The 142385-nt window shown below is 45.1% G+C and overlaps 8 protein-coding genes across 24 annotated transcripts in view; 5 read left to right on the plus strand and 3 right to left on the minus strand.

Annotated features, from left to right (window-relative positions):
• LOC115196245 (type I inositol 3,4-bisphosphate 4-phosphatase) overlaps positions 1–15692 on the plus strand; it is a 49896-nt gene extending 34204 nt beyond the window's left edge. Inside the window, exons 7-24 of one of the 13 annotated variants that reach the window (XM_029756873.1) lie at positions 216–330; positions 468–558; positions 1176–1323; positions 1482–1612; positions 1779–1883; positions 1969–2077; positions 2778–2795; positions 3603–3789; positions 4633–4851; positions 5149–5455; positions 5874–5906; positions 6180–6352; positions 7059–7182; positions 7264–7531; positions 7612–7709; positions 7818–7930; positions 8101–8255; positions 9410–11816. In XM_029756873.1, the coding sequence (XP_029612733.1) occupies positions 216–330; positions 468–558; positions 1176–1323; positions 1482–1612; positions 1779–1883; positions 1969–2077; positions 2778–2795; positions 3603–3789; positions 4633–4851; positions 5149–5455; positions 5874–5906; positions 6180–6352; positions 7059–7182; positions 7264–7531; positions 7612–7709; positions 7818–7930; positions 8101–8255; positions 9410–9590 (2575 nt within the window). In that variant the 3' untranslated portion in view covers positions 9591–11816. Of the gene's footprint in view, positions 1–215; positions 331–467; positions 559–1175; positions 1324–1481; positions 1613–1778; positions 1884–1968; positions 2078–2777; positions 2796–3602; positions 3790–4632; positions 4852–5148; positions 5456–5873; positions 5907–6179; positions 6353–7058; positions 7183–7263; positions 7532–7611; positions 7710–7817; positions 7931–8100; positions 8256–9409; positions 11817–13491 lie in introns of those variants that run through there. The other 12 variants (XM_029756881.1, XM_029756878.1, XM_029756883.1 and 9 more) reach the window with 12 other exon arrangements.
• Positions 15693–20164: 4472 nt separating this feature from the next.
• Positions 20165–25006, plus strand: LOC115196247 (probable uridine nucleosidase 2). Its single transcript, XM_029756887.1, is given in 9 exon segments — positions 20165–20697; positions 20961–20999; positions 21154–21423; positions 22162–22361; positions 22496–22675; positions 23766–23877; positions 24038–24086; positions 24088–24133; positions 24426–25006. Coding segments are annotated over 7 exon segments (1035 nt in total). The 5' UTR covers positions 20165–20697; positions 20961–20999; positions 21154–21305; the 3' UTR covers positions 24756–25006.
• An 87-nt stretch (positions 25007–25093) lies between these two features.
• Positions 25094–29634, minus strand: LOC115196248 (protein unc-50 homolog). The gene is made up of 6 exons (XM_029756888.1): positions 29536–29634; positions 28642–28910; positions 26839–26959; positions 26493–26632; positions 26301–26408; positions 25094–25552 (listed from the first exon to the last, which is right to left on the minus strand). The coding sequence occupies exons 2-6, from the start codon at positions 28904–28906 to the stop codon at positions 25416–25418; spliced, it is 771 nt and encodes a 256-aa protein (XP_029612748.1). The 5' UTR covers positions 28907–28910; positions 29536–29634; the 3' UTR covers positions 25094–25415.
• A 1758-nt stretch (positions 29635–31392) lies between these two features.
• LOC115196250 (uncharacterized protein KIAA1211-like) lies at positions 31393–44825 on the minus strand. 3 transcript variants are annotated; one of them, XM_029756891.1, is made up of 11 exons: positions 44660–44825; positions 37760–37837; positions 37390–37546; positions 37127–37262; positions 36867–37028; positions 36538–36606; positions 36213–36407; positions 34651–36073; positions 34320–34364; positions 32208–32869; positions 31393–32058 (listed from the first exon to the last, which is right to left on the minus strand). In XM_029756891.1, the coding sequence occupies exons 2-11, from the start codon at positions 37806–37808 to the stop codon at positions 31906–31908; spliced, it is 3051 nt and encodes a 1016-aa protein (XP_029612751.1). In that variant the 5' UTR covers positions 37809–37837; positions 44660–44825; the 3' UTR covers positions 31393–31905. The 3 variants fall into 3 exon arrangements, with proteins under 3 accessions (XP_029612751.1, XP_029612753.1, XP_029612752.1); XM_029756893.1 differs by lacking the exon at positions 36538–36606; XM_029756892.1 differs by lacking the exon at positions 34320–34364.
• A 3835-nt stretch (positions 44826–48660) lies between these two features.
• LOC115196253 (testis-specific gene 10 protein-like) lies at positions 48661–57574 on the minus strand. 2 transcript variants are annotated; one of them, XM_029756896.1, is made up of 20 exons: positions 57420–57574; positions 56748–56937; positions 56565–56630; positions 56287–56443; positions 55988–56196; positions 54924–55079; positions 54616–54801; positions 54400–54477; positions 54119–54270; positions 53841–53956; positions 53579–53733; positions 53392–53447; positions 53067–53235; positions 52558–52668; positions 51957–52142; positions 51568–51735; positions 49744–49925; positions 49427–49531; positions 49175–49327; positions 48661–48992 (listed from the first exon to the last, which is right to left on the minus strand). In XM_029756896.1, the coding sequence occupies exons 5-20, from the start codon at positions 56066–56068 to the stop codon at positions 48962–48964; spliced, it is 2085 nt and encodes a 694-aa protein (XP_029612756.1). In that variant the 5' UTR covers positions 56069–56196; positions 56287–56443; positions 56565–56630; positions 56748–56937; positions 57420–57574; the 3' UTR covers positions 48661–48961. The 2 variants fall into 2 exon arrangements, with proteins under 2 accessions (XP_029612756.1, XP_029612757.1); XM_029756897.1 differs by having other exon boundaries at positions 56565–56654.
• A 629-nt stretch (positions 57575–58203) lies between these two features.
• lipt1 (lipoyltransferase 1) lies at positions 58204–59563 on the plus strand. The gene has a single exon (XM_029756898.1). It carries the CDS (start codon positions 58401–58403, stop codon positions 59538–59540), a length of 1140 nt encoding a protein of 379 aa, XP_029612758.1. The 5' UTR covers positions 58204–58400; the 3' UTR covers positions 59541–59563.
• A 1014-nt stretch (positions 59564–60577) lies between these two features.
• LOC115196249 (eukaryotic translation initiation factor 5B-like) lies at positions 60578–77873 on the plus strand. Its single transcript, XM_029756889.1, has 22 exons — positions 60578–60730; positions 63721–63843; positions 63999–64065; positions 67171–67921; positions 68435–68649; positions 68737–68986; positions 69088–69174; positions 69312–69383; positions 69491–69792; positions 69879–70097; positions 70754–70821; positions 70908–71049; positions 71311–71442; positions 71869–72051; positions 72338–72499; positions 74101–74232; positions 74875–75006; positions 75106–75182; positions 75307–75471; positions 76000–76138; positions 76247–76408; positions 76640–77873. The coding sequence occupies exons 1-22, from the start codon at positions 60696–60698 to the stop codon at positions 76745–76747; spliced, it is 3723 nt and encodes a 1240-aa protein (XP_029612749.1). The 5' UTR covers positions 60578–60695; the 3' UTR covers positions 76748–77873.
• A 975-nt stretch (positions 77874–78848) lies between these two features.
• LOC115196251 (rho guanine nucleotide exchange factor 7-like) lies at positions 78849–104393 on the plus strand. Of its 2 annotated transcripts, XM_029756894.1 has the most exons (21): positions 78849–79320; positions 81588–81671; positions 84808–84892; positions 85874–86007; positions 86239–86440; positions 88087–88175; positions 89239–89333; positions 89501–89596; positions 89915–90037; positions 90394–90532; positions 92498–92557; positions 94319–94465; positions 94528–94614; positions 95709–95787; positions 96015–96169; positions 98219–98440; positions 98595–98778; positions 99424–99609; positions 102284–102383; positions 102537–102591; positions 102823–104393. In XM_029756894.1, the coding sequence occupies exons 1-21, from the start codon at positions 79156–79158 to the stop codon at positions 102943–102945; spliced, it is 2610 nt and encodes an 869-aa protein (XP_029612754.1). In that variant the 5' UTR covers positions 78849–79155; the 3' UTR covers positions 102946–104393. The 2 variants fall into 2 exon arrangements, with proteins under 2 accessions (XP_029612754.1, XP_029612755.1); XM_029756895.1 differs by lacking the exon at positions 99424–99609 and having other exon boundaries at positions 78852–79320.
• The last annotated feature ends 37992 nt before the right edge of the window (positions 104394–142385 follow it).

Here is a 142385-nt window from a genome sequence, read left to right on the forward strand (position 1 = left end):
AATAGCACCCAAATTATTATTGTCTTATAACCGAAGAGGATGCTTAAATGTATGACTCCATAGTAATGTAAATATGAAGCCTATACATTTTTCAGCTAGATTGTTTTGGGTCTGTCATAGTTTTTTGCTGTTTGATCGTTGCTGCTTGACTGTAGACTGTGTGATCCTGGGGGATGCCGTTGACAGCCCTATTGATGTGTGTTATTGATGAACAGATCTGCAGAGAACAAGCAAGTGGGGAACATCACCATCATGGCCTGGCAGATAGAGGAGAAGAGGGACCAGAGGACTCTGCCTGTTGCCAGGTTACCAGACACCATCAATGGCAGGGTGAGCTTCCGAGACTTCCGCCGGATCCCTATCGCTGACACCAAATGTCAGACACCCGTGACCTGTGAGACCGTGGCCAGGGTCGTGTGTGTGTGTGCATCCTGCATGTGTGACTCTTCTATCCCTGTGTGCCACAGACCGTGCTTCCGGTGGATGAGAGCCTGACAGAATCCATGGGTGTCAGAGCCAAATATGCATCTTTATGCAAAGACACCCTGCTGACATCAGGTAGGAGGGACATCTGGGTCTGTCCCATTATCTCAGCCCACTGGCACCACCTCTACCAAATCCCACTAGAAGAGTCTGTCTCCCCACTGAGACGCTTTGTAAGCAGGCGCCAATATTTCATGTGTCACCTGAGACAAATGCAGTTCGGTATCCTCCTCCGTAACATTTCACCTAATGTGATTCTGTTGTAAAAAATGCTTTGTGCGCCTCTAAATGATTTGATTGGACATCCATCCGATCCGTCCCTCATGGCTGGATGTTAGCAGGTTTCACTGAGTAATGTCATTACCCGTACGCTCAGAGTGAGAGTGTTGCTTTTCTTAGTCACCGCTCTCAGGTGTGTGTGTGTGTGTGTGTGTGTGTGTGTGTGTGTGTGTGTGTGTGTGTGTGTGTGTGTGTGGACAGACATCTGTATACAGTGGAATGGCTTATTGTCCTCTAGGAAGGAAATACTTTTTCACGCGCTTCTCTTACACTTTAAATCATCACCGAGACAAAATAGGACCTTTTGAAATATGCAGGTCCTTTATCATTTATTACTCAACTGTGGAGCAAAAGAAATGATTCAGAGATTGTGTTAGATGACGTTGAGCATTTTCTGTGTGTGTGTGTCTCAGTATTTGGAGGCACCATGTCCAGAATGTACCGTTTCCCCACCACGGACGGCCACCACCTCCGGGTGCTTGAACAGATGGCTGAAAGTGTGTTGTCTCTCAACATCCCCAGACAGTATGTCAAACTGCTGCTGGAGGAGGACGCTGTCAGGTACACACACACACACACACACACACACACACACACACACACACACAGAGACACACAGAGACAGACATGCACATTTATGACCGGGTCCAGGGATTCTTTTGAGTGTGCATTAATAAAATGTCACTTAATGCCTAAGTTGCCGAAGTGTGTGTGTTCAGGGTTTGTGAGCTGGAGGAGCTGGGAGAGTTGTCACCATGCTGGGAGAACCTTCGACGACAGATAGTCACTCAGTACCAGAACATCATCCTCGCCTACCAGGAGACTCTCTCTGACCTCACCAACTACAAGGGTTAGTACTGTACGCACGCACACACACTCACACACTCACACTCACACACACGACTACAAGTAACACACTCACTAACTTATTTCTCTAAGGTGCTTGGTTTGTGGTTTAACATGATAATCCTACTCTGTCTATTCCACCTCTCTCTTTTCTCTGATCTTTCCTCCAGGTCCGTCGTTCAAGGCCAGTAACCTGAAGGCAGAGAGGAAGCTGGAGTTCATACCCACCAACCTTCATGTCCAGAGGATGCGGGTGCAGGATGAGTCTGGCTTTGGTGAGCTGAGCCCCATTCCCTGTTTTTCCCCTCCTGGATGTTCATGCAGCTCTCCACTTTGGCCTTAATATTTATGTTCCCCCAGACCACACGTATGACGTGGTGACTATCGGGGCTCCCGCCGCCCACTGCCAGGGCTTCAAGAACAGCGGCCTGCGCAAGCAAATCACCAAGTTCGAGGAGGCTAAGAAACAGTGAGTACAGAACCTCATAAAGAGGTGGAACTGTGGTAGAACCTTGGTTAGACCTTTGTATTAGGCGTATCCTTCTTGCTGCCAATGCTCACTAATCTTATCACATTTTTTCAGCTAACAACCCTACTGACTGATTATCTGGCTGTGTATGGGCTTGGCTTTTTAGGTCTCTTGTTTTTAACGGACACATTTCTAATCAAGTGAATCCTAAGTCTTTTGGTAGAGAAACACCCTTGTACCTCTCCCCAACCCTTTTTAAAATGGTATTGGACCGTTGGACTACAACGAAATATGTTTAGTGTTTTAACAGGTTTTAACCCTTTAGGCAGAATAAATACCAGCATTAAACACAAACCACTGCTTTCGTCTAAACATTAACATCATTATACAGTTGAGAATCAGGTCCTGAGAATATTATTTCTGTGGTTAATGAATGATACCCCACAACATACTGTCAAATGCAATGCTTCATGTATCAAATCCGTGTACGTCTGTTTTCCCTTGTTCCTGTGCTACTGCATGATCCGTGATCTGCATGATTCTGACGGCCGACTTCCTGTCCGTTTTCTCATTGTACACTACGTGCTATGCTGCTTTTAGCCTTGGCATTTCCCGTTAATTATATTTATATATTTCAAAGATGATTTTCAGTTTTCTGGCTTTTTAATTTTTTCCAATTGCATCTTTATTTTCTAATCAGCGTTTATGAGGAAGAATGGTGAGTTCCTATGTACTCTGATTCTTTTCTTTAGTCATTTTATTCTCCCCACTGTTTGTTTGGTTCTTTCTGCACGGAAGTAATTGTTTGCTCGCCGTCACTGAGTTTGTTGTTTAGCTGTGAGGCTGAGTCACTGTCACCTACCTGTGTTTCACCACTGTAAGTGTGAATCCACAATGGCCGCCTGTGAGTTACCATCGTAAGCTACTGTATATGGACAAAGGGTGATCTACGAGTGCTTGCTATGGGTTTTCAGAGGCATAGAACTACAGAGACCGACAGATCCATAACAATAGCATTGTACAGTCTTAAACTGTCTGCTGGACTCTGAATATCTGCTTCTATGATGTCTAGGTAGTGTTGTCTGTGTTCCAGGTGAGGAACAGGCTTGTGCATGCGGATGTGGATGCTCAGCTCAGTCCCAGAACTGCAGAGTAGAATATTCTAACAGAGTTGAATTATTCACATATGTATTGTATGCAGCTAGCTGTGTAATCTGTCAAGCAGTGTGAGAGAATGTTGCAGAAATACAATCTCCTTCAGTTCCCAGAATGCAGTGCACATTCAGTCTCATGTTCCTGTGTGTGCTCTTACCATCTTTGTCTACACATCTGCATCTACTGTCTGCGTCTACTGTCTCTGTCTGTCTCTGTCTACGTGTCTGTGACTACTGTCTGTGTGTCTGTGACTACTGTCTCTGTGTGTCTGTGACTACGGTCTCTGTGTCTACGTCTCTGTGACTACTGTATGAGTGACTCAAGGTAAATGCTGTGTTCTCTTAACACCCCACCCTGTCCGTCCCTGCAGCAGTGCCCTGTCCAGCTGTCAGTCTATAGTGTACATCCCCCAGGACATTGTCCGGGCCAAGGAGATCATCTCCCACATCAACACCCTGAAGACCCAGGTCAGCTACTATGCTGAGAGGCTGTCCCGCGCCGCCAAGGACCGCTCTGCCAACGGTCTGGAGAGGACCCTCGCCATCCTGGCTGATAAGGTGAGGGAGAGCCTCTAGCCTGGTACCAGGTCTGTTGGTGAGGGAGCGCCCCTGGCCTGGTACCAGGTCTGTTGGTGAGGGAGCGCCCCTGGCTTGGTACCAGGTCTTTTGGGGAGGGAGAGCCCCTGGCCTGGTACCAGGTCTGTTGGGGAAGGAGAGCCTCTAGCCTGGTACCAGGTCTGTTGGTGAAGGAGAGCCTCTAGCCTGGTACCAGGTCTGTTGGTGAAGGAGAGCCTCTAGCCTGGTACCAGGTCTGTTGGTGAGGGAGAACCCCTGGCCTGGTACCAGGTCTGTTGGTGAAGGAGAGCCCCTGGCCTGGTACCAGGTCTGTTGGTGAAGGAGAGCCCCTGGCCTGGTACCAGGTCTGTTGGTGAAGGAGCGCCCCTGGCCTGGTACCAGGTCTGTCGGTGAAGGTGCGCCCCTGGCCTGGTACCAGGTCTGTTGGTGAGGGAGAACCCCTGGCCTGGTACCAGGTATGTTGGGGAAGGAGAGCCCCTGGCCTGGTACCAGGTCTGTTGGTGAAGGAGCGCCCCTGGCCTGGTACCAGGTCTGTTGGTGAAGGAGTGCCCCTGGCCTGGTACCAGGTCTGTTGGTGAAGGAGCGCCCCTGGCCTGGTACCAGGTCTGTTGGGGAAGGAGAGCCTCTAGCCTGGTACCAGGTCTGTTTGTGCTGTTTTACTGAACTTGGTGGGGTGTGTATTTTGTCTTCAGTCATAAACCCAAAGAGATTGATATATTATTTGACCAATTTAATTTGTCATCATGTGGACGGAAGAGAATACAGAATGGCCTCTCTTGCTTGGCTCAATTCCCGCTGTGTGGTTCGTATGACCTTTACCCTCAGACTCGCCAGCTGGTGACGGAGTGCGACTGCAAACTGCTGGCCTCGGCCATCCAGGCGCTGAACGCGGCGCGCCCTGAGTACATCGCCTCCAAGGCGTCACCCTCCGCCGACGCCACCGATCAAGTAGTCCTGCGCAACGACCAGGACACGCTGCTGGCCAAGTGGAGCGGATGCAACAGCCGCTCCTCGCTGCACGTCGACTGGCACGAGGAGGAGTGGGTAAGGCAAGGGGTCACCAGGGGTTCACAGGTCAACTCCAGTTTAGCCTGTGTGATTTAGGAGCACTTAAATACAGTTCCAGTATGTAGGGAAGAAGGCAGTGTGTTTACTGAGGGATTTGTTGTTTGGTTTGTTGGTCCATCAGATGTCTAGACTGGAACTCTAGATTTGATTAGCTTTTGTTTATTCTCTTCTCTCGTTTCTCCTCCCTTCTCCTCTCTTCCACCCTTCTCTCCCTTCCCCCACACTGTTCTTCTCTTTTGTATTCCTCCTCCCCTCTTCATTCCCTCCCCCCAGGAGAAGGTGTGGGTAAATGTAGACAAGAGTCTGGAGTGTATCATCCAGCGGGTGGACAAACTCCTTCAGAAGGACCGTCTGCCTGGCGACAGCAGCCAGGGGGACACTACCCCAGGCCACCAGCAGGGCGGCAGCAGTAAAAAAGGTAACCAGAGTACCAGGGCATTCTGGATCAACCCCGAATGCATGACCCAGGAGGAGCCTTCACCATCACTACCTTCCTCACCATCATCATCATCCTCCCTCCTGCCTCCTCTCACCCTGAATCTGACTCATGCATGCCCACCCAGCCCTGACGCAAACCCATGTAGGTTTCTTTCTTCACTTCACTTGCTTTTTTGCTTTGTCATGCACATTTGTCATATCATCATACTGCTGTCATATTCATCATATCTCAACCTATTAGAATTGGCCTACCTTGTTTTTGTGTACAAAAAATTCTTAAACATTCCAAAGATGTATATTTCCTTTTTGTGAATGGTTCATTTTTCTCTGTGTTAGGTAGGTCTGTCAGTGCTTGTTGTATTCTGGAGGCCAGCCAAAGTCCCGTTGCTGTGGCCTCCTATGTGCCAGCTTAGCCTATGTACCAGCTCAGCCTATGTACCAGCTTAGCCTATGTACTGTAGCCAGCTAGCTTATTATGTGCTTACTGTACTGTGTGTGCTGTCTGCCATGTTGCTGATGGCGCTCCCTAACCATGCATGTGGCACCTCCACTCCTTCCAGATGGCAGCCCCAGTGGCGAGGATGCGTTCCCAGGTAAGAGCTCTGTCCTCTCCCCTGCTTTTGTCCCGTCTCTCTGACTGCTTCTAGCTGCAGCCCAGCTCAGTGCTACTGCTTCGTCTAGCTCTATATATGACATCTGTTTCTAGTACCTTGAAGTCCAATGTGTTTTCACATGTTGTCTCACATTGTATGAAGGAGTTGCAGCAGCAGTTCAAGGGTCTCTCAGGATGCTTTCAATGCAGAAGAGTACATAGTGTGTGTGTTACTGTGTGTGTCTTTCTGTTTTTGTGTGTGTGTCTGGCCCAGGGGAGTGGAGCGAGGCGCTGTACCCTCTCCTCACCACGCTGACAGAGTGTGTGGCTATGATGAGTGACAAGGCTAAGAGCTCCATGGTGTTCCTGTTGATGCAGGACAGTGCTCCTACCATCGCCATGGACCTGTCCCTGCAGTACAGACGAGACGTGGTATTCTGCCAGACGGTCAGCACAGGACACATGCACACATACTGACGTGCGCACACACGCAGATTCATATACACGTGTGCACGGACACCCATTAGCAAACACACATGCGCGTACATACAGACACGCACAAGCAGTGAGGTAGAATGTGTGTAAATGTAAGTGAATGTTGAGTGTTTAATATACCCCAAGTATACCAAAATTAGGAACAATTCCTACTATTGAGTTTGCACTCCCTTTTGCCCTCATAAGTCTCAATTTGTCAGGGGATGGACTACAAGGCGTCAAAAGTGTTCCACAGGGATGCTGGCCCATGTTGACTCCAATACTTCCCACAGTTGTCAAGTTGGCTGGATGTCCTTTGGTTGGTGGACCCTTCTTGATACACACAGGAAACTGTTGAGCGTGAAAAACCCAGCAGCATTGCAGTTCTTGACACACTCTAACCGGTGCACCTGGCACCTACTACCATACCCCGTTCAAAGGCACTTCAATGTTTTCTTGCCCATTCACCTTCTGAATGGCACACGTACACAATCCATGTCTCAATGCTTAAAAATCCTTCTTTAACCTGTCTCCTCCCCTTCATCTACACTGATTGAAGTGGATTTAACAAGTGACATCAATAAGGGATCATAGTTTTCACCTGGTCAGTCTGTCATGGAAAGAGCAGGTGTTCCTAATGTTTTGTACACTCAGTGTTAATGTTAATATCTCTCTCCAGCTCACTGCCCTCATCTGTGGCTTCATCATCAAGCTGAGGAACTGTCTCCGTGACGATGGCTTCCTCAGGCAGCTCTACACCATCGGCCTGCTGGCCCAGTTTGAGTCTCTGCTCAGCACCTACGGTAAAGTACACACCCTCCTCTCTCTTTCTCTCATTCTCCCTCTCTGTTTAGTAATTGTTCACTCTCTCACATACCTCCCAGGTGAGGAGCTGTCCATGTTGGAGGACATGTCGGTTGGCATCATGGACCTACGGAACGTCACCTTCAAGGTGACCCAGGCAACCTCCAGCTCCTCCCCCGACATGCTGCCGGTCATCACGGGCAACCGGGATGGCTTCAACGTCCGCATCCCGTTGCCGGAGACCATGTTTGACGCGTTGCCGCGGGAGATCCAGAACGGCATGCTGCTGCGCGTCCAGCCGGTGCTCTTCAACGTGGGAATCAACGAACAGCAGACGCTGGCAGAGAAGTGAGCGGGGGGAGGGAATGATAGAGGGGTGAAGAGGGGTGATGTCCCTGTATTGTTGACATGTCTCCTGTTTGTGACAGGTTTGGAGACACGTCTCTGCAGGAGATCATTAACCTAGAGAGTCTGGCCAGACTCAACTCCTACTATCAACAGTTCAAGGAGGTCCTACCTGAGGACTGTAAGTCACCATAAAGTAAATGGCCCTATATGGTCCTACCTGAAGTAAATGGCCCAATATGGAGAATATTGTTAAGATGTAGCCTATAACATCCCCCCCCGGTCTCAGGCCTGCCCAGGTCCCGTTCCCAGACGTGTCTACCAGAGCTGCTGAGGTTCCTGGGACAGAACGTCCACGCCAGGAAGAACAAGAACGTAGACATCCTGTGGCAGGCAGCAGAGGTAGGCCCATTTTTCGCTGCAGGGCAATTAATTAATTATTGGAGATTATCCTTTTGAGTCCAGTCCATTTCATTCTGTATGGATGTTACTAATGAGGATCCAGAGCAGGCCTGAAGAATCATTGTGTAGTGAGCAGCTGTCTATTATTTCCTGGTATCTCTCCTCCCCAGATCTGTCGTCGTCTGAACGGCGTACGTTTCACCAGCTGTAAGAGTGCTAAGGACCGCACTGCCATGTCCGTCACCCTGGAGCAGTGTCTGATCCTACAGCACGAACATGGCATGGCCCCACAGGTCTTCTCCCAGGCCCTCGACTGCATGCGCAGGTAGGTGTCCAGCCCACTGCCTGAACTAAAATGAAACACACACATATTGCTCGCTCCATATGCTGGGACAGTGCCAACTACAGGGTCCCCTCTCCTCCATTTCAAAAAATAATAAAATATAAAAGTTGTATTTTAATTCTCTGTAATTAGCATTGGTTCCTCACGCAGCATCTGCTTGTCAGTCTGTCCAGACAGTTTGTGGAGAATGCTCCCCATGACGACAGAGCTCGCTATCCATACCCCCACATCATCCCCCAATCCAGCTCTCCTCCAACCCCATCCCCCTGTTCTCTGACACTGCTTGCTGAGAAGATAAGAAGGGCTAGACGAAGTGAAGGAGGGTAGAAGGAACAGAAACCTTGTGTAAGGATGTGACAACTCCCAGAACGGAAGCCCTGTAGAGTACAGTAGGTTATGTGAAAGATCTGTTGGGTAGTAATGCAACGCTGGCTGCAGCTTCCTGCATGGTCTCTCGCTCCTCTCTTTACCTGCCCACTTCCTGTTCCTATTTGGTATGGGGAATTTTAAGTGCATGGCTTGAGGCTGGCATACCTCCCCCCACCCTAACCAGCTGTTCAGGAAGTAAATCCAAATTCAATGACTTGACTGAAATGAAATGGATTGGAGCACAACCCCCCCCCCCCATATCTGTTGTCTGTGGTATGAACATGGAGAATCATCACTGTCTTCTCTTCTTACCTCTTGATCTTTTCTTTCCTAAAGATGCAGAACATTTCACTTAATTTTCTCCTTTCTCTCTTTCTCTTCCTCTTTTATGACAATGTATTTGTCTATCATTTCTCACGTTTTGGTTGGAATGATTTCCTTTATCCGTTTTTAATTTGGGGTGTTTCTTATCCTTGTTTGGGATTCGTTTCTGGCTGAATGGGTCTTCTTTTCCCGTTCCATTCCACTGGCTGTGGCCCTAACCGTAATGTTATCACACCCCACCTGCATCATCACTGGTATCTCTTTGTTATCCACGGCTGATCATGGCCACCACATATCATTCATATCGTGTATTACCGTCTCCTCCACTCTTATTGGCCACTTCATCCCTGTCCCAATGCACGTGTCCATCCATCCATCCATCCATCCATGCCACCTGTACTTTTTGGCCCCGGCTTCTCCTCCCTCCCTCCCCCTCTCCGCAGCATTGGGACCAGGGAGGGGGTCACCCAGAAGAACCTGAGTGGCCTGTTGCCTGTGCGTGATTTCAGGCTGGACCCCAGCCTGCTGTACTCCCTGCCCCTGCTGGCCCTCAGCCCCAACCTGCTGGTCGTCTGGCTGTTCCTCAGCGTCGCCTACTTCCTGGCCAAGCTCCGCTGCAGCTGAAGGCACAGCCCCTCTGCCACCCAGCCCCACCTACTCTCAACCTCTACTCACCTCTTCTCTCTGCCCGTTCCCCCCAGTGTGTCCATCAGTCAGTCGGTCAGTCAGTCAGTCGGTCAGGAAGAAAGGCAAAAAGTTAGTTTGTCAGTCAAGGAGGAAGACAGGGAGTCAGTCAGTCGCTCTATATCAGTCTGTCTGGAGCTCAGCCGGGAGAACCCTCTGATTGGTCGAGGGCAGACTGTTTGTACCTGACTGGACTTTATGTGCGTCACTCGGCTAAACTGCCAGCTGTTCCACCCAATGGGCAGCCAGCACTCCTCCCGCCCTGCTCTCTGTCCTAACCAATCCAGTCAGAGCAGGAGGCTGGTCTAAAGGTCTATGTGCCGTACTGTATGAGACTGTTACTGTCAGTGTTCTGACATATTTCTCAGTTTAACACCCATTGTTTTACAACAATCAGATACAAACTGAGAGTATGGAGAGAAACTTTGTGAAATATAGCCGGTAAGAAGTTTTAGCTGAATTTAATGGAAGTTTTGTCCCAGTTGTCCTTGAGTATTTATAATGCAGCTTCCCAGCTCATGACATGATTATAACCATGCTATTATGATAATATGATGTCATGGATCCTTTGGTTTTGCACAGAGCTTATTTTCAGTCATGCAAATGTTCTGGCTTGCTTGACGTTTACGTCTTCCATAAGGTTTGCATACAGCATAAGCCAAGGGATGGCTTGGCCATGCAATATCAAGCTGATGTTGTTTTGATCTGGCGGCCATTTTGGTGTTGTTCCTCAGGCCTTCCTACTCTTACAGCAGGAGAGACTTGTGTCCGCTTTCACTTTAAACCAATGCACTTTTTTATCAACGTTGTCATCTTAATGAAGGTTGTTAGCTTGTCTTGCCAATTGATACAGTTTCATCTTGGTCGGAGCAATTTCAATTGACTATATCTGGGAATGTATGATATTTCAGGGGAGCTTTGTTGGCTTGTTTGATTATGCAGTGTAGTTTTTCCGAAGTATTTATTTTTGAGTTGATATCAGATTTCATGTCTGTACCAAGTTTCCTATTTACTATAGAGTTTGTATATATGAATTGGTTCTTTGTTTGAGAACCTATAAGGGTTGCAGTTCTAGGGAAATGACAGAGAAGAGAATGTACATGGGCAAACCTCATGGCTCCCTACCACCAAATGATGCACTACCTCTGACCAGTAGTGCACTAAATATAGGGGATGATTTGAGACACAGCCCATGCTTGTTGTGCCAAATGTTTTACCCAGGTCTCAGATGGTAGATACAGGTCTTGGATCTTTATTCCAGGTCAAAGTGTTACTTCCAGATTCCCCAGCAGCCCAAATCCATCCCGCTTCCACAGAGAAGCGCCCTAGAAAGGGAGATTTGATAGCAGACTCTTTGGGTTACTTCCAAGCCTTGCACTCTGGACTTCCTGGTCTCTGCCGAGAGAGTCCATCCACCATTATCATATACAGCAGTTGCTATCTAGTCCCATAAAAACATGATTAGCCATCTAATGGTATATGCACTCATTAATATGTAGACTAGTGGTATTATCGTTTTCCAGCCCCATAGCCTCTCCATTTTAATCAGTATAATACCTGTCTTCAGTGCTGTGTTACGTCCCAAGACGGCCACACTCAATCCAATCTAAAGTGACCTACTAAAGAAATGGACCATCCGTCCCAAAATAGCCTCCTCTGTGAGATTGTCACGCTTGTCTTACCTCCCCTCCACCCCCCCATTTCCAACTCCTAGACCCCCACAATGGAAAGCTGGAAGGATTCTTTTGTCATGGTTGGTTGAGCTATATGCAAGCTTGTTAGGCCTCTCACCTGTGTGACTGGTATGAGAGCTAGCCTGGGTTTAATAGTGTATTTGGGTTAGTTCAATGGTTTGGCTTTGAATATTCAGAGTTTTTTTTACATTTTGTTTTACCGATTTTGTGCAATGTTACTGTTTTACATTATCGACAAATACGTAAGTACATGCAGTATTTATTTCTCAGTATTCCACAGTATTTACTTTTTCAATCTTGTATATCAATATTGTAAATAATAGAAATGTATAAAATCAGATCATCTATTGATAAGTATGCTGGTGTAGAACTACCTCTATTGTCCCATAAACACCATCTGTCAGCCAGGGGAGAGAGCTGAGAGGAGCCAGGGGAGAGAGCTGAGAGGAGCCAGGGGAGAGAGCTGAGAGGAGCCAGGGGAGAGAGCTGAGAGGAGCCAGGGGAGAGAGCTGAGAGGAGCCAGGGGAGAGAGCTGAGAGGAGCCAGGGGAGAGAGCTGAGAGGAGCCAGGGGAGAGAGCTGAGAGGAGCCAGGGGAGAGAGCTGAGAGGAGCCAGGGGAGAGAGCTGAGAGGAGCCAGGGGAGAGAGCTGAGAGGAGCCAGGGGAGAGAGCTGAGAGGAGCCAGGGGAGAGAGCTGAGAGGAGCCAGGGGAGAGAGCTGAGAGGAGAGAGCTGAGTGACGGCCAGGGGAAAATGTGCTCCATTAGAGCAGCACCCAAGTTCTGTCCAAAATGGCACAATATTCCCTACATAGTGCACTAATTTTGACCAGAGCCCTATAGGCCCTGGTCAAAGTAGTGTACTATATAGGGAATAGGGTGCCATTTAGGGGGGAAACCCAGTATGTACAATATTAGGATGGAGTTTGCCTCAACCAAATGTGAAATAGCTCTGCCTGCTGGTTGGTAATGATACTACAGATGCTTGTCAACGAGGAGGTCCTATGAAAAGAGTTGGATTGCTCCGTTCTGGGGATACATGCAATTAGGAGACCATTCTAAAATTGTAGAGAATTGCAGAATGTGCTGGTGACAGTTTGTTCTGCTGGTGTATTTAATTCCGATGAAGAAACCCACTGTGTTAAACATGTTGTAGTGATGCTAAATCCAGGAATATTCCAACTAAAACCAAGTTCCTGACTCAATTCTCAAGTGTTATTTTTCTGTTTCTCTTGAATTCCTTAGCGCTTTTGACTATAGAGAATATATTTATATTGCGTTGCATTATATTTTCATGCTTGTCTAAATGCTCATGTTTGATAAATATATGATCTTATGGAGAGTTTGATGTGATTACATCATCGTCATGCAGGTGTCACTTTATAATGAGAGGGAGACATTGTAGGTGGTGTTCCAGATATCTTTGTATTAACCCGTGTCTGGTACTTTGCCAAGTTCCAACCCAATATCAGGATTGCTTGGATAACCATTTATGAATATGCTCTGAAATAGTATACTTTTCTCCCTTTCTCTCTCTGCTTCTCTCTGAAATAGTATACTTTTCTCTCTTTCTCTCTGCTTCTCTCTGAAATAGTATACTTTTCTCCCTTTCTCTCGAATGCTTCTCTCTGGAAAGTGCAATAGCATTCAATTAGTCAGCAGCCCAAAGAATCAGCTTTAATGTTGTTATATAACAAACGTCATGCCAAATGTATCAGAGGAGAAGGTGTATACTTCACTATAGAGTATTTGAATAGTGCAGTTCTCTGTTTGTTTTCCCTGGAATGGAACTGTTGCAATGAAATTAGAATGTAGAACTTTTAAGTCTGTGCGTTTGCTATTGCTCTTGTTTCACTTTATCTGGGGTGCTCGTAACTCTATCTAGAAAGCACGTCTTCTGTACACAGTACTAGTGTTCTGTACCCTCCCTCCAACAACATCCCGATATTCCCCATTTCCCGGGACAATCCGTCTGACCGTCCGCTTTAGCTGTTGCCCCCATGTTTCTTTGACAGTGGCGTCAATGTTTTGGTTGGTTTTTGGGTTTCTCATTGTCTTTTAACACGAGCCCTTTTTTGTTTTGTTTTCTTCACTTTGCTGTCATCCTCTCTATCTGTGCTTGCCCTCCCTCCCTCCCTCCTTTTTCCCAGTGAGGGCTGCAGACGGGAGAATACCATGAAGAACGTGGGATGTCGCAAGTATGCTTTTAACTGTCTGCAGCTCAAGGCCTTCCCCAAACATTACAGGCCCCCCGACGGAACGTTTGGGAAGGTTGAGACTTGATTTGGATCATAATCTACTCTATTGTAATGGGGACAGCAACAATAACGGCAGCATAAAAAAATGAATCAATGGTTAGATGGTCTTCAACCTACGGTAGTTGGGGAAGTCCTGTGGTAAATAGCTGTGCACTGAATCGATGCATATTTTCCATTTCAATGGAATGGGGAAAATGCCAAACCACTACTGGTTGAGAAACAATATACAATTTATTCAGACCACACATGCATACCTTTCTAGATTGTTCTGTAGTTGTAGATAAGTCAGGTGGGACTAGTAACTACACTGTCTGGTTACATCACGTTTTTAGGGTAGTCAAGATGCAGCAAGGAGGTCGTTTCCCTGAAAAGACAGTCACTGATTCTTTACCACTATACACAGTGAGGACTTTTAGTTCTTTTCAGAGCCTCAGGCAATCTATAGGTCACCAAACGTTCATCCTGGGACGATGCTACTTCATGCTGACTATGTTCAAAGTTGTCTCTCAACCCATAGTTAACATGTAAACTGGGATTCATACATTTGGTTGGCGTCATTGGCCAGAGCCTATGCATTTCAGAGTTCTCATTTAGGGAGTGTTTTATGTATGGACTACACATTGTGGAAGTCAAGCCAGTCTGATGGACTTGATGAAGGATTCCTTCCCCACGTGGATTTAGCAGTACTCTAATCCTGTAGAGCAGGGGTTCTTTCAACGTTTTCAGCTCCAGAACTAAATAAGAAATTGACCATCCTCCTGTGACCCAAATGGTTCACCAGCGACCCAAAGGAAGACGAAATAGTGTGTGATTAGAGATGTATTCTCATAACTCACGACCCACCTCTTGCATGCCCAGGGCCTACTTTGGAACCCGACCCATAGTTTAAGAAACCCTGTAAAGAGACGTCCCACAGACTGCAATGGCAACCCAAGACCAACCAGAGCTTTCAGTGTCTGATGCGTACCTCACCTATGTACTGTTTCCCTTTTCATATCTGTAACGCCTGCGTTTAACTTCTTTGCCAAATGAAGGGTTGTGAATGGATTTAGCTGTGTGGCATTATCTGGCAGCTCACTGAAGTCTTAGCACTGTCTTAAAGGGATAGTTTGGGATTTTGGCACGAGTTCACCCGGGAGTCGGGTGAAGTTGGAGGTAGTTTCGCACGCCAATGCTAACTAGCTTAGCACAAAGAGGGCCTCATTGCCAAAATCCTGAACTATTCCTTTAAGACCTAAAGAGGAATATGAAAAAGCTATGAATGTTCTAGAAAGATCCACTTCCCTCTTTTACCAAGTTAATTTCTGGAAAAAGCTGGGTTTGAGGGTAGCAAATGAAACATAATACATTATGTAACATTGGCTTGTAAAGGAAATTGAGTAGATTATTTTCTGTTCTAATATTGAACCATGTAAAGGCCAGTAGTAACCCATTTAAACACCCAAGAAGCACTTTTCTTTCAGATCATTTTCTGCATTTGTTGCACTGTTATTTTAGGATTGTCTTGTTGGTAGGCGTTGTTGACCAGGGTAAAAATAAATAGTCAGTAAAATTGTTATCGGTATGGGAGTTACATTGTACGTTAATCTGAAACTGTGCTGCTCAACAACATTTGTCAAGTCTATTTTCACCACGAGCGGCAATGTCGACTTTCTGTTTTGAAACATTCAATGAGATTGCAATTTGATACACAATTGAGCCAGAGGAGACTTGACCCGACAAATGAGTCGTGTGTGTGTGTGTATGTATCAAAGCTTCACATATAATGTTTGCTTTTCAACAGGCACCTCTGTACTGCACACGACAGGATTTACACATAAACTCAACTGTGAGATGCAGTTTGTGTACATTTAGTGTGTTTACTGTAGTGTCTTTAATGTTCATAAATATTTTTAGTATTATTGGAAACATATTTTGCTATCTGCAGACTTTATTTTGCATTTATGTACCATACTATTGGATTTGTATTTCTTTCTATTGTAATGAGTGCATATCTTGTATCCTGCACAAAGAGGATATCTGTATAGGCCTGACTGTTGCTTTAGATGAAGCTTTCATCAATATCTGACGCTAATAAAAGAATGTTCAACGTCTTTGTTTTGTCTTTAATGGAAGACTTGAAAGTTTCCATCAAGGTGTTGGAATGTTCTGTTCTTATTACAATTAATTCTATTCCAGAATCTTATCTGGGTGACTCTAGCTAGAGTGAAATGTCATCCAGCCAGGTCACAGTAAAAACAAAAGACCTTGTGTCTGGCTACTAGGATTTTTTTTTGTTCTCTGCAAGATGCCACTTGTGTGGAGCGATCCAAAGACGTGCAGTGGGGGGGAAAAAGTATTTCATCCCCTGCTGATTTTATACGTTTGCCCACTGACAAAGAAAGGATCAGTCTATAATTTTTATGGTAGCTTTATTTGAACAGTGAGAGACAGAATAACAACAAAAATATCCAGAAAAACGCATGTCAAAAATGTTATACATTTATTTGCATTTTAATGAGGGAAATAAGTATTTGACCCCCTCTCAATCAGAAAGATTTCTGGCTCCCAGGTGTCTTTTTATACAGGTAACGAGCTGAGATTAGGAGCACACTCTTAAAGGGAGTGCTTCTAACTGCAGCTTGTTACCTGTAAAAAAGACACCTGTCCACAGAAGCAATCAATCAGATTCCAAACTCTCCACCATGGCCAAGACCAAAGAGCTCTCCAAGGATGTCAGGGACAAGATTGTAGACCTACACAAGGCTGGAATGGGCTACAAGACCATCGCCAAGCAGCTTGGTGAGAAGGTGACAACATTTGGTGCGATTATTTGCAAATGGAAGAAACACAAAACTGTCAATATCCCTCAGCCTGGGGCTCCATGCAAGATCTCACCTCGTGGGGTTGCAATGATCATGAGAACGGTGAGGAATCAGCCCAGAACTACACGGGAGGATCTTGTCAATGATCTCAAGGCAGCTGGGACCATAGTCACCAAGAAAACAATTGGTAACACACTACGCCGTGAAGGACTGAAATTCTGCAGCGCCTGCAAGGTCCCCCTGCTCAAGAATACATATACATGCCCGTCTGAAGTTTGCCAATGAACATCTGAATGATTCAGAGGACAACTGGTGAAAGTGTTGTGGTTAGATGAGACCAAAATGGAGCTCTTTGGCATCAACTCAACTCACCGTGTTTGGAGGAGGAGGAATGCTGCCTATGACCCCAAGAACACCATCTCCTCCGTCAAACATGGAGGTGGCAACATTATGCTTTGGGGGTGTTTTTCTGCTTTGGGGGTGTTTTTCTGCTAAGGGGACAGGACAACTTCACTGCATCATTTGACGGGGCCATGTACTGTCAAATCTTGGGTGAGAACCTCCTTCCCTCAGCCAGGGCATTAAAGATGGGTATTCCAGCATGACAATGACCCAAAATACACGGCCAAGGAAACAAAGGAGTAGCTCAAGAAGAAGCACATTAAGGTCCTGGAGTGGCCTAGCCAGTCTCCAGACCTTAATCCCATAGAACATCTGTGGAGGGAGCTGAAGGTTCGAGTTGCCAAACGTCAGCCTCGAAACCTTAATGACTTGGAGAAGATCTGCAAAGAGGAGTGGGACAAAATCCCTCCTGAGATGTGTGCAAACCTGTGGCCAACTACAAGAAACATCTGACCTCTGTGATTGCCAACAAGGGTTTTGCCACCAAGTACTAAGTCATGTTTTGCAGAGGGGTCAAATACTTATTTCCCTCATTAAAATGGAAATCATTTCATAACATTTTTGACATGCGTTTTTATGGATTTTTTTGTTCTGCCTCTCACTGTTCATATAAACCTACTATTAAAATTATAGACTGATCATTTCTTTGTAAGTGGGCGAATGTACAAAATCAGCAGGGGATCAAATACTTTTCCCCCCACTGTACTCATAGTCACAACTAGAAAGAAACAAGGTTCAACACATTTTGATTCCTAAAATAAAGTGCGGCTTGAAGACAATGGCAGCACCATTAGCATATGGCACACTATGGAGATCAGCGTCTCATTTCCAGAGGTGGAGGTAATTGGGTTTATTTTTCACTTCTCTTTTTACAAAGGAGTGCTAGGTCGAATTTCTTGGACAACTGTCAGGCCCATAGTGGTCACGCACAGTGAATAACAACTGTCAGGCCCATAGTGGTCACCCACAGTGAATAACAACTGTCAGGCCCGTAGTGGTCACGCACAGTGAATAACAACTGTCAGGCCCGTAGTGGTCACGCACAGTGAATGACAACTGTCAGGCCCGTAGTGGTCACGCACAGTGAATGACAACTGTCAGGCCCGTAGTGGTCACGCACAGTGAATAACAACTGTCAGGCCCATAGTGGTCACGCACAGTGAATGACAACTGTCAGGCCCGTAGTGGTCACGCACAGTGAATAACAACTGTCAGGCCCGTAGTGGTCACGCACAGTGAATAACAACTGTCAGGCCCGTAGTGGTCACGCACAGTGAATAACAACTGTCAGGCCCATAGTGGTCACGCACAGTGAATAACAACTGTCAGGCCCGTAGTGGTCACGCACAGTGAATGACAACTGTCAGGCCCATAGTGGTCACGCACAGTGAATAACAACTGTCAGGCCCGTAGTGGTCACGCACAGTGAATTACAACTGTCAGGCCCGTAGTGGTCACGCACAGTGAATGACAACTGTCAGGCCCATAGTGGTCATGCACAGTGAATAACAACTGTCAGGCCCGTAGTGGTCACGCACAGTGAATTACAACTGTCAGGCCCGTAGTGGTCACGCACAGTGAATGACAACTGTCAGGCCCATAGTGGTCACGCACAGTGAATGACAACTGTCAGGCCCATAGTGGTCACGCACAGTGAATGCAAATCTACTCAGCCTTTAGCCCCATTTGTAACCCTGTATTATTTTTATTTGATCATTAATATTGGACAAATTTTATTTTGACTAAAACATCTTTGGAATATACACTGCTCAAAAAAATGAAGGGAACACTAAAATAATACATCCTAGATCTGAATGAATGAAATAATCTTATTAAATACTTTTTTCTTTACATAGTTGAATGTGCTGACAACAAAATCACACAAAAATAATCAATGGAAATCCAATTTATCAACCCATGGAGGTCTGGATTTGGAGTCACACTCAAAATTAAAGTGGAAAACCACACTACAGGCTGATCCAACTTTGATGTAATGTCCTTAAAACAAGTCAAAATGAGGCTCAGTAGTGTGTGTGGCCTCCACGTGCCTGTATGACCTCCCTACAACGCCTGGGCATGCTCCTGATGAGGTGGCGGATGGTCTCCTGAGGGATCTCCTCCCAAACCAGGACTAAAGCATCCGCCAACTCCTGGACAGTCTGTGTTGCAACGTGGCGTTGGTGGATGGAGCGAGACATGATGTCCCAGATGTGCTCAATTGGATTCAGGTCTGGGGAACGGGCAGGCCAGTCCATAGCATCAATGCCTTCCTCTTGCAGGAACTGCTGACACACTCCAGCCACATGAGGTCTAGCATTGTCTTGCATTAGGTGGAACCCAGGGCCAACCGCACCAGCATATGGTCTCACAAGGGGTCTGAGGATCTCATCTCGGTACCTAATGGCAGTCAGGCTACCTCTGGCGAGCACATGGAGGGCTGTGCGGCCCCTCAAAGAAATGCCACCCCACACCATGACTGACCCACCGCCAAACCGGTCATGCTGGAGGATGTTGCAGGCAGCAGAACGTTCTCCACGGCGTTTCCAGACTCTGTCACGTCTGTCACGTGCTCAGTGTGAACCTGCTTTCATCTGTGAAGAGCACAGGGCGCCAGTGGCGAATTTGCCAATCTTGGTGTTCTCTGGCAAATGCCAAACGTCCTGCACGGTGTTGGGCTGTAAGCACAACCCCCACCTGTGGACGTCGGGCCCTCATACCACCCTCATGGAGTATGTTTCTGACCGTTTGAGCAGACACATGCACATTTGTGGCCTGCTGGAGGTCATTTTGCAGGGCTCTGGCAGTGCTCCTCCTGCTCCTCCTTGCACAAAGGCGGAGGTAGCGGTCCTGCTGCTGGGTTGTTGCCCTCCTACGGCCTCCTCCACGTCTCCTGGTGTACTGGCCTGTCTCCTGGTAGCGCCTCCATGCTCTGGACACTACGCTGACAGACACAGCAAACCTTCTTGCCACAGCTCGCATTGATGTGCCATCCTGGATGAGCTGCACTACCTGAGCCACTTGTGTGGGTTGTAGACTCCGTCTCATGCTACCACTAGAGTGAAAGCACCGCCAGCATTCAAAAGTGACCAAAACATCAGCCAGGAAGCATAGGAACTGAGAAGTGGTCTGTGGTCACCACCTGCAGAACCACTCCTTTATTGGGGGTGTCTTGCTAATTGCCTATAATTTCCGCCTGTTGTCTATTCCATTTGCACAACAGCATGTGAAATGTATTGTCAATCAATGTTGCTTCCTAAGTGGACAGTTTGATTTCACAGAAGTGTGATTGACTTGGAGTTACATTGTGTTGTTTAAGTGTTCCCTTTATTTTTTGAGCAGTATATATAGATCATATTTTCTTGCACTGTTCAGGATACATCCAAAGATTGGTATTTTAATACATTTGACTGCGTTAGGAAAAGGTTTTGTAGAACTACAGTCTGCTTAGAATACGACCTTGGCAGATATAAGCAGTCCACGTTCATGTGGTCTATTACTCTCAATCACACTCCAGTCCAGACGGTGGCAGTAATGCACTCAACATCTGGTTTGCACACTAAAGAACGAACACAAAGGGGGGAATAAGAAGAACTCGACAGTAGTGGCTGCGGATCAGTGAAAAGACGTCTTTGTTTCGCGCAGAGGAATGGCTTCTTTAATGTTGGGTCGACATACTCAAATTATACAGACTTTAATAATGCGGTCACAGCATTCGAAAATGAGAATTGTGTCCAGTTTTACTGCCGCGACGCAAGAACAATTGAAAACGTCAAACGATTAAATCCAAGGCACCATTACAATCCTGAGTTGAAGTATGTGAACATACATCTGACTTGTATACACGGTGGCAGAAATGTCTTATCACATTCTAAAGGAGTGCGTTGAAAACGAGGTAGCTAACTTCCATTTCTAGATGACTTTTTTTGCTTGTATCCATGGTCATGTAGCCTACATATCTGCTAGATCTCCTGACAGGGGACACTGGTTTTGCAGCCACCGTCCGTCACAAGAGTATTTCAATGCAATGTTTTCCAGGACAAGAGAGCATATTGTTTTTTTTGTAGTGGGGACAGTATAAAAAACAGTTTTTAATTAGCAATGTATTTCGTTTTACATTGTTAGAACAATGTTAAATTAGGCTCATTGTCTCTACAGTACCTGCAGGGTAGGATGCCCAGCTTTAATCAAAGTCAGGTGAGTGGTCAACATAATTGGTTCAATTCCAGATGGCAATACCATGATGCATTTTATAGTCTTACTGTTATGATAAAATACAGTAGGACTATCGCATAACAATTACTGGTTGACGGTTGTTCATAAATGTATATAAATGAATGTTCTTGTACAGGCTGCGTTCAAGAACTACCCCGAGAGGAGACAACTATGTCCGGCTGAACGCGCCAAGTGTTCGATGGCGACAAAAGATTGGTGATCGAAGAGCTCACTAAAGTAACTGGAAAAGTCATCCTACCGAAGGACATTCACAACATTGCAGCAACAATGAACTGTCCTCCAAAATGTGAGCGAAAGAAACAAGAGGTGACCAAAGGGATTGGAATGGTGATGGACACTGACACAAAGCTAAGAGAACAGGCAGGAAAAAGACGGCCTGGATCTGGTTACTATTTCTGACATAATACGGGATATTATGTTAAGGGCGGAGCGTTGCCATTACGTTGCCACAACGTTGGGGATGTTACACCCTCACATACAGCGGTGTAAGGCTGGTGGTTTATTGTTTTTTACCTGACCTTCGAACAACCACCCGGAAGTCTCGCGAGCTTACACCCCGGTTCGCTACTTAGACTCCAGTGGTAGTCAGCTTGGTAATAACAGGCTACAGTTCACCAACCTTTTGACCTGTGACAGGAACGGCAAACTCTGGTTCTCCACCTACATGCGCAGGATATTTCTCCATGGGTTTCGCGTAGCACAGAACCATAGAAATATAATAATCAATTATATTTCTATGCACAGAACGTTAGCCCGGTCAATTTGAAAAATGCATTGAGAAGCCAGTTCCAACACTAAAATGTATAGCTGGCAGGGTTACACATGGGGTTTCCATATTGGCAATATCGGATATTCTTTACGGCTGCTCTACTCAGCCTGATTAACTTCTGATTCAATTCCTATACTGTGTGTCTTCGCCATTCGTTCCGATATAAAGGTGCATGACAACGTGTTGCAGACATGCTTTAGTCTGTCAAAGAAGACGCGTCCGCAACGACAGTCAAACTATCGTCAAGCACAATCTTGCGGGTAAAGAAATTGTCGACAATCTTAGATTTTGGAGTGTAATGTCCCATTTAATGTTCCTGCTGTTGTGAATATGTCGTTGAATGCACCTCTTAAGCGTTCAAGGATCCAAGGAGGTCCGAGAAGAAACTGGTGCTTGACGTGGACACGGGGGTGGATGACGCCCAGGCCATCATGATGGCTCTCGCAGCCCCCAACGTGGAGGTCCTGGGGATCACCTGCGTCAGCGGCAACACCTCCCTGGAAAACTCCTGCAGGAACACACTGCGCGTCCTCAAGGTCTGCCAGAGACTTGAGGTAGGCCTGGCGGAAACACTGCTCACTTCATTAAACAACGATTTGATTTGTAACGATCATACAATTTTGGTGGTAAGCTTATGCTCTTTTATAGACTAATATCTGTGTGTATTGTATCTGCTGTGTTGCGTTAGATCCCAGTGTTCGGTGGAGCTGCGGAGCCTCTGATGGGCCACCCCCTGTCGGCAGGCTCCTTCCACGGGCAGGATGGGCTGGGGGACACCCCTGACCCAGATGCCCCGGGCCTGGAGCTGCTGCAGACAGAAGGGGCTGTGGAAGCCATCATCAGGCTGGTCAATGAGAACCCTGGAGAGGTCGGTAACAAAAGGGTTAGGTTCTTAAGCTAAAACCAAACCCCAGCACCCCTAGATCTATGAGAAATGTCTTTGCATTGGGGCTTGGAATCCAAACAAGAAGGTATTTTATTAGGATCCCCATTAGCTGTTGCAAAAGCAGCAGCTACTCTTCCTGGGGTCCACACAGAACATGGAACATGACATAATACAGAACATCATTAGACAAGAACAGCTCAAGGACAGAACTACATACATTTTTAAAAAGGCACACGTAGCCTACATATCAATGCATAGACACAAACTATCTAGGTCAAATAGGGGAGAGACGTTGTGCCGCGAGGTGTTGCTTTATCTGTTTTTTGAAACCAAGTTTGCTGTTTATTTGAGCAATATGAGATGGAAGTTCCATGTAATAAGGGCTCTATATAATACTGTTTTTTTTTTTCTGGATTTGGGGACTATGAAAAGACCCCTGGTGGCATGTCTAGTGGGATAAGTGTGTGTGTCAGAGCTGTGAGTAAGTTGACTATGCAAACCATTTTCAACACATTAATGTTTCTTAAAAAGAAGTGATGCAGTCAGTCTCTCCTCAACTCTTAGCCAAGAGAGACTGGCATGCATAGTATTAATATTATCCCTCTGATTACAATAAAGAGCAAGATGTGCTGCTCTGTTCTGGGCCAGCTGCAGCTTAACTAGGTCTTTCCTTGCAGGACTGGACCACATGGCAGGACAATAATCAAGATTAGACAAAACTAGAGCCTGCAGAACTTGCTTTTTGGAGTGGTGTCAAAAAAGCAGAGCATCTCTTTATTATGGACAGACCTCTCCCCATCATTGAATCTATATGTTTTGACCAAGACAGTTTACAATCTAAGGTAACGCCAAGTCATTTAGTCTCCTCAACTTGTTCAACAGCCACACCATTCATTACCAGATTCAGGTCTAGAACTTAAGGAATGATTTGTACCAAACACAATGCTCTTAGTTTGAGATGTTCAGCACCAGTTTATAACAAGGTCTAGTGCTTCGTTGCCAAGACGTTAAGACGTATTTGTTTCTTCTTCATAGTAGATGTCTGGATTGACTCAGTGTTTTCTCTGTCTAGGTGTGCCTGGTAGCTCTGGCCCCGTTGACCAACCTGACCCTTGCAGTGAAGATTGACCCCACCCTCCCTCAGAAACTCAAAGGTCTCTTCATCATGGGAGGCAACACTGACTGTAAGGGCTTTATGTCTATAATGCAATTTACATAGGCCTAGTGACTTGTTATCAACATACCTTGTCATACAGTCAATTGACCTGGTAGGATGTTATGAAATTATATAAATAATAATGACCTAATAATAACGTATTTGTTTCTTGGATATTGTGTTTGCAGTGAGGGGGAACACCACAGTGTGTGCAGAGTTCAACTTTGCTGCCGACCGACTACATCGCTACCTGGGAGTTCTGCTGTGAGAACAAGCTACCATGGGTAAGAGCACAGGTACTGGTCATCTACCTATACAGACTAAATAAAGGCTCACACACTACCAGGCTTATTGTAAGCACTGGTCTAGCTCTCACATCAGAGCAGATGGAAGGAAATGAGACAAGGAGAGGTGGCCTCTTTCAATTATTGAGATGCATCCACTGGCTTACTTAGACAATTCATTACTAATCAAAATATCTCCTGCAATCTTTTTACAAATATTTTGTTTGAGCAAATTGATTTGTCTTTTCTCCAAACCCACTTGTCCCATCTGTCTCTAATCTGCATCCTGCAGTCGTTCTGTGACAACTGGCTGGCCCAGGACTCAGACAAGGCCCGCTTCATGAAGAGCATCTTCAAACACACCATGGACACTTGCGCTCGCTACAAACAGGAGATGACGGCTGGCCCGGGTTTCTTGTCGTGCGTCTCGTACGCCATGGCTGCGGCCATCGATGATGGTTTCGTGTGGGTGGCGGTTACCGTGGAGCTCCAGGGGACCTACACCCGGGGCATGATGGTCCTGGACAAGCTGGGAGTCCTGGAGAAGGAGCACCAGGTTGTCATCATGAGGACAGTGGACCTGGAGAGCTTCAAGGGGATGTTGATGGACTCCCTGAAGTAATAAGCGCTGGGCTGGGAACTACACCTATACCGCTGTCCCATATTGCTTTCAATTGTTTATTTTTACCAAATTATAGGGGGGGGGGGGGCTCCAAAATTCCACTCTTCGTAATGAGTTTCGTACAGATAGATCTTGATAAGAGGGAGACAGTTTGAGGTGGTGGATATGTCTCTAGTGTCTGTTTTGACTTGCCATTATGTTCTGAATCACCAATCATTTTACTTTATCAGGAAATAAATATTCTACAATGTTAATTTTCTGGTATCAGCAGCAGATGTCCATGAGTGATGTTACCAGGTTGTTACTTGTTTTAGATTGCATGTTAATGAAGAAGGGGATGAAGTAAAACCTCTTTATTGAAAGTGCTCAGGAATGTACACTCAGACGCCCCTTAGTCCAATTGAAATACAAATTCACCACTTTTCTTTACTTCTATTTCTCTTCGATAAACAAGATTTTCAGCACGTCATATTAAAAAAGAAAACAAACCGAGATCTAGTCTTAAAAACAATCCACAATTTGTGTATCTTACAGCCAAAGTATTATTTACAAAGTATACAAAACTGCATCACCCCATCCAATCACATTCCAGAATGAAAGCATTGTCCATTAGTCCTCAGAGCCACCTGTCTGTGGGCTCTGGTCCTGACTCCAGAGTGTCTACTGGACGCGGTACTTGTAGAACCAGCAGAGGCCCTTGGTGAAGTTCCATCCCAGGGAGAGAGAGAGGATGTAGAGGAGAACTAGCAGGGCGAAGGGGTAGAGCAGAACCACTGTGTTCTGCAGTTGGGGCAATGCTGAGGGACAGCGAGAGGAACTGGAGTAAATATACAGTTGGTAAACCTAACCATTGTTACAGGGTCTGATGGTTTCACCCCCAGTGAACTATCCCTTTAAAGGTGAATAAAACAGAACAAATATATAAATGTGAAGCATCTGCTTCTTATTTCCACTCACTACCAAATATGGCAGTGAGAGGAAGCGGCAGGTAGCCTAGTGGTTAAGAGCATTGGGCCAGTAACCGAAAGGGTCCTGGTTTGAATCCCTGAGCCGATTAGGTGGGGAAAATCAGTCTATGCCCTTAAGCAAAGCAATTGCCCCTGTAATCGCATCTGCTAAATGAAATGTAAAATGATGCCCAGTGGCCAGCAGAGGAAGGATGACCGACATACTGCAAGTTTTGAAACATTTGATCTCAACACAGTTTTCTGTTCCCAAAACTAGTCTTATAAACAGAGTGGAATAAGTCTGGTAGACTTTACCCTTTGCCAAAGTTGTAAAAAAACACATTGTTTAGAAGGAGTGCAAAGGCAAATTGAGTTATAGCACATGGGCACTTAACAGAGTAGGTTTTCTCTAACGGAAATATGCAGATGCATGCTAGAATGGGCCAAGAGAATCTCGCTGGCTCGTGCTTGGCTATGCCCACCTCCTTGCTTGTTCTGCCCACTATGACTCATTTGTTCCCATTGGAAACGACAGGCTGCGGTCTATCTTGGTTTAGCTCTAAAAAATCTTTGATAAAACTGTTAAAGGGGGCCTCACCGTTGTATCCCAGGAATGTAATGTATAGATAGTAGCTGATGGCTGTCAGCCACAGACTGTTCCCTACAAAGTACCCCAGGAACCAGTCTGAGTTTATCACTACGATATCTGAAACACAGCAGAGATCAGACAGCGTTACAACAAATAACACCTTAACATGTTAGAAATGTGTAATAACAAGTCTACACTCACGGTTTATAAAGAAGAGCTGTAGGAAGTGCAGGATGACAAGCAGGGGGTAGAAGGCATTGAGATGCACATCGAATGCGTAGCCCCACTCTACATCATAGTCCTTACTGGGCGGCTTCAGCAGGTACTTATTGGTGATGAACCTTGGGATACAGCAGACAGGAAAAGGCCTTTAGATCATGGGGAAGGACCAGCATTTAATCATTTGCACGGCCCGAAGACAGCCTCTAGCCTGTATCTGAAGGGACCAGATAGACATACACACAATATGATGCTTCTGGCCTCATAGGCTTCCATCCATTCCATACACCTTACGTCCATCTAGCTCTTTCTGTAAATCTCTACTCACCACATGAGTGTGGAGATGAGCAGGCCCACGCCGATGCAGTCTATGAACACCACCCACAGCAGCAGCTTCAGAGTCTCCACAAAGCCCATGTCCAGCACCAGCCCAAAGCCCACTGTGGACACTACACACAGAGGACGAGAGACAGGTGTCAGCCACAGGGTAATTTGTAATATATTTGTTAGTTTTCCAGCAGCTAATGAGGATCCTATCAGCTACTCTTCCTGGGGTCCACATAAAACATGACATAATGCATAGTAAAGGACTGAAATACATGCATTTAAATGACACAGCCTACATATCAGTACATACAATATCTAGGTCTAATACATAGTACAATGCAAGTTGCAATACAAGATATATAAAATGGCTGTCTCTCTTCAGTCTCCTTTGTGCAGTAAGGTGTGCTTAGATCTGTTTTTTTAAACTGGTTTTATTTCTAGCTTGAGTTACCTGGGGTGGCAGAGAGTTCCATGTAGTCATGGCTCTATTTAATACTGTTTCCCAGCCTCTGATCTGGACCTGGGGACTGTGAAGAGACCTCTGGTTGCATGTCTTGTTTTGTACCGGTTGGTGTCTGAACTGTGTACCAACTGCTTGAACAGACAGTTTGGTACCTTCAACACATCAATATCTCACACAAAGACCAATAGTGATGCAGTCAATCTCTCCTCAACTTTGAGAAAGGAGAGATTGACTTGCATGTTACTGACACTTTCCCTCCATGTACATCTCAGTGAGATACGGGCTGCTTTGTTCTGGACCAAATGCAATTTACTCATGTCCTTCTTTGCCGCACATGACCGCCTGTAGGACCTGTCTGGACGACTGAGATGTCAAAAAGGCAACGCCCTACTACGTACAAACCTCTTCCCGTTTAATCAACCATTTAGTCTATATGTTTTGACCATGACAGCTTGCTATCTAGGGTGACACCCAGCAGTTTGGTCTCCTCAGCTTGCTCAATAGCCACATTATTCAATAATAGATCTAAACGAGGTTTAGCGAGTGACTTGTCCCAAAAATTATGCTTTTCATTTGAGATATTTAGCACCAGCCTATTGCTAGTTAGCCGTTGTAAAACTGGCTGGAGCTCTGTATAAGTCCAACAAAAACAGCTCCCACAATCTTCTTACTATCAATTTCTTTGTCATTCTTCTGTTTCATTTAAATTTTACATTTATTTAACTAGGCAAGTCAGTTAAGAACAAATTCTTATTTTCAATGACGGCCTAGGAACAGTGGGTTAACTGCCTTGTTCAGGGGCAGAACGACAGATTTTTACCTCGTCAGCTTGGGGATTCGATCTTGCAACCTTCCGGTTACTAGTCCAACGCTCTAACCACTAGGCTACCTGCCGAGCATGTGGAGTAACTGATCATCAAAACATTTCCTTGAGACTGCACAGTCTCATCACAAACTCTCTTCATGTCTCTGTTTTAATCACATGTGAGATGAGACCAAGTCAATGGAAAGAGGGTCCCATAACCAGGCATTAATACTCCAAATGATACATTCATTCCTGTTTGATTGATGGTTACAGCCGATACAAGAAAACCTTATTGCATCCTATTTTGAGTTGGTTCCTGATTTCTGTTGCTGCTTCATTTCTAATCAAAGCTTTAATATGAGGCTTTAAAGTTGCTTTCTGCATTTTTATACTTTCTCTAAATTGCAAAAAGTTATTTTAGTGGTCAAACTATTGCTACACAGTTCCCACTCCTTGTTTTTATAAAGCACGCTTGTTCAGAAAAGGGCAGTGATTGTTATAGATCGACTGGTGTGAAAAACACCCAAGATACTGACCACAGAGCCAGATGCTGAGTAACACCAGGAAGGCAGGGTCGTCTCTGGCCCACTGGTCCTTGGTCTGCTTCCTGTAGTGGAAGTTACGATAGACTCTCTGTGGGGAGGTGAACAGGTAGAGCATCTGCCACACGGCAAACTCAAAGTCCATGGCTTTGAAGTGCAGCAGCCTCCTCAGGTATTTGTAGCGCTTGGCGCCCGCTGTGTGGCGTGCCGCATCGCGGGCGCTCAGGCTTCCGTTCTGCGGCGAGGTGGTCGGCAACATAGTGCTGGGAAACACAGGAAGCATCCCAATGAATTTGATTTACTGTGGAGGTGCAGTCTTCCCTTTCTCCCTGCATAGGCCTCACCTGGTGACACAGTACTCTCAGCTTATGTCAACATCCAAGAACCTGTACAATAGACTTTTACCATGAAATTACGTCATTGCAACAGTCACATTGATTATTTCCTAAATGACGACCTTGTCCATCCTGTCAGTCTGTCTGCGGTAGTTTAGTTTAGACATCTTACTAGCTATCTGATATGTCTGTAACACAGACTCTCCAGCAGTCACGACAGTGTGATATACTGTGCTCAGATCTTTGTTGACATGCCAGGCTAACAGACTAGTAGTAGCTAGCTAGATGGCTCTTGAAAGCTAACTTCAGCTGGCAAACTGGGGTTTTCCGTGCCAACAATATTGTTTAAACTAAAGTAATTTGTGCCAGCGAGTATCAAAAGACAAACGTTAGACTAAACAAAGTAGCTAGCTATGGCTAGCTGACGTTAGGTCTGTGGCATAGATCCTTTGATGGACATGGAATTGCTGGCCTTAGTAACACGTTAGACAAGACTACAACTGAATGTATGGTTTAATTGCAAACTGAGATAAGAATGTTGGAATAAACGTACCTACTGAACCTCCTATTTTTAGAAGAAAGTTCCTTTTCCTCAGTAAAAAATAGCTCTTCCGGACAACTGAACACGTAGAAACTTCCGGTAAGTGACCAAGAGGCGCTTCGACATTGCATCTTGGGAATTGTAGTCAGAAATAAATTAAACAAGCTTTGTTGTAGTACAATCTATCATAACATATCACCACTCCCCTGTGCTAGGGGTCCCTGATGATCTTCTTGGCATTCCTGCGACACCTGGTCTTGTAAACTCAGCAAAAAAAGAAACGCCCCTTTTTCAGGACCCTGTCTTTCAAACATAATTCGTAAAAATCCAAATAACTTCACAGATCTTCATTGTAACAGGTTTAAACACTGTTTCCTATGCTTGTTCAATGAACCATAAACAATTAATGAACATGCACCTGTGGAACGGTCGTTAAGACACTAACAGCTTACAGACAGTAGGCAATTAAGGTCACAGTTATGAAAGCTTAGGACACTAAAGAGGCCTTTCTACTGACTCTGAAAAACACCAAAAGAAAGATGCCCAGGGTCCCTGCTCATCTGCGTGAACATTCCTTAGGCATGCTGCAAGGAGGCATGAGGACTGCAAATGTGGCCAGGGCAATAAATTGCAATGTCGGTACTGTGAGACGCCTAAGACAGCACTACAGGGAGACAGGACGGACAGCAGATTGTCCTCGCAGTGGCAGACCACGTGTAACAACACCTGCACAGGATCGGTACATCCGAACATCACACCTGCGGGACAGGTACAGGATGGCAACAACAACTCCCCGAGTTACACCAGGAACGCACAATCCCTCCATCAGTGCTCAGACTGTCCGCAATAGGCTGAGAGAGGCTGGACTGTGGGCTTGTAGGCCTGTTGTAAGGCAGGTCTTCACCAGACATCTCCGGCAACAACGTCGCCTTTCGGCACAAACCCACCGTCACTGGACCAGACAGAACTGACATGACCCTCCAGCATGACAATGCCACCAGCCATACTGCTCGTTCTGTGCGTGATTTCCTGCAAGACAGGAATGTCAGTGTTCTGCCATGGCCAGCGAAGAGCGCGGATCTCAATCCCATTGAGCACGTCTGGGACCTGTTGGATCGGAGGGTGAGGGCTAGGGACATACCCCCCAGAAATGTCCGTCAACTTGCAGGTGCCTTGGTGGAAGAGTGGGGTAACATCTCACAGCAAGAACTGGCAAATCTGGTGCAGTCCATGAGGAGGAGATGCACTGCAGTACTTAATGCAGCTGGTGGCCACACCAGATACTGACTGTTACTTTTGATTTTGACCCCCCCCCTTTGTTCAGGAACACATTATTCCATTTCTGTTAGTCACATGTCTGTGGAACTTGTTCAGTTTATGTCTCAGTTGTTGAGTCTTGTTATGTTCATACAAATATTTACACATGTTAAGTTTGAAAATAAACGCAGTTGACAGTGAGAGGACGTTTTTTTTTTTTTGTAGAGCAGGCAGTGTGCACCCAGTGGTGCGTTCGGCTGCACGTATCAACCTATGAAGAGTCTTGCGGTCCGCGGCGGTGGAGTTGCCGTACCAGGCTGTGATGCAGCCCGACAGTATGCTCTCGATGGTGCTCCTGTAGAACACTGCGAGGGCCCTCGGGGACAGGCCGGATTTCTTCAGCATTCTGAAGTTGAAGAATCTCTGTCGTGCCTTCTTCATTATGGTGTTCGTGTGGTTAGGCCATTTCAGATTCTCTGAGATGTGTACGCCAAGGAATTTGAAGTTATTGACCATTTCCACGGTGGCCCTATTGATGAGGCAGCCCCATTGTGGTTGATAATAGCTTATTGATGATTGATTGAGCCCACACAATTCAATCTAGACAGAATACAATTGACAGTATATTTATTCCAGACAACACTTTGAGACAGTAGTTAGAAGGGATCTAGCAGGGAGTGATATGTCAAAAACAGTGAAAAAACTGAAGCGGAGTTTGAACCAGCAACCAACATGTTACAGGACAAGAGTATGCCCCCTTGTGCCATAAAAGTCCAGACCTCTTGGTTTAGTGATGTTATATGCAGAAGTTTAGCATCAGTCTGGCCAATGTGAAATATAAGTAGTTTTTTTAATTTCATGGTTAGAAGAGTACGGCACAGTAATGGGAAAGAGGTTTTAAACTGATACTCTGAATCCAGTAGGTTCAAATAATACAGTCAGCAACAAATCATTATTTTATTTCAGTCTTCTTCTTACTCTCTTTAGGAACCCCTTTACCTCTCTCTCTCTCACACACACACACACACACACACACACACACACACACACACACACACACACACACACACACACACACACACACACACACACACACACACACACACACACCCACGTGCATTTCTCTTAGTCCATAGTCTTGTCACTCCAGGCCAGAGATTTCCTCTTGGCAAGTTCCATCCAGGTTGGCTGACCCCGGTGTGACAATGATGATGACGATGAAGAAGGTATGTCAGGCTTTGCGATGTGAATCTCAGTTTGACCATTGCTAGATTCCTCCTAAGATAAAATACAGAGATGACATATTACTAACTGAAGTGGCCACATTACATGAAGACTTACTCTGATTGAGTCAGTTGTTTTTCCTCACCACGTGAACTGATCAGGAAAAACGTCTCACCCTAGTGGGGTCACAGTCAAATATTTACCATAGTCCCAGTCGGGAGCCCTCTTTCTGTCCATTTCTCCACAGGCATCTTCTCAGCTCTCTTCAGAGACGTGGAGGATCTCTCAGACGCTCCTCGTAGAGTTGGTCTGGTTGGCATGTGAGGTTGGGAGGACGGTTGTGTCAGCTGTTGAGCTGTTCCTTGTGGTGTCGGTTGTGATGCTGTTTGTGTGTTAGGCTGATCTGAAGGCAGTGTTTTGAGTTTAGCTGTCAGTTGCATTCCCCGTAGGATTGGTCTACCGCTTGGTATTGGTGGAGATGGTGGTTGTACCACTGGGGGTGATGTTTGTTTTTGCGAGGCTGTTTTTGCGAGCCTGTTTTTGCGAGGCTGTTTTTGCGAGGAGGTTTTTGTGCTTGGCTGAGATTGTGATGGAGGTTGTGTTGATGGCTGAGCTGTTGGTTGTAATCTAGGCTGTGGGGCTGGGGTTGGAGCTGGCCGTGGTGATGGGGTGTACTGGGGCGTTGTTGTCCCCCCTGTCCCCCCTGTCCCAGGCTCTGTCTCTGGACTGAGATGCTGTTGGAGACTCCTGGTCTTTTCCCGGGCCATGGACATCCAGACAGGCTCCGATCCAGCTGACCCAATAGACCCAGGGGTCTCAGCCCCTCTTGGGAGCCCCAGAGCAGGTCTGGAGGATGGACCTTTGTCTGAGGAACAATGGGTGACATTACTGAAATCAAATCAAACTTTAGTTAAAGTGTATTTAAAAGATACTGTGGTGTTTGAGGACTGGAGTTGTGAATCCATTATTTAATCAGATCATCCTAATTTATTTTGTGGTTCATTTGGTTTGGTCGATATTGGCAATATTATGATTGAGGTGCCCCTGTAATTATTTGCATAGTGAAGCATGTTTTGTTCTTTTGGCTCTATACTCCAAAAGTTTGGATTTGAAATCAAACAATGACTATGAGGTTAAAGTACAGACTGTGAGCTTTAATTTCAGGGTATTTTCATCCATATCGGGTGAACCGTTTAGAAATTACAGCACTTTTTATACATAGTCCCCACATTTTCGAGGAGCAAAAGTATTGGGACAAATTCACTTATGTGTATTAAAGTAGTAAAAAGTGAAGTATTTGGTCCCATATTCATAGCACGCAATGACTACATCAAGCATGTGACTACACATTTGTACATTTTCTGTTTGTTTTGGTTGTGTTTCAGATTATTTTGTGCCCAATAGAAATGAATGGTAAAAAATGTATTGTCATTTTGGAGTCACTTTTATTGAAAATAAGAATAGAATATGTTTCTAAAACTTCTACGTGAATATGGATGCTACCATGACTATGGATAATGCTGAATGAATCGTCAATAATGATGAGTGAGAAAGTTACAGATGCACAAATATCATACCCCCAAAACATGTAATGGTGAGAGGTTAGCATGTCTTGGGGGTATGATATTTGTGCATCTGTAACTTTCTTAGTTATTCATGATTCATTCAGGATAATCAGTAATCATGGTAGCATCCACTTTAATGTACAAGTGTTTAGAAACATATTATATTCTTATTTACAATAAAAGTGACTCAAGAATGACACAATACATTATTTACCATTCATTTCTATTGGGCACAAAATAATCTGAAACACAACCAAAATAAACAGCAAATGTATGCATCCAGCAAATTTGTAGAGTCACAAGATTTATGTAGTCATTTCGTGCTAGGAATATGGGACCCAATACTAAACATTTTACTACTTTAATAAACATACGTGAATTTGTCCCAATACTTTTGCTCACCTAAAATGGGAAGACTATGTACAAAAAGTGCAGTAATTTCTAAACGGTTCACCCGTAATGGATGAAAATACCCTGAAATTAAAGCTGAAACCTCTAGCCTGAGTCTGCACTTTAACCTCATAGTCATTGTATCATTTCAAATCCAAACTTTTGGAGTATAGAGCCAAAGGAAGAAAAAACGCTTCACTGTCCCAATAATTACAGAGGGCACATTTTATTATACAGATCTGGATCCAGTTTTGATTGGTGGTGAAATAGCCCACTCTGATTCAGAAGTGCTCATTATACTGCAACTACTATTGTATGATTATTAGAGAAGTGTTCAATGGTTCAGTAGATATATGTTACCTGGGTCTAAAAAGGCATCTACTACCAGGTCAGTATCATCATCATCTAAGGGTAGAACCAAGACAGTGCCTACAGGTGAGTACATGCTATTGAAACAAGTCCCTCAGTAGACTGACATCGCTCCAACCGTGTGAGCTGGAACACCTTGTTAGTGCAAAGTTAGTTAGTGCATAGTCCAAGTTAATAGTTATTCAATGTAGACTCAGCGACATGACGTAGATTCAGAAAGTAAACAGCATAGTGGGTCAATTTCCGCAACAACTCAGAGCGTTGAACGCGAGGCTCAACTTCTCCGCTGAACTATCGACGACGTTCTAGAGGACATACGTACCTTGGTTCTCGTTGAGTCTGTTTCTGTCAGGGGTGAATGAGGGGGGGCAGTCCGACACTTGCGACGGGCCCTTCCTCGAAGCCTTATTTGCCAAGTCACCCCTGACCTTTGAACTTGTGCCAATTTCGCCTTTGACTGGTACTGCAGTTGTTGAGACAATACGACACTTAACCCTGAATTCTTGGTCCCTTTCCAAGCGATACTTCAGAGACTGAGAAGTGGTGCGCAGCTTCACTCCGAAAGCACTCCTCTCCTGCTCCTGCTCCTGCTCCTGCTCCTGCTCCTTCTCCTCATTTCCCTCGCTCTGCCCATCCCTTTTCTCTCCTCCCTTCAGTCCTGTCTCCTCCACTACTTCTACCTCTGTTTGTACTTTTCTTTCCTGAGGCGAGGGTTGTGGTTGGTTTTCCTTCAGGTCTTTAAATGTGGCCTGCTCTGGTTTTACCTCTTGCCTTCTGACAGACTCCTGATGAGGGTTCTTGGCCACCAAACCCTCCCCTCCTTTTCCTTCTGCATTCATCTCCTCGTTTCTCGTCCCTGTGTGGGCACTGCCAGTGGCGCTCTTGGAACGCTGTCTCGAGGAGGAGGTGGAGAAACGGTTTGCTCTCGGCAGTGTGTCTTCATGGCCTGTAGGTGGCCCTGTCGTCCTCTGCACCAGGTCCAATTTGGAGGTTTCTTCATTAACGCCCGACAGTGGGACTGCTGTAGTCTCTCTGACAGACTCTCTCTCAGAAGCAGGTCTCTGTGTTTGTCTTATAACGCGAGGGGCAGGGGTAGGTAGAGCAGAGTGGTGTGTAGAGCTGCTGGTGTCTGCTAGGCTCACACCCTGTGTGTTTCTGCTCAACCTGTCTCCCTTGTTAGAGGTGGCAGGGGTCATATTCTCTTCTGGCTTCTCTTTTGAGGGCAGTTGATTTGTAGTGGAAGTGACATTATCTGATCCATAGACAGGGCTGAAAGGCCTGGAGAGCGTCTTTTCAGATGTAGACCCAGGCCGACTTCCCTGGTCTGAATTATCCTGGATGAGAGTTCTTGGGCGTTTGACCCGGATAGGTTCCGGGGGCTTCTGTGGCTCCTCCACTGCTGCTGAAGGGGGAGTGGGCAGGCTCTGGGTCTTCAGGATGGAGGTCTTGGTCATGGGTTCTGGTAGAGGAGAGGTCATAGCCTGGAGGTAGAGAGGGTTGGTGGTGACTCGTCCCTCTGTCTCAGAGGACTCTTGTCTCTGTAATACCTCTTTCTGACCACCAGGGGGTACTGACTGCCAGGGCTTCTCCTCAGAGTCTTTTGGAGATGAAGAGAACGGTCGCATCCTCTCCTCCTCTTCCTCTCTGTCCTCGTCCTCCGTTCCATCCTGCTCTTCCTCCCTCTCAGACAGGGGCTGGTCTGGGTCCAGGTCACTCAGGCTCTCTGAGCCAAGTCTGCTTGCTCTCTAGTAATGACAGACAAGATTAACAGCCTGTTAAACCATGGTCTTATATTTACACTGTAATCAAGGTATTAGAGATTGAAATGCTGCCCAGTACCCACTATGTGGTGTTTTGATGTTACACTATACAGTGAGATCTTACCAGGGGACCTTTCCTTCCCTTGGCGCTGGCCCTCTGGTTCCTGGGTTTGACAGACATGCGGTGACGGGCGGCAGAGCTGTCCAGGCTAGGAGTGTACTGGGCTGGGCTGGTGAAGTCCACTGCAGGGGAGGGCTCCAGATCACAGGGGGAAGCAGGGTTCGGGGAGAGAGGACGGGAGGAGGGCTGGGAGAGGCACTGAGGAGAAAGTAGAAAAGCACATTAACAACTGAAATGGACCCAACAAACATGTTTTCGGTGAATGTTGTTAGGATGATCAGTATGTGAATGTGGGATGTGGTGTAATGCAGACAGGAAGTTGCATCACCTGCTCCTCCTCCTCACTTCCTGTCCCTGCTAAACTCAGAGAGCTATGGTGCCTGTGAGTGTCAGGGAACTGGGGATGGAATGGAATGGAGGGAGAGGTGTCAATCAAGTCACACAAGGTGGTGGAAGAGTAATGAAGAATGATGATGATAATGATAATGGTGATGATTACATTGTGTTTTGTTTGCAAGTGTACCAACAGACTCTACTGACTACAGCAAGGTTTGTTCTCTAAAAATAGATGTTATCTCAATGAGACTATCCTGGATAAATACAAGTTAGATCAATTGTATCTATGTGTGTGCAGTATATGTGATCAGCCCCATTCACCTTGTAGGAAGGCCCCTGTGTTGTTCTGTCATGGAACAAGATCTCTGGAGGGCTCTGGGGCAAACCATCATCCTCAGAGGTGGCTCCGGAATCTTCCATTCTCTTTCCAGGGATCAGCAAGGGGGGAGGGCCCAGACACATGTTCTGCTGCTGCAGTTTCAGCTGCCCAATTAGAAACAGTGCATGTGTGATGAGCACACTCCAGGACCAATCACAACAGTAGATTAGACTTATAAGGACCCTCCCACCTACGGATTCACCTGCAGTTCTCGTATCCTGCCATGTACGTTCTCCTGAGACAGAACCCTCGTCGGCTCAGAGGAGCTCTGTGATTGGTCAGCCAGGAAGATGCTGTCATGTGACAGAGCTCTGGACCCCAGTGTATTTTGACCGCCCCTGTAAGTGACACAGGTCAAAAATATGTTTACTACATACATACAGTATTTCCCAGTGGACATGCTACTTAAACATGATAACGTGATATGCTACTATTTCCAGTGAGTGAAAGAGGTCAGATGCTTACAAACAGTCATCCTCTGAGTCGTTTTCCCGCGGAGCTACGGCATCAGCAGTGACATCACTGGCGGACTGGCTCTGCTTCATCAGTCTTTCATTCTCCTTCCTCTTCAGACGGCTTAACAGACGACTCTTCAGCATCTTGAACCGAGACTTCTTCCTCCCTGAAACCACCACGAAGTTACTGTCCTACATTTGGTTTTGTTTGCAGAGTCAAACAAGAGACTTTTTGCTGTGAAGTTCATTCCTGTTTGCATTGCATAATGCACTGTGTATGAATGGTGTACTGGGAATGAATGATTTTCTAGCTACGTATGTCTGTTTACATTGGTTTAGGCATGTCAATCATTTAAAAAGAAAGAAGACAGGTGTTCTACCTGTAAGCTCTTCTCCTGAGTCCTCCACTTCCCCAGCGTTAGTATCCATGACAGGAGACTGGAGTTAGCTGCTCTTACCTAGGAAGAGAGACAGGGCAAGACAAAAACCATTCAACGACATCGTATTTAGCAACGCCAGAGGGTTCCTGTGAGCCATTCAGGAGCCAGTAGACTGCAGGTTACAGCTCACCTCTATCACACCACTCCCTCCCTGGACAAAGTGTGCTTTCAGGACTGGCCTCAGACTTACTGCCTGAGTATTGGTACTGTACACACACTTCCAAATATACCTCTCTATGCCCCCTGGCGCTGTGGGTTGGAGCCCTGTCTCAGCCACCCTCTGTCTATGTCCCCTGGCGATGTGGGTAGGAGCCCTGTCTCAGCCACCCTCTGTCTATGTCCCCTGGCGATGTGGGTAGGAGCCCTGTCTCAGCCACCCTCTGTCTATGTCCCCCTGGCGATGTGGGTAGGAGCCCTGCCTCAGCCACCCTCTGTCTATGGCCCCCTGGCGATGTGGGTAGGAGCCCTGTCTCAGCCACCCTCTGTCTATGGCCCCCTGGCGATGTGGGTTGGAGCCCTGTCTCAGCCACCCTCTGTCTATGGCCCCTGGCGATGTGGGTAAGAGCCCTGTCTCAGCCACCCTCTGTATATGGCCCCTGGCGATGTGGGTTGGAGCCCTGTCTCAGCCACCCTCTGTCTATGTCCCCCTGGTGATGTGGGTTGGAGCCCTGTCTCAGCCACCATCTGTCTATGGCCCCTGGCGATGTGGGTTGGAGCCCTGTCTCAGCCACCCTCTGTCTATGGCCCCTGGCGATATGGGTTAGAGCCCTGTCTCAGCCACCCTCTGTCTATGGCCCCTGGCGATGTGGGTTAGAGCCCTGTCTCAGCCACCCTCTGTCTATGGCCCCTGGCGATGTGGGTTGGAGCCCTGTCTCAGCCACCCTCTGTCTATGTCCCCCTGGTGATGTGGGTTGGAGTCCTGTCTCAGCCACCCTCTGTCTATGGCCCCTGGCGATGTGGGTTGGAGCCCTGTCTCAGCCACCCTCTGTCTATGTCCCCTGGTGATGTGGGTTGGAGCCCTGTCTCAGCCACCCTCTGTCTATGTCCCCCTGGCGATGTGGGTTGGAGCCCTGTCTCAGCCACCCTCTGTCTATGTCCCCCTGGCGATGTGGGTAGGAGCCCTGTCTCAGCCACCCTCTGTCTATGTCCCCCTGGCGATGTGGGTTGGAGCCCTGTCTCAGCCACCCTCTGTCTATGGCCCCCTGGCGATGTGGGTTAGAGCCCTGTCTCAGCCACCCTCTGTCTATGGCCCCCTGGCGATGTGTGTTGGAGCCCTGTCTCAGCCACCCTCTGTCTATGGCCCCCTGGCGATGTGGGTTGGAGCCCTGTCTCAGCCACCCTCTGTCTATGGCCCCTGGTGATGTGGGTTAGAGCCCTGTCTCAGCCGCCCTCTATCTATGGCCCCTGGCGATGTGGGTTAGAGCCCTGTCTCAGCCACCCTCTGTCTATGGCCCCCTGGCGATGTGGGTAGGAGCCCTGTCTCAGCCACCCTCTGTCTATGGCCCCCTGGCGATGTGGGTTGGAGCCCTGTCTCAACCACCCTCTGTCTATGGCCCCTGGCGATGTGGGTTCGAGCCCTGTCTCAGCCACCCTCTGTCTATGGCCCCTGGCGATGTGGGTTCGAGCCCTGTCTCAGCCACCCTCTGTCTTAGCTGTCTCCCTCTACATTTCCTGCTATACTGTCAAAAACACTAAAAACCATTAAAAGAAAAAAAATATATATAAAAAATATTCAAATATGACAACTCCAAAATCTGTTGACAGACAATGTATTAAATATATATATATATATATATATTTAATACATTGTCTGTCAACAGATTTTGGAGTTGTCGTATTTGAATAACATGTATTTATTTATTTAATATGTAATAATAGCACATTTGATTATCCAGCCGACATACCAGTAAATTACTTTGTCTTTCAAGAGACAAAGACCCTTCATTGATAATAAATAGTTTCACACTCTTTTCCTTGAACGAGCTGATAACACCTTTAAACTAAGGCAACGTTTATGAAACCTAACAAACCTGATAAATGGTCTACTTTTTATCAGGCGTTAGATATTAGCTTTGCTATTGTCATTGTTCTAGCTATTTATAGTTAATAAATAAGCGCTTTTCATTTGATGTAACATTTTCTCAAGTCAAGTTTGCCAGTTCAGTGATTATTGTGTCAGCAGTTCCAATTAGTTTCAACAGTATTTCTCTTTCAGCAGATATTATGGAGCGTTTGATGTGAACAAGCGGACCAGACGAGGCTTTCAGCTCCTGTGTTGACTCTGTGCCTGGACCTGAATAGGAGTTGCCTAGCAGTCCACTGATGACGTGACGTGACATTAAATAACAAGGAGACAAATTAAACACGACCTGAGTTCAACCTTTCCCAGACTCATCTTGCTTACACACACACACACGCACACGCACACGCACACGCACACGCACGCACACGCACACGCACACGCACACGCACACACACAGCTCTTTCACACAATGTCTGAAAGAAGACAACAAAAACAAGGGGTTCACCAAAGTTCTAAGCACGCCCAAACTCCCCCAATCCATCTTTCTCCAAGACGTATACAAGCAGGAAGAACTCAGGGAGAAGACTGGGTTAGTGCACTGAACCCAGCCACCAAACCACATGCAGCAACCCAGTCTAATACAGCAACCCAGTCTAATACAGCAACCCTGTCTAATACAGCAACCCTGTCTAATACAGCAACCCAGTCTAATACAGCAACCCTGTCTAATACAGCAACCCTGTCTAATACAGCAACCCAGTCTAATACAGAAACCCTGTCTAATACAGCAACCCAGTCTAATACAGCAACCCAGTCTAATACAGCAACCCTGTCTAATACAGCAACCCTGTCTAATACAGCAACCCAGTCTAATACAGCAACCCTGTCTAATACAGCAACCCAGTCTAATACAGCAACCCAGTCTAATACAGCAACCCATTCTAATACAGAATCCCTGTCTAATACAGCAACCCTGTCTAATACAGCAACCCTGTCTAATACAGCAACCCAATCTAATACAGCAACCCAGTCTAATACAGCAACCCATTCTAATACAGAATCCCTGTCTAATACAGCAACCCAGTCTAATACAGAAACCCTGTCTAATACAGCAATCCAGTCTAATACAGCAACCCAGTCTAATACAGCAACCCATTCTAATACAGAATCCCTGTCTAATACAGCAACCCAGTCTAATACAGCAACCCTGTCTAATACAGCAACCCTGTCTAATACAACAACACTGTCTAATACAGCAACCCTGTCTAATACAGCAACCCAATCTAATACAGCAACCCTGTCTAATACAGCAACCCTGTCTAATACAGAAACCCTGTCCAATACAGCAACCCAGTCTAATACAGCAACCCTGTCTAATACAGAAACCCTGTCTAATACAGCAACCCAGTCTAATACAGCAACCCATTCTAATACAGAATCCCAGTCTAATACAGCAACCCTGTCTAATACAGAAACCCTGACCAATACAGCAACCCAGTCTAATACAGCAACCATGTCTAATACAGCAACCCAGTCTAATACAGCAACCCTGTCTAATACAGCAACCCAGTCTAATACAGCAACCCTGTCTAATACAGTAACCCTGTCTAATACAGCAACCCAGTCTAATACAGAAACCCAGTCTAATACAGCAACCCAGGCTAATACAGAATCCCAGTCTAATACAGCAACCCTGTCTAATACAGAAACCCTGACCAATACAGCAACCCAGTCTAATACAGCAACCATGTCTAATACAGTAACCCTGTCTAATACAGCAACCCTGTCTAATACAGAAACCCAGTCTAATACAGCAACACAGTCTAATACAGAATCCCAGTCTAATACAGCAACCCTGTCCAATACAGCAACCCAGTCTAATACAGAAACCCTGTCTAATACAGCAACCCAGTCTAACACAGCAACCCAGTCTAATACAGCAACCCAGTCTAATACAGAATCCCTGTCTAATACAGCAACCCTGTCTAATACAGCAATCCTGTCTAATACAGCAACCCTGTCTAATACAGCAACACTGTCTAATACAGCAACCCAGTCTAATACAGCAACCCTGTCTAATACAGCAACCCTGTCTAATACAGCAACCCAGTCTAATACAGCAACCCAGTCTAATACAGCAACCCTGTCTAATACAGAAACCCTGTCCAATACAGCAACCCTGTCTAATACAGCAACCCAGTCTAATACAGCAACCCAGTCTAATACAGAATCCCTGTCTAATACAGCAACCCTGTCTAATACAGCAACCCAGTCTAATACAGAAACCCAGTCTAATACAGCAACCCAGTCTAATACAGCAACCCAGTCTAATACAGAATCCCAGTCTAATACAGCAACCCTGTCTAATACAGCAACCCTGTCTAATACAGCAACCCATTCTAATACAGAATCCCAGTCTTATACAGCAACCCTGTCTAATACAGCAACCCTGTCTAATACAGCAACCCATTATAATACAGAATCCTAGTCTTATACATCAACCCTGTCTAATACAGCAACCCTGTCTAATACAGTAATCCTGCTCTGCATCTAGCTGTCAACTGGAACATCTCCCTGCAGAGTAGAAGACTAAAGGTCGGTGCAGCTCACTGAGCAACCAACTACTGAACCACACACAGCAACCAGGCCTTGAACCCTGGTGCCCAGCAGAATGGATATCTGCAGAGAACAAGCCCAACAATAGGGAACAGCAGGGGTACTGTCTCTGGTGAAATCCTATCCTGCAGCTACAGGATATTACTGAAACTGGCTGGCCAGTCCTGATACAAACAGCACAGTACAGATGCCGTATCTTAATTTGATCATCCTATTGTTGAAGGAATTGTAATTTCCACTTTAAAATGTCAGACTCGATTTGCCCTAATGATAAATGTATCAACCCCTACAAAACATGTCCATTAATTATAATCCACATAACAATTCCCATTTCCTGTTGCTGCAGGATTATATTCATGCTGTTTTAACTGGCTCAAATTAAGATATGGCATCTGTATACTATGTATGCACTCTGTGGTAGAAGAGCCTTTAAGAGCGATAGAGTTCAGCTAACTATCCTCCTTGTTGGCACCAAACGTTCCATAATTAAAACATTCTAATTTGCATTGTAACTAGAAGTGTCAATGTCTCAGGTGTAACTTTTACTGTCAACATGGTGTCTATTGAGATTCTAAATCAAGCCAAGAGACTGTATATGATGGCTGGCTATCCATGGCTCTGTCTATCTGTGGATCTGGCAAGGATAAGCCTGTGTATTACTGTTTAATGAGATGATGAACTTGTGTAACCTTTTAGACCTCACACACACACACCTGCGGCTGCGACACCTCAGGTGCTCGAGTGCCTGTAGTGACGTCAGCTTGGTTCCCCCCAAGGCTGTAACGGAACCCCACAGCTGAGCTACTGTATAGATAAGAGGAAACCATCTACTTTTTACAGCGCCACACATACAATAAAACAATCTGATTAAATGCTTCCGGAGTGTAAATGAATCGGGCCATTTGAATAGAAATAGATTTCAGCTGTAGGCAATGAGTGAATTATTAACTGTAAATGGCTGTGAAAATACACCTGAATGTCTAAAGAACAATAAACAAAGAAATACATTTATGTAAATTATTTAAAAAGTTCAAAGTATAGAATATTTTAACATCTTATGACCTGCTTACCTCAGGAGGCTGGTGGCAACTTAATTGGGGAGGACAGGCTCGTGGTAATGACTGGAGTGGAATCAGTGGAACGGTATCAAATACATCAAACACATGGTTTTAATGTGTTTGATACCATTCCATTTGCTCCGTTCCAGACATTATTATGAGCCGTCCTCCCCTCAGCAGCCCCCACTGCTGCTTACTTACCATGTAAGTAAATAGAAACCAGGTACCAACATGGTCCCTCCCTGGAAAAAGCCTCTAAAAAGGAAGTGTGACTGATAAGTCCTACGTAACAGCACTGCACAATGAGAGCCAAGGGACTCCTCAGTGAGCCAAACAACACAAGCCCAGGGGACCTGACACTTTCAGCAAGTCTCCACACACCACAGCAGTGCAGTGAACACATGGAATATTACCTGTTGATAATGGAGGGACTAAGGTAGAGAGCTACCCCCTATAATCTAGTATCTCTGGGTACTGGACTAAATAAATATGAACCAGAACTCAATGGTTTTGTGCTCTCCCTTTAATAAAGGTATTTTAACCAAACAGCCATTATGAAATCTGATTGTCCAGTGAATGATCAGCGATTACTCTGATCCTGTTCACAACCAGCATGATGCTTTATATACAGAGCAGTGTTGTTTACCAAAGGCAGTTTTATTAGATGACAATGAAGGATAACTTAGGAAAGACAAACACTGTATTGGCAATCCTCCTTCTTGCAGGATGAGTGCATGGTGGGTTTTTACAGAAACAGGTTGAAGCCTCTCTGTAGGCTTCTGTTTTGGCAGTGGAGTAATCACACGGAATCTGGAGTTTTCAAAACCCTAGCACGTCCTCTTTTACCTGGAAAAAACCTCCCGAGATCATAACGGTTGTTATTGTTTAGGTCGTCAGACACCATTTGATTCTTATCAGTTAATCCCATTTAGGAATGCAGAACTCGTTCTCAACACACTGTAGTTAAAAGTTCAAAGGTTATGGAACAAGAAACAGTTGAAATACTGTACAACAGCATGGAAGATCACATGTTGCAAATGATCTTATCAATGATCATTTTTATCAACAGATACAACTGTTTTGTAGGTGGTTTCTAGTTCATTTACAGTAAGAGTCAAGTTCAGCCGGGTGGAATTGTCTTACCCTGTTACTGAAGAACAGCTGCTTCTTCTTCCTCTCTCTCTCTTTCTCTGTTTTCTCTTTCTCTCCAAGGGGAGGATGTGTCCTTCCCCGCACTCACACACATACTAGTCCTCAGCCACCTCACTCCACCGCCATCTGCAAATGAAGGGAACGAGAGAAGGAGAGGTGATAGGAGAGAGGTGATAGGACAGAAAGGGAGAGAGGGAGTGGAGAGAGAGAGAGAGAGAGAGTGGCGCTGCAAGGGTAGTGTTCATAGGATCAGTGACAGGAGTGAGAAAGCTGTCTTAAATGAGCTGTGTACAGAGAACAAATGTGGTGTGTTGTCCTGCATCATTTATCCCCCCTATACCTTTTAGGGTCTTCGGCAAATGTCCAAACTTAAAGACATTTCCTAAGTACTCTCATTCAAAAGTATTTGAATGTCTGAATGCAGTTACATATCTCAGTATGTGTTTATAAAGAGTTAATAATTAGAGTGAATAAGTCACTTTTCTCATAAGTTGTAATTAGTGACCCGTTGTAGGCATTGGGTCTACCTTATAGCCTCCTGGGCTTACCAGGTTTCTATAGGCTTGAAAGACAAGACACTACAAACATTGATGTTTTCACCCCTCTGTGTACTTTACTGTTTAATCCTGTGTCCTGTGTGTTATCTAACATGATTCTGACTACTCCAATTCAAGTACACTGTTACCTGAGTGAAACATTAGCCCTGGTCCTTACAAAAGCAGCTCAGGCAGTCCCACCCACCCAATCAACGGTCAGGAGCCAGACAGCTCACCTTTCTGACACCACTACCTCCACTCCCTCCCTCCCTGGACAAAGTCTGCTTTCAGGACAGGCCTTCTGAAAATCATTGTAAAATACAAACATGTAATAATAATATCTCTAAGAGTGTGGTCTTATGTTGCCTGTACAGGCAAAGGAGGAACCTGCAGACCTCAGCCCAGAACACATTGGCTACCAGAGTTAGAAATGCCCAATGTCTTGAGTGTTGCTCCCCAACAAAGAAGGCTTGTGTAAACATTAACGTCGTTGTCATGGTTTCCAGATGAGTGGTGTGGCAAGGGAGCGACTAGCTAGCATCTGCTCGATTATTAACTATCCTTACCGAGACCTTTCATATTTATGAAGAATATGGGGTGAATTCCAAATGAAGGTATTGCAAGGTACAGTATCTTCCCCTTTCAAAGCTTTTCACATTCATCTCTCAGAGTTCAGTGCATTTCTCAGTGTTCTTCACATACGTGGAACAATTAATGGCAACTTCTGTTGATCCACTATAATGGAAACACCACTGTCATTTTTACATGTTACATTTTAGTAATTTAGCAGATGTTCTTATCTAGAGCGACTTCCAGTTAGTGCATTCATCTTAAGATAGATAGGTGGGTCAACCACACATCACAGTCATAGTAAGTACATTTTTCCTCAATAAAGTAGCTATCAGCAAAGTCAGAGCTAGTAAGAGGGAAAAAGTAAAGTGGAGTGTTAGTTCACGATGGGGTGGGATTATTTAAGATACTCCTTGAAGAGGTGTAGTTTTAGATGTTTTCGGAAGATGGGCAGGGACTCTGCTGTCCTAGCTTCAGGTGCCAGGACAGAGAAGAGCTTGGACTGGGCTGAGCGGGAGCTGCCCTCCTGCAGCGGTGGGAGAACGGAGTGCTTAGGTTGGGGTGTAGGGTTTGAGCATAGCCTGACGGTAGGGAGGGGCAGTTCCTCTTACTGCTCGGTAGGCCAGTACCATGGTCTTGTAGTGGGAAAAAAATCCCATTGATATCCATTCTACTCTTTCTATTTCTATGTAGATGATTTCTGCCATTCTAGAGACCCGCTAGAACAGACATCATCAACCAGATTCGGCCTCTGGACGATTGTTTCTTGAGCGGGTGGTCAGGGGGCCAGAACATAATTACAAATCATTTGTAGACTGCAGATTGACCGCAAGAAGCCCAAACAGATCTAGTATTTGACTAAAACATAATCATTTCAACCCTTTACATTTCTATAGGATCACATACACTGTGTATCTCTATCATGCATAGGAATTTTTTGTAACAGATTTTCAAATTAACAATAAAATGAAATACATTTTTTTTAAATGCTCTAGAAAACTTGGGGGGACTAGAAACTCTGCTCTCCTGCATCCTGTAGTCAGGCAGCAGCCTGGCAGCAACCTGGCAGCAGCATGGCAGCAACCTTTGGATAGTCATTACCTTGGGCAGGACGCAGACATTCAGCCTACCCAATCTACTTCTGAGACAGAACAGCAGTGTTATGACACACCTGGCACACTGCTAGTCACACCATTAAACTACACACACACACACACACACACACACACACACACACACACACACACACACACACACACACACACACCAATACTAATTTCTACAGAACACCCTCCACAAATATAACTAGCTGGTACCCCCCACGGTGTCTTCACTGCTCTCTCTCTGTCTCTCTCTCTTTCCGTTCTCCTTCCTTCAGGGCTTTCCTATTTTAAGGCTGAAGGTGACCTTGTTCTCACGTCTTTCCTGGTTATTAGTCTTATTATTGGTCTTATTTCATCTTTCAGAAGCACATCTTTCCACGCCCATTGAACCATAATATTACACAATGTCATAAAATAATGCTGGACAGAAACAGTGCAAGCTTCTTTTAGTTGTTGTTGATTGATGTGTGAGTGTCTGTTCATGCCGTAGATAGTGTATATTCAAATAGATTGTCGCTTGTGTTTCACAAACCCCATTATCTTTCCTAATGATTGTAAATGCTGTTTCTCATGTTGGGTGTACTGTGCCTGTCCTATCGGTTTAGTTTATTGCAGGATTACCATGTTTCTGTCTAGTCATACAGTTAACATGGTGATCGGTCATAGCACTTCTAACCTACTGTAACTTCCTTCTGTTGAGTTAGAGTAGGGATGGGGGGGTGGGCCGGGAAAAACTTGAACTCATCGTGTAGCTAGCAGGTCTGCATACCGAACACATGCAGTCAGAGCCGGCCATAGCACTTTGGGGGCCCTTGCGAGCAAAACATTTTAGTGGCATTTCTGTTTTAGTTAATTTCCTGCAGTTCTACACATTTTGCCATGGGGTGAAGAGAAAATTTTGCAGTTTTAAATCAAGTTGCCATTGGGCTGAGAGAAGATTTAGAAATTGTATATTTTATTTAAAAAATGTATTTAACCTTTATTTAACTAGGCAAGTCAGTTAAGAACAAATTCTTATTTACAATGAAGGCCTACCGGGGAACAGTGGGTTAACTGCCTTGTTCAGGGGCAGAATGGCAGATTTTTACCTTGTCAGCTTGGGGATTCAATCCAGCAACCTTTCGGTTACTGGCCCAACACTCTAACCACTAGGCTAATTTCATGCAATTCTACTCATCATGCAATGCGGCAGAGAAAAATTTGCAGTGTTACAGCTAATTTCCTGCAATTCTATGAATTTTGCCATAGGTTGGAGAGAAATAATTGCCGTTTTTAATATGATATCTGAGTGAAAGTGAATAACAATATCAACCTGGGCCCCCAGTCGGTAATTTGACCATGATTACTATAAGTTTAGATGGCTCGACTAATTTATCAATCATAACTCAAATTTGCTGACGGGCTAATTGAGTGACCATCAGTGACTGACATTACAAGAGACAAACTGCTGATGCACAATTGCACCTTCTACTATTCTAACTCTCAACACTAAGTTGAGACCCCGGCAACAATAAATCAAAATAACACATTTTGTAAATTGATCCGCGGACCTACAAAAGGGGGGCCGTGCGGACCACCAGTCTCCCATCTCTGATTTAGAGAACAAAGCATCCCAGGGGAAGAGACAGACTGAGTGGTCAGTTGAACATGTAGCCTATAGTACCATTCTGCAAGGTTCAGCTGACTTATGACTGAAAAGTAAACCAGAACGAGAATGATTATTTATATTAAAGCACTTCTCTCAGACAACTTAGAAAAAATAGAATACATTAACGAAGGAACATAATTTCCCTCTTTTAGCTGTATTTCATTTGAATCAAATCTTCATCAAAAATATACTGAATGGTTTTACAGATCATTTTACAGATCAATACACACAACCAAACACAGTGATGTCAGTTCATTTGTAAAATGTAATAAAAAAGACATTTGAGATAACACTTGTTGAAACTATTTCCGGTCTAGGAGGGTTGTTCTGAACCGGAGGTCCTGATCATGACATCACAGGGTTTGAGTTGAAGAATGACATCATAGCACAGTGAGGACTAGAGAGAAGGTTGTCTTTCCTCCTGAGGGAGATCTGTTCAGTCGTAGAGGTCCTTGAACCCCAGGCTCCTGTCACCACACACACACACACACACACACACACACACACACACACACACACACACACACACACACACACACACACACACACACACACACACACACACACACACACACACACACACACACACAGAGATGTAGAAATATATGTGTGTTGTATTCAATGTGAGGTGTTCAGGGAGGGGGCCCACCTCTCTGGGGATCTCTCTCTGGCCAGGTGGTCTGGGGTGGACCACAGGGGCCTGCTGGGGCTGAGGGAGCGACGCTGGCGAGGGGAGGAGGGATGCAGGCCAGAGGACGATGACGACAGACCCTGACGACGCAGCTCCTGCACTGCCCTCTCCCTACGAGAGAGAGAGAGAGTAAAGCACAAGCCAAGCCTTTACGACAAGCAAGGACAGACAGACAGACAGACAGACAGACAGACAGACAGACAGACAGACCTCTCAAACCGCTCAGTAGATAGCTGTCTTTTGGTCATGTCCAGGTCAGCCTCTAGCTGTGCTGAACGAGTACTCAATGTAGCCACCTCTCTACTCTGAGAGCTCCTGAGAGAGAGAGAGAGAGAGAGAGAGAGAGAGAGAGAGAGAGAGGGAGCGAGAGGGAGAGAGAGAGAGACAGAACGAAACGTAGAGAGAGAGAGAATTGAGTTGGAGGTGGATAGATGAAAAGAGAGGGAGAGAAACAAAGAGGGAAGCTGTCAAAACAGGCAACCGAACAAATCAGAAACCCTTCCAACAGCGACCAAGTGTCTGCTCACGCCTTGCTGTCGGCCGCGGTGAGTTTGTCCCTGAGCAGCTGGATCTCGGTGTGTCTCTCCTGGGAGCTGAGCTGTCGGTGTAGCTCCTTCTCCCTGGTGGACACCAGCACGGATTCCAGGCTCTTCATGCTCAGACGCTCACTGGACAGCTGCTTCCTGAGCAGCTCCAGCTCACACTGCACCTACAAGCACACACACATCAACATGTTGACATACACTACCAGTCAAAAGTTTCAGAACACCTACTCATTCAAGGTTTTTTTTTTTTTTACTATTTTCTACATTGTAGAATAATAGTAAAGACATTGAAACTATGAAATAACACATATGGAATAATGTAGTAACCAAAACAGTGTTAAACATATCCAAATATATTTTAGATTCTTCAAATAGCCACCCTTTGCCTTGATGACAGCTTTGTACACTCTTGGCATTCTCTCAACCAGCTTCACCTGGAATGCTTTTCCAACAGTCTTGAAGGATTTTCCACATATGCTGAGCACTTGTTGGCTGCTTTTCCTTCACTCTGCGGTCTGACTCATTCCAAACTATCTCAATGTGAGGTCAGGGGATTGTGGAGGCCAGGTCATCTGATGCAGCACTCCATCACTCTCCTTCTTGGTAAAATAGACCTTACACAGCCTGGAGGTATGTTGGGTCATTGTCTTGTTGAAAAACAAATGATAGTCCCACTAAGCGCAAACCAGATGGGATGGCGTATCGCTGTAGAATGCTGTGGTAGCCATGCTGGTTAAGTGTGCCTTGAATTCTAAATAAATCACAGACAGTGTCACCAGCAAAGCACCCCCACACCATAACACCTCCTCCTCCATGCTTTATGGTGGGAAATACACATTTGGAGATCATCGTTCACCCACACTGCGTCTCACAAAGACACGGTGGTTGGAACCAAAAATCTCCAATTTGGACTCATCAGACCAAAGGACAGATTTCCACCGGTCTAATGTCCATTGCTCGTGTTTCTGGGTCCAACCAAGTCTATTCTTCTTATTGGTGTCCTTTAGTAGTGGTTTCTTTACAGCAATTCAACCATGAAGGCCTGATTCAGGCAGTCTCCTCTGAACAGTTGATGTTGAGATGTGTCTGTTACTTGAACTCTGTGAAGCATTTATTTGGGCTGCAATTTCTGAGGCTGGTAACTCTAATGAACTTATCCTCTGCAGCAGAAGTAACTCTGGGTCTTCTATCCTGTGGCGGTCCTCATGAAAGCCAGTTTCATCATAGCGCTTGATGGTTTTTGTGACTGCACTTGAAGAAACTTTCAAAGTTCTTGACATTTTCCGTATTGACTGACCTTCATGTCTTAAAGTAATGATGGACTGTTGTTTCTCTTTGCTTATTTGAGCTGTTCTTGCCATAATATGGACTTGGTCTTTTACCAAATAGGGCTATCTTCTGTATACCGCCCCTACCTTGTCACAATACAACTGATTGTCTCAAACGCATTAAGGAGGAAATAAATCCCACAAATTAACTTTTAAGAAGGCACACCTGTTAATTGAAATGCATTCCAGGTGACTACCTCATGAAGCTGGTTGGGAGAATGCCAAGAGTGTGCAAAGCTGTCATCAAGGCAAAGGGTGGCTACTTTGAAGAATCTCAAATATATTTAGATTTGTTTAATACTTTTTTGGTTACTACATGATTCCATATGTGTTATTTCATAGTTTTGATGTCTCCACTATTATTCTACAATGTAGAAAATAGTAAAAATAAAGAAAAACCCTTGAATGAGTAGGTGTTAAAAAATTTGACCGGTAGTGTATGCGCACACGCACATACACCATCCCCTCCATGACTCACAGCCTCCTTGCTGGCGTCCAGTTTGACACAGAGCTCCCTGGTCTTCTCCAGGTCAGTCTGAGTGGCGGTGTGTTCCCCCTGGGCCTGTCTCCACTGCTCCTCAGTGTGCAGCAGACTCCTGTTGAGCTGAGACACCTGGCTGCTGCAGCTCCGCTCTGCAGACAACGCCTAGGATACACACAACTATAGGAGTCCAGGGTCGTCTTCATTACGGACAACATGGTAAAACGTCGCAAGACCTTTTACAACAGAAAACTAAAATGAGCTTTTGTTATTGGACAACTTCAGGTAGTCCCACCCTGTTTCAGTCCGTTTGGTGTCTAATGAATGTGACCCAGTGTGTAACCAGTGATAATCCCTAATGATAGAGACAGTGAGGTTAGACAGACCTCCTGCAGACTGGCCTCCAGAGCCTCCACCTTCTCCCTGAGTCTGCGTCTCTCCATGTCTGAGGTCATCAGCTCCAGCCTCAGCTCGCTGATGGTCCCCTCCGCCTGCCGCGCCTGCCCCTCCCAGCTCTCGGCCTGGGCCGACCCACGCCGCCGAGCCTCCTGGTGCTCCCTGCACTCCCACTCCTGGTGGACACACACACACACACATTTGGATTATTTGTTTAGCTCCACAATGAAACAGTGCAAGTGAAAAGGTCTTGGCTATCAATCCCTACCCAACTCCAGTCTGAAAACGTTGATTGCCGCTAACAGTAAGCACAAGGAGGAAAGGAAAAAAAACACATTTTCAAATAGGAATTGATCTGGAACTCAAAGGCTGCGTTTACACAGAACCCCAATTCTGATTATTTTTCCACTAATAGGTATTTTGACCAATCAGATCATCTCTTTTGACAATGTTTGGGCTAAATATCAGAAATGGGCTGCCTGTGTAAACGAAGCCATAGCTACTCTGGATGAGTGATAATTAGTTTGACAAGACATAACTAACAGATCACCGATTGAAATATCGTCCATTCACAGTGCCAGCAGATGGTACCTTGGTGGACAGCAGGTTCTCGATGCGGGAGATGTCAGCCACATAGTCCTGTACCTTCCTCTGCAGCTCATGCACCTCCTGAGCAGAGTCCTCAGACTTCAGCTCCAGGGCCTGGACAGCAAAACAAACTAGACCTTACAAAGTGTTGGTGAGATTCTAAAGAGATAATGGCCATGAGGTTTGGTATATCATGAATAATATGGAGTCCTAGGGTTTTCTACTACTGTTTGCCCTAACCAATCACCTGGGATAAAAAACTATTCTGGACCATGAGCCCATGGCATCTAGTCTGGGTTCCAGTCTTTTTAGCTAACATTCCAATCCTTGCCACTCCTGTCACTTGGCAAATGACACAGAGTACAAGAAGTGGAATGTAATAGCTGAACAGAGACAGATACCAGGCTACATACCATCCTCCCTAAATAATATGAGCCCTAAAAGGTTGATCATTTCAAAGTTAAAACAGAATAATTGTGCTCCTGGTTTGGTCAGAAAGTGCTGTATCTGACCTGGTTGTTGAGACGGCTCGTGTCCAGTTCGTCTCGGAGTTGAGCATTCTCCCTCAGGGTGGAATCCTTCACCTTGGCCAAAGCCTCCAGCTCCTCACCCGCATCCCCCAGCCTCCTCCTCAAAGCCTCCAGCTCCCTCTCCCGCCCTGCCAGCGCCACACGAACGCTCCTGGGGAACAGAAAGGTCACAGCCAGGGGTCAGAGTTTAGAGGTTAACTTACACAGGTGGTGCATCCGTATGCGTCTCTGAGTGAACCTTAGTATGGTGACTTGGCATCTGATGCTGCTGTGTGAAGCTTTGTGGTACTGGACAACTCAGACTCACTCTGCTGATGTCTCCAGATCCTCTATGGACAACCTGAGGTTCCTGATGGTTTTCTCCTGAAGAAAAACACATGGAAACAAACAGACCATCACCCAATCACTGATATTAGATTTCCTAAACATAGTGGCTGGCAGGTAGGCTGGCAGGTACAATTGGCTGTGTGTGTAGTTAGTGTTCAGTTGATTACTTTGTCGTCCAGCTGGTTGCGGGCTGAGTTAAGGAGGTCAGTCTGGTTCTCCAGCTGCTCCTGCAGGGAGTCTCTCCTCTGGTCCAGGTCAGTGATGGTGGACTGTAGACTGCTCACTTCCTCTCTTAGACCAGACATCTGCCTCAGTAGAGAGTCTGACACAACAGATAAGGCTCAGTTTGGTAAGGTTATTACACACACACACACACACACACACACACACACACACACACACACACACAGGCAGACCTTGTCTCCTCACCGTTCTTCTCGTCCAGCAGTTTGTTCCTCTCCTGGGAGTTCTGGAGTTCTCCGATGCGGGAGGTCAGTCTGCGCTGGCTGTCACTCAGGGCGTTCTGTGTCTCACTGTTGGACAGTCTGAACACACACGTGCACGCACACACTTAAAAGGATGCTATAAAAGGGATTAAATGGACGCTATAGAAGTAACAGTTCCCACACGTGTCCAGTATGTGGCTGATGCAGGAAGTGAATCCCCAACCACATGACTTCATACATCAGTGCTGGTTCCTTGCTTACCTCAGCATGACACACTCGTTCCTGGTCCTGCTGTGTTCGTCCTCAGCAGCGGTCAGCTTCCTGCCCAGGCTGTGGACCTCCTCCTCTAGCCCCATCATGGACTCCCTCATCAGGGCAAGACGGCTCTTCTGGTCCCCCCGCTCATGCTCCAGCTACAGCAAGGAGAATCACCATGAAATGCAATTAGCAGAACGAACATTCCATTCCAAACTTAGGACATTTAAAGAGTGTGTCTGTTCTAGTCATTGTGTTTCTATGGAGGTTTTCTCCTCCTCACTCACTGTGAGAATAGCTGTCTGCAGGTCCTCCACCCTCTGCTCCAGATGAGCCCTCTCACTGATGGCTGTCTCCTGACAGATCTGACAACACGCAACACACACATAGACACTTTCCCTCAGCTGGATACACACACACACACACTTTCATTGGTAGTCAATAGATGGCCATGCTGGAACACTCAGAAGTAGATTATTGTCCAATCTGGTTAATATATTGACCTTGAGTCTCTCCCTCAGACTGTCCCTCTCTGTGCTCATACGGTGGAGGTCGACCTTGGCCTCGTCTCTCTCCGCCTCCACGTGCTTCAGGATGCTCTGAGCTGACACAGTGACACTGCTCTTAGCTGCACGCGACGACTTGGATTTCAGTACCTCGCGACGCAGCGACGCTATCTCCTGCTGGGCCTGATGAGGAATGGGATTGTTATCAGCAAAATTATTTCCCATTCATTTGGAACTGAGCGAAGAAAAAGTCAGACAAAACGTGTTTTGTTGGAGTTAACTATTCCTTTAAGAATGGTACTGGCCTGCTGGTGGTGCATGCTGGTCTTGTCTCTGTCGGCAGTCAGAACTTTCACGTTGGCCTGGATCTCTGACAGGTGGCGCTCATACTTATCCAGCATGTTCTGCATCTCGTCCCGCTCTCTCAAGACCCTCATCAGCTCAGAATCATAGCTGCCCCCCTGCCCAAAACAGGAAGTCAGATTTCTAAAGAGTACATCAGCTGTTACATTAGTATCATGACAAAGTGCTCGCAGTCCAGGAGACACTGGTCAGAAATTAGATTTTTTTCTGATTAATATGGAAAAAGTTATATTTGAAGAGTTTATTTCCAAAATTCTATGTCCACCAATTTTTCACATTTGTATTTTTTCATCAGAAATGATTGCTTATGGGTACTTTCATGTGTGTGAAAAATATTACTGTTCTCAGATGTTTAATTAATAGGTTTTAGTGTGTATGAAAATGTTTAGTTTTTTTTGCTAAACGCTATATTGTTTCGCTGGAATGGAATGTTGGTGTCCTGTATATTTGACTGTGATATGTGGTTGTCTCACCAAGCTACCTTAAGATGAATGCATTTACTTTAAGTCGCTCTGGATGAGAGCATCTGCTAAACGACTAAAATGTAAAATGTAAATGTTTCACAGATCTCTTACTGAATTCATTTGTATTTAATTGTTTTATTATATTGATGTCACAAATGTATCATTTCTACAGTTCTTTATTAAAAATGTTACCATGTATTACATTTGACTGTGTGAAACCTAGCAGTACTACTTATTTCTCTGAGAGGGAGCCGGATATATAGCATTTTGCTAAAAAAACATGATTATTTGTCTCTCTGACATGAAACCATCAAGTAATATATTTTAAACAAATATATGTCTGTCAGTGAACAACCCCATGCCATGATTAGATAGTGAAAAAACACACCAATCTTTTTCATAATTTCTTTAAGTAATAAAAGCTAATTTACCAACATTTCTGAAAATTGATATATAGCGTCATTTATACATTTATAACACTGAAGTGGTGTAACAAATCCCTATTTACATTTGTAGTTAATATTAGACAGCCATTCCTTTACCTTAACAGGGGATTGGCGGGTGGGGCTGCGGCTCTGGAGGTGCCCCCGACAGGGGCTACAGGAGCACCTGCCCCTCAGCATCCTCCTCAGGCTGTCTGCTTCCTGTCTGTAGTAGTCCCTCTCCTCTTCCACGCTCCGCAAGAAGCTGTCCAGACGAGAGCCACGTTTCCCCCTGCCGTCTGGCTCTGTGTACAGGACCTGCTCTCTCTCTGTAGGATAGCCAACAGTGTTACATCACATTCTGGCATCTCGTTCTCCACTACCCTCTCTCCTCTCAGTCCAGCCCCATAGTAACTCACCTGTCAGGCTGAGCTTCTGCACCAGTCTGTTCAGACTGTCTCTCTCCTGGTGCAACTGGTCCAGTAAGGCCTGCAGGTCCTGCTCCTGATTCTGCTCTACTGTGGGGTTCAGCTGGGTCTCAAGTTCTATTGGTTCAGTGTCGGCCGACTCGCTATCCTGAGACATAGCCCAGAACCCAGACGCCAGGGTGGATGATAAATGTAGGCTATTGATTATACTATTTTCTTTATGCCTGTTGAATTAGTATGCAATATAGTGGTATCAGTCGTGGTCTTACAGGTGTCACTTTGGTGATAGCGCCCTCTAGTGACGTGATCTTCCTCTGCAGGTTTTCGATGATGCTCTACAAAACCAGACCCCAAGAAATCTTGCATTGATTCAATCAGACATTCACTCATCCATTGTGTTCAGTATTCACATCGCATCCCCTCTTAGGCACACAGTATGGTTTCAAGTCTACCTCTGCATGCTGTGTGTGGTCCTCTGTTGTCTCCAGTGTGGGGCCCTGCTGGTCCTGCTCTTCCTGCAGCTGAGCTGGTGTACTGATATGGCCTGGCTCCTCCACGTCCTCCTCCCCCCTCTTCTCCCCTCACCCCCTGCTGAAGCTGCACCTCCTCAGCCTGCACACCAGCCACACTAACCTCTGCAGCCTGACACAGGAAGGGCAATGGGGATTAGGTGAAAATGAATAAAATAAGAAAATGTGTCTCTATCAAGCTGACAGAAAACTAACAGGAGTGCCTGATTTATGACGCTCTGTTCTAAACAATTTACGTTGTCATGGTAACTAAGCATATTCAAATTTGACCTTGCTAACCAAAACATTGCATTAAAGTTCCTTATTTGGCGAACAGGTGATTTTAATCGAGCTACTGATTATGAATGTATTATATACAGCACTGTATTGGATTTCAAAAGGTTGCTAGTTTGCAAAGTAGTGTCTTCCAAAACACAGCAATCTTGCTACCTACGCTAGCCTTGAATTGTCGAAAGCTATACTGATTTTATTATGGCAAGATTGCTCGTTAAACACTTAAATAGAATTAGGCTAAAGCTACTGCTTGTCTAAGTAAAACATTAGATGCAAACAAAAACAAATCATGGTTGAGAGCGAGAGAGATCTTCAACTTACTTTATGGATGAAATAGTTATAGCTGTTATAGCCGTAGCTAGCAAATAGTTACGTGAGGTTATCTGGATAAATCACTGGGGTTTGCTGTTGTAAACCCTGAATGGCTCCTAAACCGCTTTCATATGGGATAAACGGTCTGACCAATCAGATGTCAGGATTCGATCGTAATTCGAGATGTCACAAGCTTGCAAGCCAATCAGCAAAGGCCCTTTCTTCACAGTGTGCGTCCGTTACCTTGACAACGTAGTATACCCGGTACTCAACCACACACTGACAACACGTGCTGATAATGTTGGCGGAAGATAATGTTAGCCTAGTGTAATTCCAAGTCTAAATGCAAAAGTATTATGCATCAAAATGACTGACTTGACTGCATTGCTAAATGCATTGCAGTATTCTATGTAATTTATGCTACCATTTTAAAATAAAAGGAATGCACCCCAGGCTTCAAATAAATCAGTTATTTTGCCTTTGTCAGGATTAAAAAGTAGTCTACTATAATAAATTGCACTGTCAATCTGTTTGGTGGGAGCCTAGCTGTTGTCCCTCTGCAGTACATGAAACTTCCATATAGTGAGCCTTTTGTGGCTGCTTTTGTAGAGGGGCAAGTGTTAACCTGTTAGTTTGTTGATTTTGAAAAAGAAGCCCAAAATAATATTTAAAATCCAACCCAGCCCCTCAAGAACTAGTAAATCCTTTTTGACTCAATATACGAATTAAACCGCTTGGTGGCGCTGTAAAACCAGCATCGAAAATCACTTGAGCAACAAGGGAGATATCGCTCCAGCACAGCAGGTGGCAGTGTTAAAACAATGGTAAATAAACCCTGCCTTTAAGAAAATAAGAGGAAGAAAAGCGGAAGTATGTGTAAAAACGAATTCGACCTGAAAACGTTTCCATTCATGTATTTGGAAAAGTTTCATTCCACAAAAGTGATAAACTATTTTCAGATGCACAGAAGAAACGACAGATAGAGGTGCGATGATTTTAAGAACATTCTCGACTTTGTGCGCACAATCCCAAGTCTGTTTTCGATCGGCTCGAGCCAAGAGCACATTGTCAGCTGTCATTGACGAGACTGGTAAGTCAGGACTGATCCTCAAATCTTTGTCAACAGACATATTTGAAAACTTAGCATTGGAGGACTGGATACACGATCATGTTGACCTCCAAAACCGGAGTATTCTCTTCTTATGGAGGAATGCCCCAGCGGTGGTGATAGGGAGACATCAGAACCCGTGGCAAGAGTGCAACCTTCAGGTCATGAGACAGAAAGGGATACCGCTCGCCAGGCGACGCAGTGGGGGCGGGACTGTATTCCACGATTTAGGAAATGTCAATTTGACTTTCTTCACGTCCAAGAAAAACTATGACCGTCACAGGAATCTCCAAGTCGTGACAAGTGCTCTGAAAGGACTCAGGCCAGACATGGACGTACGTGCAACAGAGAGGTTTGACATCATGCTGAATGGCCACCACAAGATTTCAGGAACCGCTGCTAAATTGGGAAGGACAGCAGCTTACCATCACTGCACTCTGCTGTGTTCGGCTGACAGGGCACTGCTGTCCGCGGTGCTGAAACCAACCTGCCAGGGCATCAAGAGCAATGCAACGCAAAGCGTGCCATCCCCTGTGAAAAACCTGCTGGATGAGGACCCGACGTTGGACTGTGACACTATCATGGATTCAGTGGCATCCCAGTACAACACAGAGTTTGGTTTCAGCAGCCCTGTAACACTTGTGGACCCAAGTGATGAGCTGTCCTTGCCTGGTATCCAAAGAATGGCCCGTGAACTGTTGGCATGGGAGTGGACATTTGGAAGGACTCCTAAGTTCAGTATCTGTACGACTTTTGAGTTGAAGAATGACACGTCTATCTGCAATTCAACTCTAAACATGGACATCAAGAATGGCATTATAGAATCTTGTGACATTGAGGTTCCCTCAGACTGGCTACCTGTGGAGTTGTCTCGAGAGTTCTCCTTACACCTGGTAGGTGGGAAATTATGTCCCTACGAGACATCAGTAATCGCAGCAGAATTGCTGAGGACAATCCCACAGAATAAAGAACTTGAAAGAAAGATGTATAATCTGTGCCGAAGAGTTGTCTTCATGATGTGAATAAAGTACTGCTGCATGACATACTGAGTTGTCCAGTGTTTTGTTATTGGGATAGTTTAATCACCAATATCTCGACCAAGTGAAGGGGTGCTCTCTGTATAGCCGTTCTAGAAAGTTATCTGTAGACCCTGACTTTATATGCACACAGAATTTCCATTGCTCAAATTCTGCATAAACATCTAGTTACGCTGGTAACCAGTTTATAATAGCAATAAGGCACCTCGGGGGTTTGTGATATATGGCCAATATACCACGACTAAGGACTGTATCTTGGCACTCAGCATTGCGTTGTGCATAAGAACAGCCCTTAGCTGTGGTATATTGGCCATATATCACACCCCCTCTGGCCTTATTTCTTAAATATACCCTTTAGAAAATAGGTTACATCCTTTTCCGGAGTGCAATAAATGCTGCCTCTGTAATTGGGGGCAGTGTGCTGCTAACAACTTAGCTTCATCCACTGTCCGACTGCCCCATACTGGGCTCGAACCAGTGATCCTAAGTTTTGTAGACTTTACCCTTTGCCAAAGTTGTAAAAAATAGCTTTGATTAGAAGGAGTGTAAGGGCGAAATGCCAATTGACTTATTTCACATGCACACTTCACAGAGTGGCGTTCCCTAACTGAAATATGCAAATACATCCTAGAACATGCCAATAGGATCTCGCTAGCTCGTGCTTGGCTCTGCCCATAGGTTGCTTGTTCTGCCCAGTGCCCACTGTGATTCATTTGCTTTCAATGGAAATGACATGCTGCTGTCTATCTTGGGTTGATTATAAAAAAACTTTGGCCTAGCGGTTAGTGTTGGACCAGTAACTGAAAGGTTATTAGTTTGAATACCTGAACCGACAAGGTGAAAAATCTGTCGATGTACCCTTGAGCAAGGTACTTAACCATAATTTGCCCATAGGGTGCCGTACTACACCTGTCACAATAATAATAATAATAATAATAATGTGTTACTCCATTATACCTAACAATAATAATAATGTGTAACTCCATTATACCTGCGCAGTTTGCGCAGTGAAGATGCCCTTCACTTCAGTACAGGCAATAGAAAACCCTTTGCAACTGCGCAGGATGTGTGACAAACCATATGTGCTGTATCGGCGAACAACGAGGCTGAACATTGTGGATAAAAATAAAAACAAGGAGAATGGGGAAGAAACAGAAAAAGTCAGGCGATGACAGGTACATGATAGTGTGGCCCGTGTGTCATACGATTTGAGAAAGTTGTGCTGTATGCAACAGACTTCTATGAATATAGCTAGCAAACGCTAGTCGTACAGGCTGGGCTGGCTAGCATTAGCATGATAGTGAAGCCATGAGTTTCATGTGGCGGCAGATTGCTTTGGCTAGGCCTCCGGTCTCGGGCTTATTAATAAGCTAACGTTATCCTCGCGCACTTGTTTTCTACCTTTCATATTGACAATGAATTAACCAATTTATATCTCGTATAAACATACTTGATGCTGAACAACAGAGACACGAAACCTATTCTCGCTATTAGCTAGCATATGTTATGCAGCTACATTGGCATTCTACTACCAGCTAGCTAGCCAGGCTCCATGCAGTCACATTCTAAAGTTCATTTCCAGTAGCTCGTCAGCTATCCAACTTAGCTAGCTTGCTTGCCCACTAATAGGGAAACGCAGATAACTAACTATATATGATGCAATTCTAGGAGGACATTGTCAGCGAATTATTGCTGAATCTTTGAGTCACTGACAACACAAGTGAAGACCTCCAGCCTGGCTATGCCCCATGCCTGCAACATCATCCCTTTTCATTGTGCTGTCAGAAAGGGCCCTCATTCATTGTCCCAACTGTCGCCTCTATGGCTTGAGTATCCATCCAATGGCTGTGTCCCCGTGTGAGTAAACATGGTCATTTGCGATTGATACCCCAGTTAGAGATTTGTTGTTGTCCTCAGTTTGGGGGGGGGGGGGGGGGGGGGGCTTCAGAAAAAAACAGTATACTGATCTCAATGGCTAGAATATATATACTATTTCCATTGCCAAGTAGTAGGCATTACGACCAAAAGTCTTAACCAATGTTGTTGTTCATAAATTATTATACATTCCTGAATAGAGATGTCAATTGACACTGACTCACGTCTCATTACTACATAGCCCTACAATGGATGCTTGTCTGCCAAGTGCACAAATCTACACTCGCTCCTTGTAGTAGGCACTCTTATCCACCCTTTGTAAGTCATGACCAGGTGTCTGCTTTTGACTGTGGGAATGAGCCTTGACAGATAATAGACAAAGAGACAGTAGGCTAAGTGTCGTGCTGGCTTGGTGGCGGCAGCTGCCATTTAAGTTGATTATTGAGGGATATATATTGACTGACCTGCCGTGATGGTGAGCTCTCACCCCCTGTACTGTATACTGCTGATCTGCAGCCTGCTCCTGCTCCAGTCAACTCTGCTGTGAGGTCAAGATGATACCAGGCCAGGGCTAAAGATGGCGCAGAACAGCAATGGCGGAAGGATATTAAAGCTTGATTAGCTATGGTCCTCTTTGTTCCCCATAACCAACAACTATTACAGGTTTGGTCCAGAAACAACCACTAGCCCCTAACCCTAAAGGCACTTGTATATATGCAATATTCATAGTAGTTATTACAGGTAAATAAGTGAAAGGAATAACATTGATAGACAGAACAGGATAACTCCATCAAGATCCTATCAGCTGCTTCTTCATGATTTCATTACCCAGAGGCAAGGGTGTGTGCACTGTGCACCCTGTGTGTTTTACCCGGGGTTGGGCCCTGTTCATTCTAACATAGAGGTGCTTTCCACTGCTGATACAACAGGCATGCAAGGAGGCTAGCCTCACCCTCTGTATAAAGTCTGAGGCTGAGCAGATGTAGGGCTTTTAGTCTCAAAGATCCATGTGCTGCTTCAGGTAAGGTTGTTGTGGTTGGATTGTGGATGGTTAGTATTTGAGATGGTCATTACAGGTTAGGGACTGAAGTTGTTTGTCTTTCATGTTTGGTTTTCATCTTCAACCGTCTGACATAAGACTGAAGGTCTAGAATTAGTTTTAGCATTTTTTTGGACTGAAGGCATAACAGTGTCAAGTGTGCAGCTGCCATTCAGGTGGAGGTGTTGTTCTTGTAGGATGCACCCTTCCCACTGTCAGGGTTGATTTGTGGCCACCAGCGGGTCATTTTAGGACCGCAGTAAATCCTTCAAATCTGTCAACATTTTCGTTTGACAGACTTTTTAGTGTCCTTTGACTGACTGGGTCTAACTGACTGGATCTGTCTTTTGTCGGACTGACTGACTGGATCTGTCTTTTTGTCGGACTGACTGACTGGATCTGTCTTTTTGTCGGACTGGATATGAAAATCATATTTGCGTGAAATGTGCTAATTTGATCATGGCTGCAAATATTTGAAATCCCACACATTCATTGCTAGTTTGTATCATTTTGCTGCTAACACGGAACCCAAACCAGCTACGTGCGTGCGCCATCGTGCATAAATGTATTTTGTCCCCCCCACACCAAACGCGATCGCGACACAAAGGTTAAAATATCAAAACAAACTCTGAACCAATTATATTAAGGTCGAAAAGCATTAAACATTTATAGCAATTTAGCTAGCTTGCACTTGCTAGCTAATTTGTCCTTTTTAGCTAGCTTGCTGTTGCTAGCTAATTTGTCCTGGGATGTAAACATTGAGTTGTTATTTTACCTGAAATGCACAAGGTCCTCTACTCCGCCAATTAATCCACACATAAAACGGTCAACCAAATCGTTTCTAGTCATCTCTCCTCCTTCCAGGCCTTTTCTTCTCTTGACTTTATATTGCGATTGGCAACTTTCATAAATTAGGTGCATTACCGCCACTAACCTCATTCGTCTTTCAGTCACCCACGTGGGTATAACCAATGAGGAGATGGGAGAGGCAGGAGTTGCAGCGCGATCTGTGTCACAAATAGAACTGACTTCTATTTTAGCCCTTGGCAACGCAGACGTTCGTTGGCGCAATAATTGAATAACAGATTTCTACATTTATTTTGTAGTCGGCCTATAAGCCTGCATTTTTTGTAACATAGCATATGACAGAAATCTGCATGGAGAAGCATGTGGTTCCCAGCTATGCTTGATAATGCTGTCTTTTACCATGTGTAATGTGCATCATATGTGATTTGCATGACTTTGTTTCAGTGCTAAAGACGATGGCATCGACCTTGACGCCCTAGCAGCAGAAATCGAAGGAGCGGGAGCCTCCAAGGAGCAAGGTAAAGGAAAGGCGAAGAAGAAGAAAGACAAAAAGAAAGATGATTTTGAGTAAGTCTTTATTTCTCTCTCTTCGACAGTAATGAACGCTCCATTTTAAAATAACTATGGAAGTAAGAACCAACTGTTGGACGGAAATATTTCTACACTTGCCTTGGACTTTGCAGCCTACTGTGTATTGATCATAATGTTTTGATCTTCAACAGTGAAGACGACATCCTGAAGGAGCTGGAGGAACTGTCTCTTGAAACCACAGGAGCTAAAGGCAGCAAGGTGAAGTGTAGCCATATGCTAATCTTCATATGTAATGACCTTATACCAGGCTATAGCCCAATGCTAATCTACATATATAATGATCCTATACCAAGTTATTGCCCAGTGCTAATCTGCATATGTAATGACCCTATACCAGGCTGTAGCTCAATGCTAATCTTCATATGTAATGACCCTATACCAGGCTATAGCCCAATGCTAATCTTCATATGTAATGACCCTATACTAGGCTATAGCCCAATGCTAATCTTCATATGTAATGACCCTATACTAGGCTATAGCCCAATGCTAATCTTCATATGTAATGACCCTATACCAGGCTGTAGCTCAATGCTAATCTTCATATGTAATGACCCTATACTAGGCTATAGCCCAATGCTAATCTTCATATGTAATGACCCTATACTAGGCTATAGCCCAATGCTAATCTTCATATGTAATGACCCTATACTAGGCTATAGCCCAATGCTAATCTTCATATGTAATGACCTTATACCAGGCTATAGCCCAATGCTAATCTTCATATGTAATGACCCTATACTAGACTATAGCCCAATGGTAATCTGCATATGTAATGATCCTATACCAGGTTATTGCCCAGTGCTAATCTGCATATATAATGACCCTATACTAGACTATAGCCCAATGGTAATCTGCATATGTAATGATCCTATACCAGGTTATTGCCCAGTGCTAATCTGCATATATAATGACCCTATACTAGGCTATAACAGGGTTTCTGTTTGCCAGTAATAGCCGGCTTCAATAGCCGGCTTTTTTTTAGAAAAGCTGTTAATGCATTTTAGCCTATTGACGGAAATACCAATTAATGTAAATACATTTGACCGTTCATGCTTATTCTTTCTACGAGTTAATTAACATAATTTAGTGTAATTAAATTGCCGCTTGTGTATATTCGTTATGTATCTTCTTAATCACATGTGCACAGCATACAGATACAGAGCCTTTGAGCAGGAAAATTTGTCAGACAGAGCTTTTATAAGCCCAATCATTGCACAACAATTGTAAATGCAATCGTGTGTTGAAAACATTTTTGTGGCCACGATTAAAAATACCTGCTTTTTTTTTCTCTCTACTGGTAATTGAAGCGTGCTTCCCATTCGTCATTCAAATGCACAGGAAACGGAAGGCAGGCTTCATCAGGCTTCACACATCCCTTTGCAATGAGCTGGAGGCAGTAGGCATTTTGAAAACTTATAGCTACTTAATTGTTTGAAACCTCAACGTTTTACTACATATTATGAGGCGTTTTACCTTGTTTCAAAGTAGACTAGGCAGAATCCAACCATATCCGGGGAGGCAAATATTTTATTCAGACTTCCATATGCCATTGAAACCAGTAGACTATTTCTCTTATTTTCTATTGGTTATCAACTTTCTTTCATTGTCCGGTAGCCAAATGCACATTCCCACCTACTGCCTTGTGCACATTGCTGACTTAATAATCTTAAAAAAATAATATTTTATAAACATTTAAACTAATGTTCTGATCTGTTGCGTCCAACTCGTTGCTTATTAAAGTATGTTTTATGTATCTGAGGCATTCTGGTTGTATGAATTTGGGATCTATCGTCCTACAACTGTCCCAGAGTCTGTTTGGGCTCTTTCTTTCTCAACAAACTGACCAATAGAATAAGTCAACTTTTCTACTACGGGGATAGTAGATTGACAGGCTCATGCACAGGGATAAGGCAAGGGGATGCTAAGGTTTCCCTAAGTAAATTTAATTAAATTGCCAAAATGATATAGCCTAATTAGCCTACTCCTGTCTATACAGAAATAAATACAATCATTCAAAATAGGCTACTAGGCATGATTTGGCCACAGAGGATCATTAGCTTCCCCTAGCCTTAAAAAATTATATAAGTTGTGTCTTGTTTTAAATCCCGTTGCCTACAGTTGGAAGGAAAGGCAGCACGCGGAATTTGGGCAGCACACGTGGCAAATGCGTTATGACTGTCAATGAAGAGAGGCCCAGCCAGGCATATCAGAATATTTCAAAATTCAATCATGGGAAACATAGTTTGGAAAGAAGCATGGCTGTTGCTGTAAAGAGAAGAAAATGAAAATACTCTTATCTGTGAATACTCAACTCAGTAGGCCTATAGCCTATCTTATTGGCGCCAGCAGAGAGCATCGGCCGTATCCCCGTTGAGCGCGCTTTGCTCATATTCACTCTTTATCATTGTCGTGTCAGTGTCACTTAAAAGTTTGTTTTTGGACTATAATTTCCTCGTCCGGTTTAGATGGACGTCATATTCTGTCACCCCTTCTGGTAGACCTATTATATGGACAACGTGGTTTTATTGATCTGTTTCTCAGTGTCAGCAGAGTAGGCTAACCTGTCATTTAAAAAAAGATTCTGCTAATGTCTGCAGTCATATAAAATGTAGTAGAATAGCATGAAATGTGTTTTTATAAAAGGCCACAATTTTTTGACGTGCACAGAAAGAAAAAACGTATCTGATATAGTCTAGGTCTTCATGCTATACGCGCTCCGTCACGCATTGAACAGTCTTTTTTGCGAACAGTGATTGAGTTATTTTATTAATCAAAATGTTGACTGTCCGATTTACTCCTTAAGAATAGTAGGTCTGCTAATGCGATGATTCATGGAATGCTTTATTATAAAGGTGCATTTTTCCAGGGAAAAATAGCTTCCCCAAACTTGAAACTCGCCGCCTATTTTTGCTGTTCGTCACTCGTCTTGTTGGGTGAGGGAAAGTTCATGTGGACAGATATTCTAAGATCTTCAAAGTGCACGGTAAGAAGGACACAGGTCACTGCATCCTTGACTTGCATGTTCTCTTAAAATTAATTACCATAATCTAAATGTGATGACTGTTATTCTGAGCACGTGGGTGGACGCCTAGTCAGGGTATGCACCCAATGCATAGTCCTATGGGTCCAGTCATGTCTGGCGCCACATTTTCTAACCGGAAACCCTGGGCTAATAGTCCAATGCTAATCTGCTTATGTAATGACCCTGCACCAGGCTAGCCAAATGCTAATATGCATATGTAATGACCCTGTCTGGCAAAGCACATGCTTCTATGGAGTACTCATCACTTCCGCAATCCACAGAAACCAGACGCCACAGACGAGCCGGAGAGCGCCGCCGAGCCCCCGCCGCCCACCAAAGCGGAGAAGAAGAAGACGCGGAAGGGCAAGCGAGCCAGCGTGGAGGATGACGACGGGGACGACGAAGAGCTTTCGGGTACGGGTGACATGGAAAACGAAGACAAGCAGAAGGACAAGAAGATGTCTGCTGCCCCCGCTGCTGCTGGCTCAGACTCGGAGGACGACGCCTCACGGACCCGGAGGAAACCCAAGGCAGGGAAGAAGGGAGGCCGCAAGGAGGCCTCGGACGAGGAAGAGGAGGATGACGATGGAGGTGCGAGGAAAGGAGAGGGGGGAGGGGAGGATGATTCAGATGATGACGACTCGGTGGACGCGTCGCAGGCCGGAAAGAAAGGTAAGAAGAAGGGCAAAGCCAAGGCAGACAGTGAAGAAGAAGAGGAGGAGGGAACCTTCAAGATGAAGACGGCAGCGCAGAAGAAGGCAGAGAAGAAGGAGAGAGACCGCAAGAAGAAAGAGGAGGACAGGGCTAAGCTGAAGAAGCAGAAGGAGAAGGAGGAGGAGAAAGAGGGGAGTATTGAGGTTGCAGCAGTGCCTAAGAAAGAGAAAGAGGTAGTGAAGAAGAGTGAGCCAGCGGTGGCCCCAGCAGCGGCCCCAACCCCAGCAGCGGCCCCAACCCCAGCAGCAGCCCCAGCAGCAGAGACGGAGGCAACAGCAGAGATTGAAGATCAGGAAGTGGCTGATCCTCAAGGAGAGGGTGAGATTTACAATTGGTTTATATTGTATCCATTCCACAGCCTAAACGGCAACAGTTTACAATGAGTTGCGCACATGCCATGTAGGAACTACTTTCGTTTTAAGAATGTGTAAATGCTTATCTGTACCCATTATCTGCCGATGAGGTGCTTGAAGCAATTAATGGTAAGGGAAGGAAACCAACAGATTTCTGTTTCAAGGTAGCTTGTTACATGCCTTAATTTTGCTGGACCCCAGGATGAGCAGCTAATGGGGATCCATAATACATACTAAAACACGTGTTAATGTGTAGTTGCATGCAGTTACAATAGTAGAAGTCTACGCATCTTAATTCTGTACCCATTAGCTGCCGATGCGGTGGTGGAAACAATGAATGAACCCAATGGTAATGTTTTCAAAGTAGTTAAAAGTGGCGTTACTGTGTAGTTACATGCAATTAGTCCAACATGTAGAAATGGCTTGCACAGTTACTGTGCTATGACTGATTTCTGTCTGGGGTTTTGTGTTACTTCAGAAGAGGAAGGGGGAGACAAGAAGGGCAAGAAAGACAAGAAGAAGAAGAAGGGGGACAAGGAGAAAGAGGAGAAGAAGAAGGGACCCAGCAAGGCCACAGTAAAGGCCATGCAGGAGGCTCTGGCTCGCATGAAGGAGGAAGAGGAGCGCGCCAAGAAGGAGGAAGAGGAGAACCTGCGTCGCCTGGAAGAGCAGGAGGCTCAGAGACTGGAGCAGGTTAAGCACACACACACACACACTGTGTGTATACACACACGCACGCTGACCTCTTACCAACTGACCTCTTCAATGTAACACCTACAGGAGCGTCTGGAACAGGAACGCAAGGAGAAGAAGAAACAGAAGGAGAAAGAGAGGAAGGAGAGGCTGAAGAAGGAGGGCAAACTGCTGACCAAAGCCCAGAAAGAGGCCCGGGCCAGGGCTGAGGCCACACTTGAACTCCTGAAGGCCCAGGGTATTGAAGTGCCATCCAAAGACGACTCAGTGCCAAAGAAGAAGCCAGTGTACGGAGACAAGAGGAAAAAGAAGCCCCAACAAGCACAGACCCCTGAAGGTAACAGCCTCTTCCAATCCACATCAAATTCATGTCCAACTGCAAAATCACCTGTCTATTTGTTTGTGCCTCATCCCTCATTCCTCCTCTTCCCCGGTCAGAAATCTCTGAGGTCATGTCACCCACGTCCGAGACAGCAGAGCCAATCATCTCACCGATGGCGGTGGAAACTCCCAAAGTAGCAGCAGGTAAAATGGACCATAGATCTTGGAGACGGAGCCTGCCTTCATGTCCTCCGCTTGTTGTCCAGATCTGGGTGTAACGCCAGACAACTTTCATTGCCTCAGTCACATTTTGTGTCATGTCTTCCTGTCCCTCCCCCCAGAGGTAGAGCAGAAAGCTGAGTCTGCAGTTGATGACTGGGAGGCTATCGCTGAGACCATCGATCGGGACAAAGGTAGGACAGGACAGACTTCAGATTTTAGCGATATGGCACTCTCCCAAAGGCTTGGTGGAATTCTCTCCGTGCCTACACCTCCCATAACGTCTCTTCTCCCTTTACAGAGCTGAAGACGGTCCACATTGAGGTGAAGCCAGAGACGCCAAAGCAGCCCCAACAGAAACCCTCGTCACAGCCGGAGGAAGAGGAGGACGAGGAAGAGGACGAGGAGGAAGAGGATGACGAAGAGGAGGAGAGTGAGGAGGAGGAGGAGGAGAAGGAGAGTCAGCCTCACACACCGCAGCAGGCCCCAGCCACTAAGAGGAAGGGAGGGAAGGAGAGCTCGGAGTCCAGTAGTGACAGCGACTCAGATGACGACCGCACTAAAGAGGAGCGGATCTACGACAAGGCCAAGAAGCGTATTGAGGTAGTCTCTCACAAACACACATCCTATCAACATTGTTAAACGGTAGAGAAGTCTAATGTTGTTCCCTCTGTGCTCCTCCTGTGTAGAAACGGCGAGCAGAGAACATAAAGAACATAAACCTGGACAAGCTCCGCTCCCCCGTCGTCTGTGTACTGGGCCACGTAGACACAGGCAAGACCAAGATCCTGGACAAGCTGAGGCATACACACGTACAGGACGGAGAGGCAGGAGGGATCACCCAGCAGATCGGAGCCACTAACGTACCGCTGGAGGCCATCGTAGAGCAGACCAAGATGGTGAAGAACGTGAGTACTGCTGCGCCTCTCCCTTCAGCTCAGACCCAGTCATACACTGAACAGTGACCGTACACTGAGTGTACAAAACATTAGGAACACCTTCCTAATATTGAGTTGCACCCCCTTTTGCCCTCATAACAGCCTCAATTCGTCTTGGCATGGACTCTACAAGGTGTCAAAAGCGTTCCACAGGGATGCTGGCCCATGTTGACTCCTATGCTTCACAGTTGTCAAGTTGGCTGGATGGCCTTTGGGTGGTGGACCCTTCTTGATACACACGGGAAACTGTTGAACGTGAAAACACAGCAGCTTTGCAGTTCTTGACACACTCAAACCGGTGCACCTGGCACCTACTACCATACCCCCCCGTTCAAAGGCACTTAAATCTGTCTTGCCCATTCACCTTCTGAATGGCACACGTACACAATCCATGTCTCAATGCTTAAAAATCCTTCTTTAACCCGTCTCCTCCCCTTCATCTACACTGATTGAAGTGGATTTAACAAGTGACATCAATAAGGGATCATAGTTTTCACCTGGTCAGTCTGTCATGGAAAGAGCAGGTGTTCCTAATGTTTTGTACACTCAGTGTATGTATGGCATTGGATTTGAATAGATAGTTGGTGTTTAATGGATCTTTAAACATTTCATTGTTTCCTCTTCAGTTCAACAACGAGGCCATTAAAATCCCAGGAATGCTGATCATCGACACCCCAGGCCACGAGTCTTTCAGGTAAACCCTCATTCAGAAAAATGTGTGTCCACTGCCCTAAATGTGTTGATCTGACTGCATCTCGCTCCATCTCTCTGTGTGTCCAGTAACCTGAGGAACCGGGGCAGCTCTCTGTGTGACATAGCCATCCTGGTGGTGGACATCATGCACGGCCTGGAGCCTCAGACCCTGGAGTCCATCAACCTGCTCAAGGAGAAGAAGTGTCCCTTCATTGTAGCACTTAACAAGGTCAGTCTGTCTGGTCAGACATGCTCATAGCTTACCCCTGGGACGGATGGATGGATGGATGGATGGATAGATGTCTAGTAGAGGACTGGCATGTATTAAAGGCACTCATTGGCCCACAATTCACTGGGAATAAAGCTACCAGGTTACAATAGCTTGCGGAAGTCTTTTTGTTTTGCACAGGTAGTTAATTGGTTGCCCTTCCATGTGACATGATGTGTATTTTTGTCCCTTCTATTCGTTCCATTTCTATGTCTACTCCAGATTGACCGCCTGTACGACTGGAAGAAGAGTCCGGACACAGACGTGGTGGCCACACTGAAGAAGCAGAAGAAGAACACCAAGGATGAGTTTGACGAGAGGGCCAAAGCTGTCATCGTGGAGTTCGCCCAGCAGGTCACTAACTATATGAACAAAGGAGGGGGGGAAAGAGTTTCGGGGTTGTCAGCACTTTTCACTATTGCGATGCACCTGTTGTGTGAACCCTGAGTGACCCTGCACCTTAGAGACTGCTGCCCAATGTACATAGACATGTGTTTACCTACTGTTTTACCCACTTCATATGTATATACTGTATTCTAGACTCATCCTATATAACTACTGCTGTACACACCTTTTCTATTGATATACTGTCTATACACACTATTATACGTATGTATATATATTGATTTTCCGGTCTCTGACATTGCTCGTTCTGATATTTCTTCTGTTAGACATTACTTCACTGGTAGAGCTAGAAACATAAGCATTTCACTGCATCGTAACATCTACAAATCTGCGTATGCAACCAATGAACTTTGATTTGATTGTGTATTCGTACAGGGTCTGAACGCAGCCCTCTTCCATGAGAACAAGGACCCTAGGACCTTTGTGTCTCTGGTGCCCACGTCGGCCCACTCCGGGGACGGCATGGGCAACCTGATCGCTCTGCTGGTGGAGCTCACCCAGACCATGCTGGCACGACGCCTGGCACACTGCGATGAGCTCAGGGCTCAGGTCATGGAGGTGAGGGACAATTACTATATTACTGTCACAGTTTATTGGGGACGAGGAAGAATAATCCTCCCTGTTGTTGTCACGGTTAGATTGCTGTTATTTTAGGGTCATATAGGTTACACCAGTCGCACTACCGTTACGTCAGTGTCATTACCGTTACGTTGGTGTCATTGCCGTTACGTCAGTGTCATTGCCGTTGCGTCAGTGTCATTACCGTTACGTTGGTGTCATTGCCGTTGCGTCATCAACACTTAATGTTGTATTAAAGTGAACATGTGTCCCTGTCTATCCTCAGGTGAAGGCCCTGCCTGGTATGGGCACCACGATAGACGTGATCCTGATCAACGGGGTTCTCCGGGAGGGCATGACCGTCATCGTCCCGGGGGTGGAGGGACCCATCGTCACCCAGATCAGGGGGCTGCTGCTGCCTCCACCCATGAAGGAGCTCAGGGTCAAGGTATGGAGGAAATGTTTATGTTGGGCCTTTCTTTATTAAAGAGCACTTGTAGGAGCAGCAAACAGTTATGACCTGATTTCAACAGGAATGTCATGCTGTCCATGACTTGGCTGGGGGTTAATCCTAACTTCCACTTCCCATTTTCACTAAATAATTCACTGATGTCAATGGCAGACGAAGCAATAATTTGACAATGGAAGTTAGAATTAGCAGCAGGTAGCCTAGCAGTTAGAGCATTGGGCTAGTAACCGAAAAGTCGCTGGTTGGAATACCCGAACCGACGTATAAACGTGTATAATCTGTCTGTGCCTTTGAGCAAGGGGCGCCATACTACTATGGCTGACCCTGTAAAACAACACATTTCACTGCACCTATCTGGTGTATGTGACAATAAAACCTTTAAAAAAAAAGTATTGGCCCCATAATGATGATGTGTGTAGTATTAATGAAGGACCTGACCCCCTGTCCTCTTTAGAACCAGTAGGTAGTGTTAATGATCTGACCCCTGTCCTCTTTAGAACCAGTAGGTAGTATTAATGAAGGACCTGACCCCCTGTCCTCTTTAGAACCAGTAGGTAGTATTAATGAATGATCTGACCCTGTCCTCTTTAGAACCAGTAGGTAGTATTAATGAATGATCTGACCCCCTGTCCTCTTTAGAACCAGTAGGTAGTATTAATGAATGATCTGACCCCTGTCCTCTTTAGAACCAGTAGGTAGTATTAATGAAGGACCTGACCCCCTGTCCTCTTTAGAACCAGTAGGTAGTATTAATGAATGATCTGACCCCCTGTCCTCTTTAGAACCAGTAGGTAGTATTAATGAATGATCTGACCCCCTGTCCTCTTTAGAACCAGTAGGTAGTATTAATGAATGATCTGACCCCCTGTCCTCTTTAGAACCAGTAGGTAGTATTAATGATCTGACCCCCTGTCCTCTTTAGAACCAGTAGGTAGTATTAATGAAGGACCTGACCCCCTGTCCTCTTTAGAACCAGTAGGTAGTATTAATGAATGATCTGACCCCCTGTCCTCTTTAGAACCAGTAGGTAGTATTAATGAAGGATCTGACCCCCTGTCCTCTTTAGAACCAGTAGGTAGTATTAATGATCTGACCCCCTGTCCTCTTTAGAACCAGTAGGTAGTATTAATGAATGATCTGACCCCTGTCCTCTTTAGAACCAGTTGGTAGTATTAATGAATGATCTGACCCCTGTCCTCTTTAGAACCAGTAGGTAGTATTAATGAATGATCTGACCCCTGTCCTCTTTAGAACCAGTAGGTAGTGTTAATGATCTGACCCCTGTCCTCTTTAGAACCAGTAGGTAGTGTTAATGAATGATCTGACCCCCTGTCCTCTTTAGAACCAGTAGGTAGTATTAATGAATGATCTGACCCTGTCCTCTTTAGAACCAGTAGGTAGTATTAATGAAGGATCTGACCCCCTGTCCTCTTTAGAACCAGTAGGTAGTATTAATGAATGATCTGACCCCCTGTCCTCTTTAGAACCAGTAGGTAGTATTAATGAATGATCTGACCCCCTGTCCTCTTTAGAACCAGTAGGTAGTATTAATGAATGATCTGACCCCCTGTCCTCTTTAGAACCAGTATGAGAAGCATAAGGAGGTGTGTACGGCCCAGGGAGTGAAGATCCTGGGGAAAGACCTGGAGAAGACCCTGGCAGGGCTCCCCCTGCTGGTGGCCCACAAGGAGGACGAGGTGGCCGTGCTCAGGGTGAGACTGGCACATTTAAGCAATAAGGCCCGAGGGGGTGTGATATATGGCCAATGTACAACGGCTAAGGGCTGATCTTAAGCTCGACACAACGCAGAGTGCCCTGGATATAGCCGTGGTATATTGGCAATATACCAGAAACCCTTGAGGTGCCTTATTGCTATTATAAACTGGTTACCAATGTAATTAGAACAGTAAAAATAAATGTTTTGTCATACCCTGGGTATATAGTCTGATATACCACAGCTTTCGGCCAATCAGCATTCAGGGCTCGAACCACCCAGTTTATAATGTACTGTGTATCAGAGGTTCTTAAAAATGTTCAGCTCGAGAAGCAAATCGTCCTCCAACGACCCAAATTAAGAAGAAATAGTGTGGGGTTATAGATGTATCCTCATAATTCGCGACCCACTTGGAACCCGACCCATAGTTGAAGAAACCCTGCTGTGTATGATAACAGGGCTGTGTCTCAATAGTGTGAGACTGGATCCCTCTGCCACCTACGGCTACATGTCAATAGTTATGAATGGCTCCCTGCTTCCTCTCCTTGTCTTTTTTCCCCCATCTCTGAGTTAGTTACTAGTACACACACACACACACACACGCTGTATTGATGTCCTCTGCGTTGTGGTCCCCCTGCAGGATGAGCTGGTGCGGGAGTTGAAACAGACTCTGAACTCCATCAAGCTGGAGGAGAAGGGTGTGTACGTCCAGGCCTCCACTCTCGGATCCCTGGAAGCCTTGCTCGAGTTCCTACGAGTGTCCAAAGTGCCTGTGAGTATCACCCACATATACACACACACCGTATCAAACTACAATAGAGTATTGAGATAATGTGCTGTAATGTTCATGTTTTTCTGTCTCCTCCGACAGTACGCTGGCATCAACATCGGTCCAGTCCACAAGAAAGACGTGATGAAAGCTTCCACTATGCTGGAGCATGACCCACAGTGGGTCACCTCTTCTCTCCTTCCTATACCCTGTCATACATTTGTTTGATTGGTTACTGTCGCAGCGTATTTAACCCTGTCTGTGTAAACTGGACAATAACAAATCGATGCTGTTCTGTTCTAGGTATGCAACGATCCTGGCGTTTGATGTGAAGGTGGAGAGGGACTCTCAGGAGATGGCTGATAGTCTGGGGGTCAGGGTGTTCAGCGCTGAGATCATCTACCATCTGTTTGATGCCTTCACCAAGTACAGAGAGGACTACAAGAAGGCCAAGCAGGACGAGTTCAAGTATGTGAACACACACACACACACACTACATGTGTGTGGGCTAGGTTTCCAGACAGGACAGTAGGCGTGGGGTATGCCTGGGCTAGGTTTCCAGACAGGACAGTAGGCGTGGGGTATGCCTGGGCTAGGTTTCCAGACAGGACAGTAGGCGTGGGGTATGCCTGGGCTAGGTTTCCAGACAGGACAGTAGGCGTAGGGTATGCCTGGGCTAGGTTTCCAGACAGGACAGTAGGCGTAGGGTATGCCTGGGCTAGGTTTCCAGACAGGACAGTAGGCGTAGGGTATGCCTGGGCTAGGTTTCCAGACAGGACAGTAGGCGTAGGGTATGCCTGGGCTAGGTTTCCAGACAGGACAGTAGGCGTGGGGTATGCCTGGGCTAGGTTTCCAGACAGGACAGTAGGCGTGGGGTATGCCTGGGCTAGGTTTCCAGACAGGACAGTGGGCGTGGGGTATGCCTGGGCTAGGTTTTCAGACAGAACAGTAGGTTTGTGGTGTAGTAACAGACGTTTTCTCTGTCATTCTCCACAGACACATTGCTGTGTTCCCCACTAAGCTGAAGATCCTGCCTCAGTTCATCTTCAACTCTAGAGACCCCATAGTCATGGGAGTCAACGTGGAGGCTGGGGTCCTCAGACAGGGAACCCCACTCTGTGTGCCCAGCAAGGGGGTGAGTGTGTGTATGTAGAGTGCAGTGTGTGTTTGTGGGACCTGTTTCTATCTTGGTAGGACATAGAAACGTGTAATATTATTATCTCACTGATTTCCTCCCTGTCAGTTTGTGGACATTGGCATTGTGACCAGCATTGAGATCAACCACAAGATGGTGGACAGTGCCAAGAAGGGCCAGGAGATCTGTATAAAGATCGAACCGATCCCTGGAGAGGCACCCAAGATGTTTGGCCGACACTTTGAGGCCACCGACATCCTCGTCAGCAAGGTACAGTCACAGAGAGGAGAAAGGCAACACTTTTCTTTGCAATGTTCAAATTACCGTGTGGTGGGTTTTCAGGTCAATACAGGGTATCAGGTGTAAGTACTCACTGTTACATTGTACAGACCACAGGTACCCAAACTCTAACAACATTGGGTTCTGTACTAGAACTAGTGGACCATAATGAGAACAGGGAGACTTAGGAGTTCTGAATGTGGTCTTTTGTTTGTTCTCCAGATCACCAGAGCGTCCATCGATGCCCTGAAGAACTGGTTCAGAGACGAGATGGGCAAATCTGACTGGCAGCTCATCATGGAGCTCAAGAAGACTTTTGAAATCATCTGAACGGAAGAACGGATACACACCTTCATGTCTTCAGGCAGCCGCAGCACACTTTACACACAAACACACCACTGATCATGTGACACCTGATCAAAGACACACACACACACACTTGTTCATCACACCCACGTATGCATACATCCATAAATGGTGGGAGCAGTGCAGTGTCCCACTTCCCCCCTCTCCCCCATCCCCTCCCCTCTGGTGGGTGGGGGAGTGTATTTTTAGAGGGGAAAACAGTGTTTTTCTGTGAGAAACCAAACTATTTCCTGCTGTTGTTAACAGTGACAGTTTAGACAGCATCGACACACACACTATTCCAACGTGCCTGTTGTTTGGAATCATCTTGAGTTTTGTTTTTCATTTTGCCGCTCTCTCTCACTCTCCACATCCGTCTGCTGCTGGAGTCCTGCCCCCTGTAATCCCTCTGGTGTTCAGGCTGGGGTGAGACAGGAGAGGGGGCGAGTGGGAGTGAAGAAAGCTGGATCAGGCGTCACCGGAACCACAGATCTACAGAATTCAGCAAACTGGGTTTGACAAGTTTCCGTGGGTGCCATGTTGGCACCGGAAGTCGCAAGGAGAATGACATTCCACTGAGAATGCAAATGAGAACCTTATTGTTATGACACGTTGGTTGCCAACACGGAGGCTAGTTTGCTGAACTCTTTATATCTATCACGGATCAAGGGGAGCTGTGCGCCAAATGCCTGAGCCAATTAGAAGAGGGGAGAGGGGAGGCATTCTTACCAGACGTTTTAGACGTCTGAATAATACGACCTTGTCAGTGTTTTCTCTTTTCTTGAATGCAGTTATTTTATGGTCCTTTTAAAAAGCCCCTCCCTCTCTGACATCACCACCACCCATCACCAGCCCCCCTGTCAGCGCAGTTCGACTGGTGCCTAAGGATGTTTTTTACCATGAATGAACTAGGTGACAAAATAGGCAGTCCCTCTCCTCTCTACTTGAGTTCAAAATGTAAAAGATAATAACAAATCTACATCAATAAAGACATATTTATAGAAGTCGCAAACTCTGCCCCCTCTGCCTTGTTGTATATTTTGGATAATGGTATGAATGGAATATGCATTGAATTCAATTCTATGAAAAATAAATATGAAGTGCTACTTCCCCTGGTTTCATATGCTGTTATTAGTGAGGTCGAGTTCCCCTGGTTTCATATGCTGTTATTAGTGAGGTCGAGTTCCCCTGGTTTCATATGCTGTTATTAGTGAGGTCGAGTTCCCCTGGTTTCATATGCTGTTATTAGTGAGGTCGAGTTCCCCTGGTTTCATATGCTGTTATTAGTGAGGTCGAGTTCCCCTGGTTTCATATGCTGTTATTAGTGAGGTCGAGTTCCCCTGCTTTCATATGCTGTTATTAGTGAGGTCGAGTTCCCCTGGTTTCATATGCTGTTATTAGTGAGGTCGAGTTCCCCTGCTTTCATATGCTGTTATTAGTGAGGTCGAGTTCCCCTGGTTTCATATGCTGTTATTAGTGAGGTCGAGTTTCCCTGTTCCCTGATTTCTTTTTTCAATAACTGTTAAATCATGAAATTTCATGAATTTCTGCAGAATGGGTGGATGGCTGTATTTTGTTACCCTGTTAAGTCGTTTTTGTTTTATGCGAATTTATACAGTTATAGTGCACAGCAACTGTAGGTTGTGTTGTACAAATGGCAATAATTGCTATTTGAATAGAAAGAATAATTGAATCACCCTCAAGGTAGTGGGAGATTTTATATTTCTGCCGACAGGGGGCGCTACAGTTCATTCTGACGTGGGATTCGGGAGTCCTGTACATTAAATATTCTAGTCCTTGTAATAAACGGTGTATTATGCAAAACGTTATATTTCTACACATTGACTCACAGTTTAATACCGATTTAATGCGTAAATACAATCATTTGAGTGTTAAAATGCAGTAGCCCACTCTGAAATCTAATATCCTGGATTGTATTATAAGGAGCTATTATTACAGCAACCTTTAATAGTTGATGTAGGCCCAGCTACCTCATGCAAACGTATGCAAATAATGAAGAGTAAAATATTAAACCGCCAACAGGGGGACAGTCTCTAAAAGCAGTTATAGTTTTACATCTTTGTGATGTCATTCTCTGTTGGAGCGTTTCGCGGCTGCAGCAGGCGACACAGGTTGGGGGAATAACGAGAGAGAGAGAGAGGGGCAGTGACAGTTTACCAGGCGTACAAGACTGGGAAACGAAGCCAATAGACTAGCTACAACTTAAAGGACGAAAGCAGCTGTCCGTCAACCTCTCCAAAACGCAGTCATGTTATCTTTATCCATTGGGATATGTTTTTTTTTTTAATAGGCTATTATTCTCCAATCACATCGTTTTCTTCTCCCAAAACATCCCAGGGCAGGATAGAGTGGATGTTATTGTAATAATAGCCATGAATTCGGCGGAACAGACGGTAACGTGGCTGATAACGTTGGGGGTCTTGGAGTCACCGAAAAAGACCATTTCTGACCCTGAAGGATTCCTGCAGTCTTCTCTCAAAGATGGGGTTGTCCTGTGCAAGCTGGTGGAGCGATTGCGCCCTGGTTCTGTTGAGAAAGTAAGGTCATATCTTATTGCCTGGATGTCCCACCTCTGCCTTAGACAACTAGTATGTGGAACTTGAAGAATGAAACGTTGTATTAGTATGTCTTTGTTGTTGTAGATCTCACACCGATCCTAGTATAGATCATTAACAGAGGGGTTATTGTGCGGAGTAGAGTGGAATTTCCGGACAGATGTCCGTGTGTCTCACTTCAGCACTAGTTTGCATTGACAATGAGATACTATTCCCTTTATTCCCAATATAACCTATTCTTAAATGAGTAATAACGCTATTGTATTCACATTGGCTACACATGGTATTAAAGTCCCATGATTTTTTTTTCTAGATTGAAAACGGACGCTTTTTAAAAAATAACATGTTTGATTTTCGGAGTAAGTATGCACATTTGACCACTGCGTTTATTTTTATTCCACCCAAAAATGTTGCTATAATAAACGGGTGTTTTTGGATCGGATCAACCGCTATAATGGGGTACACTACAAATAGATTCACATGAGTGATCCGCCATTGACTTCAATTTCACTCAGAGGATGCCCCCCTCTCTTTTAAAGGAACAGTGTTGTTTTAACATTATTTAGCCATCAGAGTAGACCACTTATATAGGCTTACATTGTGACATTGGGAAACGCATTAGCCTACTGATGGGACTCTCCCAATTATTCAGTGAAACACTCACATTTAAGGGTTATGGAAACACCATTATATTAGGGACCGTTTTTTATTTATTTATTTTTATTTAACTAGGCAAGTCAGTTAAGAACAAATTCTTATTTACAATGACGGCCTACCCCGGCCAAACCCTAACCCGGACGACGCTGGGCCAATTGTGCGCCGCCCTAATGGACTCCCAGTCACGGCCGGATGTGATACAGCCTGGGTCTATTGTGATGCCTCGCACTGAGATGCATTGCATTAGGCTGCTGCGCCACTCGGGAGATGCAATGGGCTTTACTTTTATGTATTTTTGTTGTTGTAAAGCATTTCAAAATATACAATATAGAAAAACAGAGTATATAATGGAGTATACAAACATTACAAACAACAGTCAGGGGGATACAGACAATACATTATATAAAGACAGTGGTGGGAAATGTACCCAATTTTCATACTTGAGTAAAAGTAAAGTTACATTAATAGAAAATTACTAAAGTAAAAGTCACCAAGTAAAATATAACTTGAGTAAAAGTAAAAAAGTATTTGGTTTTAAATATACTTAATTATCAAAAGTAAATGTAATTGCTAAAATATACGTAAGTATCAAAAGTAAAAGTATAAATGATTTCAAATTCCTTATATTAAGCAAACACAAAAAAAATATATATATTTTTTTTATTATTATTTTTTACAGATAGCCAGGGGCACACTCTAACGCTCAGACATCATTTACAAACGAAGCATTTGTGTTTAGTGAGTCCGCCAGATCAGAGGCAGTACGGATGACCAGGGATTTTCTCTTGATAAATTTGTGAATTGGACCAGTTTCTTGTCCTGCTAAGCATTCAACATGTAACGAGTACTTTTGGGTGTCAGGGAAAATGTATGGAGTAAAAAGTACATTATTTTCTTTAGGAATATAGAGGGGTAAAAGTTGTCCAAAATATAAATAGTAAATTACAGATACCTCCAAAAATTACTTAAGTAAAAATACTTTAATGTACTACTTAAGTACTTTACACCACTGTATAAAGACTAATTAATTACAAACATTAAAACGTTTTGATAGCTTTTTTGTTATGAGAAGAAGAAATCGTGTTTATTTGTTGCCTTGACATTTCTGTCACACCCACAGAGCAAGAATGTACCTGCCCTTGTGCACTTGCAATTTATGCACAATTGGGAAAAGCATAACAACAACAGGGTCGGGGACTTCTAAATAATAGCCAATTGGCGATAGGCCTAATAAGGAGAGAAATGGTTAGGTTATTAAAGGTTATGAAGCATGTGAATGCCACTACTGATATAGTCGAGGAGGGTTCTGTTTGCACAGGTAGGCACCAAAAGGTGTAGCCGCAGGGTTCTGCTTTTCAACGTGGAATATACATACCACGTCATTTCCTCTCCTACTAATCCAATTTCCCGATTGGAGATTGAGAGGTCTTTTAGAAACACCGATTGGAGATTTTAGTTTCACACTGAAATCGTGGATCTGTACCGTCTTTTGCAAAACCAAGAACGAAACACGTTACCTACGGACGGCCGTATGCGTGCACGTACTGCTCGGGGATTTACATCATAAAACGTTTAACTCCCTTTTCACACAGATCTTCCAAGAACCAAGGAATGATAGTGAGTTCCAGAGCAATATAAAGGAGTTTCTGAAAGGCTGCGGGTCCTTCCGAGTGGAGGTGAGTCATTTAACCCGTCTGCTGCTCTGTAACTTTGTTGTAAATATCAACAATACAACGCGCTCTAAACATGACTGAAAACACTGGATCAACATTTTAATTTGATCAACACGGGAGCCTGCCCCATGGGGCGTTAGCACAGCCCAGTTTTACTAGCCTACAAGCAGAAATACTACAGTTGCAGCCCGTCGCCATTTGGATACTAGTCTGGGCTTTCATTTATATTTCTAACATATTGTAACAATATTCCAAATGAATACTACCCTTCTCAATGTGTAGGGTTAGGGTAGAATGATTTGGTCACCATGATTTGGCCGTTTAACTGAGAAGTTCACCATTTTACAACTTGATGTTTGGTACCTCATTCTGAAAATAATCTATTGGCCGGGAGAAACTGCAATCCATGGTTCAGTTCTTTACACAGCCATTACAAACTTCAGCTGACATTAGCCACCGTTAGCTAAAAAGCAATGGAAGCGATGGGGGCAAACCAACTCCATATTTGGTTTGATGTTACTTAAAGGTGATTTGGCCATAACAATCTAATAAAAACATGCTCAGAAATTAGCTGAAGTTTGTAATGGCTGTGTAAAGAACTGAACCATGGATTCTAGTTTCTCCTGGCCTATAGACTATTTTCAGTGTGTGGAACCATCTAACATCAAGTTGTAAATTAGGGATCTTGTCCTTTAATTCAACAACATTGTTATTCTGCATATTGAGCTGTCCTGGTCAATATGCAGAACAAGGGAATTTAACTGTGGGCACATCTACTGTCTATCTATTTCAACATTACAAAACACTTTCAAATGAATAATTATTATATTTTTACTGTGTGAAACCTGAGTTGTTGGAAATCTGTTTTAAAGCACAAATGGCATCTCTTGGAATACTGTGCATCTATCACACAATTTACTATTTGTCATGGAAACAAGATTTGCCTCAAGCTTCTGAGCGATTGTGCGATATGGCAGGTGCCAAGTAAACATGTAAACAGAGGTGTGATCTGAACAGCCTCCTGAAATGAAATCCGTCTGGGAACTTAAGACAGTCCACTACTCCCGAAAAGATGAATTTGTACACCTTGTAGTAAACTACTTGCCTTACCATGGCCTAGTTCTTGTGAATGCCTTGTCTCATCTCGACCCAATGACTGACTGCTTCAAGACCAGGCCTTATGGAAAGACTGTGACGGCTCTGTTCCAGTGTTCACACGATACCACAGAGAATGAAGCAGTGTATTGGCATGCATCCAAGTGTTATGCTAGTGTGGATGTTGGCCTGCGACTCATACCTACCAGGAGTGAGAACAGTCCAGCAGCTCTATCTCATGGCTGCTCACTGCAGTGTTGAGGCTGGGCTGCAGCAATAGTAACTAGCATGGCCTTTAGCACCTAACTCAGGTGTCTGTCCCGTCCTGTCGTCAGTCATGCCTAACTGAATCAATACAGTTTATGCAAGAGGTTGGGGGGGGTGTCATGAGAATGTCAACCCAACTAATGGATTTTCCAACGAGGTCGATTAGATCGCAAGGCTAAATTCCAAAATGACCAGACATGGACATACACTGCAGTGTGAAGGAGCAATAAGCTGTTATGATGGCCATGGTAGATTATTGTCCCAAAACAACCCCTACCTTATAGACATTCATTCATAATAGATGTCTTCACTCTAGACACCACATTGAGTCCATCCACCATATTGCTTAATACGTCCATGTAGTTCTGTGCCAGATCAAGAAGATGTCATGCAGAAGTGTGTGTGTAGGATTAGGGAGTAAGGGGCGGTTAGGAAGGGGTTAGGGTGTGTGTGTGTGTGTGTGTGTGTTAGAGAACATGATGAGGCAGAGATTAGAGAGACTGCTCAGACTGCTGCTAATCCCCCAGACTGGCCCTGGGTGGTTAAAGGGTAGGAGTGAGGGTGTGTGTCCAGACTAAGGGACTAGGGGTGGGTAAAGGGTGAGTCTGTGTGGGTGCTTAGCCATAAGTGTGCCACAGTGAGTGCTGGACCAGACTGGGTGAAAACTGTCCTCGGAGCTGAAGCAGCATGTAGGACTGAGGAAACCAATGACACGACTGAATTACCACTCAGCTATGAAAATGACCTAATACTCTGACAGGGAAGTAGACCTCGTAGAGCTCCTACACTTACTGCCGTGCTGAATGGTGCTGAATAGCAGTAAGTAAACTGGGGTGTTGGCCTGGTTGTGCAACAGAGTTAGTACATCTCCCGCTGCTGCCCAGTCACCTGGTACACTTAGTCACCTTAAGAAGCCTGATGAAATCCTGTATTTGTACTACAGAATTAGGTAGTTATCTGAGAAATCCAGTCACACCATATCCTGCCAGGCCAGGGCTCTCATAGCGTTTCATGTTGGCTGTCTGTCTAATAGTCATTTAATGAACTCTGACAACAACATATCGTTTAAAGAGACACCCAGGCCAAATGAGACGTAAGACTTGAAGGAGGAATACAGTGAAGGAGGAATACAGTGAAGGAGGAATACAGTGAATCGGGTCAGATGTGTGCTGCCAGACTTAGGTGTTGACACTCCTGTCCTAAAGGTCCAATATTAAACGGCCAACATCTCAGGTAGAAGTTATTTAGAGAATAATACAGCAGGAAGTGGTTGATCCACAGCTAGACAGAGGGTGGATCTCAACATGACAGTCACACTCCTGACCTGTCTGGACTGAGAACAAAGAGAGGGAGAGTAGGATGTCCCTAGCCCTGGGGCTTCCTTCCTGTGGTTGTCTGTGTGTCTGTGGTACGAAGCACTGCGCTGTCTGAATCCCAGCGTCTGTACAACGTCTCCATAATGCTGGGGTAGATTATGGCTGAGTTCTGCTGCCTGTGTCAATCAGTAGTTGTTGTAACTCTGTGATATTCTCCAGGTCTCAAACCTAGTCCTCCTTACTGTGAGAAATACCTTTACAGACATTACACATCACTGTACTATGGGAATGTCTGGAAGTTCCTGTCGGGTTTTCATCACCAGAACCAGAGGAAATATGACAAGACCTTTACGCCGTTGCAATGTTATGAAACAGTTGTTTGTTTTCAGTCAGTTATATGTTTTATTTTACACAAGTATTGAAAAGCTAAAGGATATCTCTCCTCTCCCTTCTCTTCTCAGCCATTTGAGGTCAATGACCTTCTCCAGGGACTGAACTTCACCAAGGTGCTCAACTCGCTGGTGGCACTGGCCAAAGCCACCGAGGGTAAGTGGACTAAGACAGAAGTGATTCTGGGGTGATTCATGGAAGGTTTCCTGTTTTCTATTCAAATCCATACCTGTGAAGTCCCACATGTAACCTGTGGTGTAGATATCAGAGTGGGCGTTGTGTGTTGTTAGGCCTGTGTTTGTCAGTGTAGAATGATGGCTGCATGTTGCAGCATGTTGAGTTGTGTTCTTCACTCACATTAATGTGTGTTGAACCTAAAGTAGCAGGAGTAAAATAAACTCCTCAAACTGGATCCCCACATTCTGTCACGGGGAGGGTCTCTTCTGTTCTCTTCAACCAATCCAGTAAATGTGGGGGAGGAGTTAAGATGGAGTGACGCCTTGTTAACGTCCGAAAGCGGAAGTCACGTCACAGGCTCTCTTCCATTTCCCCTGAAAACCGGATAATCTGGTTGTTGACGGCCCTGCTGAGGCTGTGTGTTTTCATCCCTCTCTCTCCTCCACAGACATAGGAGTGGGCAGTGACTCTGTGTGTGTCCTCATCCCTCTCTCTCTCCTCCACAGACATAGGAGTGGGCAGTGACTCTGTGTGTGTCCTCATCCCTCTCTCTCTCCTCCACAGACATAGGAGTGGGCAGTGACTCTGTGTGTGTCCTCATCCCTCTCTCTCTCCTCCACAGACATAGGAGTGGGCAGTGACTCTGTGTGTGTGTCCTCATCCCTCTCTCTCCTCCACAGACATAGGAGTGGGCAGTGACTCTGTGTGTCCTCATCCCTCTCTCTCTCCTCCACAGACATAGGAGTGGGCAGTGACTCTGTGTGTCCTCATCCCTCTCTCTCTCCTCCACAGACATAGGAGTGGGCAGTGACTCTGTGTGTCCTCATCCCTCTCTCTCTCCTCCACAGACATAGGAGTGGGCAGTGACTCTGTGTGTGTCCTCATCCCTCTCTCTCTCCTCCACAGACATAGGAGTGGGCAGTGACTCTGTGTGTCCTCATCCCTCTCTCTCCTCCACAGACATAGGAGTGGGCAGTGACTCTGTGTGTGCTCATCACTCGTCCTCGTTACGGATCAAGTCGTTTGACTCTCTGAACACTCAGTCTCCCCGCGGACGCTCCTCCAAACTCCTCCACAACCAGTACCGCAGCCTGGTGAGTCACAGAACCCAACAGAACCACAGAAACCAACAGAACTACAAGGAACCATTTGAGGTGGTTCTCACCTGCAGCTTGGGGTCGTTTTCGGTCTCCATTTGTTTTTGCTCCATCCTTACTTTCTCAATCTCTTCTTTCTCTCCCTCTTAATTTCTCTCCTCTCCTGTTCCTCTGTTCTTTCCCTTCCTCCATCGCTCCCTCCATCGCTCCCTCTTTCCTCCCCACTAGGACATGTCGGAGAGCGGTGGGCAGCGGGTACTGGTGAAGGCCAAGTTCACCTTCCAGCAGACCAATGAGGACGAGCTGTCCTTCAACAAGGGTGACATGATCAGCGTGTCGCGCCAGGAAGACGGCGGCTGGTGGGAGGGCTCGTTCAACGGCAACAAGGGCTGGTTCCCTAGCAACTACGTCAAGGAGGTCAAAGGCAGCGGTGGGTGTCAGTGATTGGGCGGCTTGGATTGAATATTAAGTAGGGATCGCAGTTTGTATTGGCGAGTATAAACATTAGGCTTATGCATCTCTATAACAACGTTATAATCATCTATAGCAGCTCTATTACAACTATAACACTCAGAGAAGTATCTCCTGTGTTGACGATATCTGATAGTGGTCCCCCTATAGCTGACTGTACCTCTGAATCATGCAGCTAAAGCAGGCTGTTGATAGCTGGTGTGATTTACACACTGTATTTAATGTGGGTCTCTAGGGAATATCCTCTGCTGTTTTTAATGGAGATACATCAAATTCTCATTTCATGCAGTCAGCATTTCCCCCGGCTGCTAGAGCTGTAATAACGTGATTTATTTATTTTACCAGGTAAGTTGACTGAACACATTCGTATTCACAGCAATACAGGGCGGTATGCTGCTGGCCAAAGAGAATGATCATGAGGAGAATGATTTAAAGCTGCAATATGTAACGTTTTGGGTGTCCAAACCAAATTCACATAGAAATGTTATTTATAGATCAGTCATTCTCACTGAAATCAAGTCTAAGTGGTAGATATGTTCTATGTGGGCTATTTCCGTGCTTCTTGTTCTTAAGTTTAGTTTTTGCGTCTTCTACTTTCGTTTTTTTGTACGCCAGCTTCAAAGAGCCGAAAATACAATATTGATTCTCTACACTATACGTGCTTGTTTTGTCGCATAAACTGAAATTAGGAGAACTATTAGAATTTGAGAAACCAGGAAATAGCGCAGCAATTCATTCGTAGTGCATCTTTTAAAAGAGGAATTACAGAGTGAAGGAGCGTGTTGCCAATACTACACCAAGACATGGCTCTACTCCAGCTTATTCAATGGACTGCAATGTGCAAAGCATTACAGATAGAAATGTAATGCAGAGTAGAGCTCTGAGTTTGTTCGATACACTATATTTCTATCTGCAACACTATATTTCTATCTGCAACACTAACTGTTCTATCAGATCATATACAGAAATGTATAGTAGATGTACAAGCTGTCTTTGTGCACAGCTGTTGTGCACAGTGATTGTGCACTATTAATGTAGCTATTGTGCATTATAACGGAGTGGAAGGAAACTGCATGCTTAAACAAAGACAGGACATTCCTTAGCTTAGCCTGTGGGTGGGACTTCCCCCAAACACACCAAACAGCTCCCAGTGCTTCCCTCTGTTGGCCTACTACCTACCTACACATGATGAACTAAGTGGCGTTTCTCTATAAGCTCACAGTGGTAACCCACCCCCTTTCTGTATCCAATCAGTCACACATGAACATGCCCTCTGTCTCTGGCTGCAGAGAGCGAGAGAGCGAGCTACAGTTTTTCTTTGCTATGTGTCATGTTGTTCTCTCTCCATTCTGTATGCCATCTCTGCCCCAAGGGTTAGCTACTAAAACACAGCAACATGAATATGTCCCCATTTCTCTGTAGTGCATAGAAAGCCTCTGGTCTGGTCGTTAGCTAAATGAAGCCAGCATCTTTCCCCGCTGGATAACGTTGCTTTAAACTCTATTATAAAATGAATGACTTCATGTTTCTGTCCTACTGTCTGTTCTACTTTACACTTTTCTCTCACTCTCTCACTCTCTCACTCTCTCACTCTCTCTCACACAGACAAACCAGTGTCTCCTAAGTCTGGCACCCTCAAAAACCCTGTGAAAGGCTTTGACACACCAGCTGTCAGCAAGACCTACTATAACCTGGTGAGAACCTACACCACCTACTGCACTGAGATCTGAAATACCACGAGGGTTTTAGAATTTAGGCTTTTGCCTGCCCGTGTGTTCGTGTGCAGTAATGTAGGTTGTTTCTTCCGTCTGACTGGCTGCTGGGCCAGCTGTGCCTCAAGGCCCTGTGACTGGCTGCTCTGTTTCTATCTAGTGGTAGCACACTGTGTGTGTGTGTGTGTGTCTGGGTCAGTGATAGTTCACAGGGACTGTGTGTCCTGCTGCCGTGACGGTGATAGGAGCACATTGCAGCGCATCCTGGAGGCCCCTGTTTACTTTGGTGCTGAGAGAAATCAACTATTCAAGACACACTCTCCTCTCCTGACAGTTTCTGTATCTGAGGAGAGGAGAGTGTATCTGAGGAGATGGAGGGAGATCTGAGGAGAGTATCTGTATTGTCCCAATGGACAAGAATACGTTAAGATCCACATGGAGCAATCTGACACAAATCAATACATTATGATATGGGGAAAGAAGTGAATAGTCCAGTACCAGTCTTTATGAAGACTTGAAGGTAACCTCATCAGTGTTAAGTTGTCCTGTGTTACAAGATCCAAATGAGTTTGAGAGTTGAAATATGAGCCCTACAACATCGGGAGTTAAAAGCTACCTGGCCGTCCGCCATTAGTGGACGTTAGATGGGTTAAAGCCAACTTAAACCCTCCATCTCTAGCCATCCGTCTCTGCATCCTTCCTAAAGCCTGCTCTGAACCTAGCCACTAATGACATGCACTGAAGAGGTCAGTATTTGATGAGAAAGGATAGCAGTTTATTTCTGTCCTCTGGTTTCTCCGTATAATGGGCGCCTCATATGAAACTTAAAGACAAAAGAAAATAAAGTACTTCAAAAAATGATGTGAAGAGGACAGGCTTCAGGAAGCAGAATGGACGGTCTCCCTGGCCCCATTCTGTCAATGAGGGGGAGAGAGGGTGGGTCTCCTCAGTAGGGTGTGCCTGAGTTCAGTGTCTGCCTGCCTGTCTGTCTGTCCATCCGTCAACATCCTCTCCTAACCCCCCTGTTCCGTCTCTCTCCATCCAGGTTCTCCAGAACATTCTAGAGACCGAGACCGAGTATTCCAAGGAGCTCCAAAGCCTACTGACCTCATACCTGCACTCACTGCAACCCACAGACACGTGAGTGTGTTTGTCTTCACATGGCTATGTGTGGTGTGTGTTTTTGTCAGGGCTGTGTGTGAGTGTCTGATTTGAGCAGACTATGAACCTTACTGTACCTCCCCCCCCCGTCGTTTAGTAAACCATATCGCTCCAGCTTTCCCCACACTGTCTCCCTCTGTCTCCAGGTTGAGCAGTGCAGACGTCAGTCACATCCTGGGGAATCTGGAGGACATCTCTACCTTCCAGCTGATGTTGGTTCAGTCCTACGAGGAATGTACCAAGTGAGTCCCTGAACCCACACACACACACACCATATGATCAGTCCATCATTGACCAAATGTATCTCATCAATACATGGATGTACCAAATGAGTGCCCATAATCTTCATGCAAGTTTAAAGTATGAATCAACTCTGAAATAGACCACGTCCTGTCTGCCAATAGGATCTAAAGCCACACCTTAAAACCCACTGTGTGGGAGGGAGCACTGTTCCTCATATATTGTACATCAACATGCTGTTTATACAGGTCACACTGACACCTACTGGTAGACTCTGGTAGTGCTGTGGTGGTGAGCACATTGTGTGTGTGTGTGTGTAGGCTTCCAGAGAGCCAGCAGAGAGTAGGGGGCTTCTTCCTCAACCTGCTGCCCCAGATGAAGGCTCTCTACATGGCCTACTGCTCCAACCACCCCTCGGCTGTCAACGTCCTCACAGAACACAGGTAAGTGTGTGTGCACGTCAGGTAAATGTGTGTGTGCACGCGTGTGTGTGTGTAACCAAATCCATCGTGTGATTTTTATGACACCGGGTTGACTGTCAAAATGATAGCGGACTATTTTCAGTTGCAATATCTGCAAAGTATTTCTTGTGTTTCAGTGAGGAACTGGGGGAGATTAGTATGTTGCTGTGTTTCAGTGAGGAACTGGGGGAGTTTAGTATGTTGCTGTGTGTTTCAGTGAGGAACTGGGGGAGATTAGCATGTTGCTGTGTTTCAGTGAGGAACTGGGGGAGATTAGTATGTTGCTGTGTGTTTCAGTGAGGAACTGGGGGAGATTAGTATGTTGCTGTGTGTTTCAGTGAGGAACTGGGGGAGTTTATGGAGGGGAAGGGAGCCAGTAGTCCAGGTATCCTGACCCTCACCACTGGCCTCAGTAAACCCTTCATGAGGCTGGACAAATACCCTACACTGCTGAAGGAACTGGAGAGACACATGGAGGTGAGAGGGAGACGGTCTGTTTATTTTTTTAGGGGGTAGAGCAGCTTTAATATTACAGACAGATTGTAGCTTCCATCAATGGAATTGTCTCCATTTCCAATCCCCCATATATATTTTTTGTAAATATACAGTACCAGTCAAAAGTTTGGACACACTTACTCATTCCAGGGTTTTTCTTAATTTTTACTATTTTCTACATTGTAGAATAATAGTGAAGACATCAAAACTATTAAATAACCCATATGGAATCATGTAGTAACCAAACAAGTGTTAAACAAATCAAAATATATTTGAGGTTCTTCAAAGTAGCCACCCTTTGCCGTAATGACAGCTTTGCACACTGTTGGCATTCTCTCAACCAGCATCATGAGAGAGTCACCTGGAATGCTTTTCCCACAGACTTGAAAAAGGTCTCACATATGCTGAGCATTTGTTGGCTGCTTTTCCTTCACTCAGCGGTCCAACTCATCCCAAACCATCTCAATTGTGTTGAGGTCAGGTGATTGTGGAGGCCAGGTCATCTGATGCAGCACTCCATCACTCTCCTTCTTGGTCAAATAGCCCTTACACAGCGTGGAGGTGTGTTTTAGGTCATTGTCCTGTTGAAACACAAATGAGAGTCCCACTAAGCGCAAACCAGATGGGATGGCGTATCGCTGCAGAATCCTGTGGTAGCCATGCTGGTTAAGTGTGCCATGAATTCTAAATAAATCACAGTGTCACCAGCAAAGCACCATCACACCACCTCCATGCTTCACGGTGGAAACCACACATGCGGAGATCATCCCTTCACCTACTCTCTGTCTCACAAAGACACGGCGGTTGCAACCAAAATTTGGACTCATCAGACCAAAGCACAGATTTCCACCGGACAAATGTCCATTGCTCGTGTTTCTTGTCCCAAGCAAGTCTCCTTTTTATTGGTGTCCTTTAGTAGTGGTTTCTTTGCAGCAATTCGACCATGAAGGCCTGATTCACGCAGTGTCCTCAGAACAGTTGATGTTGAGATGTGTCTGTTACTTGAACTCTGCGAAGCATTTATTTGGGCTGCAATTTCTGAGGCTGGTAACTCTAATGAACTTATCCTCTGCAGCAGAGGCGGTCCTCATGAGAGCCAGTTTCATCATAGCGCTTGATGGTTTTTGCGACTGCACTTGAAGAAACTTTCAAAGTTCTTGAAATGTTCCGTATTGACTGACCTTCGTGTCTTAAAGTAATGATGGACTGTTTCTCTTTGCTTATTTAAGCTGTTCTTGCCATAATATGGACTTGGTCTTTTACCAAATAGGGCTATTTTCTATATACCTCCCCTACCTTGTCACAACACAAGTGATTGGCTCAAACGCATTAAGAAGGAAAGAAATTCCACAAATGGACTTTTAACAAGGCACACCTGTTAATTGAAATGCATTCCAGGTGACTCCCTCATGAAGCTGGTTGAGAGAATACCAAGAGTGTGCAAAGCTGTCATCAAGGCAAAGGGTGGCTACTTTGAAGAATCTCAAATATTAAATATATTTACATTTGTTTAACAGTTTTGTTTTTTGGTTACTACAGGATTCCATATGTGTTATTTCATACTTTTGAGGTCTTCGCTATTATTCTACAATAGAAAATAGTAAAAATAAAGAAACCCTTGAATAAGTTTGTCCAAACTTTTGACTGGTACTGTATACATTTGTTTTATATTTTCCTTTATTATTTTCTACTAACCCTACCACCCCTCCCCTAATTGAAGTAAACTAATGAACAACACCACTTAGGCTTCTACTTCCAACTTATACATACTACATACATTTCAGGAACAGTATGTTTTACGTTAGTTATCTGTGTGTGTCTCTATGTAATATGGATAAAGGTCATTTTCCTGTGAATGGTTGCTTTTTTGTTGTGTAGGTGTAGACTATATTGACTGTTAGACCTGTGATCTTCTGCTGAATCAAACGTCCCCCTCTTCTTCATCAGGAGCATCATCCTGACCGACCAGACATCCAGAAGTGTTTGACCTCCTTCAAAAGCCTCTCTGTAAGTCGGATATATACCGTCCCTGTCTCGGTTTAATGACTTATGCAGTGTTGAAGGGTTACATTTACATGTCTCTTGTTGATGTACACTACCGTTCAAAAGTTTGCTGTCACTTAGAAATGTCCTTGTTTTGAAAGAAAAGCCTTTTTTTTTTGTCCATTTTTTTAAATAACATCAAATTGATCAGAAATGCAGTGTAGACATTGTTAATGACTATTGAAGCTGGAAACAGTTTATTTTTATCAGTACTTACATTTTAATGGAATATCTACATAGGCGTACAGAGGCCCATTATCAGCAACCATCACTCCTGTGTTCCAATGGCACGTTGTGTTAGCTAATCCAAGTTTATCATTTTAAAAAGCTAATTGATCATTAGACAACCCTTTTGCAATTATGTTAGCACAGCTGAAAACTGTTGGTCTGATTTAAAGAAGCAATAAAACTGGCCTTTAGACTAGTTGAGTATCTGGAGCATCAGCATTTGTGGGTTCGATTACAGGCTCAAAATGGCCAGAAACAAATAACTTTCTTCTGGAACTCGTCAGTCTATTTTTGTTCTGAGACATGAAGGCTATTCCATGTGAGAAATTGCCAAGAAACTGAAGATCCAGAATAAAAAGATCCAGAATAAAAAGAGGAGTGGGAGGCCCCGGTGCACAACTGAGCAAGAGGACAAGTACATTAGTGTCTAGTTTGAGAAACAGACGCCTCACATGTCCTCAACTGGCAGCTTCATTAAATAGTTACCCACAAAACACCAGTCTCAACGTCAACAGTGAAGAGGCGACTCCGGGATGCTGGCCTTCTAGGCAGAGTTCCTCTGTCCAGTGTCTGTGTTCTTTTGTCCATCTTAATCTTTTGTTTTTATTAGCCAGTCTGAAATATGGCTTTTTCTTTGCAACTTTGCCTAGAAGACCAGCATCCCGGAGTCGCCTCTTCACTGTTGACGTTGAGACTGGTGTTTTGTGGGTACTATTTAATGAAGCTGCCAGAATAGACTGACAAGTTTCAGAAGAAAGTTATTTGTTTCTGGCCATTTTGAGCCTGTAATCGAACCCACAAATGCTGACGCTCCAGGTACTCGACTAGACTAAAGAAGGCCAGTTTTATTGCTTCTTTAATCAGCTCAACAGTTTTCAGCTGTGCTAACATAATTGCAAAAGGGTTTTCTAATAATCAATTAGCCTTTTTTTAAATGCTAAACTTGGATAAGCTAACAAAACGTGCCATTGGAACACAGGAATGATGGTTGCTGATAATGGGCCTCTGTACGCCTATGTAGATATTCCATTAAAAATCTGCTGTTTCCAGCTACAATAGTCATTTACAACATTAACAATGTCTGCACTGTATTTCTGATCAATTTTGTTATTTTAATGGACAAAAAATGTGCATTTCTTTCAAAAACAAGACATTTCTAAGTGACCCCAAACTTTTGAGCACTAGTGTATATGGAATCCAGTGTTACTCAGGGTTAAATTGACATGTTAAATAGTCTCTGTCTTGTTGTGTGCAAGCAGTGCAGTGTTGCTAATCCTGGGCTGAGGGAAAAGCTTTAGCCTGGCTCTGAGCTCCACGGTTTGGCTCTGCTGTTCTGTGGCTTGGTGCCCTGGCTTGGGCTTCTATGCAGCCTGGATCTTCCGTGTGTGTGCATACATTTGTCTGTTTCTCTCTTGCTGTCTCTCACATTGACTGGGATTCAATACTTCAAAACAGCTTCCTTTTTATTTGTGTATGTTTGTTTCTCCATGGCTTCAGGCTCAATGTCAGGAGGTGAGGAAACGTAAGGAGCTGGAGCTGCAGATTCTAACTGAGACGATCAGACGCTGGGAGGGAGATGACATCAGAACCCTGGGCCCTGTCCTGTACATGTCACACACACTCTGCCACACACACGGATCAGAGGTAAGACGCGCATCTAAAATCCACACCCAGGAACGTCTTAACAGTGTGTTTGTCTTCTTTAGGAGAAGAGCGAACGCTACCTCCTGCTGTTCCCAAATGTTCTCCTACTGCTGTCTGCCAGCTCCAGAATGAGTGGATTCATCTACCAGGTCAGGATCTCGCTCTGTCCTTTGTTAGTATTTAGGTCCCTATAGAATCCGCTTTATTGAGAACATGACGGAATCCTGGAATCGAGACATTAAAACGTAATTCAACAATATTCAAAAATGTATTGAACTTAGTAGGAAATCAACTAAATGGTTTGAACTTATTAGAAAAGTCATTAATTCGCCCAAGATTATCATGACATAAATAAAATGCATCAGTGATTCATATTTTCCTTCAACTTTCTGAAGAGGCAACGGCACAGGAATGCCTGTTTTGTCTACTACTTATTGTAGTCGTTAGGGATTATGCTAATGTGTTGCCAACTGTCTTCTGGTAGATGGTAAGACTTTCCCAAAACCTTCTCAATTAAATGTTAAAGCTGCAATATGTGACTTTTTGCGTGACCCAACCAAATTCACATAGAAATGTGAGTTATAGATATGTCCATCTCATTGAAAGCGTGTCAAAGAAGCGGTTATATCTGTTCCATGTGCACTATTTCTATGCTTACTGTTTTGTTTTTTTGTCATATTTTTGGTCATTGAAAATATAGTTCACAGCGGTTTAGATGGTACAATGATTCTCTACACATTGCTTGTTTTGTCACACAAACTGAAATTAGGCAAACTATTGCAATTTTAGCAACCACAAAAAATTGTGGAGGGATTTTTGCCTATTGTACCATTTTTAACTACAAAGTAGCATATGCCTGCCTGGCAGAATGATATCATGACTATTTGCATCAATCCAGTGGCCGTTTGTTTTGCAAACTTTGCAATCACATGAGTGCTACAGAAACATCCTAACCAAACAACTGTCTCTGGCTAGTGAGCAGTTAAAGGGTAATTACACCCCAAAATCTCAATTTCTTAGATTTTTTTTCCCAGACCTCAAGTGGTCTTCTGATGTGGTTTGAAGCATTGTTATGGACTTAGAACATCAAATGTTTGTTTTTTTTCAACAATTTTGTAAATTTTGAGTGGGGAAAAACTGTGAAGAAACAGAATCAGGCAAAAATCTAACGGATTTTATAGTGCCCTTAAGTATGTAAACACTAAATGTTTCTGTAACTCTTTGTCGTTGATTTGCTTTCAAGGGTAAGCTGCCATTGACAGGAATGCTTATCTCAAGGATAGAAGATTGTGAGATGGTCAAAAACGCTTTCGAAATATCAGGTATGTTTACAGTTTGTTTACTAGTGGAGTTTAAGCAGCTCAAATTAAGGGTAATGTCTGTGTAATTACGCGTGTGTGTGTGTGTGAACATGTTTAACTATACTTGTGGGGACCTGAAGGAAAAATGCTATTTCTAGAGGGTTGATGTTAGGCAAAATATGATTTTGAATGGGAATAAATTGTGTCCCCAAAGGTTAGTTAAACAAGACTTTGTGTGTGTATTACAGGCAGTACGTGTGAGCGCATGCAGGTGGTGTGTAACAACCAGCAGGATCTGCAGGAGTGGGTGGAGCATCTGTCGAGACACACTCAGATCAGAAACGCCCCCTCCGGGATCATGACCACACCCACCGCCAAGCCCCAGTCTGTCCCCTGCCACACGGTAACACCCCCAACCGCTCCAGTCTGACTGTCAGTTAAAGGGATAGGTATCGACGTTTGTCTGACATTTTTCTTGTGTAGATCCAGGTACATGGATTAGGATATTTGTAGGTTTAAATCCCAAATGAATGGGAAAGATAATTCTGGGTTCATGACAACTTGTACATTCGTAAATATGACCATACCACTGGGAAAGATCCTTTTCAATGCCCCTGCAAATGGTAATTACTAGTGGGAAACTCGTCTATCATCACGGACTTCTCCCACATGTTGAACTTTGATGTCACATACTAAGGAAATGACCTCTATAACAGCATTTTCAGCAGTTTAAATGCAACAATAAAACATTATTTATAAAAAGCAATCTATTTAATATAGTTTTTGAACACTATCATTTGTTTACAAGCTAGCTAGCTGTTCTTTTAATTTATGGTTGAAGACGATTGTTTGCCCGTTAGCCAAGCAGCGATTCTCAACGAGTTCAAAGCACTTCAAAGAATGCATCCAACTCGTATTTACAACTGGTTATTACTAGAGGTCGACCGACTATGATTTTTAAACTCCGAAACCGATTGTTGGAGGACCAAAAATAGCCGATACCGATTAATCGGCAGATTTTTCTTTTTCTATATATATTTTTCAAATACATATTTGTAAAATGACAATTATAACAATACTGAATGAACAATGAACCCTTTTATTTTAACTTAATATAGTACATAAATAAAATCTATTTAGTCTCAAATAAATAATGAAATGTTCAATTTGGTTTAAATAATGCAAAAACAGTGTTGGAGAAGAAAGTAAAAGTGCAATATGTCCCATGTAAGAAAGCTAACGTTTAAGTTCCTTGCTCAGGCATGAGAACATATGAAAGCTGGTGGTTCAATATTCCCAGTTAAGAAGTTTTAGGTTGTAGTTATAGGAATTATGACGCGTCGACTATTTCTCTCTATACGATTTGTATTTCATATACCTTTGACTATTGGATGTTCTAATAGGCACTTTATTATTGCCAGCCTAATCTCGGGAGTCGGCAGTAAAGTGCTGTTTGAATGAATGCTTACGAGCCTGCTGCTGCCTACCACCGCTCAGTCAGACTGCTATATCAAATCATAGACTTAATTATAATAAACACACAGAAATATGAGCCTTAGACATTAATAATGGTCAAATCCGGAAACTATCATTTCAAAAACAAAATGTTTATTCTTTCAGTGAAATACAGAACCATTCCATATTTTGTCGAACAGGTGGCAACCCTAAGTCTAAGTATTGCTGTTACATTGCACAACCTTCAATGTTGTGTCATAATTATGTAAAATTCAGGCAAATAAATTACGGTCTTTGTTAGGAAGAAACACAGTTCGCAACGGCCCAAACTGTTGCATATACCCTGACTCTGCTTGCACTGAACGCAAGAGAAGTGACACAATTTCCCTAGTTAATATTACCTGCTAACATGCATTTATTTTAACTAAATATGCAGGTTTTAAAAAACATACTTCTGTGTATTGATTTTAAGAAAGGCATTGATGTTTATGGTTAGGTACATTTGTGCAACGATTGTGCTTTTTTTTCTCGAATGCAATGTTGAAGTAGGCTGTGATTCGATAAATTAACAGGCACCGCATTGATTATATGCAACGCAGGGCAAGCTAGTTAACTACACATGGTTGATGATATTACTAGGTTAACTAGTGATTAATTTTATAAGATAAGTTTAATGCTAGCTAGCAACTTACCTTGGCTCCTTTTGACGCTGCACTCGTGTAACAGGTGGTCAGCCTGCCACGCAGTTTCCTCGTGGATTGCAATTTAATTGGCCATATTCGGCGTCCAAAAAGGCCAATTACCGATTTATGAAACTTGAAATTGGCCCTAATTAATCGGCCATGCCGATTAATCGGTTACCACCTTCCCACTTGGTTATGAACGCAGCAAGCATCATTTCATTCCAAGAAATATTACTGTATATATGATATACTCTTTTTTTTGTACCAGTCTTAAACTTCTCCCCTCTTCTCTCTCCCCCTTTCTTCTCCCCCAGCTCCCGTCCCATCCCCTGACCCCCACCAGACACTCAGAGAGTAGGGGTGTATCTGGGGGCCCTGCCTACCACACCCTACCCCACCCCTCCTCCCACGGGGCCCCTCAAACCCCCCCCATGTGGGGTCCCCTGGAGCCCCCCAGCACCCCCAAACCCTGGAGCCTCAGCTGCCTCCGCCCCGCGCCCCCACTCAAGCCCTCGGCAGCACTTTGCTATAAAGAGGTATGATCCTGGGCCTTTGGTCTAAGAGGGAATAGGTTCCAAACAGTAATAGCTAGCACAGTTTCTAGAGATGATGCCTTTATCAATAAAATAGCCCACCTCTAGGGTTCTAAGAGAGCCTCTCTCTTCTTCTTTTTTATCTCCCTCGCTCTAGGAGCTGAGTAAAAGTCCTAAGAGTATGAAGAAGCTGCTGCCTAAGCGTAAGCCTGAGAGGAAACCTTCAGATGAGGACTTTGCTACCAGGAAGAGCACTGCAGCTCTGGAGGAGGATGCCCAGATCCTGAAAGTGATCGAGGCCTACTGCACCAGCGCCAAAACACGACAGACACTCAACTCAAGTAAGACTACGCCGCAAACACACAACCTGTCAGAGACTCAATACTTCAACCAATACCAACTAGTCTTTGGTGTCATTTGACTTCTCCTCCAAAGCCTGTCTTTTATTTCTGTACTAACATGAACCATGTCCAGATTAGTTCTAAGACTTCACAGGTTCTGGATAAATGCTCTTTAGAGTATAGCTGTTTTAGATTCAACTGTCACAGTGTCTAGTCTATTGCTACTCATAGTTCAGTGTTGTCTCCTCTCTCTTTAACTATGTTCTCTCCTGTTTCTTTTCTCTCCCCTCATCCCCTTTGCATTCTGTTATTCTCCGTTCTGTTCCTCCTCCTTTTGGTTTGTCTATTTTGTGTCGTCTCCCTTTAAAAAATAAATAATGTATATATTTTATTTTTGTCCTCATCCATAACCCCACCATCCCTCCTCACTTTAAATATACCTGTATATTATTTATCCTATTATTATGGATCCCTCTCTCCACAAACCACCTCAACAAATTATTTGCCCCCCCCCCACACCGCTTTATTATGGTTTGATCCACTCCCCCTCCTTGTTCCGTATGGTTTGATCCACCCCTCCCTCCTCATTCTGTATGGTTTGATCCACTCCCCCCTCGTTCTGTATGGTTTGATCCACTCCCCCAGCATGGCAGGGTACTGATTTGATGCATAACCACGTGCTGGCCGAGCCAGTTGACCGGTCCAGTGTGGACACTATAGGTTGCCGTAGCAGCCTGTCCAGAGGGACCGAGCCCTGTTCTGACCTATCAGAGGACTCCGATTATGACAGTATTTGGACCGCCAGTAGTTACAGGACCTCCTCCGTTTCTCGTAAGAGCTACAGTCGCTCCTCCCATATTTCCCGCTCCCCCACACCTTTTTTAATCAACTATTTTATTTTGAAAGAGAAATATGATTTTCTTTCATCGTAGTTTTGGAATCCCATTGCTGGCTAGGCCACATTCAGTACGCAAACGTTGCAGATAGAAATGCAGGGAATAGAGCTGACATGATTCCTTATTCTACATGTTTGTTCAACATAATACATTTCTATCTGAATGTTGGCCAACGCTGTGTCCTGCTGAATGCGGCCCTGGCTTTCCTTCAGCCACTATTTGTAGTTTCTCCCCCTCTCTTAGTCATGGTTAGTTCTGTGTGGTTTACAGTAGCTGTGTCTGCTGTTTCTGTGAAATGTCTGTCAAGCCAACCTCTCAGAAACTGAAGATAGGAGGAACCTAACATGAACTCTCTCCCTTATGCATGTATGCACAGTGCCTTGCAAAAGTATTCACCCCCCTTGGCGTTTTTCCTATTTTGTTTCATTATAACCTGTAATTTAAATGGATTTTTATTTGGATTTCATGTAATGGACATACACAAAAGTCCAAATTAGTGAAGTGAAATGAAAAAATAGCTTGTTTAAAAAAATTATATAAAAAAACAAAAACGTAAAAGTGGTGCGTGCATATGTATTCACCCCCTTTTGGCTATGAAGCCCCTAAATAAGATCTGGTGCCACCAATTACCTTCAGAAGTCACATAATTAGTTCAATAAAGTCCACCTGTGTGCAATCTAAGGGTCACCTGATCTGTCACATGATCTCAGTGTATGTATATATACACCTGTTCTGAAAGGCCCCAGAGTCTGCAACACCACTAAGCAAGGGGCACCACCAAGCAAGTGGAACTATGAAGACCAAGGAGCTCTCCAAACAGGTCAGGGACAAAGTTGTGGAGAAGTACAGATCAGGGATGGGTTTTGAACATCCCACAGAGCACCATTAAATCCATTATTTAAAAAATGGAAAGAATATGGCACCACAACAAACCTGTCAAGGGAGGGCTGCCCACCAAAACACAGACCAGGCAAGAAGGGCATTAATCAGAGAGGCAACAAAGAGACCAAAGATAACCCTGAAGGAGCTGCAAAGCTCCACAGCGGAGATTGGAGAATCTGTCCATTGGACCACTTTAAGCTGTACACTCCACAGAGTTGGGCTTTACTGAAGAGTGGCCAGAAAAAAAGCCATTGCTTAAAGAAATATATAATATGTTCGCCAAAAGGCATGTGGGAGACTCCCCAAACATATGGAAGAAGGTACTCTGGTCAGATTACACTAAAATTGAGCTTTTTGGCTATCAAGGAAAATGCTATGTCTGGCGCAAACCCAACACCTCTCATCACCTTGAGAATACCATCCCCACAGTGAAGCATGGTGGCGGCAGCTTCATGCTGTGGGGATGTTTTTCATCGGCAGGGACTGGGAAACAAAAATCAATTTTAATTCCAGGTTGTAAGGCAACAAAATACTTTCGAAAGCCACTGTATGTATTCATGCATGCATGCACTACTGGTTAGAGCCAGTTTGCACTGTTCTGTGAAGGGAGTAGTACACAGCATTGTACGAGATCTTCAGTTTCTTGGCAATTTCTCGCATGGAATAGCCTTCATTTCTCAGAACAGACTGACGAGTTTCAGAAGAAAGTCATTTGTTTCTGGCAATTTGAGCCTGTAATCAAACCCACATGCTGATGCTCCAGATACTCACTCAACTAGCCTAAAGAAGAACAGTTTTATTGCTTCTTTAATCAGAACAGTTTTCAGCTGTGCTAACATAATTGCAAAAGGGTTTTCTAATGATCAATTAGCCTTTTTAAAATGATAAACTTGGATTAGCTAACACAACGTGCCATTGGAACACAGGAGTGATGGTTGCTGATAACGGGCCTCTGTAGATATTCCATAAAAAATCAGCCGTTTCCTGCTACAGTAGTCATTTACAACATTAACAATGTCTGCACTGTATTTCTGATCAATTTGATGTTATTTTAATTGGCAAAAAGTTGCTTTTCTTTCAAAAACAAGGACATTTCTAAGTGACCCCAAACTTTTGACCTGTAGTGTATACACACACACACACACACACACACACACCCTTCTCCCCTCAAAAGACCTCGGTGGACAAAGGGAATAACTGCTCCTCAGCCTCCCTTCTGTTCTCAACTATTAACGGCTTCAAAGGACCTGGTGTCACGTTACAATCATTAAAATGATGAGTTAATATGCTGCTGTCATAGCTTAGAACTCCCTTGGAGGACAGAGATATTGAATCTCAATGGGATCTCCTGTATGAATAAAGGATAAATGGTAGATGAGAGGGAGACTTGATTTGCCAGGTCAAGTTCTCCTCCTCTACCACACCTGTCCTGATCCTTCCACAGGCCCCCTTTGACAGGCCGCTTATCTGAATCTGGTTTTGGCTGTGTCCTAATACTCTAAAATGGCCTCCTTGTCGTCTTTCCTTCATTGCCGCTGATAAATGAAAGGACTGTGATCAGGGGGGACAGGACACAAGGAGAAGAGGCTAGTTTGAACTATTGAGCTACAGCCTTAGTGTGTCAAACCTCTACGGAAAGGTCACCCACCCTGTCAGCCAATCAGTCAATGAGTCATCCCCGTCCATCAACCAATGTGCTCTGCTGACGGTCTTGTTTTACCAATCAGGATCCAGGGAGAAGTCAAGTCTGCACATGCTCTTCCCTGAGGAGGAGAAGATCATCGTGGAGGAGACCAAGAGCAACGGCCAGACTGTCATCGAGGAGAAGTAAGCACTGCATTCCTCCCTGAACTCTCAGTGCGTTAGATTGGGAGAACTCTTCACTTCACACGTTCAGAAGTTGATATGTTCCCTAATGGGGTTTATTGATAATGGTGTGCTGTGGTTGGGTTGGTTAACTAACATGTCTGTCTGCCTTAGGACTCTAGTAGACACGGTGTATGGGCTGAAGGATGAAGTACAGGAGCTGAAACAGGTGAGCGTTCAGGAGAGTTAGCACGTTTTAGCATTCTCTAAACCATCACATCAAATAGCATGTCGGTCATACAGCGTCGGAATCATAAGGAATAAGAGGATCTTTAAGACAAGGATACACTAAGCATACACATCCCAGAACCAGAGTTCTGTTCATTCCAGGCATGTGCGATTTAGAGCCTTATCTAAGATCCAGCGGCCATCTTTGTTCCCCCCCCCCCCCCCAAAACAGGACAACAAGAAGATGAGGAGGACCCTGGATGAAGAGCAGAAAGCCAGGAAGGAGCTGGAGAAGATCCTGAGGAGAGTCCTGAAGAACATGAACGACCCCACCTGGGACGAGACCAACTTGTGAGTACTCAGGTAACATCGCATCAGCATGGTTGGGTTCGGGCTCTACCGTGACTGGACCAAAATTGTTAACCACGAAGCCATCTGGTGTAACACTGTGAACTGACACTGTGGAACACTGATCTGTCACTGTTGTAAGAGACTGGGTGTGGTTCAAAGTCAAAACAGCCAATGAAAATGCAACATAGCGTCCCTGAATCACTCTGGAAGATAATTGGCTGCGGCATGGACCTCGGACCTCAGACCTCTTTGTGTTGATCTGGGATCGGAAAGAGGCTGGAACAATCACACTAGTGAAGATACGTCTGACGTCACTGACTGTCTCCTTCCGGGTGCTTCTCAAAGGGCGATTCCTCTCTACCTCTCCCCTTCTGCACTGATCTGAAAGCAGGTGAAAACAACATGGGAATTTTCTGTCACTTGTACAGTACTTTAACATCCGTGATGAGGAAAGGAAGTAAGTTCAGACTATTGAGATCCATCCTCTGCATGTAGAGGAATAGTCTCAGGGAATAAACACTAGAGACAGTGGCTGCATCTCAATAGTGGGTTTGCTCTTCTCATCTGCTGATCTGCACCGTTATGTGCAGTAGGTCCCTAGTGCCTACAAAGGGATTTCCTTTCACCTGTCCAGTTTTATGCAGAGGAAAGGTAGACTATTGAGATGCAACCCAGACGATTTTGACAGATGATGATTTTGTCACTGCCTGCATTACCCTGCTACCAAGCTCCTCAACACCCCCACCCTCCTCTTACCCCACTCTGGAGCATCTCCCTGCCCAGTCCTCTGAGCCTTGTAGGAACCTATGGCCAACACACAGAACAGCATAACCTCTAGCTCATTCTGCATGTTTCCATGGAAACCTTAGCAATCCAATACTGGAATGTTTTCAGGTGATTTTTGTGGTTTTCTGATGATGATTATTTGAAGTATTCTGGATGACCTATTTCTTGTTACTGTTATTTTACCGGATAATGGACTTTCTATTTTAATTCTTTCCTGAAAACACTATTTCTACTTTTGCTTTTCTACTTCTTTGTCACCTATGATTTGTACAGAAACGAACCGTAGCGTCTCAAATTAATATCATGAAATGTGCCTTGGGGAAATTATTCCATGATAATTAGCTTACATTTCTGGCAGGCTCTTCAGTTTAAAATACTTCAAATATTCCAATGCAATATTGATTCCAATGATGAACACTAATGTAAACTACTTATCTAACTATTTCAGATTCTATATTATGTCTGTAATTTATGTATTTAAATGAAATTGACTGATGAGAAATGTATTATGCACTCCTTAAGTCTATTGTTCAGTGAAAATCTCCCTCCCATATCCCTCTATTTATTACCTCTTCCTCTCTCTATCACTCTTCTCAACTTGTTGTCTCTGAATTAAACCATCAAACTGAATCTCTTGTTGTCTCTGAATTAAACTAGTAAACTGAATCTCTTGTGTATCTGAATACTTGCGATGACTGACATGTTGTTTTACCCATCTTAGTTGAAACACTGGCTGTAAATTGCCTCTGAATAACAGCGTCTGCTTAATGACCTAAATGTGATGTAGCCTTTGTCCTGCAAAGTGCTCTCACTTTAACTCCAAATGAACCAGACAGTTATCATTGGACACCTGTCAGTGGTAGATTCAGGTGGAAATATACTATAAACAGTCCAGGAATTGTGACAGTGGCCACGTTTCCATGCGCACAGTATTCCGGACAGTAGCTCATATCCCGCTTAAGGTCTAATTCGGAATAAGCTGTTTACATGCACCTTTTGATATCCCGCTCACGAGTATCCATGAATAAACAGAATATTCCTAATTTAAGTTATATGCGTAAAATGGAATAGTAACTGAACTCTGGACACTGACTAGGCCTATACCCTCTCACATGTAATATAATAACTGCTGTGGAATTATACATTTCTTGCAGTGAAATAATACAACAAATGTTAGTTTTGTCTCGGGAACAGGAGTGGAGAAATATGAATTCTTTCTTTCAGCGTCTCTTGAGAAAATGTGAGTGTAACATGTTATCTTTGACACTGTTATGCCAGCAGACAGTATTTCACCCAAGATCAACTGAAGACTTACCAGAAACGTGTTTCATTGTTTTCTCAGCTTTTCATTTTCTTAAAACCGGTCAAACTGATAACATTTGGACATTTCGTACGGAAATAAACTTTCTGTTATTTTGGAGTTATTGTGCATTTTCTCCCGGTCCCTAAACGTCTCTCCAGAGATGTTCGTTCGGGTTAAAGTCCGGGCTCTGGCTGGGCCACTCAAGGACATTCAGAGACTTGTCCCGAAGCCGCTCCTGCGTTGTCTTGGCTGTGTGCTTAGGGTCGTTGTCTTGGCTGTGTGCTTAGGGTCGTTGTCCTGGGTGAAGGTTCACCTTCCAACCAGTCTGAGGTCCTGAGCGTGCTGGAGCAGGTTTTCATCAAGGATATCTCAGTACTTTGCTGCGTTCATCTTTGCCTCGATCCTGACTAGTCTCCCAGTCCCTGCCGCTGAAAAACATCCCCACAGCATGATGCTGCCACCACCATGCTTCACCATAGGGATGGTGCCAGTTTTCCTCTAGACGTGGCGCTTGGCATTCAGGCCAAAGTGTTCAATCTTGGTTTCATCAGACCAGAGAATCTTGTTTCTCATGATCTGAGAGTCTTTATGTGCCTTTCGGCAAACTACAAGCGGGCTGTTGTGTGCCATTTTACTAAGGAGTGGCTTCCATCTGGCCACTCTACCATAAAGGCCTGATTGGTGGAATGCTGCAGAGATGGTTGTCCTTCTGGAAGATTCTCCCATCTCTACAGAGGAACTCTAGAGCTCTGTCAGAGTGACCATCGGGTTCTTGGTCACCTCCTTACAGAAGTATTCAGACCCTTTACTATGAGACTTGAAAATTGAGCTCAGGTGCATCCTGTTTCCATTGATGATCCTTGAGATGTTTCTACAACTTGATTGGAATCCACCTGTGGTAAATTCAATTGATTTGAAAAGGCACACACCTGTCTATAAGGTCCAACAGTTGACCATGCATGTCAGAGCAAAAACCAAGCCATGAGGTCAAAGGAATTGTCCGTAAAGTTCCGAGACAGGATTGTGTCAAGGCACAGATCTGGGGAAGGTTAACCAAAACATTTCTGCAGAAATGAAGGTCCCCAAGAACACAGTGGCCTCCATCATTCTTAATGGAACCACCAAGACTCTCTTCCTAGAGCTGGACACCTGGCCAAACTGAGCAATCGGTGGAGAAGGGCCTTGGTCAGGGAGGTGACCAAGAGCCTAATGGTCACTCTGACAAAGCTCGAGTTCCTCTGTGCAGATGGGACAACCATCTCTGCATCATTCCACCAATCAGGCCTTTATGGTAGTGGCCAGACGGAAGCCACTCTTCTGTAAAAGGCACGACAGCCCACTTGGAGTTTGCCAAAAGGCACCTAAAGGACTCTGACCATGAGAAGCAAGATTCTCTGGTCTGTTGAAACCAAGCTTGAACTCTTTGGCCTGAATGCCAAGCGTCACGTCTGGAGGACTGCACCATCCCTACGGTGAAGCATGGTGGCGGCAGCATCATGCTGTGGGGATGTTTTTCAGTGGAAGGGACTGGGTGACTAGTCAGGATCGAGGGAAAGATGAACGGAGCAAAGTACAGAGAGATCCTTGATGATAACCTGTTCAGACTTCCAACGGGACAACGACCCTAAGCACACAGCCAAGACAACGCAGGTGTGGCTTTGGGACAAGTCTCTGAATGTCCTTGAGTGGCCCAGCCAGAGCCCGGACTTTAACCCAATCTAACATCTCTGGAAAGAACTGAAAATAGCTGTGCAGCGACGCTCTACATCGAACCTGACATGGCTTGAGAGAATCTGTATAGAAGAATGGGAGAAACTCCCCAAATACAGGTGTGCCAAGCTTGTAGCGTCATACCCAAGAAGACTCGAGGCTGTAATCACTGCCAACGATGCTTCGACAAAGTACTGAGTAAAGAGTCTGAATACTTAAGTAAATGTGATATTTAAGGTTATTTGTCATTATGGGGTATTGTGTGTATTGAAATTGAAAAAATATATATTTTAGAATAAGGCTGTAACGTGTGAAAAAGTCAAGGGGTCTGAGTACTATCCAAATGCACTCTATGTGAAAATAACCATTGCCATTATTTGGATCTGTGCCATTCACTTTGAACTGGACTGTGTTTACATCATGAGCAGTCACGAGTAGATTTTTTTTGTGCACATTTTCTTCAAATTATTTGCTAGTTAGTGAGTTATTGACCCAGTTATAGGTAATTTCTAGTCAACAATGGGGGAGTGGTTGCTTCCTACAAGAGCACAATGTTTACATTTCTTGCCATCTTTTCACAGCAAGTCAGGTAGAGCTTCTTTTCTGTGGTGAAGTGGCAGTGTTGTTGTTGTTTTGAGACTGTCTTGAATAAGCTAAGTAGCCAAAAGGCTCCCATTATTCTCTGTAATCATGGTATGGGAATAATAATGAATTTTATTTTGTAAAGTGGTTTCTTGCATCAAACAACACATTTTCAGTCACCTTGTCTGAAGGACAAGTGAATAAACATAATGACAAGCCCTGCATGTTTTTTTTCTTCAAAAGTCTCATGGAATGCAGGTAGCCTAATTGACCACTGTTAAAAGTGTAACTTAGTGTGTACTGCCGAAATGTCTTTGAAGGAACATTGCCTACAGTATACAGTATAATCATTGCAGCTCTCAACGCAGCTACCAACTGTGTAGGTACAACTGGCCCTGTTGTTCCACAGGTTTCAACACTGTACCATCAGGTGAGGCTGTGTCCCAGTGTTGCATGACTTCTGTTGGCTATGTGGCGTATCTGGCCTGAGCGAAGCTCATTCTATTGTGGAGGGTCCATGTGACAAAGCTTCCTTTATGTGGAGAGAGGGATGGGGGGGGTATTCAAGCGGCTGGAAACCTTTCACGGCTGTGCCCACCTTTTGTCTTGGCATAAGCCGGCGGTAAATCCCCCCACGTTAATTCCACCATTGTGACTGTCCTCCTGCCCACAGCCTCATTGTTTCACAGTAATCCAGGTTTGGGCTGGCGGGAGGAAGGGAGAGAGTGAAGGGAGAATAAAGGTTTTAGCTGTGATTGAAGCCATCGTGGAGGAGTACTGTATGTGTCAATGTCGAATGGGAGCATCATTTAACCCTCTGATGGTTTGATACTCAGTTGGGATAGTTTTGTTCCAATCCTGCACTGTCTGCACACTTGATTCAAATATATCATCTCATCATGGTTGCCAGTTTAGACCAGGTTTGGTCAGGTGCATTAGAACTGGGCTGGAATAAAAACCTGCACACACTGCGTCCATTCAAGATTGCAGTTGCCTGTCCCTGTAAGTGAGATCTATTCAATCATCTCTCTGTATCGTAAAGAAATTTTAAGAGCAGGGAAAACAGTAAAACGGATACAACTTGGGTGTAACAATGTATCTATTCGGCTCACAGAGAGGCTAGTCCCACTGTTCCCCCAACAACACAACACCACAGCAGCCTCCACTCCAACACCATTATAACAAACAAAGCGGTCTGAATCATAAAGCCTCATAAAGCCTCACAGGTCCACAGAGACAACGGAATTGTGGGAGATTTAATCGCCGGGCGGACACCCAGTCAGAGCAGAGCGCGGGGATGCGTAGTCGGACGGATGGGGCTGAACGCTTCTTCCTTCCTTCCTTCCTTCCTTTTGTTTGTGCAGAAGCGAGGGATGACATTTGGAGAGAGAATGACACCTAGTAGACATTTACATGAGGACAAAGCTCGGGAGCAGCCAGTGGTGGTGGCCTGCCCACTAGACAGAGACAGCAGAAGCTAAATGTTACCTGTCTGCCCCTGATTAGAATAGCACTGGATCTCCAGACTGAGGGCTTGGAACACGTTTTGTTGATGTCTGTGGTGCTGTTCTGTTCTGCATAAATAACTGATGAGGATCTTAACTAGTAGTCTGTCTCTACGGTTTCACTAAAGCAGAGACTGTGGCCAGGGTTCAATGGTGGTTGTTTCTGCATGACAGTTTCTCACAGTGGTGTTGTGCTATTCTCCTGGCTGGTGATCAATCCAGACAGGCTCTGTTTTCAATGCGTTGGAGGTGAATAATACGCCCATGTCTTGAACTGACAGATTATGCTGATTTCCAGACATGTTTTCACCTCCGCAAGAAGTGATAGTCTAATTCCCAGACAACTCTGCTAAGTTTCAGTTCTTCAGAAAGTAGCCAAATGAAACTCCCAATGTTGGCTCCCATATCTAGACTGCTTCCTGGTTTTTCTGTCTAGTCCTTATTTCTATCATTCTAAAAGACATGCATATGCAAGCCATAGAAAGACAAAGGCAGTGAATTGAAAAGCGATAATGCTGCATATTCAGTCCCTTCATAACAGCAGCAGCAGGCAGTGGAGAGAGTGAAGGTTGTATAAAGATGGCCTTATGAAAGTGACAAGGCAATTTACTGCCTTTTATGGGGGCGATGACTCTACTTCATTGACTTACAATGGAAAGGATATAATTTTGCAGATGTTGGTGGAAAGTCTGAAATGTCAGCTCCTTTCAGAATGCCAGCCTGGGCCTTGATGGTGAATGAATAATTGATAAGTCACCTTTGTCTACCGTTAAATATTCTTACACAAACACAAAAGCGCTGCAGAAAAATGGAAAAGAGCATCTAATGTATCTTTTTAGAGTGCTGATCAAATGCAGTGATAGCTTGGATGTGCCAGGAGGGGTTTATAATGAGTATGGGAACAAGGGGATTGAGTGTAGACTAGCCTACTGTACCTGGTACCTTTAGAGTTAGGAAACAACTGGATGATCTTCAGTAGGCTGAAGCCTGTTTTTGTTTAAGCCTTGGGCGAAGATTATGACAAAGATCACAGAAAGCCAAGATCTCTGACCTAAGGTGTCCAATAGTCTAAAGTGGCTGCCTCTCCTTGTCTCCTTTCATATTTTATGTGAAAACAAAGAATGGGTGAAAGCACTATCCTGGAAGATGACCAGGAAGTAGCTTTCACCTGTCATCCAGTTTGTTTCATCTCAGTGCAGATGGAGAGGATGAGACATTAGGGAGCTATTATAGACTGTTGGATTTGGGACACACTCCTACACTCGACTGAATGGCAGGGGGGTAAGCAGGTGATGTAGCTGGCAAAAAGGGAAAGTGTATTTGGTCTTCCCTGTGGCTCAGTTGGTAGAGCATGGCGTTTGCAATGCCAGCATGGTGTGTGCAACGCCAGGGTTGTGGGTTCGATTCCCACGGGGGGGCCAGTACAAAAAAGTACAAATTTAAAAAAATATGCATGAAATGAAATGTATGCATTCACTACTGTAAGTCGCTCTGGATAAGAGCGTCTGCTAAATGACTAAAATGTAAATGTAAAAATGTATTTCTCACATGCATTCAACACTCGTATGGCAAAGATCAGTAATTGTTCCTGCTGCGATCCGTCCCTTTCAGCCCTGTCTGAGTTCTGCCCATCACAGAGCTGATGTAACGTCCAATACATGTGAAAAATAAAGATAGTCAATTAACTTATTATACAGGCATTATGGAAACTGCTAGGTGAGGTAGTTACATGTTCTAAAAAGCTGTTATATCATCCTCATGATCGCTTAGGCCTTTGGGTCAAGTCAAGTGTTCAAGTCTTCCAGTATGTCCATAGTGTAATGGTAGTCTTGCCAGCTCCCTCCATCCACCTATACAGCCCTATAGTCCTAAGGCAATAGGGGGTATTGTCTAGGTTGAGTGCAGCAGATTGTCTGCCATCAATAGTTCTGTACAGAATGAAAGTGACAGCAAGTCACTGCAGCCATCTTACAATGGGTCTCTGAAACCATCAAGGTGTCTTTATTTTTAGAGGCCTGAATCAATCAGCTGGATACACCCTCCATGTGCATATATACACACACACACACACACACACTCCTCGCCTTGTTCCTGGCTTCTTTACACTGGCTCTGTTCAATGGCTAGTGATCATTTAGATTTGACATGTATTGTAGAAGCCATAGCTAGTCCCCCTCTCTCTCTCTCTCTCTCCACAGGCCTGTCATTAATTTCCAGCCTTTGCAATTTTCAACAAAAAAAAGAGAGAAAAGGAGGAAAAAACGACAAAGGACGGACGAAGACTGGATGCTCTTCTCTTAGGCTCTGTTATTGTACAAAATAGCAGAGCAATAATTTTTAGTCAATGGTTTACTCTAAAAGCTTTCCACGTCAGCTCTGTAAAGAAAAGCAATAAAGCCCATTTCAATGGGCATGAATAAAAAAGAAAAATCCTTTGGGGGTTCGACCAAAGGGCCCCTTTTCTTTCACTGGTAATCAAATTGGAGCTGAAATGAAATTGAGTTTTCTTATGAAAATAGCCTTTGTTGCCAGGAAGGCTGGTAATTCATAAACAATAAGCAGGCCTTTGTGTTGATAATAATATATTCATGCTGGTGCTCCCGGGGAAGGGAAGGGTAAAAGCCAGAGCGTCAGGACTAGACTGTATGAGGAACAGGATATAAAAGGCAACAGAGGTTTGAGGAGACACACCAGTCCTGCTGCCACAACTCTCAGAGATGGTTGCTGCTACTGGGCTCTCTCTCTCTCTCGCTCTCTCTCTTTCTATCTCTGTGCTCTGATCTGCTTTCTTTCTGCTCTACCTCTCTCTCTGTGATCTCTGATCTGCTCACTCTGTGATCTCTGATCTGCTCACTCTGTGATCTCTGATCTGCTCTCTGTGATCTCTGATCTGCTCTCTCTTTCTCTCTACCTCCACTCACTCACCATCTCTTTTCTGCTCTCTCTCCACTCTCTCGTCTGTCTCTCGCTCCACTCTCCTGTCTGTCTCTCTCTCTCCACTCTCCTGTCTCTCTCTCTCTCTCCACTCTCCTGTCTCTCTCTCTCTCCACTCTCCTGCCTGTATCTCTCACCACTCTCCTGTCTCTCTCTCCCCTCCTGTCTGTCTCTCTTATTCACTCTCCTGTCTTTCTCTCTCTCCACTCTCCTGTCTGTACTGCTTATTTACTCTCCTGTCTGTCTCTCTCTCCACTCTCCTGTCTTTCTCTCTTATTCACTCTCCTGTCTTTCTCTCTCTCTCCACTCTCCTGTCTTTCTCTCTCTCTCCACTCTCCTGTCTTTCTCTCTCTCTCCACTCTCCTGTCTCTCTCTCTCTCCACTCTCCTGTCTGTCTCTCCACTCTGTCTTTCTCTTTCTTTGTCCTCTCTTCTCTCCCCTGGCACTTTTACCGCTCTCCTCTCCCCTGGAAATTGTCTATCTTGTTCCTTCTTCACCAGCTGCAGCAGAAGAAGATATTTACTCCAACAGAACTTCACTTCTGCTCAGAAGCTTGGACCTGTTCAGAGAGAGAGGTGTGTGTGTGTGTGTGTGTGTGGGGGGGGGATTACCTGTGGATTACCTGTGGAGCGACCGAACAGACGTGGAACACTTGTGTGGATGGTGGGAGGGGCCCCACCAGAGTGTGTGTGTGTGTTCCTGGAAGCTGCAGGTATATGTTACTGGAAGACTGAGAAGCACCTGCTGACAATTCTTGGAATTGTGGACACTTGCTGCGTACACACATTCACTGCTGACAGGTCTGTGGCTGCCAGAGTAAAGAAAAGATGGTCTGGGTTGGAAGGGACATGCTGTTACAGCATCAGGACCATGAGGAGTCTAGAAGACGTGGTGGAGGAACTAGCGGATTTAAACACACCTTCCTGGGGGAAAGGAGATAGGGCTGACAGGACGTGAGTGTTCATTTTAACCTTTACTTCATCATGTTGCTGGTTTGACTTATTTGTTATCAGAAAGTTTTCTTGTGGTGCTTTTACGAGGGAGATTTGTAAGCTAATTTTCCAGATTCCAAGAGGAGTGTGTGTGTGGTGTGTGTGTGTGTGTGTTGGGGGATGCTGTTGAGTTCAGGTGCGTTCAAAGTTCCGCACCTTTTTGGATTCATCATTTGTGATGCATTGAATATAATCACTTCAGGACGGACAAAGCTACACAATGATTTGAAAGCTTGTGTTTCTAAATTGCTTACGTTTTCTACGTGGACTTGAGTCTTATTAGGATCTAAAGCAGTGATTCTCAACTGGGGGGTCAAATTTGGGTCGTGGTAGGATTCCATTTAAAACATACTCCAGTCTGAACCTAAACTACTAGCTACAGACAGGTAGAAAGTGTGTAGAAATAATAATCAACCTACATTTTTAAAAATAATTTAGTGTCTGAAATAAATAAATATTAAATTCGTATTTTGAATATAGAGCTATTAGCAGCACTATTTAGCAGATTGGGTTGATTCTGTGGTCTCAAACCAGTGAGCTTACTAACATTCTTCATCAACATAGCATTAAAAATAGCTTTCCGGATGGCATTTTGGCGATTTGTTTTTCGCAGTTTCAGTATTGGCTCGCGAATGAGACAACCTGGTCCAATTTGGGTCCAGAGGCAAAACCAGTTGAGAAGCACCGATCTAGAGGACATGTCATATAGACGGTAGTGGTGATGAATGGTGATGACAGTATAGGATCAAATAGCAGAGGAGTACAGGGACAATCTGTTCCTTTGGAGATTGTTTCTGATCAAATCAGACACTTTTAAAGATTGTTGTCTTGACAACCAAACAGCCTTTCAGGAAGTTGATGTGAAGCTCTATGATACAGTACTTTAGTCCTGTATATTATACTATTGATGTGAACAGGTGAAGTTTAATCATACAGTACTTTAGTTTGGTATATTATACAATTGATGTGAACAGGTGAAGCTTAATCATACAGTACTTTAGTCCTGTATATTATACTATTGATGTGAACAGGTGAAGCTTAATCATACAGTACTTTAGTCCTGTATATTATACTATTGATGTGAACAGGTGAAGTTTAATCATGCAGTACTTTAGTCCTGTATATTATACTATTGATGTGAACAGGTGAAGTTTAATCATACAGTACTTTAGTCCTGTATATTATACTATTGATGTGAACAGGTGAAGTTTAATCATGCAGTACTTTAGTCCTGTATATTATACTATTGATGTGAACAGGTGAAGCTTAATCATACAGTACTTTAGTCCTGTATATTATACTATTGATGTGAACAGGTGAAGTTTAATCATGCAGTACTTTAGTCCTGTATATTATACTATTGATGTGAACAGGTGAAGTTTAATCATGCAGTACTTTAGTCCTGTATATTATACTATTGATGTGAACAGGTGAAGTTTAATCATGCAGTACTTTAGTCCTGTATATTATACTATTGATGTGAACAGGTGAAGCTTAATCATACAGTACTTTAGTCCTGTATATTATACTATTGATGTGAACAGGTGAAGTTTAATCATACAGTACTTTAGTCCTGTATATTATACTATTGATGTGAACAGGTGAAGTTTAATCATGCAGTACTTTAGTCCTGTATATTATACTATTGATGTGAACAGGTGAAGTTTAATCATGCAGTACTTTAGTCCTGTATATTATACTATTGATGTGAACAGGTGAAGTTTAATCATGCAGTACTTTAGTCCTGTATATTATACTATTGACGTGAACAGGTGAAGTTTAATCATACAGTACTTTAGTCCTGTATATTATACTATTGTTTACAATATCATAAAAGACTGTCAACCAGGAAGTGTTTATCATCAACATCAAAGACAGTTTCCTAAACCTCAGTGTGTTGTCAATGGCAAATGATACACCTGGTCTTGGCTGTGTAACTCTATGAGGTGTCTTTAACTCCTCTGGGGTGTCCGTGTGTGACTAAACTAGAGCAGTTCGGAAATCTCTTGCTGCTGCTAAGTTGTCAAACAGCACAATAAAATAAAAACAGACAGATCAGCACTGCCGTAGCTACAGTTAGTAGCGAATTAGAAACGCAAATATATTTTCACAGATATACGCTAACAGGCGTGAATTGTCAGTTTGTGTTCCCTTCCATAAAAGTCTACTAACCTGTGCTCAGTTGTTTCTCTATACCAAAGCGTTTCTGATATCCTGCAGGACTATGTCTCAAAGTGAATCATGGAGTGCTTGCGACCATAAGCTCTTGGTTGCCATCAGCTGGCGAGACAGGGAGAGTACTGCCTGCCTGTCAGTACGGGAAAGCCTACTGTCAACTCATGCAATGGCTTCAGAAATTCCCAGTGGATGTCCACCATATTGTTTTCACACCCTGATCCATTAGCCTACATCTTCCTATTCAACTAGGCTCTTTGATTTGCCTGACTTTGTATTTTTTTTTAAATCTGAGTTGAGGGTGATGTCACACAGCTTCTCGTCAGTAGATGGCAGTGTTGCCTAAAGAATTTCAGTTTGCTTTGCATCCTGCTGAACGCTACACATCCAGCAGTTCTTAAATCCAAAGAGTCCAGGATTGTCGAATGTAAAGGTGCACCTGTGACTAGTGGCCTCTAGATGTCACCTGAGCTCTATGAGAAAACAGCACATATCATCCTTCCATTGGTGGACAAGCAGAGGCTTCACTGTTGAAGGCCCAATGTTGACGAAAATACACTGTTAGTAGCCTAGACCGTAGTTCAGTATTTTTTGAAAGAGGTATATTTGATGGGAAACCGTAACATTCTGGCTACCCCACAATTAACTATTTGAATATATGTTATAACAAAGGATTTGTAAACAAATGATCTATTTGAAATGTAGCAGACAGGCCAGAGTTAGGTTCAATTCCAATTCATTACCAGCCAAATTCAGAAAGTAAACCAAGTTCCAATTCCAAATGTTCGTCATTGAATAGCATTGAAGAGAATTGGAATTGGACTTTCTGAATTGACTGGAATTGAAATGGAATTGACCCCAACTCAGTAACAAGCCTTAAATCAAATCAAATTGTATTTGTCACATGCACCGAATTCAACAGGTGTAGACCTTACCGTGAAATGCTTACTTAGAAGCCCTTAACCAACAATGTAGTTCAACAAAGAGTTTAGAAAATATTTACTAAATAAACTAAAGTAAAAAAGAATAAAAAGTAACACAGTAAAATAACAACTATGAGGCTATATACAAAGGGTACCGGTATATTAGCAAAATAGAAAAAATACCTTAGTACCTTTTTACAATGTGTTTTAAATTCTTAGGGCTACTTCCTTTTAGCCTTGCCAATATCTTCAGAAATACTTTTATTTATTTCTCTGGAATGAATAAGATGGCTATTAAATGATTACCCTTCCCTCTCTGTCTCTAATGATTTAACTGATTGGACCATTAAAGAGCTTCAGCGCTTGTTCTAAATACAGAGAAACAATGTTTCTTTGTCAGATATGGCAGGGTCAACGCTTCAGCCATACAGCATCCTACAATGTTTTACATGTTATCATTAAATTCACTTCAATGACCTGAGTATTAAGCTCAGAGTAGGTTTGGATTTTTCTTCAGAATTAAATACATTGATTTTCCAATGTGACAACTGGGGGGGAAATCCTTCAATATCAGCAGCAACTTAAAAAACACAAGCAACATGGTACCTTTAGTATCAAAGTGCTTCTCATGCGAACAGTGTGAACAAAAATCTCTTCTCAGAATTCACCCGGAATTGCGTGCTGTCAATGCAGGTTAGCAATGTTTGTGGCCGTCGAGTGAAACATTCATTCATTGTGCATAATTGTATGACCGGGCTTGGTGATTACAGAAAACAAGGTTCACAGCAGGTTTTGGGTGCTTTTTGCAGCCACAAGCTGTACACAAAGATCCAGCATTTTTCTCCACTTCCATTTAACCCGGACCCCAAGACACGAGGGGTGCTCGGAGTCCACCGTTGTATTTTTGAACAGCCATTCTGTGACGCATTCACCAAACCACTGGCTCTCTAATGGTGGACCACAGCGGGAATAAATAGTGCATTTCTTTTAGTGCAATTTTCCCTGTGGATTTACCTCCTACTCCTCTCCTCTCCTCCGGGGCCACGCAGGCGTGTTCTCCACTCCTCTCCTCCACCCCTCTTCACACAATCAGCCGGTCCTGTGGCCTGCAGGCAGCCTGGGATTTTTATGTACAGTCCCTACTGTTGAGCCCTGCTTCCTCTAGGTCTGTCAAAAAGTCACCAAAACAATGATGTACTGTCTTGAAGCTTGAGTGCGGTTCCTCTGCCACTTGTGAGCTTTCTGACCTGATGGCCCCCCCTAGGCTTTCTGTCTTGGCCTGGTCGTTGAGTACCCTGGCTAAACCTGGCAGCTACAAAGAGAAGGGGAGAAACACAGAAAGTTGTAGAAGTCAAAAAGTTGTGTCCAACCGCTGGGCAGCTCTGACTTCCTGTCACTCAGGGAGACGGACGGCGACTCAGCAGGGTTAGAGCTCAACGCCTGTTGCCATGGCAGCCATGGTCATTAATGAACTGAGGGGCAGGCAGGTGCCCAATTTCAATGACTTACGTACTCTAGAAGACTGGCAAAGCAGGGAGTATTAGATTGTTTGCATTTTGGGAAGACATTGCGTAATCTAGTACACAGCCTTGTGTACACTTTTAAGTCATTTTAAACTACAGAATTGCATTTCTGTAATTCTATGCTCTTTAAAAAAATCTGATAATCCTTATACTTTTATACAGGTGGAGTATAGCGAGAATGTCCATCACAAAGATTGACTGTAATTCCAAACCATCAACATTAATTTGGATATTTAGTCTTTCTTAAGCTCCTCAGTATGAGGAAACTAAGTAGCTAGGTCTTGGGATGTAAGTGCATTACAGTAGATATTTAATCTGGGTAATGGTCAGCCCTATTATATTGATTTGGAGGAAACGTATATTGTTTGCATTAGCAAAGGAAAATTGAGTGCCATTTCCTAGTCGCCACAATCTATTTGACATTGAGAATTGAGCCGTGCAGGTAATGGACAGAATGTAAATGACGTATGGGAATAGTAGCAGCGATTACCACTGACATGAATCCATATGCTTGTCTGTCTTGCACTTAATATGAATGAAGTCAGATTGGGGCTGGTTTGGGGCGAAGTTTAGCTGTTGGGGTTGTTTATGGGAAACCTCTGCACTTGACTTAACATGTTGCTATTTGTAACTTCTAAATGATTACTTCTGGACATAGCAATATGAAAATTTTAATGTTTTTAAAAAAAATTTTATTATTAACTTTGTTGCCTAAATGTCATATATACACAACTAACAATTTTGCTATTCACCAAGTACAATTTTGACAATCTACCCCACGCTGTGGTTTCTCTCTCGCACACTCATGCACACACACACACACGCACACGCACACACAGCAAAGGCTGGGGAAAAAAACAGAAATGAAGAAGGAATTGACTGTTTACTGGCCCTACTGTAGTTATTATTATCAACATGTCAACAGAGAGCTTTCTTACCATTTCTCTCCTCACTATGATTAGACATTGTGACAGGGAATTTGTTAATCCATTAATTGGGATGTAAAAGCATTTTCAACATCTAAGTTGTGCACCATATATATTCTAAAAGATGCATGTAAATCGTATAAAGTAAACCCTTTTGTTTGCCATTGATGGTAGGGCTTTCACTATACACCCGCTAAAGCCTGTCTGGAGCAGCCGATGGCGTACAGCTGTATCATTATCCTTGAAGAGTGTTATTTCCCTGTCATGCCCTGATGGCAACTTGCCAACAAATGTGACAGAATAAGATCGTCCTCCAGCACTGGGTTGTCTGAGAGGGAGCTGGGAGAAGCCTGGGTTCTACAATCAACAATCAACTGATATTCTATCGACATCCACTCACGGAGGCACAACCAAAAACCCTCTGAAATGTTAATGTATAATACCACAGTATTTTATCCAGATTTAGTTTTATATATGATGTATTATGTATGTTTGGCAGTGACTTGTGTCCAGATTTAAAGTGTTTATACCCACGCGACGTTTAGCTTATATTGTCCAGAGCCAATGCAACATGGTACGAGAGTCATATATAGGATGAGACAACTAAATGAGATATTACTATGAGAAATGATTATGAGTAGGCCTGTGTTTAATCTTTTGTCTTTGGATCAAATGAACACTTGTATGAATGGCATGGTTAGTGAATCTGTCCCTTCTGGTGTTAAATTGAGTCCTTTTCCCACCTAATGGAATATCTTAAATGACTGGTAGCAGAAAGAAACCAAAGTAAAACCAGCCATTGTGTGCTTGGTTTTGAAGCAGTACAATCCTCCAATGACTTCTTCCTTCAAATTTGAGATGTTGGAGATGGGGAAAGTGCAGCATTGAGATGCAAGTTTAATTAACATAATCATCTAACAAATTAAACACAAAGTCCTCAGCTCTAAATTACCTGTCCTTTAACTTTGTGCCGCACAACAAGAAAGAAAGCCAACACTTCTTTGTGGAATTCATGGCGCTATAAATTCTTTGTGTCCACAGAAAGGCCTGATAACCAGTTCACAACAACCACTAAGGCATTTGATAGGCTAATGGGGAATACTGTTCGCTGTACACCTTTGTAATTGGACGTCATAAATCCTGAGAAGGTGATGGGACAAAACAAAAGCCTGTCTTTGTCTGTGTGTCTCAGCCACTGCCCTCCTCATATATCCTGTTGCCTTTGAATAGGAGCTATCTGAATGGGCCATATATATGTAACAATGTGAGATGCATGGTCATTGGCCCCTGGGCATTGATCGTCGCCTTCCTCGCTGCCCTGGCTCTTGACCAGGAAATAGGCAAAGCAATCGCCGTGGCGATAACATAAGGCTCTGGTCTTATCAAGATCCTTCATGTAGGTTATGCTGTCAGCAACCATTAACCTTGCCTTTGTTATCTGCACACTGGTGATTAGCTCAAAGCCCTTAAAGATCCATTGATGGGGTGGGGCCCATAAAAATATAATGGCTAGAGAGGACAATAGCTAGAATATCCATGTGATTTTTCACAATGTAACTCAATGTGGAGGCACGATAGAATTTGTCACTGGAGTCTCATTCTGCAAAATGCCAATTGGGGAAAAAAATAATTGAGAATTGCACTCTTTTGTTTTACTTGTCTTCCGCCAGTCTTATTGCTATGAACAATGTTAGCAGATGGCCAGACCCTTTAATAATAGCATATTGCGTTGAATTGGACTGTCTTTTCTAGGGTTACACAATTCTGATAACGTTCCCAGGTTTTCCAGAAATTCTGGTTGGATGATTCCAGATATCCTGATTATTCCCTTCTGATTACGGGAATGTTCCAAACGGGATCTCTGGGAAACCTGGGAATTTGGGGAAAGTTACCAGAATTTTGCAACCCTAGACTGTGAAGTCTATTTCTATGGTGTGACGCTCCCCCTTTCAAAGCCAGATGGGGTCTGCTGTACGTTATTGGACAGGAGCAGGGAGATCTGCTGAGGTGAAGATGTAGGGAGATAGTGTTATAAAACTACCCATTTGTCCTTTCTTTCAGAGGGACGTCAATGAGCTGACAGTAATTAATGTTGAACCCCAGCTTTACTCTACAGTAACACTACGTTGACTGGGCCTTTAAACAGCTTGGAAAATTCCAACCTTTAGAAGCTTCTAATTGACATCATTTGAGTCAATTGTAGGTGTACCTGTGGATGTATTTCAAGGCCTACCTTCAAACTCAGTGCCTCTTTGCTTAACATCATGGGAAAATCAAAAGAAATCAGCCAAGACCTCAGAAAAAAAATGGTGGACCTCCACAAGTCTGGTTCATCCTTGGGAGCAATTTCCAAACGCCTGAAGGTACCACGTTCATCTGTACAAACAATAGTACGCAAGTATAAACACCATGGGACCATGCAGCTGTATCTATATAAAGTATCTATAGCCACAGTAAAACGAGTCCTATATCAACATAACCTGAAAGGCCGCTCAGCAAGGAAGAAGCCACTGCTCCAAAACCGGCATAAAAAGCCAGACTACGGTTTGCAAATGCACATGGGGACAAAGATCGTACTTTTTGGAGAAACGTCCTCTGGTCTGATGAAACAAAAATAGAACTGTTTGGCCGTAATGACCATCGTTATGTTTGGAGGAAAAAGGGGGAGGCTTGCAAGCCGAAGAAAACCATCCCAACTGTGAAGCACGGGGGTGGCAGCGTCATGTTGTGGGGGTACTTTGCCGCAGGAGGGACTGGTGCACTTCACAAAATAGATGGCATCATGAGGGAGGAAAATTACGTGGATATATTGAAGCAACATCTCAAGACATCAGTAAGGAAGTTAAAGCTTGGTCTCATGGGTCTTCCAAATGGACAATGACCCCAAGCATACTTCCAAAGTTGTGGCAAAATGGCTTAAGGACAACAAAGTCAAGGTATTGGAGTGGCCATCACAAAGCCCTGACTTCAATTCTATAGAACATCTGTGGGCAGAACTGAAAAAGCGTGTGCGAGCAAGGAGGCCAACAAACCTGATTCAGTTACACCAGCTCTGTCAGGAGGAATGGGCCAAAATTCACCCAACTTATTGTGGGAAGCTTGTGGAAAGCTACCCGAAACGTTTGACCCAAGTTCAACAATTTAAAGGCAACGCTACCAAATACTAATTGAGTGTATGTAAACTTCTGACCCACTGCGAATGTGATGAATGTGATGAAATAAATCATTCTCTCTATTATTCTGACATTTCACATTCTTAAAATAAGGTGGTGATCCTAACTGACCTATGAAGGGAATTTTTACAAAGATTATTAAATGTCAGGAATTGTGAAAAACTGAGTTTAAATGTATTTGACTAAGGGTGTATGTAAACTTCCGACTTCAACTGTACACTCTTAGAAAAAAGGGTTCCAAAAGGGTTCTTTGGCGGTCCCCATAGCAGAACCATTTTTGGTTCCAGGTAGAAGCCTTTTTGGTTCAACCTGGAACCAAAAAGGGTTTATTCAAAGGGTTATTCTGTGGGGACAACCAAAGTACCCTTAATGGTTCACTCTAACACACACACACACACACACACACACACACACACACATTAACACTCCCACTCGATCGCCGGGCCAGGCAGAAAAAGTCATCCACAGCAACCTCGTACACTCTCACTCTAACTCTAACTCTGTACCAATATTTGCGTAGCGCTCATCAGGTATTTGAGCAAGTCCTTCTGGTCCCCTCCACAGATGGATAAGCACTCACGGTGAACAGCTCTCGTAGTAAGTGGGAAATGCCCTGTTATCACCTGACCTGAGAGGGGATCAATAGTAGTTAGTGTGGGTTTGATAATTGCAGCTGTTAGACACAAGTGCTAGTCCACCTCTCCATCGAGTGACTCCTATCACCTTGTGGCTAGTCATTAGTGGATGGACCACGCCTGGGGCTTTGGGAGAGGGTTGTGGTTTGGGCAGTGGTGGAAAAAGTGCCCAATTTTCATACTTGTGTAAAAGTAAAGATATCTTGATAGAAAATGAGTATGAGTAGAAAATGAGTATTTTACTGAGTGAAAGTCACTCAGTAAAATACTACTTTAGTAAAAGTTTAAAAGTATTTGGTTTTCAAAATACTTAAGTATCAAAAGTAAATGTAATTGCAAAAATATACATAAGTATCAAAAGTGTAAGTATAAATAATTTTAAATGTATATACTAAGCAAGCCAGACGGTACCATTTTCCTGTTTTTTATTCATTTACGGATAGCCAGGGTCACAATCCAACAGTCAAACAGAATTTACAAATGAAGCACTTGTGTTTAGTGAGTCTTCCAGATCAGAGGCAGTAAGGATGGCCAGGGATGTTCTCTTGATAAGTTTGTGAATTGGACCATTTTCCTGTCCTGCTAAGCATTCCAAATGTAATGAATAGTTTTGGATGTCAGGGAAGATTTATGGAGTAAAAAGTACATTATTTTCTTTAGGAATGTACTGAAATAAAAGTTGTCCAAAATATAAATAGAAAGTAACTACTTAAGTAGTACTTTAAAGTATTTTTACTAAAGTACTTTACAACATTGGGTTCGGGATTTGAAAACTCCCTCTGTATTAAACTGATGAACTCGATATACCTGTCCTCAATGGACAAATGTATATCTGGGGTTCCAGAAGGGGTACAGTCTAACCAAGGTAGGGAGTTTGTCTCCCCCAGAATCTCATGCTTCAAGATACTTTAATACATCCAGCTCAGGGAGTCGAGAAAATCCACAGTTCCTTTTCGAAACAGCTAGCTGAAAACCACGTGTGTGTGTGTGTGTGTGTGTGTGTATAGTTGGAGTGATTTGGTGATGATTGTGAGAGAAGTTGTCAGACAGAAGAAGATCACAGTGTTTGACGGAGGGATTAAACATCTGAAAAGACATGTTTTAATAGTATTTCACCCATGGCAGGTTTTCTTTTAACGTGGATGAATTTGTATTAATGTTGGATGAGGAAGAGATTGTGCGTGTGGCCTGGGAGAAGCTTTATAATGAAACAGTTCATCTGAATGCTTATAGGTAGTGCTTCAGTTATGCCCTCAATAATATGTCAAATGTTTCCTACTGGTCTATAATTGGTATTTATTCATTGTTGTACTATCCTACACAGTATATGGAAGTAGCCATGTGTTTTACTTCATAGGAATCACTGCTTGTCTCTACTCAGTCTCCTTGCTGGTGTATTGATGTGAGTGTGTGTGCGCGCATGGAAGTGTGCAGTTTGTGCGTATTTGTTTTTGTGTGTGTGCAAGTTGTCGCACGTGCATACGTAGAGGATGACACATTTGTGTTAAAATCGGGTATTGGCAAATTAGGCTTCCTTGTGTGTTTTCTTCAAATCAGGAAACGGGATGAATATGGCTTTGATTGGCAGGATCTGGTAAGGCAACATATCACACACCATAGAGTCAGCTGTCTTTCCAAGATCACGGCAGGGGGCGAAGTGTGTGTGTGTGCGTGTGTGTGTTAGATTAATCACAACCCTGTGATGGTTCTTCCGTCCTCTGAAAGGCTTTTGGGTTCACTCTGTAAATGATTCTGAAGAGTGACATTACCTACGTATCATGTCCCATGATAATCAGACAGGATATCACAAACGCTGAAATGTTCGCACGTCTTCCCCAGCAGCTCTCTCAGGTGAAATGCCAAATCTCTCTCTCTCTCTCTCTCTCTCTCACTGAAAAACTCCCCGTCTCTCTCTCCTCTCTCTTCCCCTCTCCTCCGCTACCTCCTCTTCCCCTCTCCTCCTCTCCTCCTCTCCTCCTCTTCCCCTCTCCTCCTCTCCTCCTCTCCTCCTCTTCCCCTCTCCTCCTCTCCTCCTCTCCTTCTCTCCTCCTCTCCTCCTCTCCTCCTCTCCTCCTCTCCTCCTCTTCTCCTCTCCTCCTCTCCTCCTCTCCTCCTCTCCTCCTCTCCTCCATTCACACTCGGCAATTAAAAAGGGAGAGAAAAACAACTCTGCCTGCCTTGCAAGTGTTACTTATCATATTAATTAAAATCTGGTGACACAATAACGCGAGCAGCTGTGGAGGAAAGCGAGGGAAATTAACAAACGTTTGATATGTTGTGTTGCTAATGTGACACGCATTATACAGGTCAGAGAAAAACAAAGAGCAAGCCCCAATATGCTAATGCTGCTGAGGGGACCCAGGCAGTTGGAGAGAGGGGACGAGGAGGAGAGAGGGGGGAGAGGAGGAAGAGAGAGAGACAGGCAGGCAGACAGGCAGGCAGACAGGCAGACAGGCAGACAGACAGACAGACAGACAGACAGACAGACAGACAGACAGACAGACAGACAGACAGACAGACAGACAGACAGACAGACAGAGTGGAAGAGAGGCTTCCTGCTCGATAGCAAGGAGAGAATCCCTCAAATCGCCCTGCGTCATGTGACCTCTAATGGCAGACTGGGTTGGATGAAGTCAAGCGTTGGTTTGACAGACTGACAGGCAGGCCATTAATGTAGATATCCTGACCTAGCGAGACTTCATGATTTAGGATTGAGAGGAACGGGGTCAGGGTAAACGGTGAATGCACGGCTCCCACTCTCCCCCTGACACGAGAGGTAAAGGTCAGAAGACAAAGAGAGGAGAGAGGAGCGAGGAGAGGGACTTGGATATGAGGCTTGGCTCAGAGGTCAGAACAGAGGTGATTCAATTCCATTATTTCCCTTCAGGAAGATTGTGTTCCAGGCCTTGTTTTGCCACATCAACCCTGAAGTCAGGGAGACGCAGGAGGAAATAGCACAATGTACACACTAGTGGATATGAGCAGTGTGTGAGTGAGTGCACACCTTTGTCTGTTGTGAAAGGTTTGTTTTTGTGTATACGTATAAACTACACATAGCAATAAATAGTTATCTTTGTGGATATTAAACTTATTTTTTATGTAAGGCTTTCTTATTTGTGATTTCTCTCCTCACACATGTATTTCATATTCTTTTTTATATTTGTTTATATCAATAAACCATCCCAGCTGGGACATGCCTGAGTAGTTTAACAAACGGGCTTGTTATATATTCACCATACCAGGAAGTCTCAACTGATCACATGTGATGTCAGATCCTGTACCCCAGCCTGAAGAAGTTGAGTTGAAATGTTTTAGGTGCTGCTTTCCAAATGCAAGTGTGGGATTATTTTATGAAAGATACCGTTATTTGTTAAGTCTCCGCTGTGTGGCTCTAAAATACGATGAATCAGTTGAATTGTAATGCTAATTGATTATCTACCTAGCAACTACCTTGCTCTATTCGGATTGGTCAGATGTTTGTTAATTGTTGGAAGAGAACAGGAGTTAGTTGAGTTGATGTATGTAGTCAGTTAAATCAGTTAAATCTGCTATAGAATAATCTGTCTCCATCCAGTGTTGGTCTACATAGAGAGTATTCCATCCATCAGCTAAACAACCCTCAAACTACACAAGTAAAGCCAATCTGTTTTTCTGATGTTTGAGGTGAGTACACTACATCATTCCGGTAAATGTATACTTTTAACGGCAAGGTTTCTCCACAGTTGATGTTGCGTTGTCAGACCTGAACCGTGATAGGCTAACAGTTTCTCTGAGTGAGTTGGCTGGCCAACCTCAGACCCCCTCCAAGGGTTTGATAAGTCTCTGTGATGTAATCATGACTAATGATGATGGAAGGAGGTGGAGGAGTGAGAGAAGAGGGGGGGTGAGACGAGGAGGAGAGGGAGAAGAGGGGGATGAGACGAGGAGGAGAGGGAGAAGAGGGGGATGAGAGGACGGAGAGCAGGGGTGAGTGGCAGTGAGTGACACAGACTATGATTACAGGTCTATTAGGAGGAGGGTGTGAGTGTGTGCGTGTGCGTGTGGGTATGTAGTGTGTGTGTGTGTGTGTGTGTGTGTGTGTGTGTGTGTGTGTGTGTGTGAGAGAGATGTGTGTGTTTTGTGTTGGACTCTGTATGGATAAATGCATGAATAAAAGGAGGATACAAAATGACTGTAATAATGAATCTGAATCCTGTTAGATAAATGTTAAACGTCATCCTGGTATTTAAACTATTTCAACTGGAGAGAAGCTCTTCTACACAGAACGCATCATGTTGCTGTCAAAACCCAGCACTTGTTGTTGTTGTTGTTTGTCTTCTGTTGTGGAGGTGTTATTATGTATGGTAAATAAAAACACAGAGAGAGACTACTGTAGACCTGCTCGCTGATTCAAGGCATCCAAGAGCTCCAGGTTTGCATTCATCTGGTTTCTCCTTCTTCATGCCCGAGACACAGTAGTCACTGGAAGGCTTGTATAATACAGACAGTGATATTTCATCTGGACTGTTTGTTGTTGTCAGTATGTATGAAGCTGAGTCTGTTCTAGGAAGGCCTATGCATGTGTAAAGGAAGTCACGCTGCTTGCTTAGTGAGTACCGTTTCCTCCTGATTCGGCTCACCCAGGACCCAGGACCTCTGCTTTGCTTGCACACATTCCCGCCCTCCTGAAACGTCTTACCAGTCGCACCATCTGAAAAGCTGGCTATTTGGTGGTGAAAGTTCAGGCTCCGGAGTAAGTTTCACATGGCTACACAGGCAAGGAAATCCACAAAGTGGCTATTTTGCTGGTGGGAGTGGGTTTTTGGCAATACCTGCTACTATCAGTCATGTCCAAACCCAAAGCTTTTTAAAGTATGGTGGCCACCCGAAACTTTTTGTCTTTACACCTAATAAGTGAAAACAGGTTTGAAGCCACACAGCCCCAACCTAAATCAGTGGCCGGGCCTGGGGGCTGCTTAGCAACGACAGCCTGAGACTGAGGAGATGATAAATGACTTTAGGATGGATCATATTCATTAAGCTCTAAGTGAGTCACATTTAACCTGCCTTACAGGAATCAATTATCCTGCTATCAGCAGGCCAGGAGCCTGGGGGAGACAGAGGAAGGCTGGGGGGAGTCAGAGGAAGGCTGGGGGGAGTCAGAGGAAGGCTGGGGGGGAGACAGAGGAAGGCTGGGGGGGAGACAGAGGAAGGCTGGGGGGGAGACAGAGGAAGGCTGGGGGGGAGACAGAGGAAGGCTGGGGGGGAGACAGAGGAAGGCTGGGGGGAGACAGAGGAAGGCTGAGGGGAGACAGAGGAAGGCTGGGAGGAGACAGGGGAAGGCTGGGCGGAGACAGAGGAAGGCTGGGGGGAGACAGAGGAAGGCTGGGGAGGAGACGGGGGAGAGGGAGGGGGAGGAGACGGTTTGAGGGGACTGAGACAGGGGGAGGAGACAGGGGGAGGAGACAGGAGGAGACAGAGGAAGGCTGGGGAGGAGACAGAGGAAGGCTGGGGAGGAGACAGGGGGAGGGGGAGGAGAAGGTTTGGGGGGAGGAGACAGGAGGAGACAGAGGAAGGCTGGGGGGAGACAGAGGAAGGCTGGGGGGAGACAGAGGAAGGCTGGGGAGGAGACAGAGGAAGGCTGGGGGGAGACAGAGGAAGGCTGGGGAGGAGACAGAGGAAGGCTGGGGAGGAGACAGAGGAAGGCTGGGGAGGAGACAGAGGAAGGCTGGGGAGGAGACAGAGGAAGGCTGGGGAGGAGACAGAGGAAGGCTGGGGAGGAGACAGAGGAAGGCTGGGGGGAGACAGAGGGAGGGGGAGGAAGGCTGGGGAGGAGACAGGGGGAGGGGGAGGCTGGGGGGGCTGGGAGAGACGCAGGTGGGGAGGAGGCCCACCCTCCTCCATCAGGGAACCAGGGAACAAGGGAAGGAGGGCTTTTCAATTAGGAGGTAAATGACTGGAGAGGAGGAGAGGAGCAATCCATCCCCCAGGGCCTCCTCTCACTCTCTCTCACTCTCCCTCTCCCTCTCTCACACTCTCAATCTCTCGTTCTGTCTCTGCTATTCATTTGGCTGAAGGCAGTCCCAGTGGAGCAGTCCCAGGCCATCTGGTGCCAGCACCTTGTTTACTCGATCAGAGCTCAATATTTACCCAGGCTCCCAGCATCCCCCTGGGGCCAGTCACAGTGGTGGCACTGTGCCAGGGCATGGGGGGGTGATTGTGGGAGGAGTCTGGCAGGAGGGGGAAGGGAGGACGTTGGGGGAGTCGTTCATTTTAAAGGTGCATTTCATCAGGCTAATTAATTTACAAGCACCTGTTTAATCACTGGAGGCAATGTGTGTGTGTGTGTGTGTGTTTGTTTACCCCCTTTCCTGCCACACACACTCACACACACTCACACAACCACAATCTAGGAGGGGATTTGAACACTGTCACTGGCCCTGGTAGTAGGGAATGACAGTGTTTCATCCTCTTCCTTCTCCTCCACTCTCTCTCCGTTCCTCAACCCTCTCTCCCCCTCGTTCCCCACCTCTCTCTCTCTCTCTCCCTCTCTCCCCACCTATTTCCTCTCTCCCCACCTATTTCCTCTCTCCCCACCTCTCTTCCCCTCCTATCTCTCTCTCTTCACCTCTAACATTCTTCAATCCCTCATGTAGTTTCCACAGTGGGGGGGATTTGCTGGACTGCCAATTGTCCCGGGAGGGCGAGGGGGTGGGGGTGGGGGTGGGGGTAGGGGTGATGTGCCATAGCAGCTTTCTTGCCAGCGCACTCTGTAATTTTCCATTTGGCTGATGCCCTGTTGGCCAGCTCTGCTCCTCTGATTAATACACACACACACACACACACACACACACACACACACACACACACACACACACACACACACACACACACTCAGTGCCAGCCAGAGTGGAGGCCAACGCTATCAGACTGAGCGGTGTGTGTGTGTGCTTGTTTATGTGTCTGTGAGGAAGGGTCTTACCAGAGATGCTGAGAGTGTGTGTGTGTGTGTGTGTGCGCGTGTGTGTATTCACTGTGACATTTAGAGACATGAAACTGAGCACATCACAGCTATCAAAACAAACAATGTCAAAGCCAGCAGGGCATCCTTACATCACCTGGCCTTGTGGAAGCTGGAGAGGATTAAGTAGGCAGTAACTGGCTAGCAGGCACTTAAGACAGTTATTACACAATTCCACTAGAATGACTGGTCAACGAAAGCAAAATAACTGTTTTCTATAGTATCTAGAAGACAGGCACGGTGATGTACCTTTGGCTCCCTCTCCGTTGCTCTCTGTGATCTCCTGCTGGCGTTGGGAATGAAAGGTGATGAAGAGGCCTTTAAGAAGCCATCTATCTGTGGCCCTGCAAGCCCTTCATCTTCAAACACCGATACCTACACAGACTAATGCAGCCTGGGCTAACATGCTTTTCTAAGCCTCTTATTGTTCTCCCTTCTTTCTCCTCGCCGCTCTCTCTGTCGTGGCTTTCCTATTGGCTAAATGCCTGCGGGGAGCAATCTCTCTCAGGGCAACACCTCTTTGAGAAATAGCCTTTATTTTACTGAGGATGACACAGACAGACTGCCCTGCAATCCTGCAAAGAAAGCAGGGGTTGCTGTGTGTGTGTGTGTTTGTGTGTGTGCCTGTGTGTGCCTGCTTGCTTACGTTGCTGAGCTCTGTGTAGAATATCAATGGGTGTGAAGGCGACTGGCCTGCAGCCGTGTCTTGTGAGCCACGCTCTGCCCAGCTTCCTCGGCAGCTGCAGATCACTGTTTGTTCAGAGCCGACTGGAGCTCTCTCCATCTCTCTGTTTGTTCAGAGCCAACTGGAGCTCTTTCCATCTCTCTGTTTGTTTACTTCTTCTACTGTATGAACACCTGGAGAGAGAGACAGACAGAGAGGGTGTTTTCCTCTTCTACTGTATCAGCCGTGAAAAGAAGAGAGGGAGTGGTATACATGGCATTCGGAAAGTATTCAGACCCCTTGACTTTTTCCAAATTTTGTTACGTTACAGCCTTATTCTAAAATGGATTAAATTGCTTTTTCCACTCATCAGTCTACACACAATACCCCATAAGGACAAAGCAAAAACAGATTTTTAGATATCACATTTACATAAGTATTCAGACCCTTGACACATTACTTTGTTGAAGCACCTTTGGCAGTGATTATAGCCTCGAGTCTTCTTGGGTATGGTGCTCGGCACACCTGTATTTGGAGAGTTATTTTCAGGTCTCTCCAGAGATGTTCGATCGGGTTCAAGTCCGGGCTTTGGCTAGGCCACTCAAGGACATTCAGAGACTTGTCCCGAAGCCACTCCTGTGTTGTCTTGGCTGTGTGCTTAGGGTCATTGTCCTGTTGGAAGGTGAACCTTCGCCCCAGTCTGAGATCCTGAGCGTTCTGGAGCAGGTTTTCATCAAGGATCTCTCTGTACTTTGCTCCGCTCATCTTTCCCTCGATCCTGACTAGTCTCCCAGTCCCTGCCGCTGAACAACATCCCCACAGCATGATGCTGCCACCACCATGCTTCACTGTAGGGAGGTGCCAGGTTTCCTCCAGACGTGCCGCATTCAGGCCAAAGAGTTCAATCTTGGTTTCATCAGATCAGAGAATCTTGTTTCTCATGGTCTGAGAGTCCTTTAGGTGCCAAGCGGGCTGTCATGTGCCTTTTACTGAGGAGTGGCTTCGTCTGGCCACTCTACCATAATGGCCTGATTGGTGGAGTGCTGCAGAGATCGTTGTCCTTCTGGAAGGTTCTCTCATCCCCACAGAAGAACTCCGGAGCTCTGTCAGAGTGAGCATCGGGTTCTTGGTCACCTCCCTGACCAAGGCCCGTCTCCCCCGATTGCTCAGTTTGGCCCGGTGGCCAGCTCTAGGAAGAGTCTTGGTGCTTCCAAACTTCTTCCGTTTAAGAATGATGGAGACCACTGTGTTCTTGGGGACCTTCATTTCTGCAGAAATCTGTTGGTACCCTTCCCCAGATCTGTGCCTCGACACAATCCTGTATCGGAGCTTTACAGACAATTCCTTTGACCTCATGGCTTGGTTTTTGCTCTGACATGCACTGTCAACTGTGAGACCTTATATAGACAGGTGTGTGCCTTTCCAAATCATGTCCAATCAATTGAATTTACCACAGGTGGACTCCAATCAAGTTGTAGAAACATCTCAAGATTGATCAATGGAAACAGGATGCACCTGTGCTTATTTTCAAGTCTCAAAGCATACTTATGAATGCTTTGAATACTTATGTAAATAAGGTATTTTTTCAATTATTTTGTTTATACATTTGCAAACATTTCGAAAAACCTGTTTTTGCTTTGTCATTATTATTATGTATTATTGAACCTTTATTTAACTAGTCAGTTTAAGAACAAATTCTTATTTACAATGACGCCTACCCCGGCCAAACCCTCCCCTAACCCTGACGACGCTGGGCCAATTGTGTGCCACCCTATGGGACTCCTGATCACGGGCAGTTGTGATACAGCCTGGGATCAAACCAGGGTCTGTAGTGACGCCTCTAGCACTGAGATGCAGTGCCTTAGACTGCTGCACCACTCGAGAGCCAGCCATTATGGAGTATTGTGTGTAAATTGATTAGGGGAAAAAAACTATTTAAACATTTTAGAAAAAGGCTGTAACGTAACAAAATGTGGAAAAAGTCAAAGGGTCTAAATACATTTCCAGGATGCACTGTATGTGTTTAAAGAGAGAGCGATGAAGAGAAAGAGGAGAGATGGGGTGGAAGAGAGAGAGAGAGAAACGGAGAGAGAGAGGAGAGATGGGGTGGGAGAGAGAGAGAGAGAAACGGAGAGAGAGAGGAGAGATGGGGTGGGAGAGAGAGAGATGGAGAGAGAGAGGAGAGATGGGGTGGGAGAGAGAGAGAGAGGAACGGAGAGAGAGAGGAGAGATGGGGTGGGAGAGAGAGAGTATGTGAAATTGTTTCTCTATCTCTCTCTGTCAATATCAACTCACAGTTTAGCAGCATGATCATAGACAGTCTACATCCCCATGAACTCTGCCTCTCGTCATATCTCCCCCAGATCCCTCTCTCATATCTGTGCCAGGGAATAATGCCAGACAGGGAGTGGTGGTGTGGGACATCTGTTGGTGACGGACAGGAGGTCCGCTGTGAAGTCACCCCTGACAGCAACAGCTGTCTGAGACTAGATTTAATCCCAGACATGTCAGAACCTGTCTGGGACGTAATTCAGACATCAGTGACACATAGGAATTATCACAGATGGATTTTTCAGACTACCGCTGATCCTCTGCTCATGTGATTGAGGTTGAAAAGCTGCTGTTTACTGATGGCCTATGCAGTGGTGGATTTAGGTGCAGGCGACATGGTGCCGGGGACAGCCCGGGGCACCCGCACCAAAACATTTGGAATGGTGACATTTGCGCGATCGGTTTTCTATCGCTCATTTGCGCATCACGTCAATGATATCATGTCACCGTGTGGGACTGTGGGTCAATTAACCTTGTCGGAGTGGGAGCCCTGATTCTAGTTTGTGAGCTAGGCAGGCTACTGCCTGGGAAGGTCTCCCACTCAGAAGTTCGAGATGGGGAGGGGGCGGGGGTAGGTTGACCTCAGGTCTCCCCACTGGAAGCCCGAGGTAGTGGGAGCGGGGGTAGGTTGACCTCAGGTCTCCCCACTGGAAGCCCGAGGTAGTGGGAGCGGGGGTAGGTTGACCTCAGGTCTCCCCACTGGAAGCCCGAGATAGTGGGAGCGGGGGTAGGTTGACCTCAGGTCTCCCCACTGGAAGCCCGAGGTAGTGGGAGCGGGGGTAGGTTGACCTCAGGTCTCCCCACTGGAAGCCCGAGATAGTGGGAGCGGGGGTAGGTTGACCTCAGGTCTCCCCACTGGAAGCCCGAGGTAGTGGGAGCGGGGGAATCTATCAAATAGCGCACCTCTAACTTTGGTTTTACTAAATTCATTAGTACTGTACAATCACACTACGAAACGCTACCAAATAAACGACAATTCATTCATAATACTGTGAATATATATTGTTTTACAGACATTGCTGCATTTTTTTTCTGTTTTGTGCAAAATCGTTAACAATAATATAAAACCAGTCTGCACACCACCAAGGTGAATTGGTTTAGTCTTGACTCTTGGTTAACAGTGTTGGGGGATGGGTAATTGATGCTTGAGTGCCGAATCAACACAAATGTGTTTCTATTTGTCTTGTTACTTCTTTTTGATATTCATGAGTCTTATTTTTGTATATATATTTGTATATATTTTGTTGGTTGGAGGAGGGGCTGAAGAGGGTTTCACCCAGGGAGCCATACAAGCTAGAACAGCTACTGGGCCTATGTGTGATGGTCTGTTTACTGATGGTCTATGTGCGATGGTCTGTTTACTGATGGTCTATGTGTGATGGTCTGTTTACTGATGGTCTATGTGTGATGGTCTGTTTACTGATGGTCTATGTGTGATGGTCTGTTTACTGATGGTCTATGTGTGATGGTCTGTTTACTGATGGTCTGTGTACTGATGGTCTGTTTACTGATGGTCTATGTGTGATGGTCTGTTTACTGATGGTCTGTTTACTGATTGTCTATGTGTGATGGTCTGTTTACTGATAGACCGTCAGTAAACAGACCATGTGTGATGGTCTGTTTACTGATGGTCTGTTTACTGATGGTCTATGTGTGATGGTCTGTTTATTGATGGTCTGTTTACTGATGGTCTATGTGTGATGGTCTGTTTACTGATGGTCTGTTTACTGATGGTCTATGTGTGATGGTCTGTTTACTGATGGTCTGTTTACTGATGGTCTATGTGTGATGGTCTGTTTACTGATGGTCTGTTTACTGATGGTCTGTTTACTGATGGTCTATGTGTGATGGTCTGTTTACTGATGGTCTGTTTACTGATGGTCTATGTGTGATGGTCTGTTTACTGATGGTCTGTTTACTGATGGTGTATGTGTGATGGTCTGTTTACTGATGGTCTGTTTACTGATGGTCTATGTGTGATGGTCTGTTTACTGATGGTCTGTTTACTGATGGTCTGTTTACTGATGGTCTGTTTACTGATGGTCTGTTTACTGATGGTCTATGTGTGATGGTCTGTTTACTGATGGTCTGTTTACTGATGGTCTGTTTACTGATGGTCTATGTGTAATGGTCTGTACTGATGGTCTGTTTGCTGATGGTCTATGTGTGATGGTCTGTGTACTGATGGTCTATGTGTGATGGTCTGTTTACTGATGGTCTGTTTACTAATGGCCTATGTTTGATGGTCTGTTTACTGATGGTCTGTTTACTGATGGTCTGTTTACTGATGGTCTATGTGTGATGGTCTGTTTACTGACGGTCTGTTTACTGATGGTCTATGTGTGATGGTCTGTTTACTGATAGACCTTCAGTAAACAGACCATGTGTGATGGTCTGTTTACTGATGGTCTGTTTACTGATGGTCTATGTGTGATGGTCTGTTTACTGATGGTCTGTTTACTGATGGTCTATTTGTGATGGTCTGTTTACTGATGGTCTGTTTACTGATGGTCTATGTGTGATGGTCTGTTTACTGATGATCTGTTTGCTGATGGTCTATGTGTGATGGTCTGTGTACTGATGGTCTATGTGTGATGGTCTGTTTACTGATGGTCTGTTTACTAATGGCCTATGTGTGATGGTCTGTTTACTGATGGTCTGTTTACTGATGGTCTGTTTACTGATGGTCTATGTGTGATGGTCTGTTTACTGACGGTCTGTTTACTGATGGTCTATGTGTGATGGTCTGTTTACTGATGGTCTATGTGTGATGGTCTGTTTACTGATGGTCTATGTGTGATGGTCTGTTTACTGATGGTCTGTTAACTGATGGTCTATGTGTGATGGTCTGTTTACTGATGGTCTGTGCACTGATGGTCTGTTTACTGATGGTCTATGTGTGATGGTCTGTTTACTGATGGTCTGTTAACTGATGGTCTATGTGTGATGGTCTATGTGTGATGGTCTGTTTACTGATGGTCTGTTTACTGATGGTCTATGTGTGGTGGTCTGTTTACTGATGGTCTGTTTACTGATGGTCTGTTTACTGATGGTCTATGTGTGATGGTCTGTTTACTGATGGTCTGTTTACTGATGGTCTATGTGTGATGGTCTGTTTACTGATGGTCTGTTAACTGATGGTCTATGTGTGATGGTCTATGTGTGATGGTCTGTTTACTGATGGTCTATGTGTGATGGTCTGTTTACTGATGGTCTATGTGTGATGGTCTGTGCACTGATGGTCTGTGCACTGATGGTCTGTTTACTGATGGTCTATGTGTGATGGTCTGTTTACTGATGGTCTGTTTACTGATGGTGTATGTGTGATGGTCTGTTTACTGATGGTCTGTTTACTGATGGTCTATGTGTGATGGTCTGTTTACTGATGGTCTGTTTACTGATGGTCTATGTGTGATGGTCTGTGTACTGATGGTCTATGTGTGATGGTCTGTTTACTGATGGTCTGTTTACTGATGGTCTATGTGTGATGGTCTGTTTACTGATGGTCTGTTTACTGATGGTCTATGTGTGATGGTCTGTTTACTGATGGTCTGTTTACTGATGGTGTATGTGTGATGGTCTGTTTACTGATGGTCTGTTTACTGATGGTCTATGTGTGATGGTCTGTTTACTGATGGTCTGTTTACTGATGGTCTGTTTACTGATGGTCTATGTGTGATGGTCTGTTTACTGATGGTCTGTTTACTGATGGTCTATGTGTGATGGTCTGTTTACTGATGGTCTGTTTACTGATGGTCTATGTGTGATGGTCTGTTTACTGATGGTCTATGTGTGATGGTCTGTTTACTGATGGTCTATGTGTGATGGTCTGTTTACTGATGGTCTATGTGTGATAGTCTGTTTACTGATGGTCTATGTGTGATAGTCTGTTTACTGATGGTCTATGTGTGATAGTCTGTTTACTGATGGTCTATGTATGATGTGGTGTTTTTGTTTCATGTCTATTTATTTTTGTATTGTGCGAGGCTCAGGTGAATTTGGTAACTTGATTCCACCAGCACTCTGGGCTTTTGTTCATAGTCCAGGAAGGATTTTATATTTTTCATCCATATTTTGAGACCTGATGTTCATGCACAAAAAATGATCCCAAAAAGTAAAGAATAAAATGTGAAGACCACTTTCCCGATGCTGGCTTGGCACGCTCCCTCGTTAGAGGCCAACCTGGGAGTGGAGGGGCTGTTTGTCGCTAGCTAGCCTGGAACACATGGCCAGATGACAATTACATCTAGTCCTGAACAATCCACATAGCCTAACAGCACAGAGCCTCACAGACCTAACAGCACAGAGCCTCACAGACCTAACAGCACAGAGCCTCACAGCACAGAGTCTCACAGAGCCTCACAGCACAGAGCCTCACAGAGCTTCACAGCACAGAGCCTCAGAGCCTCACAGCACAGAGCCTCACAGAGCCTCAAAGCACAGAGGCTCACAGAGCCTCACAGCACAGAGCCTCACAGAGCCTCACAGTACAGAGCCTCACAGCACAGCGCCTCACAGCACAGAGCCTCACAGAGCCTCACAGCACAGCGCCTCACAGCACAGAGCCTCACAGCACAGAGCCTCGCAGCACAGAGCCTCGCAGCACAGAGCCTCACAGCACAGAGCCTAAAAGCACAGAGCCTCACAGAGCGTAACAGCTCAGAGCCTCACAGAGCATAACAGCCGAGCATAACAGCTCTCAGAGCATAACAGCTCAGAGCCTCACAGAGCATAACAGCTCAGAGCCTCACAGAGCATAACAGCTCAGAGCATAACAGCACAGAGCCTAAAAGAGCCTAACAGCTCAGAGCCTAACAGCTCAGAGCCTAACAGCTCAGAGCCTAACAGCTCAGAGCCTAACAGCTCAGAGCCTAACAGCTCAGAGCCTAACAGCTCAGAGCCTAACAGCTCAGAGCCTAACAGCTCAGAGCCTAACAGCTCAGAGCCTAATAGAGCCTAACAGCTCAGAGCCTAACAGAGCCTAACAGCTCAGAGCCTAACAGAGACTAACAGCTCAGAGCCTAACAGAGTCTAACAGCTCAGAATCTAACAGCTCAGAATCTAACAGCTCAGAGCCTAACAGCTCAAAGCATAACAGAGCCTAACTGCTAAAAGCCTAACAGAGACTAACTGCTAAAAGCCTAACAGAGACTAACAGCTCAGAGCTAAACAGAGTCGAACAGGTCGGAGTCGAACAGGTCAGAGTCGAACAGGTCAGAGTCGAACAGGTCAGAGTCGAACAGGTCAGAGTCGAACAGGTCAGAGTCGAACAGGTCAGAGTCGAACAGCTCAGAGCCTAACGGATAACCTGCTGGCTACCCGCGGACGTCCAGATCAGGGTCTGTCGGTTCCAGCACCACCGCTCCGACGCCCATGGAGCTGGGAGGTGCTGCGCTTAGGGAGACCGGAGGAATTTCCGCTTCATGCACCATCTGTGGCTGCAGAAGTCACACTGCTGGTCGGTGCTGGGGAGGTTCCTCTAGGAGTCGAGGCAGGCCGGGCACTCTCGCGTCACCCCAGGTGAGCCGGCACCATGCTCACCCAGAGCTCTCTGTTGCCCACATGTGTTTGAACGTTACTTTTCCTGAGTTTTCCCCGCATTCCCAGCATAAGGCGCTCGTCGATTCAGGCACAGCTGGGAATTTCATTGACAGATCATTTGCCCATAGATTAGGGATCCCCATTGTTCCAGTGGATATGCCCTTCCCAGTTCACGCCCTAGACAGTCGACCATTAGGGTCTGGGTTGATTAGGGAGGTCACCGCGCCCCTGGGCATGGTGACGCAGGAGTGTCATAAGGAGAGAATAAGTCTCTTCCTTATTGATTCTCCTGCGTTTCCCGTGGTGCTAGGCCTACCCTGGTTAGTCTGTCATGATCCCACTGTTTCGTGGCAACGGAGGGCTCTCACAGGGTGGTCACGAGAGTGCTCGGGGAGGTGTTTAGGGGTTTCCGTTGGTGCTACTACGGTGGAAAGTCCAGACCAGGTCTCCACCGTGCGCATTCCCCCCGAATATGCCGATTTGGCTCTCGCCTTCTCCAAAAAGAAGGCGGCTCAATTACCACCCAATCGACGGGGGGATTGTGCGATAAATCTCCTGGTGGACGCTGCACTTCCCAGGAGTCACGTGTATCCCCTGTCGCAAGCGGAGACGGAGGCTATGGAGACATATGTCTCTGAATCCCTGCGTCAGGGGTACATTCGGTCCTCCTCTTCACCCGCCTCCTCGAGTTTCTTTTTTGTGAAGAAGAAGGAGGGAGGTCTGCGCCCATGCATTGACTATCGAGGTCTCAATCAAATCACGGTGAGGTACAGTTACCCACTACCTCTCATCGCCACGGCGATTGAGTCAATGCACGGGGCGAGCTTCTTCACTAAACTGGATTTCAGGAGCGTGTACAACCTGGTGCTTATCCGGGAGGGAGACGGCGTTTAGTACCACCTCAGAGCATTATGAGTACCTCGTCATGCCGTATGGGTTGATGAATGCTCCATCAGTCTTCCAATCCTTTGTAGACGATATTTTCAGGGACCTGCACGGGCAGGGTGTAGTGGTGTATATTGATGACATTATGATATACTCCGCTACACGCGCCGAGCATGTGTCCCTGGTGCGCAGGATACTTGGACAACTGTTGGAGCATGACCTGTACGTCAAGGCTGAGAAATGCCTGTTCTTTCAGCAGGTTGTCTCCTTCCTAGGGTATTGCATTTCCACATCAGGGGTGGAGATGGAGAGTGACCGCATTTCAGCCGTGCGTAATTGGCCGACTCCCACCACGGTAAAGGAGGTGCAACGGTTTTTAGGGATTGCCAATTACTACCGGAGATTTATCCGGGGGTTTGGCCAGGTGGCTGCTCCCATTACCTCACTGCTGAAGGGGGGTCCTGTACGTTTGCAGTGCTCGGCTGAGGTGGACAGGGAGTTTGGGCACCTAAGGGCTCTGTTTACCTCGGCTCCCGTGCTGGCCCATCTGGATCCCTCTTTGGCGTTGGGGGGTCTCGGTCAGCCTTACCTCGGTTTGTGGGGCCATTTAAAGTCCTGAGGAGACTGAACGAGGTTACAGCTTCCCCCCGATTACCGTATTAACCCCTCGTTCCATGTGTCTCTCCTCAGGCCGGTGGTGGCTGGTCCGCTCCAGGAGTCTGAGGTGCGGGAGATTCCTCCGCCCCCTCTGGACATCGAGGGGGCCCCAGCGTATTCAGTTCGATCTATACTGGACTCGAGGCGTCGGGCAAGGGGCCTTCAGTACCTCGTGGAGTGGGAGGGGTACGGTCCAGAGGAGAGATGCTGGATTCCGGTGGAGGACGTGTTGGACCCTTTAATGCTGCAGGAGTTCCACCGTCTCCGTCCAGATTGCCCTGCACCTCGCCCTCCGGGTCGTCCCCGATGCCAGCGTCAGCGCGCTGCTGGAGCCACGCGTCAAGGGGGGGTACTGTCACGACTTCGGCCGAAATCGGTTCCTCTCCTTGCTCGGGCGGCGCGCGGCGGTCGACGTCGCCGGTCTTCTAGCCATCACCGATCCACTTTTCATTTTCCATTGGTTTTGTCTATGTTTCCCACACACCTGGTTTTAATTTCCCAATTACTGGTCATGTATTTAACCTTTTATGGCTAGGGGTTCCGCTTGCGGAATGTTTCGACAACATCCGGGGAAATGGCAGTGCGCGAAATTCCCCAAAAATTATTAGAAATATTTAACTTTCATACATTCAGAAGTGCAATACACCAAATTAAAGCTTAACTTCTTGTTAATCTAGCCACCATGTTAGATTTGAAAAAGGCTTTATGGCGAAAGCAAACCATGCTATTATCTGAGGACAGCACCCCATCAAACAAACACATGACAATCATAATTCAACCCGCCAGGCGCGACAAAAACTCAGAAATAACGATATAATTCATGTCTTACCATTGAAGATCTTCTTCTGTTGGCACTCCAATATGTCCCATAAACATCATAAATGGTCCTTTTGTTCGATAAATTCCGTCATTATATCTCCAAAATGTCCATTTATTTGGCGCTGTCACGATTGTGTGTAGGAACGGACCAAGGCGCAGCGTGAGTATCGTTACACATCTTTTATTTGAATGTGAAACTTTGCAAGACAAACAATAAACTATAAACAAAACACAAACTGTGACGACAGAGGTGCAACATGCACTAACTCAAAAATAATCTCCCACAAACACAAGTGGGAAAAACAACTACTTAAATATGATCCCCAATTAGAGACAACGATGACCAGCTGCCTCTAATTGGGAATCATGCAAAAACCCCAACATAGAAAAAAGAAACTAGAACACAACATAGAAAAAAGAAACTAGATAAAACCCCCCAGTCACGCCCTGACCTACTCTACCATAGAAAATAAGAGCACTCCATGGTCAGGACGTGACAGTACCCCCCCCCCCAAAGGTGCGGACTCCGGCCGCAAAACCTGAAATCAAAAGGGAGGGTTGGGGGGTGTCTGGTGTTGGTGGCGGCTCTGGTGCAGGACGAAGAACCTTCTCATCCTGCGGATCCGCCAGTATTGGAGGCGGTTCTGGTGCAGGGCGAAGAACCCTCTCATCCTGCAGATCCGACAACATTGGAGGCGGCTCTGGTGCAGGACGAAGAACCCTCTCATCCTGCAAATCCGGCAGCATCGGTGGAGGCTCTGGACCGCCGACCGTCGCTGGAGGCTCTGGACCGCCGACCGTCGCTGGAGGCTCCGGGCCGCCGGCCGTCGCTGGAGGCTCCGGGCCAGAGGCTCCGGGCCGCCGGCCGTCACTGGAGGCTCCGGGCCAGAGGCTCCGGGCCGCCGGCCGTCGCTGGAGGCTCCGGGCCGCCGGCCGTCGCTGGAGGCTCCGGGCCGCCGGCCGTCGCTGGAGGCTCCGGACTGTGGACCGTCGCTGGAAGTTCCGGACTGTGGACCGTCGTTGGAGGTTCCGGACTGGACACTGTCGCCGGAAGCTCCGGACTGGGAACTGTCACCGGAAGCTCTGGACTGGGAACTGTCGCAGGAAGCTCTGGAACGGGAAGGCGCACTGGAGGCCTGATGCGTGGTGCAGGCACAGGTGGCGCCAGACTGGTAACGCGCACCTCAGGGCGAGTGCGGAGAGCAGGCACAGGACGTACCTGACTGAGGACATGCGCTTCAGGGAGAGTGCGAGGAGGAGGCACAGGACGTACCTGACTGAGGACACGCACTTTAGGGAGAGTGTGAGGAGGCGGCACAGGACGTACCTGACTGAGGACACGCACTCCAGGGAGAGTGCGAGGAGGAGGCACAGGACGTACTGGGCTGTGGAGGGGCACTGGAGACCTGGTGTGTAGAACCGGTGCAGGATATACTGGACCGTGGAGGCGCACTGGAGGTCTGGAGCGTAGAGCTGGCACAGCCCGTCCTGGCTGAATGCTCACTTTAGCCCGGCAAGTGCGGGGCGCTGGCACAGGACGCACTGGGCTGTGAAGGCGCACTGGCGACACAGTGCGTAGAGCCGGTGCAGGATATCCTGAACCGAGGAGACGCACCGGAGACCAGGAGCACTGAGCCGGCACAACCCATCCTGGCTGAATGCTCACTTTAGCCCGGCAAATGCGGGGAGGCGGCAACGAGCGCACCGGGCTGTGAATGCGCACTGTATCCCCAGTGCGCATTCACAGCCCGGTGCGCTCGTTGCCGGCATGACACGGTGCCTGACTGATCACACGCTCCCCACGGTAAGCACAGGGAGTTGGCTCAGGTCTAAACCCTGACTCTGCCAATCTCCCCGTGTGCCCCCCCAAATTTGGGGGGGGAAGCTGCCTCTCGTGCTTCCGTCGTTGCCGTGCTAATTCATTGTATCGTCGCTGTTCCTCTCTCGCTGTTTCCGCCTGCTTCCATGGCAGGGTCTTGTCCCCTGCCATTACCTCCTCCCAGGTCCAGGATGTCCTCCACTCCCTTTTCTCCCGGGCCCAGGATCCCTGCTCCTCCTGGGCACACTGCTTAGTCCTTTGGTGGTGGGAGATTCTGTCACGATTGCGTGTAGGACCGGACCAAGGCGCAGCATGAGTATCGTTCCACATCTTTTATTTGAATGTGAAACTTTGCAAGACAAACAATAAACTATAAACAAAACACAAACTGTGACGACAGAGGTGCAACATGCACTAACTCAAAAATAATCTCCCACAAACACGTGGGAAAAACAACTACTTAAATATGATCCCCAATTAGAGACAACGATGACCAGCTGCCTCTAATTGGGAATCATACAAAAACCCCAACATAGAAAAAATAAACTAGAACACAACATAG

The sequence above is a fragment of the Salmo trutta genome, chromosome 6, assembly GCF_901001165.1.
Source record: "Salmo trutta chromosome 6, fSalTru1.1, whole genome shotgun sequence".
In the NCBI taxonomy this organism is placed as follows: domain Eukaryota; kingdom Metazoa; phylum Chordata; class Actinopteri; order Salmoniformes; family Salmonidae; genus Salmo; species Salmo trutta.

Coding starts and splice junctions, on each gene's coding strand:
- LOC115196248 (XM_029756888.1), bottom strand. CDS start 28,906: ATGTTGCCGACCACCTCGCCGCAGAACGGAAGCCTGAGCGCCCGCGAT. Junction 26,633..26,838: donor CTCATCTCCACACTCATGTG/GTGAGTAGAGAT, acceptor CTGTATCCCAAG/GTTCATCACCAATAAGTACC. Junction 25,553..26,300: donor TACATTCCTGGGATACAACG/GTGAGGCCCCCT, acceptor GCTGTCCCTCAG/CATTGCCCCAACTGCAGAAC.
- LOC115196250 (XM_029756891.1), bottom strand. CDS start 37,808: ATGGATACTAACGCTGGGGAAGTGGAGGACTCAGGAGAAGAGCTTACA. Junction 37,263..37,389: donor GACTCAGAGGATGACTGTTT/GTAAGCATCTGA, acceptor TGTCACTTACAG/GGGCGGTCAAAATACACTGG. Junction 36,074..36,212: donor AGGGAAGGAAAGGTCCCCTG/GTAAGATCTCAC, acceptor TGTCATTACTAG/AGAGCAAGCAGACTTGGCTC.
- LOC115196253 (XM_029756896.1), bottom strand. CDS start 56,068: ATGCTGAGGGGCAGGTGCTCCTGTAGCCCCTGTCGGGGGCACCTCCAG. Junction 53,236..53,391: donor GATCTGGAGACATCAGCAGA/GTGAGTCTGAGT, acceptor TCTGTTCCCCAG/GAGCGTTCGTGTGGCGCTGG. Junction 48,993..49,174: donor AGAGAGAGATCCCCAGAGAG/GTGGGCCCCCTC, acceptor GTGTGGTGACAG/GAGCCTGGGGTTCAAGGACC.
- lipt1 (XM_029756898.1), top strand. CDS start 58,401: ATGATTTTAAGAACATTCTCGACTTTGTGCGCACAATCCCAAGTCTGT.
- LOC115196249 (XM_029756889.1), top strand. CDS start 60,696: ATGGGGAAGAAACAGAAAAAGTCAGGCGATGACAG. Junction 63,844..63,998: donor AAAAAGAAAGATGATTTTGA/GTAAGTCTTTAT, acceptor GATCTTCAACAG/TGAAGACGACATCCTGAAGG. Junction 68,650..68,736: donor AGGCTCAGAGACTGGAGCAG/GTTAAGCACACA, acceptor TAACACCTACAG/GAGCGTCTGGAACAGGAACG.
- LOC115196251 (XM_029756894.1), top strand. CDS start 79,156: ATGAATTCGGCGGAACAGACGGTAACGTGGCTGATAACGTTGGGGGTC. Junction 88,176..89,238: donor GCAAGACCTACTATAACCTG/GTGAGAACCTAC, acceptor CTCTCCATCCAG/GTTCTCCAGAACATTCTAGA. Junction 95,788..96,014: donor AAACGCTTTCGAAATATCAG/GTATGTTTACAG, acceptor TGTGTATTACAG/GCAGTACGTGTGAGCGCATG.